Source organism: Coregonus lavaretus (genome assembly GCF_964263955.1).
Source record: "Coregonus lavaretus genome assembly, chromosome: 26".
Lineage (NCBI taxonomy): Eukaryota > Metazoa > Chordata > Actinopteri > Salmoniformes > Salmonidae > Coregonus > Coregonus lavaretus.
In genome coordinates this window covers 18245334-18389512 of record NC_140013.1, presented here as the reverse complement: position 1 = coordinate 18389512, position 144179 = coordinate 18245334, and the positions used below count along the sequence as shown (strand labels likewise).

Sequence of the window (144179 nt, the reverse complement as noted above, 5' to 3'; positions counted from 1 at the left end):
GATCTGTTGGGGCAGTATGCAAATTGGAATGGGTCTAGGCTTTCCGGGATAATGGTGTTGATGTGAGCCATGACCAGCCTTTCAAAGGGTTTTTCTTATTTGTACTATTTTTTACATTGTAGAATAATGGTGAAGACATCAAAACTATGAAATAACACATATGGAATCATGTAGTAACCCAAAAAGTGTTAAACAAATCAAAATATATTTTATATTTGAGATTCTTCAAATAGCCACCCTTTGCCTTGATGACAGTGTAATATTCATATGTGTCACCATACTGAATTGTAATTGGATGCATCATACTGCGCAATGATTGGTTAAGACCACCCAGGTGGTGAGGTCATTCTAAGATGATCATGGCCAGAGACACATGGACATGCACGTTATAGCTAGTTAATAAAGAGCTACGTTTATAAATATCCTGTCGTCCTGCATTTTATTATTTTGTACAAAGCGTACAAAACAAGACATGGTGTCAGAGTAAAAGGACAAAAAGATGGATTTTGCTGGAGTTCCTTCACCTCGAATGGATTGGGGGTCTACAAATCTACCCGATGCATGGCGTAAGTTCAAACAGCATGTGGAGCTGATGTTCACGGGTCCTCTGAAGGAAAGAGGAGAAGAGGGAAAGTGCAGCTACCTGCTCCTCTGGATCGGTGAAAAAGGGAGAGACATTTACAACACATGGACACTTACCGAGGCTGAATCAAAGGTACTGAAAACATACTACGATCGTTTTGAAGCATATGTTTTGCCAAAGACCAATACAATTTTCGCTAGGTACAAATTCCATGAGAAAGTACAAGGCGCTAGTGAATCTTTTGAACAGTTTGTCACTGAGCTGCGTCTGCTTGTGAAAGACTGTGATTATGCAAACAAGGATGAGATGGTCAGGGACCGTATTGTATTTGGAATACAATCACCGCGAGTGAGAGAGAAACTTTTGAATGTTGGATCAGAGTTAACGCTGGACAAAGCTATCGACATAGCCAGATCTCACGAGCTAGCACAGGTTCAGATGAAAACCATTTCAGGCGGCAGCATGAGCGCATCACGTGAACAAGCAGTGCACGCAGTCAGGCAGACATCAAAGCACACCTCCAGTGCCCAGAGAGCATGTTTCAGAGCGGAGACAGACAGAACTCCAAAACAGAGCGACACAGACTCCAAACGCCCCAAAACATGTGGATATTGTGGATACAAAGTGCATGGCGAACAGGGGAATTGCCCAGCTAAAGGCAAACAGTGTACTAAATGTGGAAAATGGAATCACTTTGCAAAAGTGTGCAGAGTTTACCGTGGAAAAACAGTACATACAGTGAGTGAAGATGAAATGTCAATCAAAGAGTCAAATGCTGATGAACTGTTTATTGATTCAGTGACACAGAAAAGTCAGATATCAGAGACAGAGCAAGCCTTTGCTGACATTGAGATAGGAAGACAAGGCACAGAGCTAAAATTCAAACTAGACACTGGTGCACAAGTAAACATTATTCCTCTGAGTAAGTACAGAAGCTTGACATCTGAGTGTGAGCTACAGCCCACCACGCGCAGACTGACTGGTTATGGTGGTGAACAGCTCCCAGTAAAAGGCACATGCACTCTCAAATGCAAATACAAGGAAAGGGACATGATGTTGGACTTTTACGTTGTTGACACTCGAGCACCTGCAGTGCTAGGTCTTAAAGCATGTTTAGACATGGACCTTATCAAGCTAGTTTTATCAGTGACAGCACCAGTAGAGATAGAGAATGTCATGGAGGAGTTTGCTGATGTTTTTACAGGAATAGGACTATTCCCAGGAGAATGTACCATTCACCTTGACCCAGACGCAACCCCTGTGGTCTACCCACCGAGAAAGATTCCACTTGCTCTCCGCGCCCGTCTGAAGAAAGAGTTGGAGAGCATGGAGCAATCTGACATCGTCACCAAGGTTACAGAACCGACGGATTGGGTCAACGCGTTAGTGGTGGTGGAGAAACCACGGACAGGCAAGCTCAGAGTATGTCTCGACCCAAGAGACTTGAACAAGGCTATCAAACACCCCCATTACCCCTTACCGACGCTAGATGGCATCACACACAAGCTAGCGGGCGCACGCTACTTCAGTGTCATGGACGCCAGATCAGGCTACTGGGCTATCAAGCTCACAGAAGAGTCATCTAAGCTCACAACGTTCAACACACCGTTTGGACGCTACAGGTTCCGTCGCCTGCCTTTCGGGATTATCTCAGCCCAAGACGAGTTTCAGCGAAAGATCGACGAGGTGTACGAAGGCCTCGACGGAGTCGTGGCAATTGTGGACGACATCCTTGTCTATGGTCGAACCAAAGAGGAACACGACAGAAACCTCAACGCGATGCTGCAAAGGTCCCGCGAGAGAGGAGTCCGGCTCAACCCCGAGAAGAGCACAGTCGGCGCTACAGAGGTCAGCTACTTCGGGCATCTTCTCACAGCGAATGGAATCAAGCCAGATCCGCAGAAGATCTCAGCCATAAAGGAAATGGAGCCACCAAAGAACCGCGCAGAGCTGGAAACAGTGCTTGGCATGGTCAACTACTTAGCCAAGTTCGCACCCAGCCTCTCCAATGCTAATGCACCCCTGCGTCAGCTGCTAAAGCAGTCCAGTGAGTTCCTCTGGGACAACCAACACGACATCGCTTTCCAGAAAGTGAAAGACTTGATCACGAGAGAACCAGGACCAATCCTTGCCTACTACGACCCCAACAAAGAGCTCAGACTCCAGGTGGACGCGTCAAAGTATGGACTAGGGGCAGTGCTACTGCAAGAAGGAAAACCCATCGGCTACGCTTCCAAATCTCTCACAGACTGTGAAATCAACTACGCTCAAATCGAAAAGGAGCTGTACGCCATTCTGTTCGGATGTAAGCGTTTCCATCAGTATGTCTATGGACGACAAGTCATTGTGGAATCAGACCACAAGCCCCTCGAGTCAATCATGAGGAAACCATTAGCCGCAGCCCCGCCAAGGCTACAGAGAATGATCCTTCAACTACAAAAATACGACTTCACAATCACTCACCGTCCAGGCAAAGACATCCCTGTCGCAGACACACTCTCCAGGAAGTTTCTTACCTACAAGGACAGCAGCCTCAGTGAAGGCATGGACATGCAGGTGCACACTGTGTACAGCAACTTACCAGTTAGTGACACAAAACTGAAGGAGATCCGAGCAGAAACAGAAAAAGACACACAACTCACACAGCTGAGGAAAGTCATACAGTCAGGATGGCCTGAGGAGAGGAGAAAATGCCCTCAGAGCGTCTCAGAGTTCTGGAACCATCGTGACGAACTATCACAGATCAACGGAATCATTTTCAAAGGAGAGAAAATCATCATTCCTACCAGTCTCAGAGAAGAGATTTTGACAAAGATCCATGCTGGACACATGGGCATGGAAAAGTGCAAACAGAGAGCACGGGACATTTTGTTTTGGCCCGGAATGTGCAAACAAATAGAGGACATGGTTGGTAAATGCCCCACCTGTCTTGAACGACGCCCCTCGAACACCAAAGAGCCAATGTTACCTCACCGTATCCCAGACCGACCCTGGCAGGTCGTGGCAACCGATCTGTTCACGTGGAACAACGAGGACTACATTATAACAGTGGACTACTACAGCAGATACTTCGAACTCGACAAGCTTCACAGCACCACATCTGCAGCTGTGATACACAAGCTGAAAGCAGCCTTTGCCAGGCATGGCATTGTAGAGACTTTAATATCTGACAATGGGCCCTGTTACAAATCAAATGAGTTTGAATCCTTCACAAAAGCATGGGAGTTCACACACATCACCACAAGCCCACATTACCCTCAAAGTAATGGCCTTGCTGAAAAATCTGTGCAGATCGCTAAATCACTCATGGACAAAGCAAAAGCAGACAAGAGAGACCCCTACCTCAGTCTCCTTGAATACCGCAACACTCCAGTTGACAACTTCAAATCACCAGCCCAGCTGTTGATGAGCCGCAGACTTCGCTCAATCCTTCCCAGCACCAACCAGCAGCTGCAACCTGAGGTCGTCAGCTACAAGGAAGTGCATGCAAAACGTGCACAGAGACAACAACAGCAAAAGCGATACTACGACAGGTCAGCCAGACCACTGCCACCACTGAACGACGGAGAGTCAGTTAGAATCCAGGAGCATGGCTACTGGAAGCCAGCAGTCGTCATCCAACCAGCTGACACTGAACGTTCATATCTCGTTCGCACCGCAGAAGGAGCGGTGTACCGCCGCAATCGTCGTCACCTACTGAACACAAAAGAACAACACACTGACGAGATGAACTGTTCCCCTGAAAGAGAACGGGATGGACTAAACACAGACACAACACAACATACACCATACTTACCTGCAACACCACAAGAACTGTTGACTGACACAGAAGCATGCTCAGCTTCATATCACACAAGGTCAGGAAGAGAGGTCAAGCCTAGAGCTGTCCTAGACCTGTGAAATGTCAAAGGGTGTAGGCGGATCGCTGCCCTAAAAGAGTTTCCAGACTGTAAACTTGTTATTGAAAGTTAACTTGAAATGCTTTGGTATTGTATTTGTTTGATATGTTGAGATGTCATTGCTACAGTGAAAAGCTGAGTTGCTGAGAAATATTTGTTCTAAAAATAACAATATGCTGAATCATTGTTTGTCTGTTATGTTGATGCAGTTGGTGCAGTTTAAATGGTTACTTACCTCGAGTTCAAACTACAGAGCATATATTCAAAAGAAACGCTTTATTGTTCCACATATTTTTACTTTTTTTTAAAAGAAGGGGGATGTAATATTCATATGTGTCACCATACTGAATTGTAATTGGATGCATCATACTGCGCAATGATTGGTTAAGACCACCCAGGTGGTGAGGTCATTCTAAGATGATCATGGCCAGAGACATGGACATGCACGTTATAGCTAGTTAATAAAGAGCTACGTTTATAAATATCCTGTCGTCCTGCATTTTATTATTTTGTACAAAGCGTACAAAACAAGACAGACAGTTTTGCACATTTTGATGTATTTGATACCATTCCATTTGTTCCGCACAAGCCATTACAATCAGCCCGTCCTCAAGGTGCCACCAACCTCCTGTGATGGAGATATGCTATGCTACTAGCATCATGCCATGAATATGCCATCTCCAGACAAATCCAATATAAAGTGTTTTTTTCTCAAAGTTGCCGAGATGTCACGTGTCCTACTTATATCAGTACACTTGTAACAACTTAAGCATTATGAAACTTCTATTAGATCAAATAAACCTCATGTAGCAAATAAGCTATACATTTTTGTTGTTGACCAAATTCGACACACATCGACCGCCATTCAAAAACTCCTTGCTTGGTGGGCGAAACAACGAAAAAACGCCACCTGCTGGAGGGAGACAGATTTTCCACCGAGTTGGGCCTCTCTCTTCGTCTTCCTTTTTGTAATGGCTGGGTATGTAGATTACTCGTGGGCGTAGTTTTGCCGCGAGTTTGGAGTGGATAAAAAGGATGCCTGCCAGGCAGGCAAAACTCCATCCCACCAAAACAGGATGAAATTTCAGGTAGTCTTTTAAAACAGCTCTTACACTAAAAAGGGCATTATCGTAATAATTTTCACAATTTCACATTATTATTCCAACCCTGTGGAAATGTATATAAATCAAAGGAAAAATACAGTTTTTGACTGCACTGGGCCTTTAAACAAAAATAATATCGAACTCAATCTCATTTCAATAATGAATTCTGACTTGTTTGTTTCGGTGTGAAGCTCAAACATGAGATTACAGCATCTATGGATCCTCTCAACCTTTTCAGTCATAAATGGTGGACCGGTGGTGTGACGCATAGCCTATAGTTTAATTTTGAGCAGAAGGAAATTCGCTCTGCTCTTTTTCAAGAACCCATCAGAAGATACAGGGTGGCTTTCAACGCTCCAACTCTGCCACAAATTGACAAAAACACGCAACTCAAATATGTAAATCATGAACATAATATAGAGGTAGGGCTTAAACTTCCAAAAAGTCTAAAATAGTGATATGACATTATGTGATTGAGGAGTAAAACAGCCTAATAATAATAATAATAGCCTAATCATCACTATTATGCATAAACAATTCAAAGTACATTTCGATTGAATGTGATTCAACTAATTCGAATGTGGATGAGCTCCTTTGCATTCAGGATAAATCACTTGGATAACGTGCTGCAAAACGCTTGAAAATTATCCTATTTCACTAACTTCGTTTCCAGGTAATTTGAGTGGCGTCTGCATGAAAATTCTCCTTTACGCTTGTTAAACACACATGCATTGCACGCGGTCTCGACCTAATTAATGTAGACTAATTGAATAGCAACAGTGAAATACCGAAGGTAGGCGATGTTCCGCTAAAATCAAACATACGAAATGTTGTAGAAAGCTTGCAGGTCCTACTTTACTAAAGATGTGCTTATTAAAAACGTATTTCAGATTACCATAATTTCTGAATATGATATATTATGCTTAAACCAAATACCTTTGGCCTATATTTAATCTAATGGGACAGCCGAGTCCGGCCTGGTTGCCAGTCTGTTCAGCTATTACATGCCACTCCTTGCACTCCATGTCATTTGTCACATGACACGGAGTAGGAGTGGATTATTAGAGACTGGAACCCAGACTAAATCGAGTCTATTATGCAGTAGAAATGCCCAGACAAACAGACATATGACATGCTCTATCCAAACCAATGATATACAACACATTCTTCCATAGCTTTTTATTACATATCAGATATTTGGTTTATCATCGGACCATGTGACTATTTGTTCACATAGGGCAACAGAAGCACAGAGCCATTATTCGGAAAATCACAACCACTTTGTAAGAATGCTGATGTGTATTTAATTCCTGCATGATATTGAAAGTTCACACAGAAAGACAGTCTGCCTTCACTTAAACCTGAAGGGGAAATATTACTGAAGACAATTCACATTGAATAAACATCAGCATCAGCCCAAGGTAAATGATGAATGGTAGACAGCATTACAAGTTAAATACAGTATGTTGAGAACATAAAACATGTACAGCGACACGAATCAAAACACCCCCCCCCCCCCAAAACTTTCCACATACTTACAGATTGTGCAGAAACAGTTGATGTATTTGTATCTGTAATTTTGCCATAATCATTTGTTCCAGATGTCATAGTTAAAAACAAGAAACAATAAAATAATTGTCCAAATGTTAATGACATTGTTTGAATTTCATTTTCTTTACATCAAATTAAACAAAAAAATAAAAATTATCACAGCTTTAAAAAGTATGATCAGATACTAAGATGAAATGATAGGTTATAGCTTCTCGAAGTTAATGAACTGGACCACAAGATGATACATACAGTAGCATGGACTTGCTTTCTGTAAGATGGATGTATTGGCCTATGGTTACAGTAGCATACAGCATGTAGTAACTGGTTATTAAGGCATACTGAGCAAACCATGGACCATTCTCAAACCAGTTTAAAACTCCACTGCTTCTATGTTTGGATTGATTATTTCCTCTGCATTACAAAGAAGTCATATGACAAGAGTATACATTAGAGACCCTTGTTCAATCTTATCTAGTACCCTCAACATCTATATAACTACATGTTTTCCTGTGCATGCTTGGTTTTGTCTTGTTTCAAACATGAACATTATTTCATTGATTAAATGAACCCAAACATGTATTCTTATAGCACATAGTTAGCATGCTGCTGGGTTTCTTCCCCCCACACACCTTGACTTTCAGATAAGGGTTGCACATTTCCAGTAACTACTGTAAAATTCCCAGATTTTCCAGAAATCCCAGTTGGAATATTCCAGGAATCAGGAGGGAATTAATCTTGAAACCCAGAACCGATGCTGGCCTCAGGATATGGATGGGGAAAGAGGCTGGGGGGGAACAAGCAGAAAATCCATATTCCTCCAACCAGAATTTCTGGAAAACCTGGGGATTTTGGGACAGTTGCCAGAATTGTGCAACTCTACCTCAGATACACCTTTACCTCCAGATACACTAAACTGTGGACAGTGTTACTACAGTACTACTGCAGTAATAGTACTGTTACTACAGTATTACTACAATAAGTCAACAGCAGTAGTCTTGAAACAGACAACTGTTCCATCTGAAATTTAAAACAAGAATCCTGTTTTCAGTTTATATTTATATCACCTACGTGACATATTACATTCCAGTGTCTTCTTCTCACCAACATTGCACACAAATAATGTAGCGATTATACATCAGCCTACCTACATACAATGTCCATCTTAGTTATTATAATATTTATAACATTATTATAATGTCATTATCAAATAAAATTGTATTTGTCACATGCGCTGAATACAACAGGTGTAGACCTTACTGTGAAACGCTTACTTACAAGCCCTTAACCAACAATGCAGTTCAAGAAAGAGAACCACCTTTAATGAAGATTAAAGTGCTTAACAGTTGTATCAAACCCTAGTAACATTTCTATAGGCTATTAGTCAACTAGTATGCAAATATAAAACATGTATTGTAAATAAAGCATTTATGTATAGATAGATTTCTTTATAGAATACAAATCGTGTTTTAATTAAAGCTCTAAAAGGAAAGAGAGGAGGAGGACATGGGGTGCATCCCAAATGGTACCACATTCCCTTTGTAGTGCACTATAATCGAGAATAGGGTGCCATTTGGGATGCAGTCCTAGCCTCTACTCTTTAGACACTTGGGTAGATCTGAAAGAATAGGATATGTTTAATCAATATGGTAGTACCTCTGCCTTTCCCTATGACAGACTAGGCAGGTAGAAGTTTTGCTGTTTTGCTCACACCTATCCAGTCCTCTCATATCTACACCAGTGCTCTGTGGGTAGGGGCTAGGGTAAGTGTCATGGGGCTAGGGGTTGACTGTGTCCCAAAAATAGTGACTATTTAGGGAATAGGGTGCCATTTGGGACGTAGACTTGTTCCTGGATGGGGCCTATTTGTCCCGTTTCTCCACTTGTTTCTGGTTAGTGTTAGGGTCCTGTAGCTGGTAGTCCTCCAGGATGGCCATGGCCGTCTGTTTGCCAGTCTTCTTCACCGCAGCTTTGATGCCCAGGTTGTCAATGTTGAAGGCGGTGACGCCCATGTTAATGGCTGAGTTCACAGCATGGTCTGTGGCCTGGCCGGCTGCTGCCCCATACCTTATAATCACACACAAACAACTGTTGAGAGGGGGAGGGCTGGGGGGTGAGGGCTGAGGGCAGGAGGAAGGAGGGCAGTTATAGGGAACAGCAAGGACAGAAACAACATGCAACTAGGATTAAAGCCACCACCCATGCAGAGCATGAATTCAACAGAATTATTCAAATTGTCTGACTATTCAGTAATCCGTAAATATACACTACCGCTCAAAAGTTTTAGAACACCTACTTGTTCAAGGGTTTTTCTTTATTTTTTACTATTTTCTACATTGTAGAATAATAGTGAAGACATCAAAACTATGAAATAACACATGGAATCATGTAGTAACCAAAAAAAGTGTTAAACAAATCAAAATATATTTTATATTTCAGATTCTTCAAATAGCCACCCTTTGCCTGGATGACAGCATTGCACACTCTTGGCATTCTCTCAACCAGCTTCACCTGGAATGCTTTTCCAACAGTCTTGAAGGAGTTCCCACATATGCTGAACACTTGTTGGGTGCTTTTCCTTCACTCTGCGGTCCGACTCATCCCAAACCATCTCAATTTGGTTGAGGTCAGGGGATTGTGGAGGCCGGATTGACTGACCTTCATGTCTTAAAGTAATGATGGACTGTCATTTCACTTTGCTTATTTGAGCTGTTCTTGCCATAATATGGACTTGGTCTTTTACCAAATAGGGCTATATTCTGTAAACCCCCCCCCCCCCCACAAATTAACTTTTAAGAAGGCACACCTGTTAATTGAAAAGCATTCCAGGTGACTACCTCATGAAGCTGGTTGAGAAAATGCCAAGAGTGTGCAGAGCTGTCATCAAGGCAAAGGGTGGCTATTTGAAGAATCTCAGATATAAAATATATTTAGATTTGTTTAACACTTTTTTGGTTACTACATGATTCCATGTGTTATTTCATAGTTTTGATGTCTTCACCTGTAGTGTACAACTGATTATATTGTGGGGCTGGTGATTGCACTTATTTCTACATATAATACACATCAATTCATACAATTACTATGTATTAGGAATAGTTATATTATTTTCAAGAAAGTCAGGAAAAATAGTTGGTTAGTTAGAAACCAGAGAAATCAGTGTACGCTACATGTTGAATTCCGAGTGTATAGCCGAGTAGGATAGAAGAGTAGCCTATGTTTAGAGAGTAGAGGTGAATCCAGCAGCTTTACATTCAGAGCACCCAGAAACAGAGGCTAAGCTTTGGCCATGCTGCTCGTTACTATTAAGGAGGGTTCATTAAAGGCTCGCTTTAAATACATGTCTTCTTGTCATTAGGAGGGTCTAAGATGTTTTGTAGACCCCTAAATCTGAAAAATAAGTGGAAGAGGGAAATGTACAGTAAGTGCTTGCTTATTTTTTGCTTATAAAACACAAGTGAGTGTTTGCAAGATACACTGCAAAAACCTGGTTTAGCAAAACCTGGTCTAGCAAAACCTGGTTTAGAAAGCAAAAGAACAGACATACACATCAGAGCTGGGTGGACAGGAGCAAATGTAAAGTCAAGCAAGTAGTGCTGCCAATCAGACATGGTGAATGAGCCGAGCACAGAACACATTAGGCAGCTAGCCTAGCGCTTAGAGCGTTGGGCCAGTAACCGAAAGGTCGCTGGTTTGAATACCCGAGCCGACAAGGTGAAAAATCTGTCGGTGTCCTTGAGAAGCCACTTAATCCTAATTTGCGTCAGGGGCGCCGTACTACTATGGCTGACCCTATAAAACAACACATTTCACTGCACCTATTCGGTGTATGTGACAATACAACATCTTTATTTATTTTGACATGGATGCGTCTCAAATGGCACCCTATTCCCTATATAGTGCACTACTTTTGACCAGAGCCCATAGGCTCACCGGGTGCCATTTGAGACGCATCCATGTTGAATGAGAAGAGCACAGACAACACATGTTGGTTGAAGTGTACAGAGAAAGACTTACTTATGCTTGACAGTGTTGACGGTTTCTGAGGCAACAGAGACGGTGATGTTCTTTGCTGCTACCTCCAAGCCAGTCCACATGGTAGCGAAGCCTTCATGTAGAAACACACAGGAACCACAACAATGACTAGACACTTGGTAGAATAGGGGGTACATAATCCATGTGAACCCTCCTTAAGGACAAGACCGACCAATACGAACGTCGGCCATGCGTAGTGGGTGGCCGTCCTATCGCCTCTGACCTCCGAAAATCGGCAGTCATTATCTATTAACTTCCCTACATTCTACGTTGAATCTCCACCGTTCGTTGACACCCAGCAGGTGATCTACTACGCACAGCCACCGTTAGTGTTGTCCTGTCTTGTCCTATACAATGACTATATAGTGACTATAACAACCACAACAGTGACTATGTGTACCTTGAACTCCGCTGGCAGCCACCACCATGGCTCCATCGATGTTGGATCGTCCATCTTTGTCTTTCTTCATGGACTCCGGGACCAACTTGCCTCCGTGTTTCTTCACGTGGGGAGCCAGCTCTCTACCCACACACCCTGCCACCATACACACACCGTCCACTACAAACACAACGCACCCCCCGTCATAACACAACACACACCCCGTCATAACACAACACACACCCCGTCATAACACAACACACCCCCCGTCATAACACAACACACACCCCGCCACCATACACACACCGTCCACTACAAACACAACACACACCCCGTCATAACACAACACACACACCGTCATAACACAACACCCCCCCCGTCATAACACAACACACACCCCGCCACCATACAAATCATCCACACAACACACCCATCCACAACCAATCAGACAGTCAGCTCCTTCCAACACCAGAACCAATCAGAAATCAGCTCCTTCCAACACCAGAACCAATCAGACAATCAGCGCCTTCCAACACCAGAACCGATCAGACAGTCAGCGCCTTCCAACACCAGAACCGATCCGACAGTCAGCTCCTTCCAACACCAGAACCAATCAGACAATCAGCGCCTTCCAACACCAGAACCGATCCGACAGTCAGCTCCTTCCAACACCAGAACCAATCAGACAATCAGCTCCTTCCAACACCAGAACCGATCAGACAGTCAGCTCCTTCCAACACCAGAACCGATCAGACAGTCAGCTCCTTCCAACACCAGAACCAATCAGACAATCAGCTCCTTCCAACACCAGAACCGATCAGACAGTCAGCTCCTTCCAACACCAGAACCAATCAGAGTCAGACACTCAGCTGCTTCTCACCCAGGAACTGGCTGACGCGGACAGCGCCCCCGGTGGCCTGTTTGGCTACATGCAATCCCTTGGAGATGGAGGGGCTGACGTGGGCTGGCTTGTCCTCGGGGGTGATGTGCTCCCGCAGTTTGGATGCCCCCTTCTGGATGGCTATGCCAGTGAATTCAGCCCCCTTCACCAGGCCCCAGCTCAGCCACGATGCCCCTGGATGGAAAAAACACAGTAGGTGTGAGTGAGTGATACACAGCACACAACCCTAACCTTAACCCCTACAGCCTCGGGTTAGGATGTCATTGGTTAGGGTTAGCGTTGTAGGGGTTAGGGCCCTGGGTCTGACCTGTGAGGATGCCGCTGGCCACCTTCTCGCTCCACTCTGGCAGGTTCTTCTCCTCCTCCTCTCCTGCTGCTGGGGCCTCCTCTTCCTCGGGGGGAGCGATGGGCACCATCTGGCTCAGGTTGATGCTGTCTGCTGCCTCATTTGGAACCTGGAGCAGCAGGACTTGTATTAATATGGTGTTTTGCAACAGCGGTTTTACGACACCTGGTGGTGTATATGTACAGCATTGGCAGAAGAACATTCAAGTTTGATTAACTATGCTTCGTTGTCTTGGTCCTCTCTGTTTCTGTAACTTCCAACTAATACAGGACAGGATAGCCTAGCTGGAGCCTAGCAGTCCCTGCCTCATGGTAACCTCCTAGTAACCTCCTAGTTACCTCCTGGTAACCACAAGTGCCTTCTTACCTTAACTCTCCTAGTCACCTCATAGCAACCTCCTAGTAGTAGGCTCTTGCTACCCTAGGGTGCCTCTCCTCCCTCTATCCCCATCCTGATCACAATGACTCATTCTTCTCTAAACAAAAACATGGTCACCAGACATGTTTCAGATGTCTCCTTGCTTGAGGAAAACAGACAGAGGGGCATTGTTCTAATACCATCACTGCTATTCTCAACAAGACACAACCTCCTAAATGTACATACATTCAATGTGATCATGAAAAGCCTACTTGTTTATTGCATTCCATCTCAGAAGCAGCTGTCCATGTGAGAGGTAGTTTATCAACAACAACATGCCATCAGTTAGAACCTGGCTGAATACTGTTGCTCGGAGACAGAACCACCGTCTGACTCCATTACTGTAGTGACTACTGAGGCTGTGTTGTGTTCTAGCCAGATAAGAGCATTAGCACACATTAATGCTCTTCATCTGCCCATTGTCCTAAATTCCCTAACTGCTGAGGCTAGGTGTATTCAGGGAGCAAGCAGTGCTGTAGAGCCTTCAGTGTATGTATCCCAAATGGCACCCTATTTCCTACACAGTACACTACTTGGGACCAGGTCCCATAGAGCTCTGGTTAAAAGTAGTGTACTATGTTGGGAATAGGGTGCCATTTGGGACGCCAGCCAGTTTCTTCCCTCAACCCACAGTTTCTGCCCTACACCCTCTGTATCTGCCCTAGACATTGAGAAAGCCCAAGACCCACAGGTGAAGTAGAGCGCATTACAACAGCAAGCAGACATTTGCACACCAGAATAGAGCAGCATTTACATCATTAGTAGTAATATCCGAAATATGGACCAATCAAATGAATCGTTATTGAGGCTAGAGAGAGCAGAATAGCTCATGTTACTCTACTACTGTATTATCTCTAGGCTGTCCCAAATGGCACACTATTCCATATGTTGTGCACTATTTTGACCAGGCTCTGGTCAAAGGTAGGGCACTATGAAGAAATAGGGTTCCATTTTGGGCCAAATCCCTAATTTGAACCTTACATTCCACTGGGATCATTGGCAGGGATATCCCACTGGCTATAGGGTGAACGCACCAATTGGTGAGTCGCTCTGGATAAGAGCGTCTGCTAAATGACGTAAATGTGCCCTTGAGCAAGGCACTTAACCCTAATTGCTCCTGTAAGTCGCTCTGGATAAGAGCGTCTGCTAAATGACTAAAATGTAAATGTAAATGTAAACAATGCTTGGAAATGACGTCAAACTGTCACTGTTTCTGAATCTGAACTGCTGATTAAGAATGGATGTAGGCAACCCTGTCATTCTTTTCATCCAGGGTGCATAACCTTCTGCACAAGGACACTTGTCATGCTATGGTGGTGTGGCAATGCCTCAAATACACCTGAAATCAGCAAAACCGCATCAGGCAGAGAGATGCCTTTATTATTCTATTACTTTCCCTTGGACCATTCAGCAACCAGCCGACCACCAGACACCTTCATATGGGCCAGTCAGAGAGCAGGACCTTATGGGCCCTGGTCAAATGTAGTGCACTATATAGGGAATAGAGTGGAATTTGAGACACAGCCTCAGCAGCTCACCTGCACCCTGAGGTCTGTCATCTGGGACAGCAGGTCCTGGAACAGTTGTCTGTCTCCTACAGGCAGTGCAGAGGACAGCACAACACCCACGTAGGACCCTGGGGCGGGCGCCATCATGTCCGGGAATATGAACACCCCTGTGTTACACAGCAGGACGGGGGAGTCTGTGGCCATCAGCGGGTACAGCCAATCACACACCTGGAATACATTAACAGTATAACCCATCACACCTGGAACAAATCAACAGTACAGCCAATCACACAGGACAGTATAGGGAGATTATATGGAACGACTAACCTAACCCCCTCCCCCAGACCAGGCTTACTGGGAAATTCTACAATGACAAGTCGACCCCAACTCCATGATACAGTACTGTTAACCCACTGTGAAGACAAACACATCAATTGGGCTGTTACTATCCCTGACACTCCCACATAGCCATTCCGTTGTTGATTACATACAGGCCTTGGTGAAACATTTCCATCTCCTTATCTTATCACCAGTCTCAGTACATGTTTACACACATCAGGTGCATGTGTGCTAAATACTACGGTCTGACATAAAGGTTCTATAGAGCAAGCAGTAGCCTCATTTAATTCTACAGTGCATCAGCGGGCCATTCAGTGACATTAGTCCTTTAGTCTGAGTAGGTCCAGTGCTGAGGTATGGAAAGCATGGGGACAGTATTACTGAGGCAGGGACAACCTTCTCCACTGGCCTACTCACTGCAGACAAACAGCGTGGGCTATGCGTGTGTATCTCCAGCTCTGTTCAAAGACTAGTGGTGCTGGTGTAATATTCTGTTCATGTGGCAGGCAGCAGACAGACAGCAGCGGCGTATAGCCAGAGGTTATCTTGTCATGACACCACAGGGACGGGAAAACCAAAGAGGGAAACCATCCGCCTATAATCTGTATCAACTAGGCCTACATTCCTACATTCAGGAAAACACAGAGAAGATTCAACACCCTGTCTGTCTCTTTGCTGTAACTAGTTGTGACATAGATATCTGTGAATCTGACACAGTGGCCACTGGGGTTTCCCACCATGCCATCATAGAGAACACCTGCCTGGGATTAGGGCCACTGAGTCACTGATCACATGATGCAGGACACAGATCATTAGTTGGCTGCTGTGCTACTGCTAGCCTATCCCACATATACACGAGCCTAACCCTATTCTAAACACCAACCACACACACAAACACCTCTGTATGACAGGAGGGAGTTTATGAGCAGAGGCAGAGCAAACCACTGATGATGAAATCGTGTTAGAGTGCACAATGGATACAGAGAGATCAAGGAAACAGATTCCATGAACCCTGTGATTTCATCATACACTGAAATGCTTAGATACAGTAAGTGTTGACACTATAGACAGTGACTAGAATTCATCACCCCATTCCCCCCACATCCCTCTTACCTGCAGGAAGGCTGGGGGGCGGTTGGGCACTCTCTCTGACTGCTGGCTGGTGAACTTGACCATCCGCAGGTACCCTGGGTAGGAGGGAGCACTGACCTGGCCGTCAGGTGTGACAAAGAATATCTGCACCCCGTGAGGCAGGAAGAAGAGTTCTTCTCCATCCTCCCCCAGGCTCTGATGAGAGGGGGGAGACGGGAACATGTGGCTGTAGAACTCCTCTCCCACCAGCGACATCTCTCCAGACTCTGTACCGTAGGAGATAGTCAGGTGGCCATCAGCCGCCTGGGACGAGTAGGCTGGGGGCAGCTCTCCAGGCACCGCAGGCTGTCTAGTGGGAGAAAGAGGCAGGGAGGGAGACACACTGCCTCCCACAGCTCCAGCCTGGCGGTTAGTCATCAGCAGCTTGGGTGGAGACGGCCGCTCTGGTTTTTCCTTCTCCAGTTTGGGGTAGAGGTTAGAGTTAGAGGCTGTCCCAGGGACTCCATTAGAGGCATCTAGAGGTGGTGGGAGCTCAGGGTCTGGGCTGGTCTCTAGGACTGCCAATCGAGTGGTGATGTTGTTCAGAGTCTCCTGCATCTTGTGCTGTATCTGGCGGGCTGACTCCCAGGAGCTGCCCACACACTTGTCCCCCTGTGAGGGCACGCTGATGGACCTGAGGAGGTGCTGGCGCCCCTGTCTGTACTGGGCCAGGGCCTGGGCCTTGTGGCCAGCTTCATCCTCGGTCAGGCCCCTGTTGATGCACTCAAAGGCCTTCTCATAGCCGTCTTTGATCAGCTGCAGCCTGGCTCTGTCAAAGGCATCTTGATTGGCTTCCTCCATGCCTGCCAAGAAGACAAGAAAATACATCCATCTGATGAGATATTATCTCTACAAGGATCTGTTCACACTGCAAGTAGCTAACTAGCTGGCAAAGGTTAAATGATACGAATGAATTATCAATAGCTAGCTAAATAGCTAAATTCAAGGAAGCAATAGTTGAGAATCTCAACAACAACAGCTAACTATTTAGCTAGCATAGCTCTTTACATTAATTTTGAATAAGGTGGCTGGCAGTCAAAGGCAAGCAATAACATTACTGTAACTACCTAGTTAGCTAGCTAGGTTTGTAACGACAGTATCTTATTAACGTTAGTTATCAGGCAATAACATCTAGCTCCTCTGCTTGGATAGCAGGCAAGCCAATTAGTTAGCTAGTTGTGTGTACTTTACCCTTGGGGTGTCGGTAGCTAGCTAGCTATCATGAAAACAAACAGAAACTTGAGACATTTTGTCAATCAAAAGCCATCTAATCTGATACATCATTACCCGCTAACGTTAGACGACAAGCTCCTGTCAAGTGAATGAGGTGATCAACGTCTGACGTCTGTCTTTTTAGCCGTCTGAGCTGGATTTCAAGCTTTTCTGGCAAGGGAAGGCTGTCAGTGTCATGCGCCTGCAACAACCATGTTTGGCTAATCAACAAAATAAAACGTAGCGAGAACGAGATTCCCGACCCTCAAAGAGTTTGGTGGAACAGTTTTGTAATCTTCTCTGTTTACACGTCTATTCTACGGCAAAGTATAAGAGACAAACAGTTCAAAGTCATAAAGTAAGTCACGATAAGACTGATGAGAGCCAGAGGAGGGCGCTGTTGCTCTTCCCTGACCCTTGCCTGACAGAAGGGCTACAGCGTTTTCCCCTTTGCCCCAGCCTGACAAAGTGAAGGCAAAGACAGAATCTGATGGGGGCATAGCTGCGAGAAGTAGGAGCTATTTCATCTAACATATCCAGGGAATGCATGATTTATATTTTGATGTGCAACCTGTCAAAATAAGATCCATAATTATCATAATTATTATCTTTGTGCATATTGGCCAAGGCTATAAACTATTATTCACCATGGGCCCAATTCTGACCCGAGTTAAGCGCACATAAATGGAACATAATTCCCTTTTTATGCACTTTCTCTCTATGCATATTCTGACCTTGAACTTAAGCATGAGAATAGCATGCTATTCACCTGCTATTCGTTTTGGGTGGAGATCGAATAAATGGAGGTGTGTCTACAGATATGCTGTGTTCTGACCGTGACTTACAGTTTTTTTCCAACTGCTTACACACAAAATCTTTTCATGTCACACGATTTTTGAAAACACTCACTCAAAGTGCAAAACTACACACCAAATCTCCAAAACCATAAGCTATTTCTCAGCCTTTGACTCAGTTGTCAATTGCATAAAACACTTTTTTCAAAACACTACACACAATTCTCTACCTAAAACACAAAAATCTAACAGGTAGTGACTTGCTTTCCTTTTCCAAACACAACCAATCAAAATGCTACACTTATTCACCAGGTCACACACACACTCCTCACATGTGCAAACACTAATTGCTTAACTGATCACTAACCAATCACTGCTTTACTGTAGTATAGGCCTATAAATAGGTCAAAGGTCAGATTACCTGTTTTGAACAACGGATGCCAACAATGGACAGAGAGCAAGAGGAGTAGGAGGGAGAGGCAGGGGACAACAACGAGGACAAATTCAAAGACGAAGAGGAAAAAGAAGAAGATGAGGGCAAAGAAAAGAAGGAAGGAGAGCCATCTCTGATGAGATTAGGGCAACACTTGTTGATCATGTGATCAACCACGGTTTGACCATGAGAGAGGCTGGACTGAGAGTCCAGCCCAACTTGAGTCGATTTACAGTGGCGTCCATAATTCGAACCTTCAGAAATGAGAACAGGTATGCAACTGTCTAATGACTATTTTAGCATTACAGTAATGTACTGTAAAATACGTATGACTGCATAGTATTGCATAAACATTTGTAACTCTAAGCCATCCATTTACTGCACTGCATTGAATGAATGAGGTTGGTTATCATGCTGAACACATACTGTGTTTGAATTCTGTACAGAGTGGAAAGGCAAAGACATCATGGAGGACGAGGACGCTTGTTTACAGACGTACAAGAGACTGCAATTATAAATATGGTTTTGGCCAACAATGCAATTAGGATTCGAGAGATAAGAGAGCATATCTTGAATAATGACACCATATTTAACAACCTCAATGCTGTAAGCCTGTCGACCATACAACACATTCTCCAACGGCACCAAGTGACGATGAAACAACTTTACAAGGTGCCATTTGAGAGAAACTCTGACAGTCAAGAATCTGCGACATGACTTTGTAGAGGTATGTATGCAACACTACTTCCAGTACTTCAGACATACCATATTTACTCATCTGTATATCCTTTTGTCTCTTACAGAGAGTATTGGAGATGGATGCCCATGTAATTCGCCATGAATGTATTTATGTGGATGAGGTTGGCTTCAACCTCACCAAAACCAGGCGCCGTGGAAGAAATGTAATAGGACAGAGGGCAATTACCAATGTCCCTGGATAGCGTGGGGGTAATATAACTTTGTGCTGCCATCACTCAAAATGGGGTCCTCCATCACAATGCCACACTGGGTCCGTACAACACCGGCCATATGCTCACTTTTCTGGATGCAATTTACACAATGCTTGTCCCTGATCCAGATCAGGAGCCTGCTAGATTTGTGGTTATATGGGACAATGTTAGTTTTCACCGGGCTGTTCTGGTCCAAAACTGGTTTGCCACCCATCCACAATTTGTAGTTTTGTACCTACCCCCATATTCACCTTTTCTAAATCCCATAGAGGAATTATTCTACGCTGGAAAGTGTATGATCGCCAACCCAATGACCGCATGCCGCTTCTCCAGGCAATGGAGGACGCATGTGGGGACAGAGGTTGCCTCTGTCCAAGGTTGGATACGCCATGCTAGGAGATACTTCCCTCGATGTTTGGCAAGTGAAAACTTATCTTGTGACGTGGACGAAGTATTGTGGCCAGACCCAGCCCGGAGAAGAGATGAAGCATAGCTTAGCACTGGTGACTGCCCCCCCCACCAATTCCTGGACTGACCCCCCCCCCCCCCCCCGGGACCCCACACACAATTGTGTTCTTTACTGTATTCTAAAGAATATACTTTTGGTTTACATAGGTTTATGGTTTGTTGTATGCTACTGTATACAACAGTAATGTTTGGCCTAATAAATATATTCTGTTTCTACATTGCATTGGTGTTTACAGTGTACTTGTTACCCCTCTCAGCAGATTACTTTCACTGTAGAAAATTCTATTGAAATGTAGATAAGCCTATGAAAGACCAAAGAGCTTTAGATTTAGAACAAGTGTTTACATGGTATATCCAGAAATGTACTATTATGAAAAGTGTTTGCCATTTGATGCAAATGCTTCATTCTGACATGTGTTTGTCATTTTGAATGCAGTGTTACGTTTTGAAGGAGCTGAGGCATTTTGGGAATTGTGTGTAGAGTTTTTAAAAAAGGAGACAGTTTTGAAAAAGTGTGTAAGCAGTTGGAAAAAACTAATTCCCACCACCTTTACGCTCAAGGAAACCATGAATAAGGTCTAGCGAACCGAGCGGTTCCAAGTACTTAATTTTTTTCAGTTAGAAATAACACCATTCTCCATTTACTGTAATTGATAAGAGCTAGGTAAATGAGTAATTCGTTTGTATAAGAGAATTGTAAATATAAAAAACACTTGTTTTAGATATTTTAACTTATAATTGCTGGAGACAAATGTGAAACCAGTCATATGGCAGCAAACTGAAACATATCAACATATTTCCCACAGTAAAGTTCATGAAATGCTGTGCCATAATGCAAAATGTAAATTGTACAGCCTTTTAACTTGCAGGGATGGGCATTCTCGAATGTCTTAATTCTAGGCTACCTGACTTTCTGGTTCCTATTTCTATCATGTTAAATATTAGCCACCATCAGTAGGCCTAATATCAACACATTCATTCAACTGCCAATTTACTGTTAGTTCCCTTCAGTTGGTATAACTACATTATCATTCCATTTAATTACATTGTTTCATTTACCTTCATTTGCTTCCTCTGTAAAGGCAGTCACAGCCATGTGGTTGTTGCTGAGGATTATTAGCAACAATTGATAATATAAAAAAAGACGTAGGCTAATTAAATCGTTATAGAGCAGAGCGCAGACCAAGCCATAACAGTTTGAACCCGATGTTAGTGCAGGCAATAGACGAGGGTATAGCCCAGACCCGGTGCCAGGATAAAGTGACTAAGGGGGCAGTTGAAATAGGCGAGGGGGCAATATTTTGGGGGGTTCTTGCATTGGAATGATATTGAATTATGCTTATATAATCACGCTATACCAAAATAAACAAAGTTCAAATGTAGAGACGCCGAGATCATTGAGTGCTTTTGAAATATGTAGCCTCTGTATCAGCACAATGGACAGCTAGGCTGTTCTGGTAATCAATATAGGCTACAAGATAGATAGGCTGTTTGTAATAGGTGAATTACCCTATGTGAATGCAGCCATACACAGCTCTCTTACCAAAAGAATGCAAACTAAATGCTGAAAGTAGTAGCCTAGTTATCCATGTATGCAAACAGAAATACTGAATAGCAGTTTGGCTTAGAATCCCAACACAGCTGTGAATGCTAATGAATGCAAACAGATCAAAACAGTGGTACCAACTAGTAGGCCTAGTAAACAAAATATCAGATCGATAAAGGCATGACACAATCTATATTTAGGTTAGTTACATTAACAGTAAACAAAAGGCAAATGGAGATCCAAATTACCAAAACACAGCCTACTGCAGTGAGATGCAGCCATGCACAGCTGTCTTGCCAAATAAATAGGCCATTACAGGCCCGCTTCAAACATGGAAAATCATCCCTCTCGCTCATGAGTTAAGCAACACGTTGTGATATGGCACAATACCCTTCTGTGAATCAAATTTGACGCACATAATCAATTAAGCAATGCCAGCCTACCATAAACACGTTTCCAATACGTACAGTTCAACTTACAGCAACGAAAACCAATAGGCTACCAAGAAAACCATAATAGAATGTAGTGCATTCAGTAAGTATTCTGATCTCTTGACTTATTCCACATTTTGTTACGTTACAGCCTTATTCTAAAATTGATTAAATCGTTTTTCCCCCTCATCAATCTACACACAATACCCCATTATGACAAAGCAAAAACAGGTTTTTAGAAATGTTTGCAAATGTATTAAATATGTAAAACTGAAATATCACATTCACATAAGTATTCAGACCTTTTACTTATGCACATTTGGCAGCGATTACAGCCTCGAGTCTTCTTGGCTTTGACGCTACAAGCTTGGCACACCTGTAGTTGCGGAGTTTCTCCCATTCTTCTCTGCAGATCCTCTCAAGATCTGTCAGGTTGGATAGGGAGCGTTGCTGCACAGCTATTTTCAGGTCTCTCCAGAGTTGTTAGATCGGGTTCAAGTCCGGCCTCTAGTTGGGCACTCAAGGACATTCAGAGACTTTTCCCGAAGCCACTCCTTCGTTGTCTTAGCTGTGTGCTTAGGGTCATTGTCCTGTTGGAAGGTGAACCTTCACCCAAGTCTGAGGTCCTGGGCGCTCTGGAGCAGGTTTTCATCAAGGATCTCTCTGTACTAGTCTCCCAGTCCCCGCCGCTGAAAAACAACCCCACAGCATGATGCTGCCACCACCATGCTTCACTGTAGGGATGGTGCCAGATTTCCTCCAGATATGACGCTTGAACTTCAGGCCAAAGAGTTCAATCTTGGTTCCATCAGACCAGATAATCTTGTTTCTCATGGTCTGGGAGTCCTTTAGGTGCCTTTTGGCAAACTCCAAGCGGGCTGTCATGTGTATTTTACTGAGGAGTGGCTTTTGTCTGGCCACTTTACCATAAAGGCCTGATTGGTGGCGTGCTGCAGAGATGGTTGTCCTTCTGGAAGGTCCTCCCATCTCCACAGAGGAACTCTGGAGCTCTGTCAGAGTGACCATCGGGTTCTTGGTCACCACCCTGGGCAAGGCCCTTCTCCGCCGGTTGCTCAGTTTGGCCGGGCGGCCAGCTCTAGGAAGAGTCTTGGTGGTTCCAAACTTCTTCCATTTAAGAATGATGGAGGTCACTGTGTTTTTGGGGACCTTCAATGCTGCAGAAATGTTTTGGTATCCTTCCCCAGAACTTTTCCTCGACACAATCCTGACTCAGAGCTCTACGGACAATTCCGTCGACCTCATGGCTTGATTTTTTCTCTGACATGCACCGTCAACTGTGGGACCTTATATAGACATGTGTGTGCCTTTCCAAATCATGTCCAATCAATTGAATTTACCACAGGTGGACTCCAATCAAGTTGTAGAAACATCTCAAGGATGATCAATGAAAACAGGATACACCTGAGCTCAATTTCAAGTCTCATAGCAAAGGGTCTGAATACTTACAGTACCAGTCAAAAGTTTGGACACACCTCCTCATTCTAGGGTTTTTCTATATTTTTACTATTTTCTACATTGTAGAATAATAGTGAAGACATCAAAACTATGAAATAACACATATGGAATATGTAGTAACCAAAAAAGTGTTAAACAAACCAAATAGCCACCCTTTGCCTTGATGACAGCTTTGCACACTCTTGGCATTCTCTCAACCAGCTACATGAGGTAGTCACCTGGAATGCATTTAACAGGTGTGCCTTGTTAAAAGTTAACTTGTGGAATTTGTTTCCTTCTTAATGCGTTTGAGCCAATCAGTTGTCTTGTGACAAGGTAGGGTTGGTATATAGAATATAGCCCTTATTTGGTAAAAGACCAAGTCCATATTATGGCAAGAACAGCTCAAATAAGCATAGAGAAATGACAGGCCATCATTACTTTAACACACGAAGGTCAGTCAATACGGAAAATTTCAAGAACTTTGAAAGTTTCTTCAAGTGCAGTCACAAAAAGCATCAAGCGCTCTGATGAAACTGGCTCTCATGAGGACCATCACAGGAAGGAAGACCCAGAGTTACCTCTGCTGCAGAGGATACGTTTATTAGAGTTACCAGCCTCAGAAATCGGCAATTAACTGCACCTCAGATTGCAGCCCAAATAAATGCTTCACAGAGTTCAAGTAACAGACACATCTCAACATCAACTGTTCAGAGGAGACTGCGTGAATCAAATCAAATCAAATCAAATCAAATTTTATTGGTCACATGCGCCGAATACAACAGGTGCAGACATTACAGTGAAATGCTTACTTACAGCCCTTAACCAACAGTGCATTTATTTTAAACAAAAAAGTAAGAATAAAACAACAACAAAAAAGTGTTGAGAAAAAAAGAGCAGAAGTAAAAATAAAGTGACAGTAGGGAGGCTATATATACAATAGAATAAAGTGACAGTAGGGAGGCTATATATACAGGGGGGTACCGTTGCATAGTCAATGTGCGGGGGCACCGGCTAGTTGAGGTAGTTGAGGTAATATGTACGGCTAGTTGAGGTAGTTGAGGTAATATGTACATGTGGGTAGAGTTAAAGTGACTATGCATAAATACTTAACAGAGTAGCAGCAGCGTAAAAAGTATGGGGTGGGGGGGCAGTGCAAATAGTCCGGGTAGCCATGATTAGCTGTTCAGGAGTCTTATGGCTTGGGGGTAGAAGCTGTTGAGAAGTCTTTTGGACCTAGACTTGGCACTCCGGTACCGCTTGCCGTGCGGTAGCAGAGAGAACAGTCTATGACTAGGGTGACTGGAGTCTTTGACAATTTTGAGGGCCTTCCTCTGACACCGCCTGGTATAGAGGTCCTGGATGGCAGGGAGCTTTGCCCCTGTGATGTACTGGGCCGTACGCACTACCCTCTGTAGTGCCTTGCGGTCAGAGGCCAAGCAGTTGCCATACCAGGCGGTGATGCAACCAGTCAGGATGCTCTCGATGGTGCAGCTGTAGGTGGACTCCAATCAGGCCTTCATGGTTGAATTGCTGCAAAGACAGCACTACAAAGGACACCAATAAGAAGAGACTTGCATGGGCCAAGAAACACAAGCAATGGACATTAGACCGGTGGAAATCTATCCTTTGGTCTGATGAGTCCAAATTTGAGACTTTTGGTTCCAACTGCCGTGTCTTTGTGAGACGCAGAGTAGGTGAATGGATGAATGCCGCATGTGTGGTTCCCACCGTGAAGCATGGAGGAGGAGGTGTGATGGTGTAGGGGTGCTTTGCTGGTGACACTCAGTGATTTATTTAGAATTCAAGGCACACTTAACCAGCATGGCTACCACAGCATTCTGCAGCGATACGCCATCCCATCTGGTTTGCGCTTAGTGGGACTATCATTTGTTTTTCAACAGGACATTGACCCAAAACACCTCCAGGCTGTGTAAGGGCTATTTGACCAAGAAGGAGAGTGATGTAGTGTTGCATCAGATGACCTGGCCTCCACAATCACCCAACCTCAACCCAATTGAGATGGTTTGGGATGAGTTTTTAATTTTTTATCAAATCAAATTTTATTTGTCACATGTGCCGAATACAACAGGTAAGGTATCACCTTACAGTGAAATGCTAACTTACAAATACAGATTTAAGAAAAATAAGTGTTAAGTAAACAATAGATAAGTAAAAAATAAAATAAGTAAAATAACAGTTGAAATCGAGGTAATTGATGTAATATGTACATATAGGTATAGTTAAAGTGACTATGCATAGATAATAAACAGAGAGTAGCAGTAGCGTAAAAGAGGGGGTGGGGGGTGGGGGATGGGACAATGCAAATAGTCCGGGTAGCCATTTGATTAGTTGTTCAGGAGTCATATGGCTTGGGGGTAGAAGCTGTTAAGAAGCCTTTTGGACCTAGACTTGGCACTCCGGTACCGCTTGCCGTGCGGTAGCAGAGAGAACAGTCTATGACTAGGGTGGCTGGAGTCTTTGACAATTTTTAGGGCCTTCCTCTGACACCACCTGGTATAGAGGTCCTGGATGGCAGGAAGCTTGGCCCCAGTGATGTACTGGGCTGTATGCACTACCCTCTGTAGTGCCTTGTGGTTGGAGGCCGAGCAGTTGCCATACTAGGCGGTGATGCAACCAGTCAGGATGCTCTCGATGGTACAGCTGTATAACGTTGAGGATCTGAGGACCCATGCCAAATCTTTTCAGTCTCCTGAGGGGGAATAGGCTTTGTCGTGCCCTCTTCACGACAGTCTTGGTGTGCTTGGACCTTGATGGTTTGTTGGTGATGTGGACACCAAGGAACTTGAAGCTCTCAACCTGCTCCACTACAGCCTCGTCGATGAGAATGGGGGCGTGCTCGGTCCTTCTTTACCTGTAGTCCACAATCATCTCCTTTGTCTTGATCACGTTGAGGGAGAGGTTGTTATCCTGGCACCACATGGCCGGTTTCTGACCTCCTCCCTATAGGCTGTCTCATCGTTGTCGGTGATCAGGCCTACCACTGTTGTGTCGTCAGCAAACTTAATGATGGTGTTGGAGTCGTGCCTGGCCATGCAGTCATGGGTGAACAGGGAGTACAGGAGGGGACTGAGCACACACCCCAGAGGGGCCCCCATGTTGAGGATCAGCGTGGCAGATGTGTTGTTACCTACCTTTACCACCTGGGGGCGGCCCGTCAGGAAGTCCAGGATCCAGTTGCAGAGGGAGGTGTTTAGTCCCAGGGTCCTTAGCTTAGTGATGAGCTTTGAGGTCACTATGGTTTTGAACGCTGAGCTGTAGTCAATGAATAGCATTCTCACATAGGTGTTCCTTTTGTCCAGGTAGGAAAGGGTAGTGTGGAGTGCAATAGAGATTGCATCATCTGTGGATCTGTTGGGGTGGTAAGCGAATTGGAGTGGGTCTAGGGTTTTTGGGATAATGGTGTTGATGTGAGCCATGACCAGCCTTTCAAAGCACTTCATGTCTACAGACGTGAGTGCCACGGGTCTGTAGTCATTTAGGCAGGTTACCTTAGTGTTCTTGGGCACAGGGACTATGGTGGTCTGCTTGAAACATGTTTGTATTACAGACTCAGTCAGGGACAGGTTGAAAATGTCAGTGAAGACACTTGCCAGTTGGTCAGCGCATGCTCGGAGTACACGTCCTGGTAATCCGTCTGGCTCTGCGGCCTTGTGAATGTTGACCTGTTTAAAAGATCTTACTCACATCGGCTACGGAGAGTGTGATCACCCAGTCGTCCGGAACAGCTGATGCTCTCATGCATGCTTCAGTGTTCCTTGCCTTGAAGCGAGCATAGAAGTGATTTAGCACATCTGGTAGGCTTGTGTCACTGGGCAGCTCGCGGCTGTGCTTCCCTTTGTAGTCTGTAATAGTTTGCGAGCCCTGCCACATCCGAAGAGCGTCGGAGCCGGTATAGTACGATTAAATCTTTGTCCTGTATTGACACTTTGCCTGTTTGATGGTTCGTTGGAGGGCATAGTGGGATTTCTTATAAGCGTCCGGGTTAGAGTCCCGCTCCTTAAAAGCGGCAGCTCTACCCTTTAGCTCAGTGCGGATGTTGCCTGTAATCCATGGCTTCTGGTTGGGGTATGTATGTACGGTCACTGTGGGGACGGCGTCATCGATGCACTTATTGATGAAGCCAGTGACTGGTGTGTTGTACTCAACAATGCCATCGGAAGAATCCCGGAACATATTCCAGTCTGTGCTAGCAAAACAGTCCTGTAGCTTAGCATCTGCATCATCTGACCACTTCTTTCTTGACCGAGTCACTGGTGCTTCCTGCTATAGTTTTTGCTTGTAAGCAGGAATCAGGAGGATGGAATTATGGTCAGATTTGCCAAATGGAGGGTGTGGGAGAGCTTTGTACGCGTCTCTGTGTGTGGAGTAAAAGTGGTCTAGAGTTTTTTTTCTCTCTGGTCGCACATTTAACATGCTGGTAGAAATTAGGTAAAACGGATGTAAGTTTCCCTGCATTAATGTCCCTGGCCACTAGGAGCGCCGCCTCTGGATGAGCATTTTCCTGTTTGCTTATGGCCTTATACAGCTCATTGAGTGCGGTCTTAGTGCCAGCATCGGTTTGTGGTGGTAAATAGACAGCTATGAAAAATATAGATGAAAACTCTCTTGGTAAATAGTGTGGTCTACAGCTTATCATGAGATACTCTACCTCAGGCAAGCAAAACCTTGAGACTTCCTTAATATTAGATTTCGTGCACCAGCTGTTGTTTACAAATATACACAGACCGCCACCCCTTGTCTTACCGGAGGCCGTTGTTCTATCTTGCCGATGCAGCGTAAACCCCGCCAGCTGTATGTTATCCATGTCGTCGTTCAGCCACGACTCAGTAAAACATAAGATATTACCGTTTTTTATGTCCCGTTGGTAGGATATTCATGATCGTAGCTTGTCAATTTTGTTATGCAATGATTGTACGTTGGCTAATAGGACTGATGGAAGAGGCAGATTACCCACTCGCCGTCGGATCCTTGCAAGGCACCCTGACTTACGTCCCCGATATCTCCGTCTTTTTCTCCTGCGAATGACGGGGATTTGGGCCTTGTCGGGTGTCTGAAATAAATCCTTCGCGTCCAACTTGTTAAAGAAAAAATCTTCGTCCAGTACGAGGTGAGTAATCACTGTCCTGAAATCCAGAAGCTCTTTTTGGTCAAAAGAGTCGGTGGCAGAAACATTATGTACAAATAAGTTACAAATAACGTGAAAAAACACACATAATAGCACAATTGGTTAGGAGCCCATAAAATGGCAGCCATCTCCTCCGGTGCAATCCTTTTCAGTTGGACCGCAGAGTGAGGGAAAAGCAGCCAACAAGTGCTCAGCATATGTGGGAACTCCTTCAAAAGCATTCAAGGTGACTACCTTATGAAGCTGGTTGAGAGAATGCCAAGAGTGTGCAAAGCTGTCATCAAGGCAAAGGGTGGCTACTTTGAAGAATCTGAAATATAAAATATATTTTGATTTGTTTAACACTTTTTTGGTTACTACATGATTCCATATGATGTTATTGCATAGTTTTGATGTCTTCACTATTATTCTACAATGTAGAAAATAGCAAAATGAGTAGGTATGTCCAAACTTTTGAATGGTACTGTATGTAAATAAGGTATTTCTGTTGCAAAATTTTCTAAAAACCTGTTTTCGCTTCGTCATTATGGGGTATTGTGTTTAGATTGATAAAGGGGAAAAATAATTGTATCCATTTTAGAATAAGGCTGTAACGTAACAAAATATGGAAACAGTTAAGGGGTCTGAATACTTTCCGAATGCACTGTATATGTGTGTGTGTATATGTCTGTGTGGGTGTGTGCATGAGTGAGTGCATGTGTGCTAAGGTGCGGAGAATACGAGCAGGTGGTCAGTCCAGTTCAAGTGTTCAGCAGTCTGATGGCTTGTAGATAGAAACTGTCTCTGAGCCTGTTGGTATCAGACATCATGCTCCGATACGTCTGCCCGACGGTTAGGGAGAGAACAGCTTGTGGCTGGGGTGTGTGGGGTCCTTGATGATGCTGCAGGTACCTTTTCAAGTAGATGTTCAGGATGGTGGGAGCATGGTCCCAGTGATGTACTGGGCCATCTCCACCACCCACTGGAGGGCCTTGCGGTCGTGGACGGAGCAATTCCTGTTCCAGGCCGTGATGCAACTGGTCAGGACACTCAATGGTGCAGCGGTAGTATTTTCTTCAGCCGCCTTAAGAAGTAGAAGCGCTGTTGCACCCTCTTGACAAGAGTGGTGGTGTTGTTGGTCCATGACAAGTCCTCGGTGATGTGGACGCTGAGGAACTTAAAACTTGTGACTCTCTCTACTGCAGTCCCATTGATGTGGATCAGGGCATGTTCCCTCCTCTGCTTCCTGAAGTCAACAATCAACTCCTTTGTTTTGCTGACATTTATTCAAGATAAAAATGTATTGCTATTTTGATACATGAGGCTTATTTGATCTAATAGAAGTTTTGTAATGCTTAGGTTTTTATGAGTGTGCTAATATAAGTGTGATGCATGTGCTGATATTCTAGACCTCTATGCATATTCATGAGGCTAGCATAGCATCTAACTTTCCATTGAATACAGGCGGTTGACGTCAACACCCCCATCGAATATTTAAAAAAAGTATTAAAATAGCGAGATACACCAATCCAAAGAGAGGAATAGGCGGGAGCTTGACAGCCTGGCGGTCCACTCTGTGGACAACGAATCCTACTGTTAGGGCGGAGACACAAGCGTCTTGTCACTGGCTTGAAAATGTGTCATTGGCTTTGATACTCTGGTTAGAGACGATCCAATCGCTGATTACTTTGTTTTGTACAATGCCCCACGTGCCCCCCGTCACCACAAACGACTTCAATGATGGCAACCTCAGACTAAAGTATGTAGCGAATGACAGAGCAGCAGAAGAATTTAGTGTGAGTTGTTAGGCTAAGAGCATGGTGCTTGCAACCCCAGGATAGTGGGTTCGATTCCCAGGACCACCCATATGTAAAATGTATGCACGCATGACAGTTTCTTCGAATAAAAGCGTCTGCTAAATGGCATATATAATATACACTGAGTATACCAAACATTAGGAACACCTTCCTAATATTGAGTTGCACCACCCCCTTTTGCCCTCTGAACAGTCTCAATTCATCGGGGCATGGACTCTACAAGGTGTGGAAAGGGTTCCATAGGGATGCTGTGTGTGCATGATGTGCTTCTTGTGTGCCTCTTGCTAGCTGCACTCAAATGGCGAGGGGCTGAAGCTCATTGGCTGAACTGGAATTACTAGGGGGCTGGCCCACATGGGGAAAAATGGGACATCACAGCTTCCAGAAAAACTGTAGCTTTCAAACTAGGGATTTCGTGGCTAATTGAGGTAAAACAGTAATGGTGCTCATTGATTATGCATGTATGAACTACACATTGACACATCCAGCTCAAAGCGGGAGGTTTAAAAAAATACTTAGTAGTGGCCAAAGTTCCGGAGCATGTCTTTAAGTGAAAATCACCATAAATGTACGGTCACTGTAGAATAAATCCCAGCAGCGTTGCAGTTCTTGACACAAACCGGTGCGCCTGGCACCTACTACTAGGGGTATGCCGAAATGGCCATACTCGTATTCGTATCCGGAAATTGACAGTTGATAGTAGGATCGGATTATATTTGTGATCGGAAAAAATGAAAGTGTTTTAATATGCCTAAATAGATGTTGGCAAAATACTTCCCTGCACATTCTCACTGCAAAAAAAACAAAAAACTGCAGATTAGAAGCAGAGTCCGGAGGGGTGTGTCTGTGTCCTCAATTTGTAGCGGGCAGCCAAATCAGAACGCGGCAGCCAGGTCAGAATGCGCATCGGCGTTTCATATTTTTTCCCTTCCCTTGCCCCGCTTGTTAGATATTATGCACATTGATAGCAAATCTCCTCGCCATGTGATTTATCATAGTAGCAGGCAGCAGCAATCTAAATGATCAGACCGAAAACATGCAAAAAAAGTGATCGGGTGAAATTATGAAGCAAGTGGAGGGAAAAATACAGCTTCCCTCTATCCAATCAGAGCAGCAGGATCAACGTACAGCTGCCTTCTCTTTACATACAGATGGGCAAACTAGCCAGTTGAGTTATTTAGACCATGTAGAACCTCACACATGACTGAAAGACAGTACATTATGGTTTAGAAACTCTGTGACTGACTGACATGAGAAAGATGCTTGCTGGCACCCGAAAGTAACTTTTTTTTTCAGATCACGGATAATTACAAAAAAATTCTCAGATCATAATCGTATCCAGAAAATGTTCCATGTCCATAAAGATATTGTTTTGTCTGACTACTCGGCACACCCTTACCTACCACCATACCCGTTCAAAGGCACTTCAATATTTTGTCTTGCCCATTTACTCTCTGAATGGCACACACACAATCCATGTCTCAAGGCTTAAAAATCTTCCCCTTCATCTACACTGATTGAAGTGCATTTAACATTTACTTTTGATACTTAAGCATATTTAAAACCAAGTACTTTTAGACTTTAACTCAAGTAGTATTTTGCTGGGTGACTTTTACTTGAGTCATTTTCTATTAAGGAATCATACTTTTATTCAAGTTTGACAATTGGGTACTTTTTCCAACACTGCCCATAATGACAAAGAAAAAACAGGTTTTTAGAAATGTTTACCAATTTAAAAAAATATTACAACTGAAATATCACATTTACATAAGTATTCAGACCCTTTACTCAGTAATTTATTGAAGCACCTTTGGCAGCGATTACAGCCTCGAGTCTTCTTGGATATGACGCTACAAGCTTGGCACACCTGTATTTGGACAGTTTCTCCCATACTTCTCTGCAGATCCTCTCAAGCTCTGTCAAGTTGGATTGGGAGCATTACTGCACAGCTATTTTCAGGTCTCTCCAGAGATGTTCGATCGGGTTCAAGTCCGGGCTCTACCATAAAGGCCTGATTGGTGGAGTGCTGCAGAGATGGTTGTCCTTCTGGAAGGTTCTCCCATCTCCACAGAGGAACTCTAGAGCTCTGTCAGAGTGACCATCAGGTTCTTGGTCACCTCCCTGACCAAGGACCTTCTCCCCCGATTGCTCAGTTTGGCCGGGTGGCCAGCTCTAGGAAGAGTCTTTGTGGTTCCAAACTTCTTCCACTTAAGAATGATGGAGGCTGTGTTCTTCGGGACCTTCAATGCTGCAGAAATGTTTTGGTACCCTTCCCCAGATCTGTGCCTCGACACAATCCTGTCTCAGCGCTCTACGGACAATTCATTCGACCTCATGGCTTGGTTTTTGCTCTGACATGCACTGTCAACTGTGGGACCTTTTATAGACCGGTGTGTGCCTTTCCAAATCATGTCCAATAAATTGAATTTACCAAAGGTGGACTCCAATCAAGTTGTAGAAACATCTCAAGGATGATCAATGGAAACAGGATGCACCTGAGCTCAATTTCGAATCTCATAGCAAAGGGGCTGAATACTTATGTAAATAAGGTATTTCTGTTTTTTATTTGTAATACATTTGCAAAAATGTCTAAAAACCTGTTTTCGCTTTGTCATTATGGGGTATTGTGTGTAGATTGCTGAAGATTTAAAAACAAATCCATTTTAGAATAAGGCTGTAACATAACAAAATGTTGAAAAAGTCAAGGGGTCTGAATACTTTGCGAAGGCATTGTACAAAGAAAGATGAGGGGGCCTGAGAGATGAGGTCTCCAGTAGGTGGCAGTATAGAGAGGGACCTGAGTGATGAGGTCTGCAGATGGAGGACACTCAGTGGCTGGACCCCTATCTCTCTCCCTAGGGCCTCATGGAAGAGCAACAGCTCTCATCAGACACAGTAAAAACATGTAGCTACAGTGCATGCAGAGGATGGAAAAAACCGTTTATTTCGTGCAAATCTGTGCAAGTGCAGTGTCCTGTAGACGTTTCGCTCGTGATTCAGTGGAGAAAATGACATGGTGAAAGACAGTGGGGAAAAAATGAAAGAATAAAGCAAGCAAATAAGTAAGTAAAGACCACAGAGCTTGGAAAGACTAAAAAAGGAAGGACCTGAAGGGTTCCTTGGGACGTCCCTACCTCCCATTGAAGTTGAAATGTAAAATGGTTAAGGAGAGGGTAAGGGTTAAGTTTAGGGTAGGGACGTCCCAAGAATCCCAGTTTGCACTACTCGACCTTAGAGACACCCCGGAAGGCACATCAAAGTCTAGCAGTTTCATTGGTTAACAGCAGTTGCTTTGTTGTGCACCGCCCAAAAAATTATAACACAGGTAGCTAATTTTAACAAGAGATTTTCTTTACCTAGCTAAACTCACAGCATGGCTTGATTGATTTATGTAGTTGGGTCAAGCGTACACGTGCCACACTAGTTATATTAATTTACCAGTAGCTTAGCTTGCTAGCTAGCTAGGTGTTGTCAACTTTTCAATGGTGCGTCTTTCACCCGTCTTTCAGTTTCAACTTTAGCGTTGTCATTTCGAGCTCACGAGAGCGAGGGTAAACTAGTTTAGAAACAAAACGGTGGGTCGATCTGCTAAGAAGACAACGGAGCCAGAGATGGCTATCGCCCACGTCGCTACAGAGTATGTTTTCAGTGATTTCCTCCTGAAGGAGCCGGGTCAGGCAAGGTACCGCACCGTCCGCACTGAGCTAGCCATGGACAAGATGGTGACATGCGTGGCGGTGGGACTCCCTCTCCTCCTCATCTCTCTTGCGTTCGCCCAGGAGGTCTCTGTGGGTGAGTAGGTCACAGGTAGGTGTGTGTGTGATTAATTAATCACTAAATCATGAATGATTATATAATTTAGTGATTATTCTCTCTGTGTGTGTCTGTCTTTCTGTCTGTCTCCCAGGTGTTCAGATCAGCTGTTTCCCTCCAGCTAACTTTTCCTGGCGTCAGGCCATGTACGTGGACTCCTACTGCTGGGCAGCCCTACACACTCACACACTACCCTTATGGCTACACAAGGTAACACACACAGACATACACTTGCAGACTATCCATATGGCTACACAAGGACACACACAGGGAACTAACACTTAACCTTTCTCCTCTCACTCTCTTTCTCCTTCCTCTCTCTTTATCCACCCTCCTCTCTCCCTTTCCCCCACTCTGTCAGTTCTTCCCCTATATCCTGCTGTTGGTAGCAGTAATTATGTATAGTCCAGCGGTTTTCTGGCGTTTCTCTGCCTCTCCTCTGCTTCAGTCAGACCTCAGCTTCATCATAGAAGAGCTCGACCGCTGCTACAACCGTGCTGTCACTCTGGCTAAACACATGGCCACTGCTGGGGAATACACAGACAGGTAGGCTAACTGGGTTGTATTCATTAGGCACCAAATAGACTGAAAGGCTGGAATGGAATTAATAAACGTAATCAAATCAAATTGTATTTGTCACGTGCCGAATAAAACAGGTGTAGACTTTACTGTGAAATGCTTACTTACAAGCCCTTAACCAACAATGCAGTTCAAGAGATAGAGTTAAGAAAATATTTACTAAATAAACTAAAGTAAAAAATAAAATAAAATAACAATAACAAGGCAGGTAGCTTAGTGGTTAAGAGCGTTGTGCCAGTAACCGAAAGGTCGCTGGTTCTAATCCCAGAGCCGACTAGGTGAAAAATCTGTCTGTGTCCTTGAGCAAGGCACTTAACCCTAATTGCTCCTGTAAGTCGCTCTGGATAAGAGCGTCTGCTAAATGACAAAAAAAAAGTGTATATATATATATATATATATATATACATACATACATACATACATACAGTGGGGAGAACAAGTATTTGATACACTGCTGATTTTGCAGGTTTTCCTACTTACAAAGCATGTAGAGGTCTGTACATTTTATCATAGGTACACTTCAACTGTGAGAGACGGAATCTAAAACAAAAATCCAGAAAATCACATTGTATGATTTTTAAGTAATTAATTTGCATTTTATTGCATGACATAAGTATTTGATCACCTACCAACCAGTAAGAATTCCAGCTCTCACAGACCTGTTAGTTTTTCTTTAAGAAGCCCTCCTGTTCTCCACTCATTACCTGTATTAACTGCACCTGTTTGAACTTGTTACCTGTATAAAAGACACCTGTCCACACACTCAATCAAACAGACTCCAACCTCTCCACAATGGCCAAGACCAGAGAGCTGTGTAAGGACATCAGGGATAAAATTGTAGACCTGCACAAGGCTGGGATGGGCTACAGGACAATAGGCAAGCAGCTTGGTGAGAAGGCAACAACTGTTGGCGCAATTATTAGAAAATGGAAGAAGTTCAAGATGACGGTCAATCACCCTCGGTCTGGGGCTCCATGCAAGATCTCACCTCGTGGGGCATCCATGATCATGAGGAAAGTGAGGGATCAGCCCAGAACTACACGGCAGGACCTGGTCAATGACCTGAAGAGAGCTGGGACCACAGTCTCAAAGAAAACCATTAATAACACACTACGCCGTCATGGATTAACATCCTGCAGCGCACGCAAGGTCCCCCTGCTCAAGCCAGCGCATGTCCAGGCCCGTCTGAAGTTTGCCAATGACCATCTGGATGATCCAGAGGAGGATTGGGAGAAGGTCATGTGGTCTGATGAGACAAAAATATAGCTTTTTGGTCTAAACTCCACTCGCCGTGTTTGGAAGAAAGAAGAAGGATGAGTACAACCCCAAGAACACCATCCCAACCGTGAATCATGGAGGTGGAAACATCATTCTTTGGGGATGCTTTTCTGCAAAGGGGACAGGACGACTGCACCGTGTTGAGGGGAGGATGGATGGGGCCATGTATCACGAGATCTTGGCCAACAACCTCCTTCCCTCAGTAAGAGCATTGAAGATGGGTCATGGCTGGGACTTCCAGCATGACAACGACCCGAAACACACAGCCAGGGCAACTAAGGAGTGGCTCCGTAAGAAGCATCTCAAGGTCCTGGAGTGGCCTAGCCAGTCTCCAGACCTGAACCCAATAGAAAATCTTTGGAGGGAGCTGAAAGTCCGTATTGCCCAGCGACAGCCCCGAAACCTGAAGGATCTGGAGAAGGTCTGTATGGAGGAGTGGGCCAAAATCCCTGCTGCAGTGTGTGCAAACCTGGTCAAGTCCTACAGGAAACGTATGATCTCTGTAATTGGAAACAAAGGTTTCTGTACCAAATATTAAGTTCTGCTTTTCTGATGTATCAAATATTTATGTCATGCAATAAAATGCAAATGAATTACTTAAAAATCATACAATGTGATTTTCTGGATTTTTGTTTTAGATTCCGTCTCTCACAGTTGAAGTGTACCTATGATAAAAATTACAGACCTCTACATGCTTTGTAAGTAGGAAAACCTGCAAAATCGGCAGTGTATCAAATACTTGTTCTCCCCACTGTGTATATATATACAGTGGGGAGAACAAGTATTTGATACACTGCCGATTTTGCAGGTTTTCCTACTTACAAAGCATGTAGAGGTCTGTAATGTTTATCATAGGTACACTTACACTGTGAGAGACGGAATCTAAAACAAAAATCCAGAAAATCACATTGTATGATTTTTAAGTAATTAATTTGCATTTTATTGCATGACATAAGTATTTGATACATCAGAAAAGCAGAACTTAATATTTGGTAAAGATACCTTTGTTTGCAATTACAGAGATCATACATTTCCTGTAGGTCTTGACCAGGTTTGCACACACTGCAGCAGGGATTTTGGCCCACTCCTCCATACAGACCTTCTCCAGATCCTTCAGGTTTCGGGGCTGTCGCTGGGCAATACGGACTTTCAGCTCACTCCAAAGATTTTCTATTGGATTCAGGTCTGGTGACTGGCTAGGCCACTCCAGGACCTTGAGATGCTTCTTACGGAGCCACTCCTTAGTTGCCCTGGCTGTGTGTTTTGGGTCATTGTCATGCTGGAAGACCCAGCCACGACCCATCTTCAATGCTCTTACTGAAGGAAGGAGGTTGTTGGCCAAGATCTCGCGATACATGGCCCCATCCATCCTCCCCTCAATACGGTGCAGTCGTCCTGTCCCCTTTGCAGAAAAGCATCCCCGAAGAATGATGTTTTCACCTCCATGCTTCACGGTTGGGATGGTGTTCTTGGGGTTGTACTCATCATTCTTCTTCCTCCAAACACGGTGAGTGGAGTTTAGACCAAAAAGCTCTATTTTTTGTCTCATCAGACCACATGACCTTCTCCCATTCCTCCTCTGAATCATCCAGATGGTCATTGGCAAACTTCAGACGGGCCTGGACATGCGCTAACTTGAGCAGGGGGATCTTGCGTGCGCTGCAGGATTTTAATCCATGACGGCGTAGTGTGTTACTAATGGTTTTCTTTGAGACTGTGGTCCCAGCTCTCTTCAGGTCATTGACCAGGTCCTGCCGTGAAGTTCTGGGCTCATCCCTCACCTTCCTCATGATCATTGATGCCCCATGAGGTGAGATCTTGCATGGAGCCCCAGACCGAGGGTGATTGACCGTCATCTTGAACTTCTTCCATTTTCTAATAATTGCGCCAACAGTTGTTGCCTTCTCACCAAGCTGCTTGCCTATTGTCCTGTAGCCCATCCCAGCCTTGTGCAGGTCTACAGTTTTATCCCTGATGTCCTTACACAGCTCTCTGGTCTTGGCCATTGTGGAGAGGTTGGAGTCTGTTTGATTGAGTGTGTGGACAGGTGTCTTTTTTATACAGGTAACGAGTTCAAACAGGTGCAGTTAATACAGGTAATGAGTGGAGAACAGGAGGGCTTCTTAAAGAAAAACTAACAGGTCTGTGAGAGACGGAATTCTTACTGGTTGGTAGGTGATCAAATACTTATGTCATGCAATAAAATGCAAATTAATTACTTAAAAATCATACAATGTGATTTTCTGGATTTTTGTTTTAGATTCCGTCTCTCACAGTTGAAGTGTACCTATGATAAAAATTACAGACCTCTACATGCTTTGTAAGTAGGAAAACCTGCAAAATCGGCAGTGTATCAAATACTTGTTCTCCCCACTGTGTGTGTATATATATATATATATATATATATATATATATATATATATATATATATATATATATATGCAGGGGCTACCGGTACCGAGTCACTGTGCGGAGGTACAGGTTAGTTGAGATAATTTGTACATGTAGGTAGGGGTAAAGTGACTATACATAGATAATAAACAGTGAGTAGCAGCAGTGTACTGGGCCGTACGCACTACCCTCTGTAGCGCCTTACGGTCGGATGCCGAGCAATTGCCATACCAGGCGGTGATGCAACCGGTCAGGATGCTCTCGATGGTGCAGCTGTAGAACTTCTTAGAGGATCTGGGGACCGATGCCAAATCTTTCAAGTCTCTTGAGGGGGAAAAGGTGTTGTCGTGCCCTCTTCACGACTGTCTTGGTGTGTTTGGACCATGATAGTTTGTTGGTGATGTGGACATCAAGGAACTTGAAACTCTCCACCCGCTCCACTACAGCCCTGTCGATGTGAATGGGAGCGTGTTTGACCCTCCTTTTCCTTTAGTCCACGATCAGCTCCTTTATCTTAATAATATAATAATAATAATATGCCATTTAGCAGACGCTTTTATCCAAAGCGAATTACAGTCATGCGTGCATACATTTTTGTGTATGGGTGGTCCCGGGGATCGAACCCACTACCTTGGCGTTACAAGCGCCGTGCTCTACCAGCTGGGAGAGGTTGATGTCCTGGCACCACTCTGCCAGGTCTCTGACCTCCTCCCTAAAGGCTGTCTCATCGTTTTCGGTGATCAGGCCTACCACTGTTGTGTCGTCAGCAAACTTAATGATGGTGTTGGAGTCGTGCTTGGCCACGCAGTTGTGGGTGAACAGGGAGTACAGGAGGGGACTAAGCACGCACCCCTGAGGGGCCCCCGTGTTGAGGATTAGCATGGCAGATGCGTTGTTGTCTACCCTTACCACCTGGGGGCGGCCTGTCAGGAAGTCCAGGATCCAGTTGCAGAGGGAGGTGTTTAGTCCCAGGGTCCTTAGCTTAGTGATGAGCTTTGTGGGCACTAGGGTGTTGAACGCTGAGCTGTAGTCAATGAACAGCATTGTCACATATGTGTTCCTTTTTTCCAGGTGGGAAAGGGCAGCGTGGAGTGCGATCTGTTGGGGCGGTATGTGAATTGGAGTGGGTCTAGGGTTTCCGGGATTATGGTGTTGATGTGAGCCATGACCAGCCTTTCAAAGAACTTCATGGCTACCGACGTGAGTGCTACGGGGCGGTAGTCATTTAGGCAGGTTACCTTCGCTTTCTTGGACACAGGGACTATGGTGGTCTGCTTGAAACATGTAGGAATTACAGACTCGGTCAGGGAGAGGTTGAAAATGTCTGTGAAGACACTTGCCGGTTGGTCCGTGCATGCTCTGAGTACACGTCCTGGTAATCTGTCTGGCCCCGTGGCTTTGTGAATGTTGACCTGTTTAAAGGTCTTGCTCACTTCGGCTACGGAGAGTGTGATCACACAGTCGTCCGGAAGAGCTGCTGCTCTCATGCATGCTTCAGTGTTGCTTGCCTCAAAGCGAGCATTAAAGGCATTTAGCACGTCTGGTAGGCTCGCGTCACTGGGCAGCTCGCGGCTGGGTTTCCCTTTTGTAGTCCGTAATTGTTTGCAAGCCCTGCCACATCCGACGAGCATCAGAGCCGGTGTAGTATACATGGAGACCGTTTGAAGTGTTTGATACTGTTCCATTAATTCCATTCCAGACATTACTATGAGCCTGACCTCCACCACTGCTAACACTCTCTCACTCTCTCTCTGTCTCTCCCTCCCTACAGTGGTGCGTCCGACCCTACTGAGGGGTGTTTCATGTACCCGGTGGTGGAGCAGTATCTGCTGACCAAGAAGAGGAGTGTTGTGTTGTTGTGGCGTTACCTGCTGTGTCGAGGCCTCAACCTGCTCACCTTGCTTCTGGCCTGTGTCTACCTGGGCTACTATCTCCGCCTCGCCTCCCTCACTGACCAGGTAACTAACTCTGTGGGTCTAGTCATAACTGACCCTAACTTATTGATCTTGTGTTGACAGTTATCTGGCTAACTTATTGGTCCTACATTGTGATCCTCACCACAGTTCGGCTGTTCCCTGCGCACCGGACTCCTGGCCAATGACACCTCAATCCCCGACCAATTACAGTGCAAGCTGGTCGCTGTGGGCGTGTTCACTTTGCTAAGGTTTTTACGCCACCTTTTTAGCTTTTAGCCAGTAATTTTTGTAGTTGTTGTTCCCTTTTTAAATAAAGTTTACTGGATTGTGATTTCAGCTTTGTTAACCTGCTGGTGTACGCCATGCTGGTTCCCGTGGTGATATACTGCGCTCTGCGCCCCTTCTTACAATCACACACCCATTTCCTGAAGTCCTACCAATCACTGCCCACCACCGGTGTTCTGCCCCGCCCCCAGGGCCAATGGGATGACCTGACACTCTACTTCCTCTTCCTGGAAGAAAACCTCAGCGAGCTCAAGTCATACAAGTACATGAAGGTGTGTGTGTATAGCTCTGTGTGATAGCTGTTAGATTTTCATGTTTTTATTATCACGTGCACAAGTACAGTGAAATAGCTATCTTGCTTGCTCCCAGCAATGCAGTAATGAGTATCAGTAGTACTCTAGAGAATAGTCAAGTGGAACAAAAACACATGAGAAATAGAAATAAGAAGAACATAAGTAAGTAAGCTATATACAGGGTCAGTGCCAATACCATATTTACAATGTGCAGGGATTGTGGAGTGGTAGGGGTAGATATGTACAGGGGTAATGTGACTAGGCATCAGTACATACATGTTAAACAGAGTAGCAGCAGTGCATATGATTGTATGCGAGTGCCTGTGTGTAGAGTCAGTATGAATGTGTGTGCATGATATGTATGTATGTGTGTAGTGTGCATAGAGTAAGTGCAAAAATAGAACGGTCAATGCAGATAGTCCGTGGAGCCATTCTGTTAGCTATTTAGCAGTCTTATGGCCTGGGGATAGAAGCTGTTCAGGAGCCTGTTGGTGTCAGACTTGTTGCTCCGGTACCGCTTGCTGTGTGGAAGCAGAGAGAACAGTCTATGGCTTGGGTGGCTGGAGTCTTTAACAATTTTCCTGCCCTTCCTTTCACACCGCCTAATATAGAGGTCCTGGATGGCAGGCAGCTTGGCACCAGTGCAGTTGCCATACCAATCAGTGATGCAGCTAGTCAAGATGCTCTCAGTGGTGCAGCTGTGTAACTTTTTGAGGATTTGAGGGCCCTACCAAATCTTTTCAACCACCTGAAGGGGAAGAGGCACTGTCATGCATTCTTCACGACTTTTGCATGTGTGTTGCTGAGGCAGAGGGGTGTGTGTGTAATTGTATAGCTCTGTGTTGTAGGTGTTGGAGTTGCTGAGGAGGAGGGGTGTGTGTGAGGGGGAGGACTTTGATGCCATGGGACTGCTTCAGATGCTGTGTCTAGTGAAGATGGATGTCACGGACGGAAAGAGGAGCACCGCAGCTACCTCCAATGCTAGTGACAAAACCTCCAATGCAAATGCTATCCTTAATGCTAAAGCTAATGACAACCCTATTGCTAAAGCTATTCATATTGTTAACCCTGCCGCTGGGGAGGCCAGTAGCAAGGCCCCAGTCCCCAGCCCAGCTTCCCCAGACCCAGGCCAAAGCCAGACCAGGGCCACTGAGATGACAGGTGAGTTTGAAGGGAAAGAGAGGACGGGGAGGAAGGAAGGGGAGAGGAAGCGAATTGGAATGATGGGAAATATAATGAAATTCCAAACCATTCTACAAATAAAACAAATATCCGATAAATGAAATTCGTAATGTTCTGTTTGCCCCTCAGAATTCTCTGCTCTCTTGCCAGGCAACAGTGCGATGACAGGCGGAAGGCAGAGTGACGACGGGGCGGTCCGACAGCGAATTATCTGATCGTTGCCATGAAGAAACAGCCCCAGTGGTTTGTGGGACACTAGGAACCAGAGAGGTTCTAAGAACCAGAGACCCAACAAGCCATTATCTAAACAACTCAGACTAAGGTTTAGCAGAGATGTCTTGATGTCAATGGGACAGAGTTGTATTAACTAACGCCAGTGGTACTAGCCAACAATGCTTTGATGTGATCAGGGATTTGAATCGGACAAGCAGTTTCTGGGTATCTTCCTATATTGAAATCCATACTGCCCAAGGTGTGTGTGTGGTGGCGGCATACTGTCTGCAGAAGGGTCTTTCTATAAACTAGGGTACCACTGAGGATTTCCTACACTGGACAACTTGTTACAGCTGTTGATAAGTCATTGATAATATTCAGCCTTTTTTATCATGTCATTACATGAAGAAATAAGGGGGGATCATAGCTATATTCAGTACAATTCACCAGTTGATTTAAAACCTATGTTTAACCCTTTATCATAGTTGGTGTTTTCGCAGATTTGCCCAAAATCGTGTGACATAAAATGACTTTTCTATCCTTACAGTTATGGCAGTGTAAGTTGTCTTTATATAATATATTAAGCATTAATCAGTTAAATTAGATATTGAACTTGAACTTGTAAGAATCCTGGATCTAGCCGTTGGACAGTTTTTTTGTATTTTTTTGTATAGAGATCTCAGAAATGCAGTGTAACTAGTAACATTTTGTGTGGATCTCCTTATGTTATGGTGTGAAAACAGTTTATGGGCACACAAATCCAAAATCATGTATGCAATTGCAAAATCGAAAGCTTTTAACAGAGTCCCCTTACCTTGATACTTAAAAGCTAAATCGATACTGTTGTCATTAACGTGGTTCTTCAATAATTATGCATAATACTTTTGGTGTCCAGCTGATTAGTTACGGCGTGATATTTTCACACGTCATCTTCTGATCCAGGAAGGAATTTTACGAATGACCGTCAAGTGATGAACAGCAGTTGTGATAGCGCATGCGATGCAACAACTGCCCAAGTGCTGGAAAAAAGGTGTTCGGGAGGAATGTCAAGAATATATTTTGAACAATATGCTGGTGATATCCCTAGCGAATTGATGGTAATCTGTTGTCTGCTTGATTTACTCCTTAGATTTAACAGAGGAAGCATTAAGGTAATACATTGTTTTTGTGCCTCGGATTGGACACAGTCTACTGTGTGAAATTGTGTAGGATAGATTATTGCGCAACACCCAACGCTATTTCTATTCATTCTGGATATAATGACAAATTGCTATGTAATATGACCTGGTAATGAAATAACATGACAAATACATTTTGTTTTCCATATTACACCTGTAATTTTAACCTATACAAGGGGCTTGAAGTAGCCTACTTTACTGTTTTCAGACTAGTATTTCTGTCTAATAAAGCCCTTGTGGGGAAAAACTCATTCTGATTGGCACCCATGGCTGCACCCCTTTCCAGTCATGTGAATTCCATAGATTAGGGCCTAATGAATTTATTTCAATTGACTGATTTCCTTATATGAACTGTAACTCAGTAAAATCTTTGAAATTGTTGCGTTTATATTTTTGTTTAGTATATATTAAGCCCTATATGTACAATTGTATAAATTATACAATTGTATAACATGGAGGTCCTTGAAAATTACATTGAAGTGCTTGAAAAAGACCCTGAAAGTCCTTGAATTTGACTTGGCAATGTCTTTATGAACCCCGCTTAAAGGATGTTTAGTCCTAGGCCGATGTTGTTGTATAGGTGGAGTTATGGGCCAATTTGTATATATTCACTTTTATCACTCTAAATAACTGCATGAAAATCATTTTTATTTTAGTTTTAAACCGTTTTGAAATTTGGAATCCAATGCCACACATTGGCCCCATTATTTATAGAAAGACCCATAACTGTTATTTTTATATGTGGGGTATGCTGAATGGAGAAGTACTTTTTAGTCCAGAAATAAGCTTTCTGGGCCCGGAAGCCGGCTTGTGATACATATGTTTATGTGGATAAACAGAATCAATTATTTGTTATTATCAAATACATTTGCAGCATCATTGTTCCCCTTTGGACAGTTTACACATTGGCTGACAGTGACATAACAGGAGGAATGGGAACCTAACGCTTCGAACACACCGACCGTATCATTGCATTTTGAAACGCCAGAAGTACATTCGTTTCCAATGGAACGCTGCGTTTGCCTTGCAGCATTGCGTTGCAGAGGCAGTTGCAGTGCGTTGGATTTATCGAACATATGCGTCAAACTGTCTGCGTAAACAGGTTGACAGAAATGGTAGCAGAAGGTGAATGTTGAACTTTTGTTGCAAACATATCTAGATGATGCTGCATACTATTTTGCGCAATGACGCAGTCGGCGTATTCAAAGTTAATAGACTTTTGGGAAATGGGAGGGAGTCACACACACACACGCAACTTAAAAGTCCATGTAGAAAAAAAGTTGATAAAGTAAATGGTTATTGGATGAACTCAGTGGGACAAACAGCTCTTGCTTCAACTGTTCAGTTAATACAATTAACCATTAGCCAGTCCACATTTTATCATGGCCACTTTCAGCAGGAGACAACGTTCGCCAACGTTCAGATATAAATGAATGATGTAGAACAAACATACTTCGCTGGTATGTAGAATAAGCATCACATCAGCTCTAGTCATGACATTTCTATCTGCAACGTTCCACAACGCAGAAATTTGACAACGATCCAGAACACACCCAACCCTCACGGAAGTAGCTCCTGAGTGGCGCAGTGGTCTAAGGCACTGCATCGCAGTGCTAACTGTGCCACTAGATCCTGGTTCGAATCCAGGCTCTGTCGCAGCCGGCCGTGACCAGGAGACTCATGGGCGGCGCACAATTGGCCCAGCGTCGTCCAGGGTAGGGGAGGGAATGGCCGGAAGGGATGTAGCTCAGTTGATAGAGCATGGTGTTTGCAACGCCAGGGTTGTGGGTTTGATTCCCACGGGGGGCCAGTATACAAAAAAAAAAAATATATATATATACAGGGACGGCCTGTTCAATAGGGCGATATGGGCGACGCACTGCCAAACGGGAAAAGGAAGGGATTTTTTTTCTAATCAATTATATCACGGCAACAGTAGTTATCAGTGTTGTAATCTGATCTGACTGCCACTAAATGTCAAATCAGGCTAAAGTCGTGCTTCAAATGGCCCCGCCCGTTTTTGGGCGATTTCAGTCAGGTTGAAAATCGCCCAGAAGTCTCTCATAGCCTGTCATGTAAAATCTATTTTTTTTCAAATTTCAAAGCTTTCAATACATTCTCTATGGGTGTCTGTGGGCTTGCACTTACGCGCTTTCGTCATACGTGACGTAACCATGAACGTAACTAAGCAAATAGCGGCTAGCAGCGTCTCTTTGCGACCTGCAGTGTGGCGTTATTTTATGTTTTTAATTTGTACACTTAGTGGCGTTATTTTATGTTTTTAATTTGTACACTTAGTTTACAAACATTCTGCCAACCATGGATTTCGAGTGGTGGGTTTTGGACTGATCTTGTTGATCGTGTACATACCCGCTACGAACGGACTAAATAATGAAAACGTTGCTGGCAGCGGAATCCAATACAGCTGGGAGACTTGGCTGGATGACAGAGTCCCGGACAGAGAAGTGGAGCCGGCCGGCTTCACCCTGGTCGGAGCGGACCTCGATCTGACAGTCACAGGGAAAATCGATCCTGGTAAGAGAGCGACTCTGTACCCCCGAGCCCCGACATTGAACTGCTTTCTGTGTCACTGTGACCTTACTATCTGCCCCGTGAGTTCCCCCAATTGTTTGTTACCGTTGTGTACTGTTGATAATCACAAGTTTACTGGAGAACTGAGACCAAGTAGAGACTTTGGACAGGGTGGATATGGTATAATAAAGGCAGTTTATTCAGAGGTAAAGATATCTGGAATCGCGTGCACGGACTCGTTCGTCAAACTCTTAGGGAGCTATCTGAAGAGAGCCCCGAAAACATTGTGTGCTGACATTTTATACAATAAATGATGTAGGTTGAATCTAGTAGTTCTGATCTTCTGATTGGTCCTGATGAGTTGGGCGAGGTCCCCTCCACTGTTGCATTGGCTCTGAGTCGGGTTCTCTGTCTTCAAATGTTCAGCCTAAAGAGAGGGGATTTGTGTGTGTGTGTGTGTGTGTGTGTGTTTAACATTGATGATGTGTGTGTGTGTGTGTGTTTAACAGTGATGATGTGTGTGTGTGTGTGTGTTATCAGTGATGATGTGTGTGTGTGTGTGTGTGTGTGTCCTCAGAGCAAGAACTCGTGAGTTGGAAGAACTGAGAGACCTATGGCGTGGGTGTTGTCCTTGGCCACCTGCTGACAAGGCTGACAAGATAGGACTCTTTTGTCCATTGTTATAGGATAGGAACAGCATTGATTGAAAACAAACGCCCAACACAAAATGGGTCATGCACAAGATTTTAGTCAGACCAAGCTATAACATTATATATTTACTACGACAGTACATTCAACCAAAAGCTAATATAACAAATGCATCAGAGATTATTTATAATCTGTCACAGAAACTGGAATCCATCTCCCCAGATCAGTCAATAAATGCTTCTGGTATTGACTTATATGCTGCCCCTGTCTCCATGTTGTTGCTGGACATATCTTTTTTAAAATGTGTGTAGGTCACCTAAATCATCAGAAAAATTGCCCCTCCTGAGAATTTTTTCAGGAGCCGCCACTGTATATATATATATTACATGTATTCACTAACTGTAAGTCGCTCTGGATAAGAGCGTCTGCTAAATGACTAAAATGTAAATGTATGTTTAAATGTGAAGCATATTTGGCGGGGAGTGAGAGAAGATGGAATGAGATGGATTTTGGCCGACATTCTGCACATTTTCTCATCGATGAAACGTTTGATCTCAATACAGTTCTGTTGTCAAAACTAGAATATGTTATGAATAGAGTCGACTAAGGTTTGTAAACTTTACCCGTTGCAAAAGTTTTTTAAAAATCGCGTTGTTTAGGGCAAAGGCGAATGGAGTTATTGCACACGCGCACTTCACAGAGTAGGCGTTCCCTAACGGAAAGATGCAGATTATGCTAGAACGGGCCAATAGGATCTCGCTAGCTCGTGCTTGGCTCTGCCCCACTCCTTGCTTGTTCTGCCCACTATCGCTCATTTGTTCCCATTGGAAACGACAGGCTGTGATTTCTTGGTTTAGGTATAAAACGCTTTGGTCAGGCTGTCTACGATGGAACGAACTGGTAAGGAAAAGTAGCAATCACGACTGACGGACATGAAATTAATATAGTTTTAAAACCAACACAAATCTGTAGTAAATGACATTTCAGCGACACTTTCGTCTATTCGTTCGGTTTCAAAACTTGTTTGCGTGCACTTGTTACAGTTCACCCGTGTTTGTTTACATGGTCACGTGGACAGAAATACGATCTAATAATAGTTAATAGGGATTCAACTTTAGAAATGTTTCTCACTAGATATGCTTATGTTTTAGAAGAATACTTTATATATCCATATTCCTTGCAGCATTGATCTCAAGTTGACAACCCCGCTGAAAGACACACCAACACACCGATTGGAGAGGTTTGAGCAGGGCAGCCCCTGATGAGCCATTTAAGGGGTTGCTCAAGGGCACAACGGCAGGATAGTACCCTCCGGTTCCTGTCTTATTCCCAGTGGTGTAAAGTACTTAAGTAAAAATACTTTAAAGTACTTAAGTCGTTTTTGGGGGGTATCTGTACTTTACTATTAATATTTTTGACAACTTTTACTTCCCTACATTCCTAAAGACAATTATGTACTTTTTACTCTATACATTTTCCCTGACACCCAAAAGTACTCATTACATTTTGAATGCTTAGCAGGACAGAAAATTGTCCAATGCACACACTTATCAAGAGGACATCCCTGGTCATCCCTACTGCCTCTGATCTGGCGGACTCACTAAACACAAATGCTTCATTTGTAAATGATGTCTGAGTATTGGAGTGTGCCCCTGGCTATCCGTAAATAAATAAATAAATTGTGCCTACTGGTTTGCTTAACATAAGTAATTAGAAATGATTCATACTTTTACTTTTGATACTTAAGTACATTTTAGTAATTACATTTACTTTTGATACTTAACTATATTTATAACCAAATACTTTTAGACTTTTACTCAAGTAGTATTTTACAGGGTGACTTTCACTTGAGTCATTTTTTATTAAGTTATCTTTACTTTTACTCAAGTATGACAATTGGGTACTTTTTCCACCACTGCTTATTCCCCAGTAGATTTTTCTGTTGGGATTCAAAACCAGCAAACCTCTGGTTGCTAGCCCACCTTTAACGCTTCAAACACACCGACTGTGTTATTGCATTTTGGTACACCAGAAGTACATTCATTTCCAATGGAACGCTGCGTTTGCCTTGCACCATTGCGTTGCAGAGGCAGTTGCAGTGCGTTCTGTGTGGTGCATACGTTGGATTTATCGAACGTATGCGTCAAAATGTATGCGTAGACGGGTTGACAGAAATGGTAGCAGAAGGTGAATGTTGAACTTTTGTTGCACACATATCTAGATGATGCTGCATACTATTTTGCCAATGAGACAGTCGGTGTGTTCAAAGCGTTAGATTGAAAACGCTGCGTTTGTTTCCAAATGTGCCTGCAGCAGCCGAGACAACACCTGCCCTATGTCGTCGCCAGAGATCGTCCTGGGGACAGGACAGATGAAGGTGAAGGGCTGCTCCTCTTCCTATAAGGACTGTAAGGTATGGCCCGGGGAAAGCCGTGCCTGGGACTGGAGTGAGACTGGGACAGACGTAAGTTATTGAAACGACCCTGGGTTTATAAACGTGGATATCGACTCTGCCACGCGAGCATGCTTTTGGGGCATAGTCGATGGCTTTGGGCTAGAAGGTTGAGGGTTCGAGACCTGCTCCACGCCTGTTTCATTACGTTGGTGTCAGAATTGATCGGACCTTGCATCCACGAACGTGCGTGTGCTTGCCCGTTGAGCGCGTTCCTGTAAGATGTTGAGTTGTAAGCTAGCGCGAGGACGGGGGTTGTGTAACGACCCTGGGTTTATAAGTGCGGATATCGACTCTGCCACACGAGCATGCTTTTGGGGCACAGTCGATGGCACGCTGGAATTTGGGCTAGAAGGTTGATGGTTCGAGACCTGCTCCCTGCCTGTTTCATTACATTATTATGATAATAGGACATAGAGCCGGACATGGGCTACGTCTCAAATGGCACCTTTGTTACGTGAATTTCTATCCCAATGTTTAAAAAATGAACTTATTACTCAGTCTGTATCCCAGAGGTTGTAAATCTCTAATAATCAGACCAAGCAGCCCAGCATACAATCATCAGGCTTTATTCATGAAAACGTTCTGCCATCACAATTTCAGAGTCCATCTTTTATACTCATACATCATACAAACATCCCTCTTCTCTGTAGGCAGGCTGTAGTTTTCCACTTTAAAACTGCTCTCCTGACCATCAGTACACACACACACACACATACATACATACATACATACATACACATGCCTACACACATACATACATACACATGCATTCCTTAGTTATCGCCGTCCTCACAATATCCTGCATACTCCTTAAAAAACCTAACAGTTTCTCTCCTCCCTAAATTGGGAGGCCCCTTTATCTTGGTTTAGACAGTTCTCCTTTGTTGTCTGGTCTAACTCTTACTCACATTGCTAAATAGTAGCTCAATGCCATAGTCTTTACTGGTCCTACACTCACACATTTCACACAGTTTCAGGGTGTAATAATTAGTCATTAATAATTAATCTATCAACCTTATATGATGATAATGATGTCACTCACAATGTGTGTAGCATCAATCTGGAGTGCATCCTGCAGATCTGGAGGAGGTGCTTCAGAAGGGGGTGGAGACGCTGGTCATCGGGCGGGGCATGAGTGAGGCGCTGCAGGTATGCCCCTAGACCCATACGCACAGACTTCCCCTACTCCCTACACATTTACACTACACTTTCCCTAGACCTACACATTTACCCCAAATATTGTTTATTATATTGACAAGATATTCGAGTGACCACTCTAACAATGAAAATAAATGTCCTCAAAGATAGAAGGCAGGCGGGAGGAGGTGAGATCAGGTGGGACTATTCTAGCCAGTGAGAGGGCAGATACGCGTTAACAATAGGCCATAGAGATATATAGAGGACTCATTTTTGTATCTGTGCCATTATAGCGTCTGTGACAGCCTCAAATGCACTGCCTATTGCTATCTCCATTTTAAAGGAGTACATTTTATTTTTCTTATTTGGCAGATTTTTTCCAACTCATAGGAATCCCCACCCAGTTGACTACTTTAAAATGTTGTAAGCCTTCAATGGCAATGTCCATGCTAAAATTGATTATATCCATGATGAGTCCTCTATATACAGTGGGGAGAACAAGTATTTGATACACTGCCGATTTTGCAGGTTTTCCTACTTACAAAGCATGTAGAGGTCTGTAATTTTTATCATAGGTACACTTCAACTGTGAGAGACGGAATCACATTGTATGATTTTTAAGTAATTAATTTGCATTTTATTGCATGACATAAGTATTTGATCACCTACCAACCAGTAAGAATTCCGACTCTCACAGACCTGTTAGTTTTTCTTTAAGAAGCCCTCCTGTTCTCCACTCATTACCTGTATTAACTGCACCTGTTTGAACTCGTTACCTGTATAAAAGACACCTGTCCACACACTCAATCAAACAGACTCCAACCTCTCCACAATGGCCAAGACCAGAGAGCTGTGTAAGGACATCAGGGATAAAATTGTAGACCTGCACAAGGGTGGGATGGGCTACAGGACAATAGGCAAGCAGCTTGGTGAGAAGGCAACAACTGTTGGCGCAATTATTAGAAAATGGAAGACGTTCAAGATGACGGTCAATCACCCTCGGTCTGGGGCTCCATGCAAGATCTCACCTCGTGGGGCATCAATGATCATGAGGAAGATGAGGGATCAGCCCAGAACTACACGGCAGGACCTGGTCAATGACCTGAAGAGAGCTGGGACTAGTCTCAAAGAAAACCATTAGTAACACACTACGCTGTCATGGATTAAAATCCTGCAGCGCACGCAAGGTCCCCCTGCTCAAGCCAGCGCATGTCCAGGCCCGTCTGAAGTTTGCCAATGACCATCTGGATGATCCAGAGGAGGAATGGGAGAAGGTCATGTGGTCTGATGAGACAAAAATATAGCTTTTTGGTCTAAACTCCACTCGCCGTGTTTGGAGGAAGAAGAAGGATGAGTACAACCCCAAGAACACCATCCCAACCGTGAAGCATGGAGGTGGAAACATCATTCTTTGGGGATGCTTTTCTGCAAAGGGGACAGGACGACTGCACCGTATTGAGGGGAGGATGGATGGGGCCATGTATCGCGAGATCTTGGCCAACAACCTCCTTCCCTCAGTAAGAGCATTGAAGATGGGTCGTGGCTGGGTCTTCCAGCATGACAGCGACCCGAAACACACAGCCAGGGCAACTAAGGAGTGGCTCCATAAGAAGCATCTCAAGGTCCTGGCGTGGCCTAGCCAGTCTCCAGACCTGAACCCAATAGAAAATCTTTGGAGGGAACTGAAAGTCTGTATTGCCCAGCGACAGCCCCGAAACCTGAAGGATCTGGAGAAGATCTGTATGGAGGAGTGGGCCAAAATCCCTGCTGCAGTGTGTGCAAACCTGGTCAAGACCAACAGGAAACGTATGATCTCTGTAATTGCAAACAAAGGTTTCTGTACCAAATATTAAGTTCTGCTTTTCTGATGTATCAAATACTTATGTCATGCAATAAAATGCAAATGAATTACTTAAAAATCATACAATGTGATTTTCTGGATTTTTGTTTTAGATTCCGTCTCTCACAGTTGAAGTGTACCTATGATAAAAATGACAGACCTCTACATGCTTTGTAAGTAGGAAAACCTGCAAAATCAGCAGTGTATTGTTCTCCCCACTGTATCTCTATGACAACAGGCACAACTCCAATGTAAAGTCATATTTGGGTAAGTTGCCGAAATGCCACAGGCGTAAACTTATATCACTGCATTCGTAACAACCTAAACATTACTAAATTTCCTTTCAATCAAATAAGCCTCACGTAGCAAATTAGCAATTACATTTTTTGTTGACCAAATTTGACACTCATTGACCTTCATACAAAAAATCCTCACTTCTTGAGCTTATTTTCATGGACAGATTTTGGGCAGAGTAAAACCTCTCGCTTCCCCTCCGTTTCCCCTACCGTTCACTTTCCCTAGCCCCTACAAACATACTTTCACCAGCTCCTACACATTTACCCTTCCTCTGCCCTACACTTTCCCTAGCCCCTACACACTTCCCCAGAGTTCTCTCTCTGGCTGTGTTCGAGAGCGTCAAAACTGTGATGTACCATGGGTAAATTGTGAATGACAGATCTACAAATAATATTTAGTAGTTATTTATGATGCAAGGTGATTTGTAGATCAATCAGTCTCAACTGCCTTTAAAGGAAAGCTCCACCCAAAAACTAACTTTTGGTATTTGTTTCATTAGTCCATTGGTTGACATAGTCCCAAAATGTTTTGCTTGTCAGCAATCAAGTTTAAGATATGTAACTCAAAATACAGAAATCATCCCTGTATGATGCAATTTGCATCATATGATGCAAAACACAGCATCATATGATACAAATTGCATCATACGGGGATGATTTATGTATGTGGAAAGTTACGTATCTTGAAAACTTGATTGCTGACAAGCAAAACATTTTGGAACTGTCAACAATGGACTAATGAAACAAAAACAAAATGATAGTTTTCAGGTGGAATTTGTCTTTTAAAGTCAGCTGCAATGTTGAACACGCTGTCTCTCTAAAGGTCCCGTCCTCAACTGTGGATTTTGTGAGACAGAGAGGAGTGGAACTGAGGGTGCTGCAGACAGAGAAGGCAGTCACAGAATACAACAACCTGGTTGGCCAGGGAGCCAAGGTGGGCGGCGTCTTCCACTCTACCTGCTGATGACATCACACCACAGAGGTGGCCAGTAGGAGAAGTCTGAAAACTTGGCACGATTCAACAGCGTCATATTCATTACAGCACACCGTAGCAAAACGTTTTGCAATGGAAAACAACAATGGACATTTTGCATTGTAGTCCCTCCCTATTTTCTTCTGTTTGGTGCCTGATGAACACAACCCTGGGGTGCATTTAGCAAGGTGAAACATTCAAAACACCGTAATGAACAGCGCTGAAATGACTTAAATGTGAATAAAGGCTTGTTTTTGTCATTTGGTTTCATTTATTGGTCATTAAAAAATACGTTTTTGTCCTTAACTGTAGCAACTAGGAATAGCAACACACAGATCAGAAAGGTGACCTCAGTGATACTCTGGCTTAGTCTCAGGCTGAATCCCAAATGGCACCCTATTCCCCTTTACAGTGATCAAAAGTAATGCACTATATAGGGAATAGGGAGCTATTTGGGACGCATCCTCATTCTAGTCGACCATAAAGGACAGTCAGCCAGTCACACACTAACAATATAAACATATTGTTTAGTAAAAATTAATGCAGTAAGGAAGGGCCAGCTTTGAGGTCTGCTCCAATGCTGAGGAGTAGCAGGTCAGGGGTGGGAGAAGACAACAGACAAGATAGAAAAGAGGAAGAGGAGAGAGAAAGAGAGATGGATGTTTAAAGAGGTGTGTTTGGTGTCAGCGACGGGCAGGTTTGGGCATGATGAAGACCTTGACAGGTTTGCCGAAGGGAATGGTTCCCTCAGTGGCACCCTCTGCTGGCTGGAGGCCTTCAGTGCTGCTGTCGCTCCACGCCGTTTTACAGAGACGAGATGAGCTGTATGCCAGCAGCAGCCTCACCTCGATCTGACACGCCTCTGAGAGAGAGACAGAGAGAATGGGGCCGGGGGTGAGTTTGTGTCCTTACCGTTCCATGTGGAGTGAGACAGGTAGAATGTGTGTGGGTGTGCCCCCACTAGTCCATGTGCTGTGAGACAGGTAGTGTGTGTGTCCTCACCAGTCCATGCGCAGTGAGACAAGTAGACCTGTGTGATGAGGCGGTGGCGGTGTGGTCCAGGACTCCTGAAGTCTCCAGGTTTAGGCTGAATCACATGAGACTGGCCGTCTGGATACAGCACCTGGAGAGAGACAAAATATGTGTGTGTGTGTGTGTGTGTAAAAGACTAAACGAACTATTACAACTGGGACCAACACTTCATCCATCAGCAGGAGAGAGGAGAGGGTACAGCTTATATACCGCTAGGGTCCTGGACTAAGGCTGCATTCTGATTCTCTACCCTTCACCCAGAAATGTGCACGTGTATCTACCTTATGCATTTACATTGGATTGGTGCAAACATGGCTGGAGGGAGTTTCCACTATATTCCAGTTAATTCCTTTTAAATCCATGAGGGTGAGTATGAGTGCACACTTTGGGAGAAGGTTGGAGAATCGGAACGCAGCCAAGGGGTGTGTGTACCAGAGACCTTCTATAACAGGGTATGTTCCTGTACTTTGACAGTGTTGTGGGGTCTTGTACGTGCTCCAGCGTAGCGTCAATGTCTAGCGCCACCACCAGGCCAGAGGTGAAACGCAGCGGGTTGTCAGACTCTCCTGTTGGCTCGATGATGGTCGCCGACGCATGCTGGACCTGCCAGCCAATACAAACCACACCTGGGTCAAATACGTGTGTGTGTGTGTGTGTGTGTTCTGTGTACCTGTTTAGGTAGTTGAAGGTTTAAGAAGCCACTGTCTCAATGTGGTCTGAAGGATCTTGACCAGTTCTCCAACAGCTTCCCCACAAAACTTTCCTGGAGGTGGGCCAGCTCCACCACAAACAGCCTGGAGGCATAGAGGTGAGGATTAATCAGAATACCAAAATAAAAGGGTGTACTTTCTGCAAGGTCAATGTTGCCACCTTGTGGCTATAAATTAAATCAACAATTCAGTTCCCCAATTCATAACAAATGCATCAGTTTCTGTTCTTCTCCTATAGGAGAAATAGTCTGTATTTTTCCTTCCTCCTGAAGGAATTTCTCACAGACACTGATGAGAGGTTCAACTCTGCAGAGAGATGAGAGGGGTTGAGCTGCTTGACAGTTATAGACATGGACGGTGGGGGTGTTTGTGTGTGTACTAACCCTCGCCTGGTGGGCGGGCAGTCAGGACTAGCTGTAAGGTCTTAGCCTGTAGTCTGACATGGTGTATGGTGGCCACCTGTCTGTTCTCCAGACCACTATATAGGAACTCCAGTTTATACGTCTCCTCCAGCATCTACAAACACACACACACACAAAACATAACATTATATACACACAGCTCTGCACATCACATTACTGTCTAGGGGTAACGCCACCGGCTGAAGACACATATACACTGAGTGCACAAAACATTAGGAACACTTGCTCTTTTCATGACAGACTGACCAGGTGGCCCTTATTGATGTCACTTGTTAAATCCACTTCAAATCGGTGTAGATGAAGGGGAGGAGACAGGTTAAAGAAATATTTTTAAGCCTTGAGACAATTGGATTGTGCATGTGTGCCATTCAGAGGGTGAATGGGCAAGACAAAAGATTTAAGTGCCTTTGAATGGGGCATGGTAGTAGGTGCCAGTCGAACCGGTTTGAGTGTGTCAAGAACTGCAACGCTGCTGGGTTTTTCACGCCCAACAGTTTCCTGTGTGTATCAAGAATGGTTCATCACCCAATGGACATCCAGCGAACTTGACAACTGTGGGAAGCATTGGAGTCAACCTGGGCCAGCATCCCTGTGGAACGCTTTTGACACCTTGTAGAGTCCATGCCCCGACGAATTGAGGCTGTTCTGAGAGCAAAAGGGGGTGCAACTCAATATTAAGAAGGTGTTCCTAATGTTTTGTACACTCAGTGTATATGCTCCTCTTCCCACCGGAGACCGGGGTTCAATCTATCCTTCAAACTGTATCTCCCATCTGCCTGTATCCCTCCCATTTAAAATCTGTCTAAATAAAGTGAAAAATACAACAACAAAAAAAGCACTTTAGTTTGTGCGTGTACCTGTTTGGCAGCAGCAGTTGCCATGGCGTTGTATTTAAGGCAGAGGGGGACGGCCATGGTCCACAACTTCTCCTGCAAGGCCTGTGGGAAGGACACAAGGAGAGGAGACAAGGAGATGAGGAGAGGCAATATGATTTGGGCATTCTGGTCAAATGTAATGCAGAAAGACACCTGTCTATCCAGATCCAGACACACCTTGGTGAGCAGTAGTTGGCAGCGGAGGTAGGTGGCAGAGAAGTCAGCAGCCCCTGCCAGCTCTGTCTGTAGCTTCCCCAGTCTCTGTAGGTCTCTGAGGAGGACATACACACACAAAATAGTCGCTTCAAAAATAGTTTGAAATGTTTTGATAGTATGTGTGTGTGGATGTGCGTGTAAGTACCTGATAGTAAAGATGAGCAGTTCCTGAGCCCCGGGGTCCTGTAGGTTGTGTATGGTGCTAACTCTGCTCACTCTGTTGGAGGAACAGCTGAGCAGACTCCACACTGCTGGATCCTTCTATACCACTCACACCTGGGGCCTGCTTCCTCCCTGGTAACTACACACACAATCATAACACAGATTATAACACAGGGGTCTCGACATAGATTGGTGGGTCTAGTGTCTGAAAGGGGTGTGTGTGTGTGTGTCTTACCCTGAGAGGAGGTACTAGGAGAGAGAGGCTGTCTCGTAGGTAGGTGTAGTGTCTAAAGGTGTGGTCTGAGAACAGAGCTGTCATGGTGGGACAAGACTGAGCTGCATTGAATACCAGCACCAACAACAATCTGTTACGCTAGGTCAGGAACACACAACACAAAGGTAGGTATAGCTGTGTGTGTGTGCGTGTGTGTAGGATACAGGCAGGGTCATCCATGTCTGGTTCAGGGGTGTGGAAGTAGGGGTGAGTACTGAGCAGCTGGGTAGGATGACGACAACCTAGAAACTTTAGACACCTAGAGAGAGAATGAGAGGGAGAGAGATGAAGAAAAAGACAGCGATGAAGAGAAATAGACAGAAAGAGAGTGTTGACTTTTAAAAGCTTTTTATTGAATCACTTGCAAGGTGACACACACAGGCTTACTTCCAGACAGAGTTGCGGTCGGTGGGGTACTTAGTGAGGTTTTTCAGCAGCTCCAGCAGAGCCAGTTGGATACACTCTTTTGTCGACACATTGGTGAAACACAGCAACTCATGTAGCGCCTCTCTGATGTCACGAGACGAGTCCTACACAGGTTACACATTTCAGTTGTTTATTTTTATTCATTCAAAAAAGCATATATATTCTAACATTTAGAAATGTTCTACTTTCACCTTGTAAGTGTGGAAACCACATGTTTGATACCATTCCATTGCCTCCATTCCAGCCATTATGAGCCGTCCTCCCCTCAGCAGCCTCCACTGGCGTCTGCGTATGTGTGTGTGTGTATATGTCTCTGTGTGTTGGTGTGTGTTACCTCTAGTACAGCCAGTACAGTATCCAGCTGGTCTTCTCTCAGGGTGATGTTAGTAGAGATCTGTCTCAGAACATGGATGGACTGCAGCCTGACTTCCTCAATCTCATCATTAAACATGTCAACCAGGAAGTCCAGGCACTTCTCAGCAAAGCTGGCAGATGATTGGGCGAGAGCAGAGTGCATCCACAGCAGCAATACACACCTCTACAGATAAAACACACACAGGCACATTATAATTTATACACACACGCACACAAACGCACTCTCTCTCCCTCTCTGAGCCTCCACAGTCTTTACAGAAACAAAAAAACAACACACACAGAGACACCCGCCAAACACAAACACTGACACACACACCCTTACCGACAAACACGCACTTACCATACATCTCGTCCTCCAGTCCCCCGAGGTGATCAGGTTGACAGCTGACGTGTCCACCTTCTCCTTGGGAGCATCATCAGCCCATTTCCTCCCCGAGGAGAACTCACCAGACGAATAGAGCTCTTTGGCCCACTCATGAGCAGTACGTATCCTCTGAAATATAGATAACATTATTATTAATATATGTTTTTATTTAACCTTTATTTATGGATTTGTTGGTCAAGATACCTTAAAAAAATAAAAGTAGGGGCGTGGATCAGAAAACCTGTCAGTATCTGGTGTGACCACCATTGGCCTCATGCAGTGCGATACATCTCCTTCGCATAAAGTTGATCAGGCTGTTGATTGTGGTCTGTGGAATGTTGTACCACTCCTCTTCAATGGCTGTGCAAAGTTGCTGGATATGGCAGGAACTGGAATACGCATCGATCCAGAGCATCCCAAACATGCTCGATGTGTGACATATCTGGTAGTATGCAGGCCATGGAAGAACTGGGACATTTTCAGCTTCCAGGAATTGTGTACAGATCCTTGCGACATTGGACCGTGCAATATCATGCTGAAGCATGAGGTGATGGCGGTGGATGAATGGCATGACAATGGGCCTCGGGATCTCGTCACGATATCTCTAAGCATTCAAATTGTGTTCATTGTCCGTAGCTTATGCCTGCCCATACCATAACCCCACCGCCACCATGTCTGCCATCTGCCCGTTACAGTCAAAACCGAGATTAATCCGTGAAGAGCACCCTTCTCCAGCATGCCAGTGGCCATCGAAGGCAAGCATTTGCCCACTGAAGTTGGTTACGACGCCGAACTGCAGTCAGGTCAAGACCCTGGTGAGGACGACGAGCATGCAGATGAGCTTCCATGAGACGGTTTCTGACAGTTTGTGGAGAAATTCTTTGGTTGTGCAAACCCACAATTTCATCAGCTGTCCGGGTGGCTGGTCTCAGACGATTCCGCAGGTGAAGAAGCCGGATGTGGAGGACCTGGGCTGGCATGGTTACACGTGGTCTGCGGTTGTGTGGCCGGTTGGATGTACTGCCAAATTCTCTAAAACAACGTTGAAGGCGGCTTATGATAGAAAAATGAACATTCAATTCTCTGGTAACAGCTCTGATGGACATTCAATTGCGCGCTCCCTCAAAACTTGAGACATCTGTGGCATTATGTTGTTTGACAAAACTGCCCATTTTGGAGTGGGCTTTATTGTCCTCAGCACAAGGTGCACCTGTGTAATGATCATGCTGTTTAATCAGCTTCTTGATATGCCACACCTGTCAGGTGGATGGATTATCTTGGCAAAGGAGAAATGCTCACATTGTTTTTGAGAAATAAGCTTTTTGTTCATAAGTTCTGGGATCTTTTATTTAAACTCACGAAACATGGGACCAATAACTTGATACTTGTTGCGTTTATATTTTTGTTCAGTGTAGATAACAATATGTACAGATTACACTACATACAGATTACATTACAAACAGTGCATTCGGAAAGTATTCAGACCGCTTGACTTTTTCCACATTGTTACGTTACAGCCTTATTCTAAAATGGATTAAATAAAAACAATTCCTCATCTACACACAATACCCCATAATGACAAAGCGAAAACAGTTTTCATTTTTGCAAATGTATTAAAAATTAAGAACAGAAATACCTTATTTACATAAGTATTCAGACCCTTTGCTATGAGACTCGAAATTGAGCTCAGGTGCATCCTGTTTCCATTGATCATCCTTGAGATGTTTCTACAACTTGATTGGAGTCCACCTTTGGTAAATTCAATTTATTGGACATGATTTGGAAAGTCACACACCTGTCTATATATAAGGTCCCACAGTTGACAGTGCATGTCAGAGCAAAAACCAAGCCATGAGGTCGAAGGAATTGTCCGTAGAGCTCCGAGACAGGGTTGTGTCGAGGCACAGATCTGGGGAAGGGTACCAAAAACTTTCTGCAGCATTGAAGGTCCCCAAGAACACAGTGGCCTCCATCATTCTTAAATGGAATAGGTTTGGAACCACCAAGACTCTTCCTAGAGCTGGCCGCCCGGCCAAACTGAGAAATCGGTGGAGAAGGGCCTTGGTCAGGGAGGTGACCAAGACCCCAACGGTCACTCTGACAGAGCTCAAGAGTTCCTCTGTGGAGATGGGAGAACTTTCCAGAAGGACAACCATCTCTGCAGCACTCCACCAATCAGGACTTTATGGTAGAGTGTCCAGACGGAAGCCACTCCTCAGTAAAAGGCACATGACAGCCCGCTTGGAGTTTGCCAAAAGGCACCTAAAGGACTCTCAGACCATGAGAAACAAGATTATCTGGTCTGATGAAACCAAGATTGAACTCTTTGGCCTGAATGCCAAGCGTCACGTCTGGAGGAAACCTTGCACCATCCCTACGTTGAAGCATGGTGGTGGCAACATCATGCTGTTGGGATGTTTTTCAGTGGCAGGGACTGGAAGATTAGTCAGGATCGAGGGAAAGATGAACGGAGCAAATTATAGAGAGATCCTTGATGAAAACCTGCTCCAGAGTGCTCGGGCTTCGGGACAAGACTCTGAATGTACTTGAGTGGCCCAGCCAGAGCCCGGATTTGAACTCGATTGAACATCTCTGGAGAGACCTGAAAATAGATGTGCAGCGATGCTACCCATCCAACCTGACAGAGCTTGAGAGGATCTGCAGAGAAGAATGGGAGAAACTCCCCAAATACAGGTGTGCCAAGCTTGTAGCGCCACACTCAAGAAGACTCGAGGCTGTAATCGCTGCCAAAGGTGCTTCAACAAAGTACTGAGTAAAGGGTCTGAATATGTAAATGTGATATGTAAATGTGTTATTTAAGGGTTTTATTGTCATTATGGGGTATTGTGTATAGATTGAGGGAAAAAAACTATTTAATCAATTTTAGAATAAGTCTGTAAAGTAACAAAATGTGGAAAATGTCAAGGGGTCTGAATACTTTCCGCTTCAGATCAAATCAAATTGTATTGGTCACATACACATATTTAGCAGATGTTATTGCGGGTGTAGCGAAATGCTTGTGTCCTAGCTCCAACAGTGCAGTAGTATCTAACAATACACAAATCTAAAAGTAAAATAATGGAATAAATAAATATATAAATATTAGGAAGAGCAATGTCGGAATGGCATTAACTAAAATACAGTAGAATAAAATACAGTATATACATATGAGATGAGTAAAGCAGTATGTAAACATTATTAAAGTGTCTAGTGTTCCATTATTAAAGTGGCCAGGGATTCTATGTCTATGTATATAGGGCAGCAGCCTCTAAGGTGCAGGGTTGAGTAGCCGGGTGGTAGCCGGCTAGTGATGGCTATTTAACAGTCTGATGGCCTTGAGATATAATGCTGTATGCTTCCTCTGAAGATACATTTTACACACACACACACACACACACACACAACGTACCCCGAGGTCTGCTCTAGGAAGTGAGGACTGACCTGCAACATGTTACCCTGAGGAAGAGAGGAGAGAGGGATGAGTGGAAGAGAGGCGGGGGAGGAAAGGAGAGCCATGACTATCTGAAAAGTAAGACGTGAACGAGTGGTTTGTGTGTGTGTGTACTCACCAGTGTTTTGGTGGCCTGCACCCTGACTACCCAGGATCCATCAGAGATCATGTGACTGATCTTCCCAAATGAGTTGTCGACCAGACGGACTTGCTCATTGGACGACGGGATAGGCACGATGCTGATTGGACAGATGACACCTTTAGTCACCAATCACACAGTAGTTTTCATCCCCCCAGTCAGTGAGTTTGTGTGTTCAGTGTGTAGTGTTGGTCTTGTTTGACATTGCAGCCGACATTGCAGGCGACTGCTGACTGACTGATCAACAAATTGACTTGCGTCATAAATAACCATTCATTATTATTTGTAGATCAGTCTGTCAGTCACAATTTACACACAATGCATCATGGATTTGGTGCTCTTGAACATAGTCAGTGTATGTGTGTGTGTCTTACCTCTCTGGATAGAGCTGACTCAGGACCCACACCATCTGAACGGCAGCCGAACGCACCTGCTCATAGTCATCACACAGCAGCCGACAGGCCTAGACACACACAATTAGAGAGAAACGCACACACACAGCAACCTAGAGGCTTGGAAAGAAACACATGCATGCACGTGTGCGCCCGCACACACTCTACCTGGTTATATATGGTATGTTGAATCTTCATTCCCCTTTCATGCAGTTGCAGCTGAAAGGAAGAGCAGAACATTGAATAATCAATCAGTCAATCTATAAATCTATCCAGCCGCTGAACACATGCCAACAGTATTGAGAGGCTTCCTACATGTTTGGTGTAGGCATCATCCACCTAACTTTCACCTGTCCTGTGTTTTCAGTGCAGTGCAGACTATTGAGAGGGCTCTCAATATCCACTCAATAGACTGAAGCATTGTTTTGGGCATGCATTCTAAGTGAGCATGCTAGTATGTATATTGGGACATAACAGGAGGAAGTGAGGTCATACCATGGCTTTGATGGCCGCCGTGTGCACCCTGGGGTCCTGGTCGGCAAAGTAGTCACTGATGACGCTTTGCACGTCTCTCACACACACTCCGCCAGACACCCTGGAAGGAGGAGGAAGGGAGAGTGGAAAGTAGTCACTGATAACACACTTCTGCTGCACATCCCACACACATACACATCTCTAACAGACATGGTGATGTGATGAGTGGAATAGTCTGGTTAAACTAAATAAACATGTCATGTAGTAAATGTTTTTATCGTTGTTGACTCAACTACCCTGGTTAACGCAAATAAATATACACACCCGGAGCACCGCCCCCAATCACAGCTGGAACCAATCCCTGTCTGTCTTTACTTAGGGGCATGTCCACATTGCCCAGGCAACCCAGGTGTTGCAAGCATTTATTCCTCACGCCGAAATATGTGTCTGACAGGTGCTGAGAGAGAGGGATGAGAGAGAGAGAGAGATAAGATGAGAGACATCGATGAGGGGGGGATGAGCGAGAGAGAGATGAGAGAGATTGATGAGCCAGGAGGATGAGAGAGATTGATGAAAAAGAGGTATGAGAGAGATTCAACTTGCAGACCACATCTGTGTGTGTGTGTTACCTTGCAGGCCACCTCTATGAGTATTAATTTAAATTGAATTTAGAGTATGTGTCTAACAGTAGGGCTTTCTGGGAGCTGGGTGCCGATGACCAGCAGCTGAGCCAGGACCTGGTGGGACTCTGGACACACACAAACATTTACACACACGGAGAAGAAAACTCAGAGAGAGACATGGACTAGGTCAGAGAAGATAAGGGAGTGTGTACGATGTACTAAGTGTGTGTATCAGAGTGTAACTTACTCTCTGTGTTGAGGGTGTCATCTAGGATACTCTCAGGGTTGAAGTTCTGTGTCTTACTAAGCAGGCCGACCAGAGAGGCAATCTTCAGCCGCACCGAGTTATCCTGCTCCTACAGAGACATACACACCCACACAGTTACAAGTTATCACTCTCCTACAGGAAGACACAGGAGCAAGGTGAGGGAAAGAAGGGATGGAAGAAGGAGAGACAGAAAGGATAGAAGTAGGAGGGAAGAAAGGAGGGACCATGGAAGGAGGGAAGAGGATAGCTGCTCTTAGCAACGCGGGTCTATTTATATAACTAGCATTGCTTTCAATTGTATTGGGTTGCACAAAAACAGTCCGCGGGAAGCCAGAAGTTAAATACAATTACATTTTAAGTCACTGTGCCGGTGGGCAGGAAGTTTGGTCATTATGACGGGGGGAATTTGAGACAATATCTAAAAGTTTGTATTATTAAACAGACTTTCCAAACGTGGGTCTGTTGTAGACCCAGTTCTTCTCTGCTTACCTCATGCCAAAATAAAAGTCCCCCACAAGTTATTCGTTTTTTGTCCACATATGGCACATGTGCAGGACTTTTATTTGAACATGAGGTAAGCAGAGAGTACGTTGGCACAATACGTTAAAATTTAATTTGATTGAACTTCTGGGTTTCCGCTGACAATTTTTGTGCAACCCAATACAATTGAAAGCAATGCTAGTGTATGTAAATACACCCACATTGCTAAGAGCAGCTAGGAAGAGGAGGGCTGCTTTACCTTGTAATAGTGTTCCAGGAGGAGAGAAGGGAGAGAGATGAAGGATAGAAAGAGAAGAGAAAGGACAGAAGGAGAAGATAGAGGGATGTAAGGAGAGATGGGAGGATCAAAGCCAGGGCCACCATACTTTGTAGTAGTGTTCCAGCAGTATGCGCACCACCCCCTCTGCCTCCACGGAGCTGCGGGCGAAGTGCAGCAGGTACTGCAGGGCATCAGTGGGGTTGGAGGCCTTACACAGGTCAATGTGCAGCGCTGCAGACTTACTTGGCTTGGTCAGACGGAGCTTCTTGGCTGGAGCCTCCTCTTGGGGAAGCTGTTGATCAACAGAGACAATGGATTACCTTTTCTTTTTCATTTTGTTATATGAGATCATACGGATCTGGATAACTAAACGGCATATCTAAAGCTGTAGGGATCGAACTATAGCTAGGATCTAGACAAAGCTAGCCAGGTCCCAGATCTGTTTGTGCTCTTTCCCACTCTATTGCTGTCCTTGTCATAATTTGCATGATCATAACAGAAACAGACTGGCACTCAGGCTAGAACAAGATTGCAATTGTACACCAACCAGCATAACTAGCTACCAATGGCTATTTGTTCAGATCCCTGTGACCCAAGGTAGTTAGTTAGCAACTTTTCTATGAGGCCTATATAATATCTCTATCTAACTAAAGTTAATGAAAGAGGATGCATGATGTTATCAAAAACGATGTGATGTTATTGCAGAATGCAATACGTTAGCTAGCTACGAAACACTCAGACGCAGTATAACGTTAGCTAGCTATTATTGAAAGAACAACGATGGTTACAAAGTGAATGTTTTTTCCGTAATCATGCGTCTACCAACCTGGACAACTTTGGAGAATTCCTCGTAAACTCGCTTTTTGAGATGTGCTGCCATTTCCAACGAAGTTGGTTAGCTAGCTAGCGGCAGCTACCAGTATTTTTGTTGTTGTTGAAAGCGCCCAAAACATCGTCATCAAGCGTCGACGGAACGCGCAATTCCGGGTATAAGTATGCTTCCGGTTCCTTAACAAGTTCTTTCCTGTCAGCGGCCTCCGACAAGATGGCTGTGCAAATCTCCAAGAAGAGGAAGGTTTGTTCACATTTCATCCCAAAATGGTCTTTATAACGGATGCAGTTGTAGCAAATTGGGATGCCATGTGTTAGCAGCATGAATACGGAGTTGGTTGTAGCCTTGATTGGCGTCCTCGTCCCCTAGTCTAAAGAGGATTACCACAGATGCTAACTACCGGTACAAGCAATCCTCACTCCGCTAGTGAACGTGCCAAGGGGTGCATTTTATACCGTACTAGCGAGTAAGAATAACCATAATAACACCATTCAAAGCATTTAGTTGCAACTCTGATTGTCGTGAGTCTGTAGATTGGTGGTCAGTATCTAGTTGGCTAATGTTAAAGTCGCACAGGTGGCAGGCTACTTTATTTAAACATTTGCGCTACCCAGTTCACCAGCTCTGTAACTTGCTGACCAATGATGCTATCTACAGTAGCACGTTCACTAGCGGCTATGTGACTACAATCATGTTCCCTACAACCTAGCTAACAATGTACTGCATTTTTGTGTTATGCTTGGTTAGTTCGTCGCGGACGGAATCTTCAAAGCCGAGCTGAACGAGTTCCTGACGCGCGAACTTGCCGAAGATGGGTACTCCGGTGTGGAGGTGCGTGTGACCCCAACCAGGACCGAGATCATAATCCTGGCCACAAGGTAACGTTACCGGTATGTTTGTAGGTAGTGGTGATATGCTGGCTTTAAGGTTTATTGTTGGTAGTGTAAGGGGTTGGGTGGTATCCATATTTTCATGCCGTCCCGGGATATACCGTATTATCGATAGTGCACACAAGGGGCACTTCTTTCCAAATGTAAAAAAGACCCCCAAAAAACGTCACCAGAATGATAACAAGTACTAAGGTACCGTATTTTCCGCACTATAAGGCGCACTTAAAAGCCTTTAATTTTCTCAAAAAACGACAGTGCGCCTTATAATCCGGAGCGCCTTATATATGGATCAATTGGTTAATTGGTTGATCCATACTGGTTGTACACGGCGCTCAAGGTGCTCTGTCAAAATGTTTCAGTATGAAAAACCAATAAAAACAATGTAATAATAATGAAATGTTTCAGTACGACTGGTAAACTACAAAGCCGCATTACGGTAGCCAGTACACACCGGTATTGTGCTTACTCACAGTCCCACACCACTTGTGTGTGTATAAAGACCCCAAAATGGCACCTTTCAAGAGACACGCTTACGACGCAGAGTTCAAGCTCAAGGCTGTCGGTCATGCAGTAGAATATGGGAATAGAGCAGCAGCGAGAGAATTCAACATTAATGAATCAATGGTACGGAAGTGGAGGAAGCAAGAAGATGACCTGCGCCAAGTAAAGAAGACTAAACAGAGTTTCCGCGGGAACAAAGCGAGATGGCCACAGTTAGAGGACAAACTCGAACAGTGGGTTGTTGAACAGAGAGCAGCAAGTAGAAGCGTCTCTACAGTCACTATTCGAATGACGGCAACAGCGCTAGCACGGGACATGACAATCGATGAATTTCGAGGCGGTCCTTCTTGGTGCTTTCGTTTTATGAAAAGATGTAATCTCTCCATCCGCACACGAACTACCGTCTCGCAGCAACTGCCAAAAGATTACCAAGAAAAGCTGGTCACTTTCCGCGCATACTGCAAAAAGAAGATCACTGAAAAGAAGATCCGGCCAGAGCACATCACCAACATGGACGAGGTTCCACTCACCTTTGATATTCCCGTGAACCGCACTGTGGAGAAAACGGGGACCAGTACGGTGTCTGTATGTACCACAGGGAATGAGAAGTCATCCTTCACTGTAGTTCTCGCCTGCCAGGCTAATGGCCAGAAACTTCCACCCATGATTATTTTCAAGAGGAAGACCTTGCCAAAAGAGAACTTTCCAGCCGGCGTCGTCATCAAAGCTAGCCCGAAGGGATGGATGAGGAAAATATGAGTGAGTGGCTGAGAGAAATTTACGTCAAGAGACCGGGTGGCTTTTTCCACACAGCTCCGTCCCTATTGATCTACGACTCAATGCGCGCCCATATCACCGATGCTGTCAAAAAACAAGTGAAGCAAACTAATTCGGAGCTTGCCGTCATTCCGGGTGGATTAACTAAAGAACTCCAGCCGCTAGATATTGGTGTCAACAGGGCATTCAAAGCTAGGTTTATTAATTGGATTGACCAATGATGTATATAAACCCTGGATTGCTGACGCTATGTATTGGCCATTGAAAGGCACGCCCCATTGGGAGCGGTCTTCCATAGGAATGAATGCAGTGCAAAATTGCATGTATTTTTTGTAGTAAGGACAGGAACATAGGTAATCTATAACAATTGTACTAAGGAAGAAATATGTATTTTTTATGTTTAGCTCACATAATATAGTTTAGAAGTATGCATTAAGGTGTCTAATAATATAATTAATGTGGCAACAAATGCATTTCTATAGCTTCCAAAATGTTTTTACGATGGTGAGTGCCAAGATATAGGCACAGTGGCTTAAACACAGTGCCCCCTATCAGTCGTCTAGTGTATATTTAAATCATTGGGATTGACTCTGTAGTTATACTGCTGATGCCGTGACCACGACAGTGCACAGCCATTTATCCCAATCAATGTAGTTTCCATTGTCTACAGTTAGGTGGCCTACACAGAGAGCCCATCAAAGCCATTGGATGACAGGTCTGGCAAAAATTAACTTTATTTCAACTTTCACCAGTGTTGTTCCAGCACATAAACCTATATACATATGTTTGACTCCCAGCCAATGCACGGTGTGAGCCTCCTCTTCCCTTAAGTGATGTTGCGATGATGAGTCGGAATGGGACACGGCCTGTCTATGGGGACACTGGGTCAGGGTCACGTTCAGTTCCCCAGAGCAGCGTGTCTCTTCAGTTGAAGATGCATTTGTCTGAGAAGGGCTCAATACAGTACAGGGAGTTGGCGTCAGATGGTTTCTAGTTAGGGAGTTGGCTGTGTAGGTACCTGGGGTGTGTTCATTACGTTTTGCAATGGAAACTGTTTACCGTTTTAAGAACGGAACAAAACGGGCAGGGACCTACCTCAATTTGTCCAATAGCAACTTGTTTTCGTTGCAAAATGTTTTCTGTTTGGAGTAAACTGTTCCTGTTGCAACATAATCTGTGTAATGAATACACCCCTGTAGGGCTGTCCCTGACCCAAGACCTCAGGGGGGAAAAAAGGTGGACCTCCACAAGTCTGGTTCATCCTTGGGAGCAATTTCCAAACGCCTGAAGGTCCCACGTTCATCTGTACAAACAATAGTACGCAAGTATAAACACCATGGGACCATGCAGCCGTCATACCGCTCAGGAAGGAGACATGTTCTGTCTCCTAGAGATTAACGTACTTTGGCGCGAAAAGTGCAAATCAATCCCAGAACAACAGCAAAGGACCTTGTGAGGATGCTGGAGGAAACGGGTACAAAAGTATCTATATCCACAGTAAAATGACTCCTATATCGACATAACCTGAAAGGCCGCTCGGCAAGGAAGAAGCCATTGCTCCAAAACCGCCATAAAAAAGCCAGACTACGGTTTGCAACTGCACAATCGTACTTTTTTGAGAAATGTCCTCTGGTCTGATGAAACAAAAATAGAACTGTTTGGCCATAATGACTATCGTTATGTTTGGAGGAAAAAGGGGGTACCTTGCAAGCCGACGAACACCATCCCAACCGTGAAGAACGGGGGTGGCAGCATCATGCTGTGGGGGTGCTTTGCTGCAGGAGGGACTGGTGCGCTTCACAAAATAGATGGCATCATGAGGAAGGAAAATTGTGGATATGTTGAAGCAACATCTCAAGACATCAGTCAGGAAGTTAAAGCTTGGTCGCAAATTGGTCTTCCAAATGGACAATGACCCCAAGCATACTTCCAAAGTTGTGGCAAAATGGCTTAAGGATAACAAAGTCAAGGTATTGGAGTGGCCATCACAAATCCCTGACCTCAATCCTATAGAAAATGTGTGAGCAGAACTGAAAAAGCGTGTGCGAGCAAGGAGGCCTACAAACCTGACTCGGTTACACCAGCTCTGTCAGGGGGAATGGGCCAAAATTTAAAGGCAATGCTACCAAATACTAATTGAGTGTATGTAAACTTCTGACCCACTTGGAATGTGATGAATGAAATAAAAGCTGAAGTAAATAATTGTCTTATTATTCTGACATTTCACATTCTTAAAATAAAGTTCAGACTTCTACTGTATGTCTCGTGTGCAACTGCTCAACAAAAAAAATCTTGTTTAGGTGGCTAGTTAGGCATGTGGTGGGTTAGGGTTGGTGAAAGTGGTCTGCTGTAGAAAGGGCCATATTGCCAAAGCGTGTTCATCATAATGAGAACACTGGTGCCTTCCAGCTACTGTCCTGCGTCATTCAAACTAATCTGCATTTACTAACTCAAAAGTATCTATTGATTTGAATGAAATGGATAATCAGATTTTTAAATAGGGGAAAAAACATGTTAAATATGGCTGGAACATTCAGGAAAACAAGATGACTGATAACTGATTGCAGACATGGAGCACATTTAGTGTTATTGTTTCAGGACCCAGAATGTTCTGGGCGAGAAGGGCCGTCGCATCCGGGAGCTGACCGCTGTTGTTCAGAAGAGGTTTGGCTTCCCTGAGGGCAACGTGGAGGTAAATGCACACTACTGACATGCATCCACTAGACACTACACATTAGACATACTCCCTAACCCCAACATCAGGGAGCTGACAACTGTGGCTCAAGAGAGGTTTGGCTTCTGACTGCAGTGTGGAGGGTAGAGGAATATGATTGTGTGAAGTTTTTAAATGAAAACAAGTGTGAATTCCACATTTTTACAAGGGGATGATTTAAAATGTGTTAATCAACTTACAACAACCAACCTCAAGTGTGTCTGAAGGTAGAATATATGACTGGAGAAGCTCTAGCTTTGCCTTTGCACCAGACTGTTAACCAGAAACCACTTTCCTTCGGTGATGATACGATGACGAGTCGGAACGGGACACAGTCAGTCTCTGCGGTCACTGGGTCAGGGTCACGTTCTGTGTCTCTGGGTTCAGTTCCCCAGAGCAGCGTTTCTCTTCAATTGACGACATTGAGGCATTTGTCTGAGAAGGGTTCAATCCAGTACAGAAAATGTGTGAATTCAGATGGTTTCTTGTTAGGGTGTTGGGTGGCTAGTTGGGTAAGATGAAGGTAGTCAGTGATGCATGAAGTAGTCGGCGTTCTAGAGACTATTTCCACCACAATTTAAGAATGTGAATCGCGATGCTACACTTCTCTGCTGTGGTGGTCCTGGGGCTATCACATTGCAGTACCCGCACCAAGCTGTATGCTGTGTAGTCTCTCTCGCTGTTTGTGTAGAAGGTTAACCTCCCCACTCTCTCCCTCTCTAGCTGTATGCTGAGAAGGTTGCAACCCGTGGTCTGTGTGCCATTGCTCAGGCTGAGTCTCTGCGCTACAAGTTGCTGGGAGGACTGGCTGTACGTAGGTAAGCCTAACCCTGACCTCTAACCTGTTGCATCTAGACACTGCTCGAAGGTCAGTTATGCATTAACCTGTAATGGTGCAGGTTTCACTCTGTAATGGTACAGGTTAGGATTTGGGAAGGTAAGCGGGTTCTAGATCTGTTCAGGAGAATATTGGCGGACTTATCTTTGGTTTTTCCACTAATCTGTGCTGTCGTCAATCACCCCAGACCGTTTGGAAGTATAATCTGCATTATTTAGTTATCTTGAGCAGCCCCTAGTTAGCTTAGCATGCTAACATGAGTATCTCTAGGAATCCATTGAGCACATGTCCCTGCTGTTACAGTCCACTTTCTTAAATTACCTTTCTCATGATATACAGTAGAATGTCTCCCTTCAATGATGATACGATGACGAGTCGGAATGGGACAGTCCGTCTCTGGGGACACCTGGTCAGGGTCACGTTCTGTGTGTCTGGTTTCAGTTCCCCAGAGCAGCGGGTCTCTTCAGTTGAAGACATCGAGGCATTTGTCTGAGAAGGGCCAGGAAAATGGCTCATAATGTCAGATGGGAGCTCATAGTTGACATGTGTATTAAACCCATTTTCTTTCTCATTTACATTTTCTCCTATCCCCCTCCCCTCTTTGCACTCAAATTTTCCTCCTCGCCCTCTCTCCTTTCTTCCTCTCTCACCATCTCTCTTCTCTTTCCTCATCCCTTTCCTCTCCCAGAGCTTGCTATGGTGTGCTGAGGTTCATCATGGAGAGTGGTTCTAAGGGTTGTGAAGTGGTGGTATCTGGGAAGCTGAGGGGTCAGAGGGCCAAGTCAATGAAGTTTGTTGACGGCCTGATGATCCACAGTGGAGACCCAGTCAACTACTACGTAGACACCGCTGTACGCCACGTCCTGCTCCGACAGGGTGAGTACCAAATAACCCCTATACCCTACCCCTAGATTATTCTGCTCTGTCAAGGTGAGTCATCAACAGTAGGATTTTTGGTCTTTTTAAAGGTGAAATGTTTTCCTTCAGTGATGATACGATGACGAGTCGGAACGGGACACGATTTGTCTCTGGGGTCGCTGCGTCAGGGTCACGTTCTGTGTCTCTGGGTTCAGTTCCCCAGAGCAGCGGGTCTCTTCAGTTGAAGACATCGAGGCATTTGTCTGAGAAGGGCCAGAAATGACTTAAGTCTAGTCATATTATGATCAACCTCTTTCTTGCTACACCACACATGGGCTAACCCTCATACTCTATACGCTTCACTGTTCTACATATACTGTTCTACGTACGCAGAATGATAACCGTTGTGTAGAGGGCACTGATGTGTTTTTGTTTGTCAGGTGTGCTGGGCATCAAGGTGAAGATCATGTTACCATGGGACCCCAGTGGTAAGATCGGCCCCAAGAAGCCTCTGCCAGACCATGTGAGCATTGTGGAGCCCAAAGACGAGACTATCCCCTCCACCCCCCAGTCGGAGCAGAAGGGGGCCAAGCCAGAAGCCCCAGCAGCCATGCCACAGACTCCTGTACCCACCGCATAGACAGGTACTATACCCTAACACTAACCCAGCCACTGCATAGTAGAAATGTACTGTAAATCAGTTGTTCTCAACTGGTTTTGCCTCTGGGCCCAAATTTAACCAGGTTGCCTCAGTTGTGACTCAAAATGTGTATTGTGGGGGAAAACCACAAATGCAATCTGGGAGATTCTTTTTAATGCTAGATTGAAAATGTAGTAATTGTGGAGGAGGCTTGTGGTAGTGAAAGGACTCCCCATGATTGTCTCATTTAAAATGCTGCACCAAAGAGTATCTCAGGGTGTGATGGAGTAAGTTTGTTTACTTTCAGGGCGACGTTTAGTTTACTCTTCCCTTCAGTGATGATACGATGACGAGTCGGAACGGGACACAGCCTGTCTGGGTTCACTGGGTCAGGGTCACGTTCTGTGTCTCTGGGTTCAGTTCCCCAGAGCAGTGTGTCTCTTCAGTTGAAGACATCGAGGCATTTGTCTGAGAAGGGCTTCCTGGCTTTATGAAATGTGTCCCCCAAATGGCACCATATTCCCTTTTATACTTTTGAACAGGACCTTTAGTGCTCTGTTCAAATGCAGTACCCTGTATTGGGAATGGGGTGCCATTTGAGTCTGACAATATACTGATGGCGGAATTGACCTTGAGCATGTAGCTAAGCTAATGTATGTTGTGTATAATTCACAAGCTGTGATTGAGGTAGGGTTAGGGATGTTGTCCTAATTCTGTCTTTTCTTCTCCAGGTGTCAACCATTTGTTCAGATGGATGCAGGACCCTGAATTTTTCTGTACAAAAATAAAACTTGGAAAATACACCTTGTGTTGTCTCAACTTGTGAAATATTCCTGTTCCCAACCATGCTAAGTAATTTAATTATATAATAATTGGTAGGGTGTATGGCACTTTCAGAATTGGAGAATGGCAAGGAGTCTGGGTAGCCAGTTAAGGAAATGCCACCTCAATAACTACTTAATAAAAAAAATTAAAAAAGCCCTTGGTTTTTGGAGAATAATATACCTTGTAAAAACAGAACTATTCATAACTTTGTCAGTACCAACAAAGGACCTAGAACTCAATTGTTTTATAAACCTGGCTTGTTTTAGCCCATGGTCATGTTCTAAAACTTGTTGCTGTCATGGAAAGTCATTCCTTGATGTGTTCTAGGACAACAGAACCCTCTTCTGGTAATTAACCCTGATATCAAATAATGTACTGTCCTTTACATACCTGTGTTGGGGTTATTTACTTGTTGCTAGAAGCTTATTTTATACTGAACAAAAATAAATGCAAATTGCAACGATTTAAGATTTTCCTGAGTTCCAATTCATGAGGAAATCAGTCAATTGAAATAAATTAATTAGGCCCTTATGGATTTCACATGACTGGGAATATGTATTCTGTTGGTCACAGACGCCTTAAAAAAATGGGCCTCGGGATCTCGTCACGGTATTTCTGTGCATTCATGCCATCGATGATATGCAGCTGTGTTCGTTGTCGGTAGCTTATGCCTGCCCATATAATAACCCCACCGCCACCATGGGGCACGCTGTTCCCAACGTTGACATCAGCAAATCTCTTGCCATACACATGGTCTGCAGTTGTGAGGCCAGTTGGCCATACTGCCAAATTCTCTAAAACAACTGAGGCGGTTTATGTTAGAAATTAACATTAAATTACCTGCCAACAGCTCTGGTGGACATTACTGCAGTCGGCATTTCCAATTGCACACTCCCTCAACTTCGGGACATCTGTGGCATTGTTGTGACACAACTGCACATTTTAGTGGCATTGTGTCCTCAGCACAAGGTGCACCTGTGTAATGATGCGGTTTAATCAGCTTCTTGATTTGCCACACCTGTCAGGTGGATGGATTATTTTAGCAAAGGAGAAATGCTCACTAACAGGGATGTAAACACATTTGTTTGTATGATTGTGGCTAGATGAAGTACAGCTTCATCTCGTTGTCAAATCGGGGTTAACAGTTAACTGTAGCACTTTAGCTAACACATCCTTTTCATAACTTTATTCTCCTAACCTGCTACGTTAATTATCCTAACATGCTACGTTAATTCTAACATGCTACTGTTTATTCTCACTCACCTGCTGTGTTAACTCCTAACCTACTGCGTTAGTTCCTTCTAACCTGCTATGTAACGTCACTTCTGTCGTTAGCTGAGTTAAGTTTAGCTAAAATGCTACAGATGTTAACAAACCATCAGTCCCGACAGACCAGTATCACTACACCGGGGCAACCGGCTCACAAAACGAATGCAATCACTTTTCACCCGATGTAAACTCCTTTTACTCTGCGAACCGGACCATCTAAATTGAATCCCCTCACTCTGTGTTCCCTGAACTTCCCGATAGTGAGACGTGTTGACATCACCCAAAACATTTCCCACAACAGTCAGGAAGAAAAATGAGTCTTCAGACAGCAGATCGCGGGGCAAACAGTCTTCTCCGGAGCTACTGGTAAGGGAAGAAGTGTTCATAGTCATTCATTTCAAGCCTCTGGTATGTTTGGAGGAAGTTGCTTATTTGTTAACTGCTTCAGCTTCTCGATAACCTTCAGCTTGAGACGGTGTAAAGTAGCCAAAAATGTTATCTCCCTCTCTAGGTCCTGGATATAGTCTGCTTTGTCACCGATTTACGCAAATCTGGGCCAGTATTCACGAAGCGTTTTAAAATAGGTGTGCAGATCCAGGAACAGTTTTGCCCTTTATATCATCATGAAATGGTTATACAGGGGACCTGTTACTAGAGTAGCACTCCTACTTTAAGATACTTAATGAATATCTTGTAAAAACGCCTTTACTTTTTAAAAGTTATTGGCTCTCATACTGACAAGTGTTGAGGGCGTTGCTGCTCTGCTGACCAGGCAGGTAGGCACATCCTTAAGACTACAGTATTTATCTACCATGTAGCAGGTGGACTATTCCTTATCTTACAAGGAGGCAGTCCACCTCAGGAGACCAATAGCTTAGAAATGCACTTGCTGACTGAGTGCCACATTGTTATGTAGGCGGTGTCCCTGCCCTTTCATTACATTATTAAATGCATTTTTTTTGTATTGCTTATTTGAAAGAATTAATTTAATGTTTTTGTGCTTCATTGATGTGTAGTGAAAGTACACAGAATAGGTGAAGTGGGCCTTGACCTTACTCTTCCTAACAGTTCCTAGTCCTTTCCCAAACTGTTTCAAACCCTAACTGTTCCTAACCTATCAAATGTTATTTTCCACATGCGCCGAATACAACAGGTGTAGACATTACAGTGAAATGCTTACTTACCAACAATGCAGTTAAGAAAATAAAAAAAGATTAAAGAGCAGCAGTAAAATAAAATAACAGTAGGGAGGCTATATACAGGGGGTACTGGTACAGAGTCAATGTGCGGGGGCACCGGTTAGTTGAGGTAATATGTACATGTGGGTAGAGTTAGTGACTGCATAAATAATAAACAGAGTAGCAGCAGCGTAAAAGATGGGGTGGGGGGGCAATGCAAATAGTCTGGGTAGCCATGACTAGCTGTTCAGGAGTCTTATGGCTTGGGGGTAGAAGCTGTTAAGAAGCCTTTTGGACCTAGACTTGGCGCTCCGGTACCGCTTGCCGTGCGGTAGCAGAGAGAACTGTCTATGACTAGGGTGGCTGGAGTCTTTGATAATTTTTAGGGCCTTCCTCTGACACCGCCTGGTATAGAGGTCCTGGATGGCAGGAAGCTTGGCCCCAGTGATGTACTGGGCCGTACGCACTACCCTCTGTAGTGCCTTGCGGTCGGAGGCCGAGCAGTTGCCATACCAGGCGGTGATGCAACCAGTCAGGATGCTCTCGATGGTGCAGCTGTATAACTTTTTGAGGATCTGGGGACCCATGCCAAATCCTTTCCATCTCCTGAGGGGGAATAGGCTTTGTCGTGCCCTCTTCACTACTGTCTTGGTGTGTTTGGACCATGATAGTTCGTTGGTGATGTGGACACCAAGGAACTTGAAGCTCTCAACCTGTTCCACTACAGCCCCGTCGATGAGAATGGGGGCATGCTCAGTCCTCTTTTTTTTCCTGTAGTCCACAATCATCTCCTTTGTCTTGATCACGTTAAGGGAGAGGTTGTTATCCTGTCACCACACGGCCAGGTCGCTGACCTCCTCCCTATAGGCTGTCTCATCGTTGTCAGTGATCAGGCCTACCACTGTTGTGTCGTCGGCAAACTTAATGATGGTGTTGGAGTCGTGCCTGGCCATGCAGTCATTGGTGAACATGGAGTACAGGAGGGGACTGAGCATGCACCCCTGAGTGGCCCCCGTGTTGAGGATCAGCGTGGCAGATGTGTTGTTACCTACCCTTACCACCTGGGAGAGGCCCATCAGGAAGTCCTAACCCTAATAGTCCCTATCCCTAACCTATATCCCTCCTTGTCCCAAACCTATCCTAACCTTAGCAGTCTCCCTGTCCCCAGAGTTGTTCTGTAGTGCAGCTGAACGTGGGTGGTCATGTGTTCACCGCGTCTGCGCTGCGTCAACACCCCGACTCCCAGCTGACCTCCATGTTCAGTAGTGGTCAGCAACCCAAACTGCCCACCAACGCCAAGGGACGCTACTTCATCGACTGCCACGGGACGCACTTCGGAGCCATTCTTCAGTTCCTACGCACCCAGCGCTTGCCCACAGAGAGTGTTCTAGAGGTTTGTGACACGTACACAAGCCCATATGTCGGAACTCTGAACCAATGAGCGAGCCCATCGTGCATTGATGTCACCTTCCCTGAGACCTGTTACCCCCAGTAGTTACAACAATTCATAACATGAGAGTCCTACGTGTGTGTGTGTGTGTGTGTGTGTGTAACAGGTTTACCAGGAGGCTCTCCACAATGACATCTGAGCCCTGGTGAAGCAGCTGCAGGACTTTGGAGAAACAGTGGGGAGGCAGCAGTTCATCTCCAGGGTCCCCAAATACCTGGAGAACCTGGAGGTACAATGGCCCTGACATAATAACAATACCTAACCCCTGTGGCCTGGGGTGATCCAGCAGTCTAAGCCGCTGTTTCTGGATTACATGTACTGAACTACCGCGGCGAGCATGGGTTTGAAAACTTCTCTAGCACTATCTCCTCCATCCACTCCTCTATATATCCTGTCCAATAAACACAAATGTGAATGGCGTGGGACTGACCCACTCCTTTAAAAATAAAACTACCTCTACAATGTCACTGATAAATATGATATATTATTTATGGTCACTGTTGTATGGCTACCAGGTGTTGGTGAGAGTGGCCCGAGCGGAAGCCATCGCCGCCCGTCACTCTGCTGTCATCGTGTGTGTTCTGAAAACCTGCGTCGCTATGACAACGCCATCAACAACCTGGAGGAACAGGAGGTGGTGCAGTTCGGACCGTGGAAGGTGTGTACATGTACTGGGGGTTGTGTGTGTGTATATACCTGTACTTAATAATTGATGTACAGTGCATTCTGAAAGTTTTCAGACCCCTTGACTTTTTCCACATTTTGTTATGTTAGTCTTCTTCTAAAATGTATTTTTTTTTATCCCCCTCATCTACACACAATAGCCCATAATGACAAAGATAAAACATGTTTTTAGAAATGTACTCAGTACTTTGTTGAAGCACCTTTGGCAGCGATTACAGCCTTGAGTCTTCTTGGGTATGACGCTACAAGCTTGGCACACCTGTATTTGAGGAGTTTCTCCCATTCTTCTCTGCAGATCCTCTCAAGCTCTGTCAGGTTGGATGGGGAGCGTCGCTGCACAGCTATTTTCAGGTCTCTCCAGAGATGTTTGATTGGATTCAAGTCCGGACTCTGTCTGGACCACTCAAGGACATTGAGACTTGTCCCAAAGCCACCCCTGTGTTGTCTTGGCTGTGTGCTTAGGGTCGTTGTCCTGTTGGAAGGTGAATCTTCACCCCAGTCTGAGGTCCTGAGTGCTCTGGAGCAGGTTCAAGGATCTCTCTATACTTTGCTCCGTTCATCTTTCCCAGTCCCTGCCACTGAAAACATCCCCACAGCATGATCTTGCCACCACCATGCTTCACTGTAGGGATGGAGCCAGGTTTCCTCCAGATGTGACGCTTGACATTGAGGCCAAAGAGTTAAATATTGTTTTAATCAGACCAGAGAATCTTGTTTCTCATGGTCTGAGAGTCTTTAGGTGCTGTTTGGCAAACTCCAAGTGGGATTTCATGTGCCTTTTACTGAGGAGTGGCTTCCGTCTGGCCACTCTGCCATAGGCCTGATTGGTGGAGTACTGCAGAGATTGTTGTCCTTCTGGAAGTTTCTCCCGTCTCCACAGAGGAACTCTAGAGCTCTGTCAGTGACCATCGTATTCCTGATCACCTCCCTGACCAAGGCCCTTCTCCCACGATGGCGCAGTTTGGCCGGGCGGCCAGTTTTAGAAAGTCTTGGTGGTTCCAAACTACTTCCATTTAACAATGATGGAGGCAACTGTGTTCTTGGGGACCTTCAATGCTGTAGACATCCTTCGACCTCATGGCTTTGTTTGTGCTCTGACATGCACTGTCAACTGTGGGACCTTATATAGACAGGTGTGTGCCTTTCCAAATCATGTCCAATCAATTGAATTTACCACAGGTGGACTCCAATCAATTTGTAGAAACATCAAGGATGATCAATGGAAACCGGATGCATCTGAGCTCAATTTCGAGTCTCATAGCAAAGGGTCTGAATACTTATGTAAATACGGTATTTCTGTTTATTTGTAAAACATTAGCGAAAATGTTATCAATTTTAGAATAAGGCTGTAACGTAACAAAATGTGGATAAAGTTAAGGGGTCTGAATACTTTCCGAAGGCACTGTATATGACTACTACCAATGCCTCAAAGGCACTTTCAACTGGAAACATTGTTTTTTCACAACAGTTCCTCTTTAACAGGGGGTTCTCTTTCAAGTACTTGTTTCGATGTTTCGCTATGGGATTTGCTGGATAGGCGGATCACTAATGAAGAACCAATCACACCACGTGTCACATGGCTAACTTTCGAGACCTGGTTAGTCCACGCTGCAAAGCATAAGCTAACTTGGCTAGCTTGCTGGAAAGCAAGCTAACCACACTAGCATTCCTACGTGCACAACGGTAGTATTGCTAGCTCCCTTATCGTTTAGTTTAACCTAGGTTCACTCGTTTGTATTAATTAGACCGACCGACCGCTTTAGCCTCATGGCTCCACTTTTGTGGGAGAATATCAGCCTGAAGTCGAATATTGCTTCCACACGGTTTCCTTCGGCTAGCACTGCTTGGAAGGAACATGCTCAGTCAGCACTCACAACCCCGAGTCCTGTGATCACTGCAAAATGCTGACTAGGGTGGGTTTGAGGAGGAGGCTCAGACGTACCTCTGTCTCTGCCCCTTCTCTCACTTCAAAGCCAATGGCCAAGGCTGAGATTCCGCTCCCCACAGCTGGGGTGAGGTTATGGATAGCCTCGATTCACTCTCTGACAACTTGGTGTCATGGGAAGGCAAGTTAGGGCAAGCCACCACAAACCGATGCTGGTACTAAGACCTCACTCAACGAGCTGTATAAGGCCATAAGCGGCGCTCCTAGTGGCCGGGGACTTTAATACAGGCAAACTTAAATCCGTTTTACCTAATTTCTACCTGCATGTCACATGTGCAACCAGAGTAAAACGAACTCTAGACCACCTTTACTCCACACACAGAGACGCATACAAAGCTCTCCCTCGCCCTCCATTTTGCAAATCTGACCATAATTATATCCTCCTGTTTACAAGCAAAAACTAAAGCAGGAAGTACCAGTGACACTCTCAATACGGAAGTGGTCAGATGATGCTACGCTACAGGACTGTTTTTCTAGCACAGACTGGAATATGTTCGTCCAATGGCATTGAGGGGTATACCACCTCATTCACTGGCTTCATCAATAAGTGCATCGACGATGTCGTCCCAATAGTGACCATACGTACATTTCCTAACCAGAAGCCATGGATTACAGGCAACATCCGCACTGAGCTAAAGGCTAGAGCTGCCGCTTTCAAAGAGCGGGACACTAATCAAGACGCTTATAAGAAATCCTGCTATGCCCTCAGCTGAACGACCAAACAGGCAAAGCGTCAATACAGGACTAAGATTGAATACTACTACACCGGCTCTGACGCTCATCGGATGTGGCAGGGCTTGAAGACTATTACGCACTACAAAAGGAAACCTAGCCGCAAGCTGCACAGTGATGCAAGCCTACCAGACGAGCTAAATGCCCTTTTTTATGCTCGCTTTTAGGCAAGCAAGACTGAAGCGTGCAAGAGAGCACCAGCTGTTCCAGACGACTGTACGATCACGCTCTCCGTAGCCGATGTGAGCAAGACCTTTAAACAGATCAACATTCACAAAGCCGCGGGGCCAGACGAATTACCAGGATGTGTACTCGAAGCATGCGCGGACCAACTGGCAAGTTTCTTCACTGACATTTTCAACCTCTCCCTGACAGTCTGTAATACCTACGTTTCAAACAGACCACCATAGTCCCTGTGCCCAAGAAAGCGAAGGTAACCTGCCTAAATGATTACCGCCCGTACCACTCACGTCGGTAGCCATGAAGTGTATTGAAAGGCTGGTCATGGCGGAAACCCTAGACCCACTCCAATTCGCATACCGCCCCAACAGATCACACTCCACACTGCCCTTTCCCACCTGGACAAAAGGAACACCTATGTGAGAATGCTGTTCATTGACTACAGCTTAGCGTTCTAAACCATAGTGCCCACAAAGCTCATCACTAAGCTAAGGACCCTGGCACTAAACACCTCCCTCTGCAACTGGATCCTGGACTTCCTGACGGGCCGCCCCCAGGTGGTAAGGGTAGGCAACAACACATCTGCCACACTGATCCTCAACACTGAGGCCCCTCAGGGGTGCATGCTTAGTCCCCTCCTGTATTCCCTGTTCACCTACGACTGCGTGGCCAAGCACGACTCCAACAAATTAAGTTTGCTGACGACACAACAGTGGTAGGCCTGATCACCGACAATGATGAGACAGCCTATAGGGAGGAGGTCAGAGACCTGGCAGTGTGGTGCCAGGACAACAACCTCTCCCTCAATGTGAGCAAGACAAAGGAGATGATCGTGGACTATAGGAAAAGGAGGGCCGAACAGGCCCCCATTAACATCGACAGGGCTGAAGTGGAGCGGGTCGAGAGTTTCAAGTTCCTTGGTGTCTACATCACCAACATGGTCAAAACACACGAAGACCGTTGTGAAGAGGGCACGACAACACCTTTTCCCTCTCAGGAGACTGAAAAGATTTGGCATGGGTCCCCAGATCCTCAAAAGTTCTGCAGCTGCACCATCGAGAGCATCCTGACCGGTTGCATCACCGCCTGGTATGGCATCTGCTCGGCATCCGACCGTAAGGCGCTACAGAGGGTAGTGCGTACGGCCCAGTACATCACTAGGGCCAAGCTTCCTGACATCCAGGACCAATATACTAGGCAGTATCAGAGGAAGGGCCAAAAAATTGTCAAAGACTCCAGTCACCCAGGTTATAGACTGTTCTCTCTGCTACCGCACGGCAAGCGGTACCGGAGCGCCAAGTCTAGGACCGAAAGACTCCTTAACAGCTTCTACCCCCAAGCCATAAGACTGCTGATCAATTAATCAAATGGTCTCCCGGACTATTTACATTGACCCCCCCCCCCCCCCCCCGGACTATTTACCCCGGACTATTTACATTGATGCTGCTACTCGTTGTTTATTATCTATGCATAGCATGGGCGGTGTGTTCAATAGGGCGATATGGGCGACGCACTGCCAAACGGGAAAAGGAAGGGAATTTTTTTCTAATCAATTATATCACGGCAACAGTAGTTATCAGTGTTCACGTCTGATCTGCCAGCCACTAAATATCAAATCAGGCTAAAGTCGTGCTTCAAATGGCCCCGCCCGTTTTTGGGGCGATTTCAGTCAAGTTGAAAATCGCCCAGAAGTCTCTCATAGCCTGTCATGTAAAATCTATTTTTTTCAAATTTCAAAGCTTTCAATACATTCTCTATGGGTGTCTGTGGGCATGCACTTACGCGCTTTCGTCATACGTGACGTAACCATGAACGTAACTAAGACAATGGCGGCTAGCAGCGTCTCTGTTGTGACCTGCAGTGTGGCGTTATTTTATGTTTTTAATTTGTAGACTTAGTTTACAAACATTCTGCAAACATTCTGCTTTGAACTGATCTTTCGGTTTTGGACTGATCTTGTTGATCGTGTACATACCCGCTACGAACGGACTAAATAATGAAAACGCTGCAGGCAGCTGTAATCCCAATACAGCTGGGAGACTTGGCTGGATGACAGAGTCCCGGACGGAGAAGTGGAGCCGGCCACCTTCACCCTGGTCAGAGCGGACCGCGATCCTGGTAAGAGAGCGACTCTGTACCCCGACATTGAACTGCTTTCTGTGTCATTGCGACCTTACTATCAATTCAATTCAATTTAAGGGCTTTATTGGCATGGGAAACGTGTGTTAACATTGCCAAAGCAAGGGAAGTAGATAGTAAACAAAAGTGAAATAAACAATAAATATTAACAGTAAACATTACACTCAGAAGTTTCAAAAGAATAAAGACATTTCAAATGTCATATTATGTATATATACAGTGTTGTTACAATGTGCAAATAGTTAAAGTACAAATGGGAAAATAAATAAACATAAATATGGGTTGTATTTACAATGGTGTTTGTTCTTCACTGGTTGCCCTTTTCTTGTGGCAACAGGTCACAAATCTTGCAGCTGTGATGGCACACTGTGGTTTTTCACCCAGTAGATAAGGGAGTTTATCAAAATTGGGTTTGTTTTCGAATTCTTTGTGGATCGCTGTAATCTGAGGGAAATATGTGTCTCTAATATGGTCATACATTTGGCAGGAGGTTAGGAAGTGCAGCTCAGTTTCCACCTCATTTTGTGGGCAGTGTGCACATAGCCTGTCTTCTCTTGAGAGCCAGGTCTGCCTACGGCGGCCTTTCTCAATAGCAAGGCTATGGTCACTGAGTCTGTACATAGTCAAAGCTTTCCTTAAGTTTGGGTCAGTCACAGTGGTCAGGTATTCTGCCACTGTGTACTCTCTGTTTAGGGCCAAATAGCATTCTAGTTTGCTCTGTTTTTTTGTTTGTTCTTTCCAATGTGTCAAGTAATTCTCTTTTTGTTTTCTCATGATTTGGTTGGGTCTAATTGTGTTGTTGTTGTTGTTGTTGTTGTTGTTGTTGTTGTCCTGGGGCTGTGTGGGGTCTGTTTGTGTTTGTGAACAGAGGCCCAGGACAAGCTTACTTAGGGGACTCTTCTCCAAGTTCATCTCTCTGTAGGTGATGGCTTTGTTATGGAAGGTTTGGGAATCGCTTCCTTTTAAGTGGTTACTATCTGCCCCGTGAGTTCCCCCAATTGTTTGTTACCGTTGTGTACTGTTGATAATCACAAGTTTACTGGAGAACTGAGACCAAGTAGAGACTTTGGACAGGGTGGATATGGTATAATAAAGGCAGTTTATTCAGAGGTAAAGATATCTGGAATCGCGTGCACGGACTCGTTCGTGCACGCGAGTAAAGTAAAAGTGTCCTGTCTTAGGTCAGCTAGGATCACCACTCCTTGGCCACCTGCTGACAAGGCTGACAAGATAGGACTCTTTTGTCCATTGTTATAGGATAGGAACAGAAACAAACGCCCAACACAAATGGGTCATGCACAAGATTTTAGTCAGACCAAGCTATAACATTATATATTTACTACGACAGTACATTCAACCAAAAGCTAATATAACAAAGGCATCAGAGATTATTTATAATCTGTCACAGAAACTGGAATCCATCTCCCCAGATCAGTCAATAAATGCTTCTGGTATTGACTTATATGCTGCCCCTGTCTTCATGTTGTTGCTGGACATATCTTTTTTAAAATGTGTGTAGGTCACCTAAATCATCAGAAAAATTGCCCCTCCTGAGAATTTTTTCAGGAGCCGCCACTGATGCATAGTCACTTTACAAATTGCCTAAACTAACCTGTACCCCCACACATTGACTCGGTACCGATGCCCCCTGTATATAGGCTCGTTATTATTCCGTAATTTTCTTGTTACTTTTTGATTATTTTTTTTACTTTAGTTTATTTAGTTAATATTTTCTTAACTCTATTTCTTGAACTGCATTGTTGGTTAAGTGCTTGTAAGTAAGCATTTCACGTTAAGGTCTACACCTGTTGTATTCGGCGATTGTGACAAAATGTGATTTTGATTTTTGAGGGATTTTCGATGGGATTAATCTCGAGGGTTTCCTCAACTTCTCAATTGAAATGGAGGATGAAGACCCCATTCTTCCCCCCTCTCAAGTCCCGGTGTCACCCTGGTCCCAGGACGGGGATCTGCTCTCCCCTGCTTGGAGTTTGGGCTCTTCGACGTTTGCAAGGTTGGGAAAAGACTACCGTCCAGAGGGCGAATTATATCGTGACATTTTGTGGGTCTTATGTTAAGCCCATATTTTTTATGGGCTAATAGTAAAGATGTCGTTTAAGTCATTTTTAAATTATCTTTTTAATTTGTCATGAACACAACCAGTCATGATGTTCATCTTATTGTCAAACAAATCACTTTAAAAAGTAGGCTACCTGCGCATATTCGTCCACTCCAAAATAATTCCAGCTTCCAAAAATTGCTCTGTGTACTCGTGCTATTTGATTAATGGAAAGGGACATCTGTAAAAAAAAAAAAATTATTGACATTTGCCGTTTGTCATTGGGCCTACACTCTTGTAGCCTGAATTAATTAATTAATCTTGCTGACAATATTACCTTTTTTGTAGAAAGAAATGTTGGGACACCTGAAAAGGGGCTGAGCCACGGGATCAGAGACTGAAGAGGAAACGAGACACCCCACTAATGAAAGTCAATGAACTCAGTAAACCAAAACCAGATGCTATTGCATTGGTGTCTAGGGGGGAGACACCCAGTTAAGTAGACCGGACCTGACAATTTATTTCAATGGTAAAAGGCCATTTATCCACCGTCTTTGACAGGACTGTCTCGGGATGACAAGTGTAACCACATGGGGAATAAAAAAAAAACCATGACAGAGGTTTTTGTTTAATTTGGAAATGGTTTTTGTTTAATTTGGAATAGCTTTTATTTTAATATTTTCCACTGTAGCAGTACAAATGTCATTTTAAACAAAAAGCAGAATGGTTAAATTAGCATTATTTAGAAGTGTGAAATTTGTAAGAAAGAAGGCGACATCTTCTGGCTGCCCCGCAGACCCTGGCCCCGTGGCAGCCTCTTGGTTCCTGCAACTATCCGTCCCAGCCTCACAGCTGGGAGGGGGCAACAAGCTAGCTTTGAGGGACCAAATTCCCAGGCGACACAGCAAACTGCCAATAACCAGGGCAAACCTGGAGGTAAACAGTCCTTTGCTGCAGCCGCAACAAGGTTCCGCCCTCTTAACCCCCCTAAGGGGAGGCAAGAGGGGTCGGCCAACCTAAGGCGCAAAGCTTACAGCTCCCTGCCCTACCCTCTCTCTCGGGTTTAACGTAAGTAATTCCTCCACCTCACGTGGCAGTGGGGAGGCACTTCTGCGTAAAAAATAAAATGTATATATTCCCTGTGCAGCAGCTCACTTTCGTGGCCTTGCTCAAACGGGAAAATAGAGGAGCTGCACTTTACCCCCAAGTGCCGCCCTCCCCTATACTTTCCCCTCTGCGCCTTCTCAGGTTCCAGCCTGGGGCGAAAGTCGGCATGTCCGCTCTCCCTCTGGTCTCATCCGACAAATGGAGCAGGATGACAGATTGCCAGTTGCTATCTATCATGTTCCTCTTCCCATGCCCTGCATAATTTTGCCCCAAACTGTCTATTGTGTGCTAGCGAACACAGTAAACAGATTCTCGAGTGCTCCTCCTCTAGGTAAGCGAGGCAGGGAATAAAACCTAACAACACTTTCCCATCCTCTCTGTATTCCTGTCGCTCTCACGCAGTTCATCCCTGAGGTTTCATGTGTTTGGTTTCCATTGGGGAACAGGCTTTCTTGGCTTACTACAAAACTCCCTTAGCCCACTTGATTTTTGGGATTTGTCAGCAAGCCAACAGCATCTCGGCTCAATTGATGGAGAACCCTCTATGGAGCTAGAGGACAGTCAGTACAGGATTTCATTACTTATACTTTCTGGTTAAAAGAAAAGAGAGGGGGTGGAATGGCGCCCTTATCAGGCGACAGAGCCCCAAACAGCTATCTGGTACTCCCAAGTCCACAACGCTCAGGCTTTCTTTTTGTCCCTTTTCTACCCTGCGCTTGGTTCACGCAGTCGGGTTCACACAGTCGGGCCACTGCCCGCTCTACCTCCTACGGGAGTGAGCGGCTGAGGATACTTTTGCTGTTGTTAACCCTCCTCGGAGTAGGGCCAAGACAGACCAGACACATAGCTGCTCTACTGCACTGATTAGGACGTCTGGGTAACCAGTATGTTTCCTTCTTCCTTTTCAGCTACACCGTCTGATGGCTTACATCATTCCACCGGCTGCTCTCTCTTTGCAGATAGCCCCGCTCGGTGACACGGTATAGCCATACCTGTCGCCGCTTACTAGGGGCACGGTCCAAGAGGATCAATCATTTTCTTCTGAAAAAAATGCTCTGCTCATATGCCTCTGACACTTTACAAGGTGTCCTAGTTACTGAGACACTCTCTGCCCCTCTGCAGCATTGTTGCACCCTGGGGTGCGCAAGACCGGCATGCACTGACGTATTTCAACATCTAGAGAGCCCGCTTTGCGCGTCTGTCCAGACTAACTCCCAGACTGTTAGAAGCCCCAACCCTGTATTTATTTGTTTGGAGACTCCATCCCCAAGTGGTTAAAACGCACCGCTAGGGGTTGAAATTCTAGCACACCCCTGGCAAGAGTGATGTCTTATGATTTTTCCCCCTCCTGGTAAACAGAGTGAGGGAACAAAGCTTATCACTCATATTAGAGCCCCTTGACAGCTAGGGAAGCTCTGGTAGGCAGAGATCACTCTCCTGCTTTACAACCAGCCCTGGCAGCTACTGTTACATAGGGATCTTTTGACCCAAGTGAACGTGGAGATTTTCCACCTTACCCCAGGACCATTGCCCTCTGGTCTGGCCCATGAGAGGATGAATCTGAATGCGACAGGCTTGCCACTCAGAGTCCTTGGGACTATCCAGAGTGCGAGAGCCTTTTCTACAGTGTATGGAACAAGTGGTGTGTTTTTGAGAAGTGGGTATCCCATTGGATAGTGGAGGCTGTTATACTAGCCACCCCACATACATTTAAGGTTTTACCGACTGGATGTCACTGCACCTTCTTTGACCATAGGGTGGGGCGAGTGGCGCCTTATGAAGAGGGAGGGGCTCACCTCATACGTCATTCGACCTATCTTGTCTCTGACAGACGTTGTGTGATTGGTTTTTCCGTAGTGATCCGCCTATCCAGCGAATCCCATAGTGAGACATCATTCTCACTCATATTCTCAGAGAACCGGGGTTACGCATAGAACCAGGGTTACGCAAGTAACCTTTACTTATGATTGATTAGTGTGTATGTGCATTTCTCCCTAATCGTTTGCATGTGTGCGTGTGCTACAGGCCCCTCCGACTGCCATTGACCTGATGGAATGCATCAACATGGATGTGGAGGCCAGGGGATACAGAGTGAGATACGAGCCTTACAGCTCAGACCGAGGCTTTTTAGTTTAGACCAATGATGGCTTCCTCTATAAAGTCATCTTCACCTGGTAGTAACAGAATGACAGAAGAAGTGTGTGGTGCAGAACATCTATAGCTGCCTTCCGATTCTCTACCCTTCTCCAGAAGTGTGCACTCCCCCTCATGCATATTATAAAACAATTTGGATTGGTGCAGACATGTCTGCAGGGTGTTTCCACCATATTCATTACACCAGTCCGTTCCTTTTAAATCCACGAGGTGGACTGTATGAGTGCACACTTCACCCTTAAAGTTGCCCAGACAGAGACATGCACAGATATCCTATTAAATTACTATTATATTAGTATCTAAACCGAAATGAATTAGATCCTCTTAAAGTTCTAATATGTAATTATATGGAGACGTGTATGTACACTACCGGTCAAAAGTTTTAGGACACCTACTCATTCAAGGGTTTTTCTTAATTTTTTACTATTTTCTACGTTGTAGAATAATAGTGAAGACATCAAAACTATGAAATAACAAATATGTAATCATGTAGTAACCCAAAAAGTGTTAAACAAATCTAAATATATTTGAGATTCTTCAAATAGCCACCCTTTGCCTTGAAGACAGCTTTGCGCACTCTTGTCATTCTCTCAACCAGCTTCATGAGGTAGTTACCTGGAATGCATTTCAATTAACAGGTGTGCCTTCTTAAAAGTAAACATTTATTTCATTCTTAATGCGTTTGAGCCAATCAGTTGTGTTGTGACAAGGTAGGGGGGTATACAGAAGATAGCCCTATTTGGTAAAAGACCAAGTCCATATTATGGCAAGAACAGCTCAAATAAGCAAAGAGAAACAACAGTCCATCATTACTTTAAGACATGAAGGTCAATCAATACAGAACGTTTTCAAGAACATTGAACGTTTCTTCAAGTGCAGTCGCAAAAACCATCAAGCGCTATGATGAAACTGGCTCTCATGAGGACCGCCACAGGAATGGAACACCCAGAGTTACCTCTGCTGCAGAGGATAAGTTCATTAGAGTTACCAGCCGCAGAAGTCCAGCCTATTTCCTGGCCATTTAATTTGCTGAAAGTCCCGTCACTTCTTGGCAGAAAGATACGCACTGTCAAACGAAGCACAACGCTGGAAATCTATCCACATCCACATGAACTAGTCCTGGCATCGTTCTATGACAAACACAGGTTTTAATATTAAATTCAATTGAAGAAACCTGTATTATACAGCCAAAACATTAAGGAACTGTCACATCTCCCTCTCTCTCTGTAAAGGGCCCTGCCTTCATGAAATCATTTATAACCCCTTCATGAATGTTGCAGGATCATTCATAATAAACTTCATACCACATTAAAACCTGACGAAGATCCTTGCAGGATCTAAAAGTTGTTTGTGTATAAAGGCACCTGGTGGAGTCTGAGTGTGCAGGCTCTATTTTATTTAATACCACATTAAAACAACATCAATCATATGTAATCTTCAAAACAAAAGTCCTGTTTTTGTTACAGTATTACTATTATTATTATTATTGTAAAGTTATTCTATAGTAGAAATATCTGGTGGGATTGAGCTGGATGGTTGCTAGTGTTACTGACTGGGTTAGTTCTGCGCCATCCAGATCTGGGTTCAAATAGTATTTGAAATCGTTCAAATACTTTGAGCGTTTGCTTGAGCCTGCCTGGAGTGCCAGATTGATGGTTTTTGCACTTTTGGGACTATTCCATGTTCTGTATTTCCACCCCAGAGACTGAGGAAGCAAGCAGAGCACAGATTATTACACATAACACAGCACATTCATGGCCCAGTGGATGTGGCTCACGGCCTCCCCTCCTTCTGTCTCCATGGAGTCCATGCAGAACTATTGAGTCTTCATCAGGTGGCAGGTTCTAGTCATTCTTCATTCTTTTGGTGGGTGGTTCTCCATCTTCTGGCAGTGTGACAGGTGGTGCCATCCCTGTCTCTCGGTCACTCTGACAGCTGTCGGGGTAGCCTGGATCACTTGGTATGGTCCCATCCATCTTGGCTGGTTCCATTTTCGCTTGTGAACCTTCAGTTTTCACCCAGTCACCGATTTGGACAGGGATGTCGTCTTTATCCTCTCCGTCTGGCACTTCCTGGGCTTTCCTAGAGTGAGAATACAGATCTAACAGTAGAAGTTAGTTCCTTCATATATCCTAACAGGTCATCTTCCAGTCTAGTCAGGTCAGTCTGTTTGTCAGTCATGGGCCTATGAGATCGGACATTCATGGGACGGCCTGTTAACATCTCATGAGGGCTATACCCAGTACCTCTGGGGCTGCTTCGCATTTTCATCAGCACCAGAGGTACGCACTCTACCCAGGTTTTACCTGTCGAGTGGCAAGCCTTCGCCAGTCCTCCTTTAAGAGTCTGGTTGGCTCTGTAACCCCATTGCTTTGTGGGTGATGGATACAGACACATTTCTGATCTATCCCCAGCATAAGGGCAATTTGGGCTATGACATCTCAAGTGAAATGGGTGTCATTGTCTGCAGACAAGCTTTCTGGGATTCCGAATCTAGGGAATATTTCCCTTACCAGAATTTTAGCTAATGTTTTAGCATCAGTGGGTAGTAGGAAATGCCTCTACCCATCTTGTGAATCGGTCAATTATTACTAAACAATAGCGCTTTCTCTCCACTCTTTCAGTCATATCAATAAAATCCATTGCAATGTGTGTAAATGGGCCACTAGGTGAGGGGAAATGACCAGATTTAAGTGGTGTCCCCTTGGCAATGTTGTAGTGTATGCACGTGACGCATTTAAAAATGTGTTGTTTCACATGTTCTGTTAAATTTGGGCAAAACCAATCTTGTGAAATCTTGGTTACCATATCCCCTCTTGGCGAATGACACATCCCATGTGCCGTTCGGCAAACTGACGGGATAAGTTGTGTTGGCAACACAGGTTTACCTGAAAGGTGTTGTCTCCAGAGGCCATTAGGGCCCCGGGAGCAACCTCTGCCCTCCCAAAAGGCGAACTGATAACTCAACGGTATTACAACCGTTCGCCAGCCAGGCTAGGGTAAAGGGTTCAACAAACACAGGAACTAGGGAGGTAATAGGTTTGGTCTGAATTATTATTCTAATTTCAGCAGGCAAATTCTCATTTGGAAATGGCCCTAAAACAGTTTCAAAAGAGGTTCCACTCAATACAGACAAGGACAACCTATATCTAAAGTTGTTAGTTTCTATAACGGTTTTAGCATATAAATCAAGGTTTAATGCGGCACACCTAGCCTGGTGTCCGTTGTTACTAAAAGTCCATTCAACCAAGGCAAATGCCCTTCGTTCAAACACGTATTGAGATACACCAGAATTGTAACTCCACAATCTAGCCGTTTAATTATTCATCATCAAACAAATACAAGCCTAACCATCACCGATAGTCAGTCACTACAATTTATACAACATACAACAATGAGTCACTCATAATCATATATATATATACAACAGACAACACAACTAGAACATACCTCTCGTTTACCGTCCTAGCACTCCGGAGTGAACAGTTACAGGCCTTCAATCATATTCACACCTAGGAATTTCTAACTATCACCTAGGTGGTCTGTGTCAGTTTCCAACAGGTTTATCTATTAAGAGTTTAGTAATAAATCAATATATACCACAATGTAGGTTTCGTCTCTTAAATGAACAGCATACTGTGAGTGAGGCGCCACTTACGTGTCAGAATGAGTCATCAACCACACAGTGCTTTGTTCAAATTACAGACTTTAGATATAACAGCCGTCTGCTTACCTTTAGTAATTAGTTGCGCAGCACAGTGGGTCGACGCTCACTCCAACGGCGGGTGGTCACTCACTCCTGGCAAGCTCGCCAAAATGTAGAGGATTCTTTGTTATTCTTAAGCAAACTTTAAACATTAGAAAATGACACAGACAACGGCTTCTAAGTATAAGTAAAATATATTTAGTTATGCAATTGCAGACAAAAGTTAATACAGAGTCAACAGGATTTGTATAGCTCTTCATAAGTTCTGCAAAGTGTCTAAAACAATCTCTGTTTTTCATACAAGCACGCCCCTCCCTGGCAGATCAGGAGCCACCTTGTTTTCTTCTTGTGGCTATGTGTAAGCAACGAGAAATTGAAACAATACAGGTCTATCTGTTCCTCAAGTTTATCTCTATCCCATGTCCTTGACTTCACGCCCAGACCAGCTGCAGGGAGCTAGAGGGAACCATCCTTACGAAAAGCACAGCATTGGTAGTTAAGAAATGTCTCTACTATTGTTAAGCATATTAATAGTTAACTATAAATATTAAACAAATCAGGTAAATATGTGTATTCCCCATTTAATGTCCATCAAAATAAGGGAAATAATGAATACAAATATTGATTTTGTTAAGTTATTACATGATTGGTTGAAGTTAATACGTTATTCATAAAACAATGTTGCTACTCACCTGATAATGTAATAACCACCGGATGACATAAGCGGAAAAGTTATTACGGTAACCGTTACATTTATTAGGTTATCGGAGTAAATCCCAGCCTAAGTAAAGGTGTGTTCTATTCTGACTATTATTTAGATAATGTATGTCATGAATGGTTTCATAAAGGTTTTATGAATGCCAATCTATAATCAAGTAAAGTGTTACGTGTGTGTGTACATTTTCAATGTGTGCTTGTGAGTGTCTCTACTGTGTGTATGAGTATTAAATTACATTGGTGTGTGTCTCTGTGCATGTGTGTACATTTCAATGTGTGCTTGTGCAGGGTTGGATTTGAAAAAATAGATTACTTCTTGGATTATTTTGAATTCAGAAAGGATGTTTGCGAAAAACACATGACAGCTTTCTGTTTTCTCAATGACATTCTATTCAGCATTGAAAAAAGGCGCAAATTGAAGTTTGTTCCACCTGAGCGATTCTGACCACAAGTCAGAGGCTACTATGATGACACACCAAATGCGTATGATGGATACTTTTTGTCTTCTTTTAATGCCTCTTAAAGATATTCTCCAGTACTTTTGTATACGTTTTAGCCAGTAGTTCTGAAAGTAGCGCCCACGAGCTAAAAGTGGTCTCCAAAAATGGTGTACTTGTCACATACTGTATGTGTAGATACTTTTGTATACAGTGAGTGGAAAAAAGTATTTGATCCCCTGCTGATTTTGTACGTTTGCCCAATGACAAAGACATGATCAGTCTATAATTTTAATGGTAGGTTTATTTGAAAAGTGAGAGACAGAATAACAACAAAAAAATCCAGAAAAACGCATGTCAAAAATGTTATTAATTGAGGGAAATAAGTATTTGACCCCTCTGCAAAACATGACTTAGTACTTGGTGGCAAAACCCTTGAAAGGCAATCACAGAGGTCAGACGTTTCTTGTAGTTGGCCACCAGGTTTGCACACATCTCAGGAGGGATTTTGTTCCACTCCTCTTTGCAGATCTTCTCCAAGTCATTAAGGTTTCGAGGCTGACGTTTGGCATCTCGACCCTTCAGCTCCCTCCACAGATTTTCTATGGGATTAAGGTCTGGAGACTGGCTAGGCCACTCCAGGACCTTAATGTGCTTCTTCTTGAGCCACTCCTTTGTTGCCTTGGCCGTGTGTTTTTGGGTCATTGTCATGCTGGAATGCCCATCCACGACCCATTTTCAATGCCCTGGCTGAGGGAAGGAGGTTCTCACCCAAGATTTGACGTTACATGGCCCCGTCCATCGTCCCTTTGATGCGGTGAAGTTGTCCTGTCCCCTTAGCAGAAAAACACCCCCAAAGCATAATGTTTCCACCTCCATGTTTGACGGTGGGGATGGTGTTCTTGGGGTCATAGGCAGCATTCCTCCTCCTCCAAACACGGCGAGTTGAGTTCATGCCAAAGAGCTCGATTTTGATCTCATCTAACCACAACGCCCAGTTCTCCTCTGAATCATTCAGATGTTCATTGGCAAACTTCAGACGGCCCTGTATATGTGCTTTCTTGAGCAGGGGGACCTTGCGGGCGCTGCAGGATTTCAGTCCTTCACGGCGTAGTGTGTTACCAATTGTTTTCTTGGTGACTATGGTCCCAGCTGCCTTGAGATCATTGACAAGATCCTCCAGCATAGTTCTGGGCTGATTCCTCACCGTTCTCATGATCATTGCAACTCCACGAGGTGAGATCTTGCATGGAGCCCCAGGCCGAGGGAGATTGACAGTTCTTTTGTGTTTCTTCCATTTGCGAATAATCGCACCAACTGTTGTCACCTTCTCACCAAGCTGCTTGGCGATGGTCTTGTAGCCCATTCCAGCCTTGTGTAGGTCTACAATCTTGTCCCTGACATCCTTGGAGAGCTCTTTGGTCTTGGCCATGGTGGAGAGTTTGGAATCTGATTGATTGATTGCTTCTGTGGACAGGTGTCTTTTATACAGGTAACAAGCTGAGATTAGGAGCACTCCCTTTAAGAGTGTGCTCCTAATGTCAGCTCGTTACCTGTATAAAAGACACCTGGGAGCCAGAAATCTTTCTGATTGAGAGGGGGTCAAATACTTATTTCCCTCATTAAAATGCAAATCAATTTATAACATTTTTGACATGTGTTTTTCTGGATTTTTTTGGTTGCTATTCTCTCTCACTGTTCAAATAAACCTACCATAAAAATTATAGACTGATCATTTATTTGTCAGTGGGCAAACGTACAAAATCAGCAGGGGATCAAATATTTTTTTCCCTCACTGTATATAGTGTATGTGGACACCCCTTCAAAATTAGTGGATTCGGCTGTTTCAGCCACACCCGTTGCTGACAGGTGCATAAAATCTGGCACACAGCAATGCAATCTCCATAGACAAACATTGGCAGTAAAATGGCCTTACTGAAGAGCTCAGTGACTTTCAACGTGGCACCGTCATAGGATGCCACCTTTCCAACAAGTCAGTTCGTCAAATTACCGCCCCTGTCAACTAAGTGCTGTTATTGTGAAGTGGAAACGTCTAGGAGCAACAACGGCTCAGCCGCAAAGTGGTAGGCCACACAAGCTCACAGAACAGGACCGCCGAAGGCTGAAGCGCATAGCTCGTAAAAATCATCTGTCCTCGGTTGCAACACTCTTAACGCTACAGCATACAATGACATTCTAGACAATTCTGTGATTCCAACTTTGTGGCAACAGTTTGGGGAATTTCCTGTTTCAGCATGACAACGCCCCGTGCACAAATCGAGGTCCATACAGAAATGGTTTGTCGAGATAGGTGTGGAATATATATATATATATATATATATATATATATATATATATATATATATATATATATATATATATATATATATATATATATATATTTTTAGTCATTTAGCAGACGCTCTTATCCAGAGCGACTTACAGGAGCAATTAGGGTTAAGTGCCCTGCTTAAGGGCACATCGACAGATTTTTCACCTAGTCAGCTCGGGGATTAGAACCAGCGACCTTTCGGTTACTGGCATAACGCTCTTACCCACTAAGCTACCTGCCGCCCAATTTGACTGGCCTTCACAGAGCCCTGACCTCAACCCCATCGAACACCTTTGGGATGAATTGGATCGCAGACTGCGAGCCAGGCCTAATTGCCCAAAATCAGTTCCCCACCTTACTAATGCTCTTGTGGCTGAATGGAAGCAAATCCCTGCAGCAATGTTCCAACATCTAATGGAAAGCCTTCCCAGAAGAGTGGAGGCTGTTCTAGCAGCAAAGGGGGGACCAACTCCAGAATAATGCCCATGATTTTGGAATTAGATGTTCGATGAACAGGTGTCCACATACTTTTGGTCATGTAGTGTATTTGTAGAGTATTTTAACATTGGAAAGGGTATGTTGCCATGCTTGTATCTAAGCCTTTATACTTAGGCATGAACAAATTCACATACTTTCAGTAATGTATCATATCTGTAGTCATTACCTGATCATTTATGCATCTGTATTTCTAAAAAAAATCATAATTTCAATAGATATCCTTACATGATATGTAATATTCATCCTCATACAGTATGTCGGATCGAAAATGGGCAAAATCCGACGCATGATCAATGTCCAGCGGACAAAATATTTGACCTGTTCAGGCGCCGAAAATCATCGTGCTTCTTCACATGGTGACAAAACTGAGCATACATTTGCACTATAGTCAGTAGTAGGCTACAAGCCACGGAAAAGCAAAGATCATCATATTTAATCCAAAGCACCTCTGCTATTTCTGTTTTTTTAAATGCAGCATAGAAAATCCAGAGCTCCATTCACAACACGTTTTCTGTAAAGATGCAAATGTAGGCCAGTCTTTGCTTAAAATGTATTTTATTTATTTAAGAAAAGATGTAAAGTTGCACACTCTCAATACCCCTACCTGCCCTGTTTGTTATGGATGATGGTTGCGATGGGTGCAGATTAAGTTGCCAGCAGTGGTCCCTCGCAGTCCAGACCCAACGTGCTGGTAGTGTTGGTCTGTGATCCACTCCAAACTGTCAATGCATAAATCATGAATCCAAAATTATGTCTATTGCAAGAAAATATTATAATTTCACAAAACCCTACCACAAGGTAGCTAGCTACTGTTAAGTTGTGTCAATTCAAATCTGGTATTAGGAACAAAAGAGGTCAATACATGTCTTCTAAAATAGACTAGTATTTTAATTAATGCAAATCACTTCAATGGTAAATATGATGTTCGTATATACGGGTCCACTGAAATACTACGCAGGGCACTCAGAGAACTGATCCATTGTTCTAAGTTCTTCTCCAAATACTCTGACAGAGATAGTTCCCGCTCCCTGCTGGCCAATCAGAGTAGAGACTGAGCGTGGTTTAGACTTACTCAGCCTATCGTTGGCGCACAGGCTGGTCCCAGTCCCTTGGTGCTTCACTGTTGCACACTGTTGCCAGGCATAAGTTGTTATCATCACAACTTGTAGAGTCAGCACCTTTTTGCAGTACACGTCCTTGAGCGCGGTTTAACAAAGAGGCAGTGTGTATGTGTCTGTGAGAAATACAAGTCTGTCTCACCCTACTCCCTAACATACCTCACATGAATCACAGCTTGTTATGTTAAACAATTTATATCAGTACAGCACAAACCTATTATGTTTAATCATTAATGCATTCTTTCTAAGCTAGGCATCACATCCAGTTATAAGAAAATAGATCCCAAAACCCCCCTTTTCACACCCACTGGGTGTGAACCCAAAATAAGAAATTTCAGGGAAATGCAGGATTCCCCCTATTGACACCCTCTAGGGTGTCACTCATTAAAATACAATACAAACAAAAATAATCACACTTTTATTAATAGGCAATAATGATAATATATAAAAAATATAAAAACCCTCAGTCCTTCCATCTACACCCAACTTGTACTAGGTTGGCTACCAGCCACCCAGGAACTTCAAACCTTCACATAAGGAAAGACAAACATTCACAATGGTTAAACACAACACAAGATTATTAAAACACAAACAGGGAAGTACATTTTGGCCCCCTTTAGACACCCTCTAGGGTGTCACTCCACCAAGCCTGGTAGGTCATATCCTTCATTCCTTAGGTCGGAGTCCGGGATTGGGCCGTATCTCACCATCTGTTGGGCAACCGCCTCCTCCATCGCCTTGCTCACCAACCCTCGGACACAGGGAATAAGACAACATCCACAAAGAACAAGTATACCCATAGAAGCTATAACTTCACCCAGAATAGTTACAACAATAGTTTTCCATTGACCAAATATGTTATCAAACCAACCGTTTAGGGAGCTATCAATACCAGAGTTCTCAGCCAGTTCGTTCGCCAGCATGGTGAGTCCCTGAAGCGCTTTGGTCACGGACCCGTCAGGTGCTGTATTGTTGGGGATGAAAGTACAGCACATAGATCCAAACAGAACACAAACTCCGCCCCGCTCAGCCAAAAGCATATCTAAAGCTATTCTATTCTGCCATGCCATTAAGCTAGTTGCCGCTGTCTGCTCAGCCAATCCCTTTATTGCATCACGAGTGTGGTTTATAAATCTTTGCTGGTTATAGTAAATATAATTTATCCAAACTACGTTTTTATTAATTGTTGACCACCAGAAAAGACTTGATTTAAACCCAGCTGCGATCTGATTCCTAGCTTTGAATTCTTCTGGAACCCCTCAAGGTACTCCTATCCCATCAATATATATCCTTTCATCAAAGGATCCCGGGAGGAGGTCCCACTTTCTACGTGACAACTCACCAATCTCTGACACGTTTGATTGTTTGCGTATGTAGGTGAGTTCACAATCTGTTATCACCACACAACCATCAGATGTAAGCACAGGCCTGGTTTTGGTTCCTAAAATCCTCTGGCTGCAACAAAGAGGAGAGATTAGTGATGGTCTCTTTAGTTGTGACATTCTCTGTGTGGGAGCAGGAGCTAAGATGCCCTACCCTGTATCCTATCTTATTAGTCCTAGAAAAACAATAATAAGAATCCCCTGAGACTTCAAACGGAGGCAACCTAGGTCGGGGTGACTTTGTTATCGGGGGATACAGATAGTGCAAGTTACTACAACACTCCTTCACCACATTCCCAGGTGGCTTGAACAATTTCATCATGGAGGATAAACCTGACGGAGAGTTAAAGCCTGTCAAGGGGAACAGAGTAGTTGTTAACCTTGGTTTGGCTGTCCCACAGGCATAACAGTCCTCTTTAGACATAGTTCTTGCCGTATACTGAATCCATTCCAACCACAGGTTAGGATCTCTATACCCCGTCTCCACCTGTACTACTTCCTTCAGGTCTATAGTTTGCACTATCTTCACCACAGCCCCGGTCTCACTACCTCCCTCAGAGAGGTTTACTCTATAGGGTGCCCCAGTTGAAGAGGATATCTCACTTGTCAGGTCTGTAACCTGTTTTAGCGTAATTCAGACTTTCAGAATTCTACCCTTATATGGGTCGCACTGCCATTTCTGGTAATTCCCTACTTTCACAATACTACACCTGTCCTTAAACTGTGTATGGAGATTGATATATCCCCCCCCCCCGCTCGGTATGAGCAACTACATAGTCCCAGGATGTACATGGTGACATACATATATATCTCCCATCCTTTACGATACTACCAGCCAGTAGTCCCCAACTGGTCCGCAAAGACCTCAAAAGGTGATGTCCTTCCCTACAGTCCCTAGTACTTCCCCTTTCCCTACGTCTAGCTGTCTCCTATGCCTTCGTAGACTGTGCTCAGGTATTATTTTATCAACTTGTGTTTGGTTAACTACTACTTCTGGCGGATCAGGAGGGTTTGAGTGTGTTAGGAATATGGCCCCCACAATCAGACAGCTACCTACCATCAGGAGACCTGTGAATCCCCACCCTCGCCCTGAGAACATGTCAGACGCCGGAGGCCAACCCATTGCTTTACTTTCTATCGAACTCACACAGGGATGATCAGACATGGTAAGGGAATCTTCGTTAAGGAGCCAACCCCCGAGCCCTAGTGGTGATCGGTTCTTTCTCCTAACTCTGTGTTTGTTCGTCAGGTGTAGCTGGGTTTACCTTTTTGCAGTGTGTGACATGCACCCAGGTGGATCTCTCAGCTATTCTAATGGCAAAGGCAGTGACCAATAGGACTTGGTAGGGCCCTTCCCAACAGACCTGCTTCCAGTTTTTCTTCTTTAGGGACTGGATGCTCACCAGTCACCTGGTTAGATAGAGTGGGTCACCTTCTCCTTTAGTTCACCTGTGCGGCACAAAACCTCTGACATACGGGTGTGGTTAATAAATTATCTTCACATGTTCAGCTCTCAATTTTTTAAAAGTATTTTGTCCTCTCCTTTGTATATATTTATTATTTAATCCTACCATCCCCCTTTTGACACATGATTTGCTAATGTGTCAATATTACCACCTACCTAAACAATAACTTAGGTAATATTGGTGATTTATCATCCAATTGCCATCCCTTATTTTTAATTATTTTCTTAGACTGTCCCTTGCTTCTTTATTGCTCCTCCCTTCCTGATCTCATTACTAAATAAATGATCTAGGTTATAGCTGTTTCGCATTAGATTGTGCCTTCCTCTGATTACTGCAGCTCATTGCATTAATTTAGTTTCAAATACCAACTTGTTGTTTATTAAAGCATACTAAAAATGAAATTTAAATGACAACATTTGATAATACCTCAATTTACTTCTATCCCGTAAAAGTAATCCAAGATTAGTACAATTTACTAACAACATGTATCCCTCATTCAGGGAAAGCTCTCACTCTCTTCTGTAATTTTATGGTTCAAATCATATATATTATTACTAAATTATAATCTTCTTCACACTTTTCACAGTATTATAAATTACCCTCAACTTAGTAAAATAAACTATCTTAAAGTCCTCCGCTCATGCCTTTAGAATTTACTAGTGTGGATGATTAATTAACACCAGAAAGTTAAAACAGAGTTCAGAGGCAATTGAAATTATTCAACGAACTGTTCCATCCCATAGTATACCAAACATTACCATTATTCTAAATATTTCATAAATGTTACTTATCCCAAGTGTTCATTAAGTTATCTGACATTCATTCTCATAAGAAATCATATATACCCCAAACTCAGCCAAAACCGAAAAACTCCATAAAATTCACTGTGCGTGCTCCTCTAAGACCTATCACCCTTGACCTGCTGAAATCCCCCCAAAATTGAAACAACAAGGCTTTATAAATATCATACTAGGTGTGTTGTTTTTTGTTTGAAAAACCCAATTTGAAAAACAACAACCACAAATAGCCAGGCCCCACTTAAATACTGCCTAACTTCACTACTGCTCCCCCTAGCCCTGGGCAACATTCCAATGAGATAAGCTAATTCTCTTTCTCCTGGTTATAATCTAAAGATGGTAGTACATACAAAACATGATACAGATACAGTGGGGGAAAAAAGTATTTAGTCAGCCACCAATTTTGCAAGTTCTCCCACTTAAAAAGATGAGAGAGGCCTGTAATTTTCATCATAGGTACACGTCAACTATGACAGATAAAATGAGGAAAGAAAATCCAGAAAATCACATTGTAGGATTTTTAATGAATTTATTTGCAAATTATGGTGGAAAATAAGTATTTGGTCAATAACAAAAGTTTCTCAATACTTTGTTATATACCCTTTGTTGGCAATGACACAGGTCAAACGTTTTCTGTAAGTCTTCACAAGGTTTTCACACACTGTTGCTGTCCCCAGATCGAGTGGTCTTGTATGTCTTCCATTTCCTAATAATTGCTCCCACAGTTGATTTCTTCAAACCAAGCTGCTTACCTATTGCAGATTCAGTCTTCCCAGCCTGGTGCAGGTCTACAATTTTGTTTATGGTGTCCTTTGACAGCTCTTTGGTCTTGGTCATAGTGGAGTTTGGAGTGTGACTGTTTGAGGTTGTGGACAGGTGTCATTTATACTGATAACAAGTTCAAACAGGTGCCATTAATACAGGTAACGAGTGGAGGACAGAGGAGCCTCTTAAAGAAGAAGTTACAGGTCTGTGAGAGCCAGAAATCTTGCTTGTTTGTAGGTGACCAAATACTTATTTTCCACCATAATTTGCAAATAAATTCATTAAAAATCCTACAATGTGATTTTCTGGATATTTTCTCCTCAATTTGTCTGTCATAGTGGAAGTGTACCTATTATGCAAATTACAGGCCTCTCATCTTTTTAAGTGGGAGAACTTGCACAATTGGTGGCTAACTAATACTTTTTTCCCCCACTGTATCCCCAGTCCTAACCCATCAATAATTGTTTGTATCAATCTAATTCCTCATAACTAATATATAAAACCACTCAAAATTCCTCGTGTATACAATGATTATTTAATTGATTACCCTAACTCTGCTACATGTGATCTCATCTCAAATGATCCATTATCAATTATTTTATCAACCCCCTAGGCAAATCTGTCTCCTCTTCTATTGTTCCTTTCCCCCCTGTAAATGGCATATTTCATTTTTTAGCCAATACAATCACGGTTACATCAAATGTTCCCTCAGTTAATGGTATTTTCTCCCTAATATATCTTCATACTCTTCTGCTTTCCCTAAATGAGATTTAATCCCTTGCCTTTCCTCTACTATTCTTCTATCATTACTGGATCAATGATAATAACTGTAATAACTATTCATAATAATTATAATAACTATTTCACATTAAATTGTGCCTTTTTCTGATAATGTTATAATTGTAGCCTATTGCATTACTTTAGTTTAAAATATAAGTTTGTTTATCTAACAAATCCAGAACCCACCCACAGGCTTGCGCTATTCCCCCAGCACAACAGCCAAAGCCACTTGCATCCCCTGGTCCCCGTAATGAAAATAAATTATCGTTCTAGAATTCACCAACTATTTGCATACACAACTGGCGTCAAACAACCCATCGAATAAAGTAATAACAATTAGAATGTATCAAAGCACTGCCTTCCAGTCAGGCATTCAGACCTCTACCTGAAATCCCACAGCCCAATCCAACTGTCTTGACTGTCTCCATTTTTTATTCTTTAACCAGAGCCATAAATTACTCTCCTTTGTCCTCAACTCAATTTTCACAGCTCTATCGCCATTTCAGTTCGCTATTCAATTTCTTTAACTGTTCTCTCTGATTAGGCCCTAATTAATAAAACTACTTGCTATCGTTGATAAGTATACATTCAATGATATTCATATCATTTGAACTATCTCTCACCCCTCCCCTTGCTCCTTTCTATCCAACGGGGAAGGCGCGAGGACCTAGTAACATATTTTCATAGACCTTTCTAGAATACTTCTACTTAAGCTATCTAATTCAACCTTTCACATTTCTCAATCCATGTAGTAATCTGGGTCTATAGCCCCAATGCGAAAGCTTTACCCACTGTCCCTACCTGTGTTCGAACCAGGGACCCTCTCCATACATTGCCAGTCACTCCACACATTCCGCGATGCTTTCAAAGTAAATACTTCCAGTTCATAGAGCAAGTGACGTCACCAAATGAAAACTGCACTAGCTTTCACCTCATTCAGCAACACAAAGTAATGCTATCTCACCCTTCACCCATTCTCTATTGAATAAGTGAGTCTTTCTATTTAACCCCAAAACACGCTACAAATCGTTCATTCAACATCACCAAACCAAACACTCCGTAGCATCCGGTCACCACCCACACCAGCCGTTGAATTCACTCATACACACAGACTTCACCTCATGCCACCGAAATGCCCAACACAACATAATAGTTCAATGGAGCCCCCTATTGGCTCTCCACTGTTTATACATTACTTCCATACCCACATTAGTTATGGTCCGATTACCCATTAAACCTTATCACATGATCAAACAACGGCACAACCTTAAACTCATATGGGGCGGCAGGCAGCTTAGTGACCAATAGCGCCGCGCCAACAACCGAGAGGTTGCCGGTTCCAATCCCCGAGCCGACCAGGCGCAAAATCTGCCGATGTGCCCCTGAGCAAGGCACTCAACCCCAATCGCTCCCATAAGTCGCTCTGGACCAGAGCGTCTGCCAAATCACCGCAAATGTAAATATTCTGTACTTTATATTTCAATGATAAACCAAATAATTTCAGTCTAATTATTTAACCAGTATTTTGCAGGGTCAAACATCAACCGTTAAATTAAATAATAAACCAAATAGCTTCAACTTAATTATTTAAAACCAGTATTATGCTATGTCAAACAATCAGTTCAAACGTTTCAGTTTAGTCATACTAGTTATTCATTATTTCACCTTTTATGTTCCCAATTGTTATTAACGGGTTATACGGTTTAAGCAACCACAAACCCAACAGTTATTCACAAATTATACAGTTTGGACAGCCACAGACGTCTTTAATTCCTAATTAGTTTTCTATCAAGGTATACAGGTTTATTAATTTTAGTAACCCGCATTCCCTCTTTTATTTCGTCTGCAAACACTCTTTTATTACACTGGGATCATTCGCACTCTCATGCATACAACAACACCCTATACTTTAAAGTGCACCTCCGATCTCGGCGGTACCCCCAAGTACAGCTCCCTGCCGAAGCGCAACACTATAATGTACTTTAAAGTGCTCCTACGATCATAGCCGTACTAGTTACGGACCTTGCCGATAGCGCAACACTATCTAAAATTTCCAGAACCTAGCCATACCCTCGAAGTTACAGACCTTGCCGGTGTAATTCTTCGAACCTAGCCGCACCCACGTAGTTACGAACCTTGCCGATAGCAATTACTTAAGTCAATTTTTCCCTGTATCTTCGAACCTAGCCGTACCCTCGCAGTTACGGACCTTGCCGGTAGAACAAATACTGTATGGTACCATGGTTTAACATCACATTCACCACAGGTTTGCATGTCACAATATGGTGCTCATCTACTCATAATAGTTTCATAATTTAGTTCACTTACATCAGACAGGTGTTTCACAAATTTAAATTGGATAATGCCAATGTACAGAACTTTAGTTATATAACAATAGGTGTCTGCTTACCTGTTTTTAGTAGTCCGGACTCTTTGTGAAACACACCGTCCAATGACAGCGATGTCCAATGGGCCGGACAATACCCAGCGAAGTCCCTTCTACCAGATCACAGTCGGTGGTCACCAATTGTTAAGTTGCGTCAATTCAAATCTGGTATTAGGAACAAAAGAGGTCAATACACGTCTTCTAAAATAGACTAGTATTTCAATTAATGCAAACCACTTCAATGGTAAATATGATGTTCGTATATACGGGTCCACTGAAATAACACGCAGGGCACTCAGAGAACTGATCCATTGTTCTAAGTTCTTCTCCAAATACTCTGACGGAGATAGTTCCCACTCCCTGCTGGCCAATCAGAGTAGAGACTGAGCGTGGTTTAGACTTACTCAGCCTATCTTTGGCGCACAGGCTGGTCCCATCCCCTTGGCGCTTCACTGTTGCACACTGTTGCCAGGCATAAGTTGTTATCATCACAACTTGTAGAGTCAGCACCTTTTTGCAGTACACGTCCTTGAGCGCGGTTTAACAAAGAGGCAGTGTGGTTTGATAACATATTTGGTAAATTGAAAACTATTGTTGTAACTATTCTGGGTGAAGTTATAGCTTCTATGGATATACTTGTTCTTTGTGGATGTTGTCTTATTCCCTGTTTCCGAGGGTTGGTGAGGAAGGCGATGGAGATGGCGGGTTCCCAACAGATGGTGAGATACAGCCCAATCCCGGACTCCGACCTAAGGAATGAAGGATATGACCTACCAGGCTTGGTGGAGTGACACCTTAGAGGGTGTCTAAAGGGGGCCAAAATTTACTTCCCTGTTTGTGTTTTATGTTTTAATAATCTTGTGTTTTGTGTTCTATTAATCCTGTGTTTTATGCTTTATTAATCAAGTTAACCATTGTGAATGTTTGTCTTTCCTTATGTGAAGGTTTGAAATTCCTGGGTGGCTGGTAGCCAACCTAGTACAAGTTGGGTGTAGATGGAAGGACTGAATGCCTTTTTATTATCATTATTGCCTATTAATAAAAGTGTGATTCTTTTTGTTTGTATTGTATTTTAATGAGTGACACCCTAGAGGGTGTCAATACGGGGAATCCTAAAATTTCCTGAAATTTCTTATTTTGGGTTTTCTTATTTTGGGTTCACACCCAGTGGGTGTGAAAAGGGGGATTGTGGGGATCTATTTTCTTATAACTGGATGTGATGCCTAGCTTAGAAAGAATGCATTAATGATTAAACATAATAGGTTTGTACTGTACTGATATAAATTGTTTAACATAACAAGCTGTGATTCATGTGAGGAATGTTAGGGAGTAGGGTGAGACAGACTTTTATTTCTCACAGACACATACACACTGCCTCTTTGTTAAACCGCGCTCAAGGACGTGTACTGCAAAAAGGTGCTGACTCTACAAGTTGTGATGATAACAACTTATGCCTGGCAACAGTGAAGCGCCAAGGGACTGGGACCAGCCTGTGCGCCAACGATTGGCTGAGTAAGTCTAAACCACGCTCAGTCTCTACTCTGATTGGCCAGCAGGGAGCGGGAACTATCTCTGTCAGAGTATTTGGAGAAGAACTTAGAACAATGGATCAGTTCTCTGAGTGCCCTGCGTGGTATTTCAGTGGACCCGTATATACGAACATCATATTTACCATTGAAGTGGTTTGCATTAATTAAAATACTAGTCTATTTTAGAAGACGTGTATTGACCTCTTTTGTTCCTAATACCAGATTTGAATTGACGCAACTTAACATGTTTAATCATTAATGCATTCTTTCTAAGCTAGGCATCACATCCAGTTATAAGAAAATAGATCCCAACACTACCCTACCTGCTTCATTCATGATGCGAAAGCTAACTGGAACAAGCTAGCTAGCCAAGTTAGTTAGCTATCGTTAGCTATCTTATATTAACCAGTAATACAAAATATGCCCAAACCCTTTTAAAACGTTAGCTGTCACCTTGAGCCTTGATAGTGGGTTAAAAAAAAAATCCCTGAAGGGAAGGAAATGTCGTTATTTGTTAGCTAGCTAGGCTACCACTTTTTTATCCCTATCAAGCCTAGCTAGCTAGCCCTACTGGCTGCTGGCCAAATTAGCTCATGTTATTTATTCTAGTTACTAAGATAAATAAAACATCTCAAATTAGCTACTCACTTTAGCTTTCACTTCTTTGAAGTCTTTCTGAACAGCTTCTCATTTCTTTGTTTCTCCAATTGTCAGTTCAACCACACACCTTTACAAACTAATTTCTGGCTCCCAAATTGGAACTCCACAGCAGAAAATAATTGATTCTTGTTGCTAGGCTACCAGTTACAGCGCTTTTAGCGTAAGTTTGGCGTGTGCCTTTATGCAGATGTAATACAAATAGTTTAGCTAGTGTCTCAAATAATTATATGGATTTAATATTTGTCAAATTATTGAATATGTCCTCAACTCAAATAAGCATCAGACATTTTCCTTATTTAGCATTACAAAAAGCATATGAAGATCCTGATATGGACCTCAGTCAAGAGCATATGCATTGTATGTGCTGAGAAAATATACTATGTAGGCCTACAAATTTTGGAGCATGTGCTGAAAACTCAGAAATGCATCAGAAATCTACCTTATTTTCAGCATATCAAAAAGCATATCAAGATCCGGATATGAACCTCAGCCAAGAGAAACATATCTTGAATGTGCTGAGGACACCGATATGCAAGGTATACGGTCCAGTATTTGTCAACATGAAGAGAGATAATAGGATGTCACATATCTCAGGATATTGAATGAGTCCATATCCGGTCATAGGAATATGAAGTAATCCCAATATCATATATGTCTAAAAGACACATCTGGATTCAGAATTTGTCAGGATGTGGTGCAAATCCAGAGAACTCTAAATATGCATTGGAAATGGTCTGTGTTCTCTAGAATATAAAACATGTGTAATGTAGAGATATCCCCTGATATGGACCCTTTTCGCCCAGTGCAGAGGGTTCAATCCCTGTGTCCACTTTCTCAATGTTTCTCCCACTTACCTGTCTCCCCGTCTGATTTTCTTACTGTCTGAATAAAGAGTCAAAACACCAATAAAAATACATATTTTAAAACAGGATTAGGGTTTATTAGGGGAACCCAGTTACTGAGAATGACTGAGATTTACCACCCAAAATCAGTGCCTTTTCCCGGGATAAATAACTGTGAGAAACCGGTAAATTATAATAAATTATTTATATGAACAGCATGGCATGAAATGGAACTGTTAATTTATATGCAATGTCTAAATCTGGCTTCACTATGGCCTCTGCATGAAGAATCATCAACGCTCAGGGTGGGGAAACACAGCCCATCTCAGTATGGAGCAGCAGTTCAAAATGCATATATATAGACCTGTCATCTCATCATGGTAACTTTTTTTCTTGTGACAGGTGTGATGAATGGGTTAATTTATATTGCACATGCGCTAGAGCATGAGGGCAGTTTAGCATACAGTCGTTTGTTACTTGTATTTATGTTATTAAATGTGGTAACACATTGAAAATAACCTACGGATAAAAGTCTGTCATATTTAGCTATAATAATAATAATAATATGTCATTTAGCAGACGCTTTTATCCAAAGCGACTTACAGTCAACCAAGGAATTATAACAGGTAGGCCTATATTTGCTGCAGCATAGCCTATGCTACAGTAATATAAAGACTGAAAGCGTGTCTAATTTACCCATCTCCATCTGGCTTTTGGGGGTCACCTTTATTTTTAATTGTAAAGATCTATTTTTTAAATTGCAGCTGCAGAGTTTTAAAACAGCCTATTACTTGAAATATCATTGCTTTAAATCAGTGCATGCTCGCTCTCGCAGTCCTTCCCTCCAACTCCATTCAAATTGCATCCGAAATAGATAATCCTTTTCTAGTTTGATATATAGCCCTATTTATAGATGTCCTAGATTACCTCTTTCAGGTAATACATTAATTGCAGTATTAGCCTTATATTTAGCTAATTAATTATGGTTTCTGCATAATAAGCTTCTAATTTATAGCCTCGCACCTTTGCTTCGCTGGCCTCCCCTTAAATAATGCTCCTTAGCTCTTAGAGTCCCATGCAGGAAAAGCTAGACTAGAATAGCTTGCTGGACATTTTAGTTTTTAGCATTTCTTATACCAACAGACTATTCGAAGAGGGATTCAATTTTTTTTTCTTCTGAATGTTAAATAGAGTAGCCAATTGAACTCACAGGTATTTTGAAAGAAGAGCGAACGCAGTAGGCTATAGCAGTTACTGTATTTATTCAGAACCATAACCATTCAAACTTCGTGAAGAGAAGTGAAAGCCTTCTGCATGTAATTTTAGTCCTATGTTATTAAAGGATGTCATTAGAATGATGAAGATAAGGACAATGAAACGTATTTCATTTAACTGTTGAAAGCGAGGAAGGAATGAAGCAACAATAGAGAAAGAGGAGGTAGGCTAATGGCTAACATTAGGGGAAATATTATGAAAAGTATATATGCGTCAGCCTACTAATTATACAAATTCACTAGCCTATACTTGTAACTTTGTAGGCCGCATGCAGTGGTGGAAAAAGTACCCAATTTTCATACTTGAGTAAAAGTAAAGATGCCTTAATAGAAAATGACTCAAGTAAAAGTGAAAGTCACACATTAAAATGCTACTGGAGTAAAAGTCTAAAGGTATCTGGTTTTAAATGTACAGTGCATTCGGAAAGTATTGAGACCCCTTCCCTTTTTCTACATTTTGTTACGTTATAGTCTTATTCTAAAATGGATTAAATAAATACAAATTCCTCATCAATCTACACACAATACCCCAAAATGACAAAGCGAAAAAAACAGATACCTTTATTTACATAAATATTCAGACCCTTTGCTATGAGACTCGAAATTGAGCTCAGGTACATCCTGTTTCCATTGATCATCCTTGAGATGTATCTACAACTTGATTGGAGTCCACCTGTGGTAAATTCAATTGATTGGACATGATTTGGAAAGGCACACACCTGTCTATATAAGGTCCCACAGTTGTCAGAGCAAAAACCAAGCCATGTGGTCGAGGAATTGTCCGTAGAGCTCAGAAAAAGGATTGTGTCGAGGCACAGAACTGGGTAAGGGTACCAAAAAATGTCTGCAGCATTGAAGGTCCGCAAGAAAACAGTGGCCTCCATCATTCTTAAATGGAAGAAGTTTGGAACCACCAAGACTCTTCTTAGAGCTGGCCGTCCGATCAAACTGAGCAATTGGGGGAGAAGGGCCTTGGTCAGGGAGGTGACCAAGAACCCGATGCTCACTCTGACAGAGCTCCAGAGTTCCTCTGTGGAGATGGGAGAACCTTCCAGAAGGACAACCATCTCTGCAGCACTCCACCAGTCAGGCATTTATGGTAGAGTCAGACAGAACCCACTCCTCAGTTAATGGCACGACAGCCTACTTGGAGTTTGCCAAAAGGCACCTAAAAGACTCTCAGACCATGAGAAACAAGATTCTCTGGTCTGATGAAACCAAGATTGAACTCTTTGGCCTGAATACCAATCGTCACGTCTAGGGTAAACCTGGCACCATCCCTACGGTGAAGCATAGTGGTGGCCGCATCATGCTGTTGGAATGTTTTTCAGCAACAGGGACTGGGAGACTAGTCAGGATCGAGGGAAAGATGAATGGAGCAAAGTACAGAGAGATCTTTTGATGAATACCTGCTCCAGAGTGCTCAGGACCTCAGACTGTGGCAAAGGTTCACTTTCCAACAGGACAACGACCCTAACCACAAGCCAAGACAACGCAGGAGTGGCTTTGGGACAAGTCTCTGAATGTCCTTGAGTGGCCCAGCCAGACCCTGGACTTGAACCCGATTTGAACATCTGTGGAGAGACCTGTAAATAGCTGTACAGCGACGCTCCCCATCAAACCTGACAGAGCTTGAGAGGATCTGCAGAGAAGAATGAGAGAAACATCCCAAATACAGGTGTGCCAAGCTTGTAGCGTCATACCCAAGAAGAATCGAGGCTGTAATCGCTGCCCAAGGTGCTTCAACAAAGTACTGAGTAAAGGGTCTGAATAGTTATGTAAATAGAATATTTTTATTTTTTTTACCTGTTTTTACTTTGTCATTAAATCAAATCAAATCACATTTTATTTGTCACATACACGTGTTTAGCAGATGTTATAGCGGGTGTAGCGAAATGCTTGTGCTTCTAGCTCCGACAGTGCAGTAATATCTAACAAGTAATATCTAACCATTTAACAACATATACCTAATACACACAAAACTAGTAAGGAATGGAATTTAAGAAAATATACATATATGGACAAGCAATGACAGAGCTGCATGGACTAAGATACAGTAGAATATTATAGAATAGAATGCAGTATATACATATGAGATGAGTAGTGCAAGATAAGTAAACATTATTAAAGTGACTGTAAACATTATTAAAGTGACTAGTGTTCCATTTCTTAAAGTGGCCAGTGATTTCAATAGGCAACAGCAGCCTCTAATGTGCTAGTAATGGCTATTTAACAGTCTGATGGCCTTGAGATAGAAGCTGTTTTTCATTCTCTCGGTCCCAGCTTAGATGCACCTGTACTGACCTCGCCTTCTGGTTGATAGTGGGGTGAACAGGCAGTGGCTCGGGTGGTAGATGTCCTTGATGATCTTTTTGGCCTTCCTGTGACATTGGGTGCTGTATGTGTCTTGTAGGGCGGGTAGTTTGCCCCCGATAATGCGTTCGGTAGACCACACCACCCTCTGGAGAGCCCTGCGGTTGCGGGCGGTGCAGTTGCCATACCAGGTGGTGATACAGCCCGACAGGATGCTCTCAATTGTGCATCTGTAAAAGTTTGTGAGGGTTTGAGGTGCCAAGCCGAATTTCTTCAGCCTCCTGAGGTTGAAGAGGCTCTGTTGCGCCTTCTTCACCACACTGTCTGCGTGGGTGGACCATTTCAGTTTGTCGGTGATGTGTACGCCAAGGAACTTGAAGCTTTCCACCTTCTCCACTGCGGTCCCGTCGATGTGGATAGGGGGGTGCACCCTCTGCTGTTTCCTGAAGTCCACGATCATCTCCTTTGTTTTGTTGATGTTGAGTGAGAGGTTATTTTCCTGGCACCACACTCCCAGAGCCCTCACCTCCTCCCTGTAGGCTGTCTCGTCATTGTTGGTAATCAAGCCTACTACTGTTGTGTCGTCTGCAAACTTGATGATTGAGTTGGAGGCGTGCTTGGCCACGCAGTCATGGGTGAACAGGGAGTACAGGAGGGGGCTGATTACGCACCCTTGTGAGGCCCCAGTGTTGAGGATCAGCAAAGTGGAGATGTTGTTTCCTACCTTCACCACCTGGGGGGCGGCCCGTCAGGAAGTCCAGGACCCAGTTGCACAGGGCAGGGTTCAGACCCAAGGCCTCAAGCTTGATGATGAGCTTGGAGGGTACTATAGTGTTGAATGCTGAGCTATAGTCAATGAACAGCATTCTTACATAGGTATTCCTCTTGTCCAGATGGGATAGGGCAGTGTGCAGTGTGATGACGATTGCATCGTCTGTGGATCTATTGGGGCGGTAAGCAAATTGAAGTGGGTCTAGGGTGACAGGTAAGGTAGAGGTGATATGATCCTTGACTAGTCTCTCAAAGCACTTCATGATGATAGAGGTGAGTGCTACATGGCGATAGTCATTTAGTTCAGTTACCTTTGCTTTCTTGGGTACAGGAACAATGGTGGCCATCTTGAAGCATGTGGGAAAAGCAGACTGGGAAAGAGAAAGATTGAATATGTCCATAAACACACCAGCCAGCTGGTCTGCGCATGCTCTGAGGACGCGGCTAGGGATGCCTTGCAGCGATTAACATCCTTTAATGTCTTAAACACGTCGGCCACGGAGAAGAAGAGGCCACAGTCCTTGGTAGTGGGCCTCGTCAGTGGCACTGTGTTATCCTCAAAGCGGGCGAAGAAGGTGTTTAGCTTGTCTGGAAGCGAGACGTCCAGTGACGTGGCTGGTTTTCCTTTTGTAGTCTATGATTGTCTGTAGACCCTGCCACATACGTCTCGTGTCTGAGCCGTTGAATTGCGACTCCACCTTGTCTCTATACTGATGTTTTGCCAGTTGAATTGCCTTGTGGAATGAGTAGCTACACTGTTTGTATTCTGCCATATTCCCAGTCACCTTGCCATGGTTGAATGCGGTGGTTCGCGCTTTCAGATTGGCGCGAATGCTGCCATCTATCCACGGTTTCTGGTTAGGGTAGGTTTTAATAGTCACAGTGGGCACAACATCACCTATACACTTCCTGATAAACTCAGTCACCGTTTCAGTGTATTCGTCTAAATTATTTTCAGAAGCTACCCGGAACATATCCCAGTCCGTGTGATCAAAACAACTCTTGAAGCGTGGATTCCGAGTGGTCAGACCAGCGTTGAATAGTCCTTAGCACGGATAATTCTTGTTTGCTCCTCCCATCCTATAGGCAGAAACTCAAAATGGAGTCGTGGTCAGATTTGCTGAAAGGAGGGCGGGGGAGGGCCTTATAACCATCCCGGATGTTCGAATAGCAATGGTCGAGGATTTTGGCAGCGCGAGTACAACAGTCCATATGTTGATAGAACTTCGGCAGCCTTGTCCTCAAATTTGCATTATGGGGTATTGTGTGTAGATTGAGGGGGAAAAACAATTTCACCATTTTAGAATAAGGCTGTGTGGTGTCGAGTTAACGTTGCTAATTATGCTGTGTGACAAGGAGAACCCGCTGACGCTGTATTTTCATCATTCATAACAAAGGGTTACAGCGTCGATTTACAGATACCTGCAGATACCCGGAGAATAATCGCCCCATCTCTAATATGATTATTCTGACCTCTTCTGTCCTAACTGTGGTATATATGCTATGTAATCTGATATGGGTGTTCCCTACAGACCAATCCCAGGAGGACACCTAACAGACTTCCTGTTCTATGGTGTGTCACTCTAAAACTACTCCCTCTAACACTGAATAAACCTCCTCTCAGGTTCCACTTGAAAACATTAGCAAAGTCATAATTTTTCATACACTACAGCTGTAATGTTACAAAATGTGGAAAAAGTCAAGGGGTCTGAATACTTTCTAAATGCACTGTACTTAAGTATGAAAAAAAAAAATGTAATTGCTAAAATATACCTCTGTATCAAAAGTAAAAGTACAACTATGAATCATTTCACATTCCTTATATTAAGCAAACCAGACGGCACGATTTTCTTGTTATTTTAATTTACGGATAGACAGGGCACACTACAACACTCAGACATAATTTACAAAATAAGCATTTGTGTTTAGCGAGTCCGCCAGATCAGAGGCAGTAGGGATGACCAGGGATGTTCTCTTGGTAAGTGCGTGAATTTGACAATTTTCCTGTACTGTTAAGCATTCGAAATGTAACGAATACTTTTGGGTGTCAGGGAAAATGTATGGAGTAAAAAGTACATTATTTTCTTTAAGAATGTAGTGGAGTAAATATAAATAGTAAAGTACAGATACCCCCAAAAAACTACGTAAGTAGTACTTTAAAGTATTTTTACTTAAGTACTTTACACCACTGGCTGCATGTTTGAATGATGTGCGTAATTCCAGTCCATATAATACAGTGTAATACAATACAGTACAGTAATACAGTTCACGCTCAAAAAGATTAGCCTACTGAAACTAGTTTCATTTATTTACCCAAGAGAGCATATACAGTGGGGAAAAAAAGTATTTAGTCAGCCACCAATTGTGCAAGTTCTCCCACTTAAAAGATGAGAGAGGCCTGTAATTTTCATCATAGGTACACGTCAACTATGACAGACAAATTGAGATTTTTTTTCCAGAAAATCACATTGTAGGATTTGTTATGAATTTATTTGCAAATTATGGTGGAAAACAAGTATTTGGTCACCTACAAACAAGCAAGATTTCTGGCTCTCACAGACCTGTAACTTCTTCTTTAAGAGGCTCCTCTGTCCTCCACTCGTTACCTGTATTAATGGCACCTGTTTGAACTTGTTATCAGTATAAAAGACACCTGTCCACAACCTCAAACAGTCACACTCCAAACTCCACTATGGCCAAGACCAAAGAGCTGTCAAAGGACACCAGAAACAATATTATAGACCTGCACCAGGCTGGGAAGACTGAATCTGCAATAGGTAAGCAGCTTGGTTTGAAGAAATCAACTGTGGGAGCAATTATTAGGAAATGGAAGACATACAAGACCACTGATAATCTCCCTCGATCTGGGGCTCCACGCAAGATCTCACCCCGTGGGGTCAAAATGATCACAAGAACGGTGAGCAAAAATCCCAGAACCACACGGGGGGACCTAGTGAATGACCTGCAGAGAGCTGGGACCAAAGTAACAAAGCCTACCATCAGTAACACACTACGCCGCCAGGGACTCAAATCCTGCAGTGCCAGACGTGTCCCCCTGCTTAAGCCAGTACATGTCCAGGCCCGTCTAAAGTTTGCTAGAGTGCATTTGGATGATCCAGAAGAGGATTGGGAGAATGTCATATGGTCAGATGAAACCAAAATATAACTTTTTGGTAAAAACTCAACTCGTCGTGTTTGGAGGACAAAGAATGCTGAGTTGCATCAAAAGAACACCATACCTACTATGAAGCATGGGGGTTGAAACATCATGCTTTGGGGCTGTTTTTCTGCAAAGGGACCAGGACGACTGATCCGTGTAAAGGAAAGAATGAATGGGGCCATGTATCATGAGATTTTGAGTGAAAACCTCCTTCCATCAGCAAGGGCATTGAAGATGAAACGTGGCTGGGTCTTTCAGCATGACAATGATCCCAAACACACCGCCCGGGCAACGAAGGAGTGGCTTCGTAAGAAGCATTTCAAGGTCCTGGAGTGGCCTAGCCAGTCTCCAGATCTCAACCCCATAGAAAATCTTTGGAGGGAGTTGAAAGTCCGTGTTGCCCAGCGACAGCCCCAAAACATCACTGCTCTAGAGGAGATCTGCATGGAGGAATGGGCCAAAATACCAGCAACAGTGTGTGAAAACCTTGTGAAGACTTACAGAAAACGTTTGACCTGTGTCATTGCCAACAAAGGGTATATAACAAAGTATTGAGAAACTTTTGTTATTGACCAAATACTTATTTTCCACCATAATTTGCAAATAAATTCATAAAAAATCCTACAATGTGATTTTCTGGATTTTTTTTCTCAATTTGTCTGTCATAGTTGACGTGTACCTATGATGAAAATTACAGGCCTCTCTCATCTTTTTAAGTGGGAGAACTTGCACAATTGGTGGCTGACTAAATACTTTTTTCCCCACTGTAGCTAGCTACATCTATGGGCTTTTATGTTTTGCTGTCGTGCGTAATATGCAGCAGCCTATATCATATATGTATTGGATAATGGCACAATCATTTGGCCTTTTTTGGGCTTGGGCTCATTAAATGTCTTTAATGTAAGGCTCATAAAATGTATTTAATGTATGGCTCATCAGGCTCATGTAGCATCAGGCTTGAATTTTGGTTGAATGAAGAGAAAACAAAAGCCTACCTTAAAACATCAAAACATTTATAATTCTTGTACAATTTATATATATCTATAGGCTACATTGAGGTTTTTCGTTCATTATTTTAGGCTATATCGCATTAGTGTATAAACCTAAGCTTTACGACCAAACGGTAGGCGTACCAAATAGCCTATATGCCAGTCACCAAATTATTTTGAGAACGGGCAGAGAAAGTTAATGTTGCTCCATTGAGGCAAAAAGGACAATGTCAGAGTTTAATTCAATAAAAGAAAAGCTGTAAAATGGAGAGTTGAAAATAAAGAGAAGGGAGGGCCAGAAAAGTAATGTTTGGGAAAAATTGGGTGAAGTGGTAAAAGAGGATGAAAGCAGTGTCAGCTATGTTATGTGTGTTGATTGAGGCACTACACAGATTAGACAGTCACAAGATTGGGACTTCAAATAGGCGTATAGCACGTCAAGAGAACTGTAGCCTATTGTTCAGATGGGTTAAATGGAAACTGAAATCTGGACACAGACTGTAGGTCTATAACCTCTCACATAGCCTTAATATTAACTCCTGCAGAATTAAGCATTTCTTGCAGTAAAATGATACACCAAATGTAGGCCAAATTTGGGCTCGGGAACAGGAGTGGAGAAATATAATTGATTTCTTTCAGCATCTTGAGAGAATGCGAATGCGCAGTTAGATACCATCTGTATAGAGGTGCTATCTTTATCAGCATCATAAAACCTGATAGTATTTTAACCAGTATTTTTATCAGAAACATGTTGGGTCATTTTCAAAGCTTTCTATTTCCTTAAACTGTTCAAAATGATGTCATTTGAAAATTTCGCACAGAAAGTATTTCCAGTTTTTTTGAGTTATTGCATTTTCTCCCCGGTCCCTAAACGTCTTGGCTCCGCGAAGGAACCAGAGATGACAGAGAAAACTTTACTGATGTCAACTAAATTGAAGTATTCATTCTATCGATTTATGATATTTTGGTTAGCAAGTGTTTATTTAGTCTTCTATGGAAAGATATGGCAGTAGAGAAGCTGCATGTATCTAACTATAGAAAAGTTAACTAACAAATAGTCTACCAAAATGTTAGAAATTATAAGCAGAAACATATCTAAATAATAAAAAAGTAGAGTTCCATGTAGTCATGAATATGTAGTATGTAGTACTGTGTGTTTCCCGGAGTCTGTTCTGGACTTTGGGACTGTGAAGAGACCCCTGGTGGCATGTCTTGTGGGGTATGCATGGGTGTCTGAGCGCTAGACAGCATGGTGCTTTCAACATGTCAATACCTCTCAAAAAGACAAGTAGTGATGCAGTCAATCTCTCCTCTACTTTGAGCCAGGATAGATTGACATGCATGTTATTGATGTTAGCTCTCCGTGTACATTTTAAGGGCCAGCCATGCTGCTCTGTTCTGGGCCAACTGGAATTTGTCCCTCTTTGTGGTACTTGCGGAATGAGTAGCTACACTGTTTGTATTCTGCCATATTCCCAGTCACCTTGCCATGGTTGAATGCGGTGGTTCGCGCTTTCAGATTGGTGCGAATGCTGCCATCTATCCACGGTTTCTGGTTAGGGTAGGTTTTAATAGTCACAGTGGGAACAACATCAGCTATACACTTCCTGATAAACTCAGTCACCGTTTCAGTGTATTCATCTAAATTATTTTCGGAAGCTACCCGGAACATATCCCAGTCCGTGTGATCAAAACAATCTTGAAGCGTGGATTCCGATTGGTCAGAACAGTGTTTAATAGTCCTTAGCACGGATATTTCCTGTTTGCTCCTCCCTTCCTATAGGCAGAAACTCAAAATGGAGTCGTGGTCAGATTTGCCGAAAGGAGGGCGGGGGAGGGCCTTATAACCATCCCGGAAGTTTGAATAGCAATGGTCGAGGATTTTGGCAGGGCGAGTACAACAGTCCATATGTTGATAGCACTTCGGTAGCCTTGTCCTCAAATTTGCATTATGGGGTATTGTGTGTAGATTGAGGGGGAAAAACAATTTCATCCATTTTAGAATAAGGCTGTAATGTTACAAAATGTGGAAAAAGTCAAGGGGTCTGAATACTTTCCGAATGCACTGTACTTAAGTATGAAAATAAAATGTAATTGCTAAAATATACCTCTGTATCAAAAGTAAAAGTACAACTATGAATCATTTCACATTCCTTATATTAAGCAAACCAGACGGCATGCTTTTCTTGTTATTTTAATTTACCTCTCAAAAAGACAAGTAGTGATGCAGTCAATCTCTCCTCTACTTTGAGCCAGGAGAGATTGACATGCATGTTATTAGCTCTCCGTGTACATTTAAGGGCCAGCATTGCTGCACTGTTCTGGGCCAACTGGAATTTGTCCCTCTTTGTGGTACTTGACCATATGACTGGGTAGTAGTCCAGGTGCGACAAAACTAGGGCCTGTAAGAAAGCAGAGTAGTGCTTTATTACAGAAAGACCTCTCCCAATCTTAGCTACTGTTGCATCAATATGTTTTGACCGTGACAAAACATGTGATGAGCATATGAGAATTGTTCAAGAAGGCAAGTATCTGGGAACAGAACAGTTAACAATGGTCTTTCTTCATTGCATTCCGCTGCCTGGAAAAATGTATCAGCTTTGATTTACTTTGAGCCACAATAACCTGTTTGTATTTTGTTCCATACTGGTCATGGGTTGAATTGATGATTTCCCCAGACAGATACCGACCAAAGACAGAGCCACTCTACCAAAGCACTTCTATCTCTTCCCAGGCCTCTGAGTAGTTGTGATGGTTGATGAATTGTACTGTATTCACAATGTAGGAATAAGGGTGGAACATTGTTTTAAACTCCTGTTAAGACCATCACCTGTATGTTTTAATTTTATTCTCATAATTAACCTTGGAACATATGATTTATCATCAGCAAATTAAAATATCCTCCTGTAGAGCTACTGGGTAGCCTAGGTAATACTTTGTTCCAGCCCTGCTCTAACGCACCTGATTCAGCTAATCAACGTCAAGATGAGCAGCTAATTAGTAGAATCAGGTGTGTTTGAGCAGTCTGGAACAAACGTGTATAGGGTAGGATACCCAATGGCTCACCAGGAGGAGGACTGGCCACTCCTGTTTAACCTCTACGGGATCGGTGTCCCATATACGGGACGGTTGAGCTAACATGCACTAATGTGATTAGCAAGACTGTTGTATGTAACAGCAAACTTTCCAGGACATAGACATGTCTTATATGGGCAGAAAGCTTACATTCTTGTTAATCTAACTGCACTGTCCAATTTACAGTAGCTATTACTGTGAAAAAAATACCATGTTATTGTTTGAGGAGTGTGCACAACAACAAAAAACGTATCACTGCAACTGGTTTGATACATTCACCTCTGAAGGTAAATAATGTTCTTACATTCAGTAATCTTGCTCTGATTTATCATCCTAAGGGACCCAAAGATAAAATTTAGCATAGTTTTGTTTGATAAAATCAATTTTTATATTCAAATATAGGAACTGGCTTCTACACTTCGAACGCCTGCTGTCTCTGGCTCCACACACACCCCGCCCGGCCATCTAGATATGTGAAAGTTAGTGTATAAACTAATGATCCATCATGTATGACATTCCTGGGAGTGTGTAAACTTAGATTTTGTATTACCATATCATTTTTCTATATTCTCTATAGTTATGTACTTGAAAATGTATCAATTGACCAATTCGGCACATTTGGGCAGACTTGATACAAAATAGTCCAGTATTGCAACACTTCACTGGATCAATCTGAAACTTTGCACACACACTGCTCCCATCTAGTGGCCGACATCTAAATTGTGCGTAAACTGCAATATTATATTGTGGCCTTTCTCTTGCATTTCAAAGATCTAATGTGTTGTAAGAGGTTAAAAATTTGGAAGGTAAGCAGATAAGTCTGGGTGACACCACCCTCTGCGGTTGGAAAAAAAAGTGGATGCATCCAGTTTTTTAAGGGGAAAGAGAGCCTGTGTTCCAGCCATCTTAACTCCTCCTCCACATTTACTGGATTGGTTGAACAGTGCAGAAGAGAACCTCCAGACAGTTTTTTTTCTTTCATCAGAACCAGAAAGAAAGAAACGGCGCTCAGATTTTTTTAACGCTTGCTACGTTAGGTTAGGGTGACACAAATGAGAGAACACCTCACTCTGACCATTTTAGACGCCCTAGCCGAGGTGGTTAGACTAGTTTTCAAGTTATCTGACTATAACCATGTTTCTGTTTTGCAGGTACGAACGCTTCCCACTTTCAAAGACACACACAAGAAACACCCACACCAAAGCATGCCTCCAATACAAACATCTCTTTGGCTGTTAATGAACTAACATGCTATTTGACATTCATGATTGTATCGTCGTATCGTCGGGTGAGGTTGTGTCTCTCTCTGGCGGGAGGTAAGCTTGGCTTATATGGCTTATATACATAGTTTGGGCTTTGTCGAGTAAAGCTTAAACTATGTATTTAGATTGTAGTTAGGTATTGTAGGTAGTTATCGTGGGTTGTTGTATGTAATTATTGTAGGTTAGTATTGTATTCGGCTGAGCCCGGCGAAGCACGAAGCTAGCTAACCCACTACCTGGACTAGCTGGCGGGTAGCTACTGGTAACTATTAGCAACTGTGGATTGTTGTTTCACGCCTAAGAATACCTGTAATTACGCCAGCTATCTGCCTACAATAATTACATACAATAATGCCTACCATTCAGCTGTTTTTCTAACCTCATTGTCTGAAGCGTTAACGTTAGGTAGTAAGTGGCTACTGTGCTTGAAATTTAGCTAGCTTGTTGCTACCTGGATAGCTACTAGTAAACAATAGCTGGAACGACCTAGTGAACAAACGCGAACTGGCTGAGTCAATTCAGTGGCTAGCTTTGCACTTGGCTAGCTAACAGTAGCTGCTAGGGGTAAGTTATAACCTACATTTGTGTTTTGTTTTTACATACTGGTAGCCAGAGTCGTTCAAGGGAATTCGGGACATGGGTGACTAGTTAACGTTAGCTTGGCTCTCTCTGTGTGTTCGTGCCGTGGGAGGACGGGTTTCTTCTTTGTCTGAAAGCAATGGCTAGCTAGTATGCTAACTATTCTAGCTAACTAACTGGCTGAATAAGTTGACGACGGACTCGCTCAAGCTGTCGGGACTAACCCACAACGTTAGACATGGACACAAATGATCTGCTTGGCGTGTTGACACACTGGTGGTTTGTTGTGGCCGAGTATTGGTGCTAAACCGTGTTGTTGGAGTCCGGCATGCTAGTTGGCTGTGTGTCATATGACTAGGTGCCCTGGACGACTTTCACGGAAGAATACTGCACCAAGTTAGCTAGCTGAATAAACTAAGTTAGTCTATTCCTAGAAAACATTGAACCGCTGTAGTTTACAACAATTATAGTTTCTGAGGTGGAAGTTGGGAGAGTTATATTTGGGTGTTTCTGTGAAACGTAAGTGAGGGAGGCCCCACTCTCTCCTTTCCCAGATGTTTAGTTCATTTCATTCCGATCTCCTTTGCATTATTGTAGCCATTTTCTGTAGCCTGTCAACTATGCCTCTGTCTATCCCTGTTCTCTCCTCTCCGCACAGGCTATACAAACGCCTTACACCGCGTGGCTGCTGCCTCTCTAACCTGGTGGTCCCTGCACGCACCACCCACGTGGAGTTCCAGGTCTCAGGCAGCCTCTGGAACTGCCGTTCTGCTGCCAACAAGGCAGAGTTCATCTCAGCCTATGCTACCCTCCAGTCCCTCGACTTCTTGGCGCTGACGGAAACATGGATTACCACTGAAAACACTGCTACTCCTACTGCTCTTTCCTCGTCTGACCATGTGTTCTCGCATACCCCAAGAGCATCTGGTCAGCGGGGTGGTGGCACAGGAATCCTCATCTCTCCCAAGTGGACATTCTCTCTTTTTCCCCTGACCCATCTGTCTATCTCCTCATTTGAATTCCATGCTGTCACAGTCACTAGCCCAATCAAGCTTAACATCCTTGTCATTTATCGCCCTCCAGGTTCCCTTTGAGAGTTCATCAATGAGCTTGACGCCTTGATAAGTTCCTTTCCTGAGGATGGCTCACCCCTCACAGTTCTGGGTGACTTCAACCTCCCTACGTCTACCTTTGACTCATTTCTCTCTGCCTCCTTCTTTCCACTTCTCTCCTCTTTTGACCTCACCCTCTCACCGTCCCCCCCTACTCACAAGGCAGGCAATACGCTTGACCTCATCTTTTCTAGATGCTGTTCTTCTACTAATCTCACTGCAACTCCCCTCCATGTCTCCGACCACTACTTTGTATCCTTTTCTCTCTCGCTCTCCTCCAACACTACTCACTCCGCCCCTACTCAGATGGTAATGCGCCGTCGCAACCTTCGCTCTCTCTCTCCCGCTACTCTCTCCTCTTCCATCCTATCATCTCTTCCCCCTGCTCAAACCTTCTCCCTCCAATCTCCTGATTCTGCCTCCTCAACCCTCCTCTCCTCCCTTTCTGCATCCTTTGACTCTCTATGTCCCCTATCCTCCTGGCCGGCTCGGTCCTCCCCTCCTGCTCCGTGGCTTGATGACTCATTGCGAGCTCACAGAACAGGGCTCCGGGCAGCCGAGCGGAAATGGAGGAAAACTAGACTCCCTGCGGACCTGGCATCTTTTCACTCCCTCCTCTCTACATTTTCTTCATCTGTTTCTGCTGCTAAAGCCACTTTCTACCACTCTAAATTCCAAGCATCCGCCTCTAACCCTAGGAAGCTCTTTGCCACCTTCTCCTCCCTGCTGAATCCCCCCCCCCCCCCCCCTCTCTGTGGATGACTTCGTCAACCATTTTGAAAAGAAGGTTGACGACATCCGATCCTCGTTTGTTAAGTCAAATGACACTGCTGGTCCTGATCACACTGCCCTACCCTATGCTTTGACTTCTTTCTCCCCTCTCTCTCCAGATGAAATCTTGCGACTTGTGACGGCCGGCCGCCTAACAACCTGCCCGCTTGACCCTATCCCCTCCTCTCTTCTCCAGACCATCTCCGGTGACCTTCTCCCTTACCTCACCTCGCTCATCAACTCATCCTTGACCGCTGGCTATGTCCCTTATCACATCTCTGCATGTCTGGCAGACATATCAGTGTGGATGACGGATCACCACCTCAAGCTGAACCTCGGCAAGACGGAGCTGCTCTTCCTCCCGGGGAAGGACTGCACGTTCCATGATCTCGCCATCACGGTTGACAACTCCGTTGTGTCCTCCTCCCAGAGTGCGAAGAGCCTTGGCGTGACCCTGGACAACACCCTGTCGTTCTCCGTTAACATCAAGGCGGTGACCCGATCCTGTAGGTTCATGCTCTACAACATTCGGAGAGTACGACCCTGCCTTACACAGGAAGCGGCACAGGTCCTAATCCAGGCACTTGTCATCTCCTGTCTGGATTACTGCAACTCGCTGTTGGCTGGGCTCCCTGCCTGTGCCATTAAACCCCTACAACTCATCCAGAATGCCGCAGCCCGTCTGGTGTTCAACCTTCCCAAGTTCTCTCACGTCACCCCGCTCCTCCGCACACTCCACTGGCTTCCAGTTGAAGCTCGCATCTGCTACAAGACCATGGTGCTTGCCTACGGAGCTGTGAGGGGAACGGCACCTCCGTACCTTCAGGCTCTGATCAGTCCCTACACCCAAACGAGGGCATTGCGTTCATCCACCTCTGGCCTGCTGGCCCCACTACCTCTGCGGAAGCACAGTTCCCGCTCAGCCCAGTCAAAACTGTTCGCTGCTCTGGCACCCCAATGGTGTGTCACGGTTTCGGCCGAGGCGGCCCCTCCTCCTTGTTCGGGCAGGTTTCGGCGGTCGTCGTCTCCGGAGTACTAGCTGCCACCGCTCTATGTTTCTTGTTTGATTGGTTTTGTCTGTTTGTCACACCTGTTTTGTGTTATGTCTCATTAAGCACCCTATTTAGTTCCTTGTTGTTAGTTTAGGTGTTGTGTGTAATTGTTCTGCTGTCGTGTGGTTGTTTTGCTCTGTGTTTTGCTCTCTCTCTCATTTTTGGATTATTTTGTAGAGAGACCTGCACTTTGTGCATACTGACGTTTTTGTTCTAGTGTGCGTTTGTTTGCGCCCGTGACCTGTTGTCGGTTTTGGGCTTACTCAAGGACTTTCACTAAAGTGCTTTGGATTTATTCTCTGTGTCCTGCGTGTGATTCCACATCCCACTACACTCCACTCGTGACAGAATTACACAACATCTGATGGAATCAGCAGGAGCACCCGCACCTACCGAGATCATGGAGGAGCGTCTTCGTGGTCAAGAGGAGCGGATCAACCAAATCGGGCACGCCTTGGACCGCGTCATGAACACCCTCCATCGATGGGAGACCAGCGGGGTACCCACACCCCCACCTATCGCACCATCACCATCGGTCAGCCCGCCCGTCCAACTACCGAAACCCAGTGGGATTCGGCTCTCGCTCCCGAGGGCGTACGACGGCACCGCTGCCGGGTGTCAGGGGTTCCTATTACAAGTGGAGCTCTACCTTGCCACCATATACCCGGCGCCCTCGGGATACGAGAGCGTTTCCGCCCTCATCTCCTGTCTCACCGGCAAGGCGTTGGAGTGGGCCAACGCCGAATGGAGGGGAATAGACGCCGCCACAGTCACCTATGCGGAGTTCTCCCGCCGCTTCCGTGCTGTCTTCGACCATCCACCAGAAGGGAAGGCGGCGGGGGAGCGTCTATTCTACCTCCGACAGGGGATGAGGAGCGCTCAAGAGTTTGCGCTGGAGTTCCGGACTCTAGCGGCAGATGCAGGGTGGAATGAGAGGGCCCTCATAGACCACTTTAGATGTAGCCTTCGGGAGGACGTCCGCAGAGAGTTAGCGTGCAGGGATACTACACTAACATTTGACCAGTTGGTGGACATGGCCATTCGGCTGGACACCCTGCTCGCGACCCGCGGACGTCCCAGGTGGGGGCCTCCCATTCCACCCTCCAGCGCCTCCGAGCCGAGCCCGATGGAGCTCGGAGGTGCTGGCGCTAGAGGGAGGAGAGGAAGGAGCCCGAGGGGGGCAGTCTCCTGCACCAACTGTGGCCGCGGAGGGCACACCGCGGCTAGGTGCTGGGGAGGGTCCCCTGGTGAGGGAGATGGCAGGTCACACATTGGGGAGTCCTCCCAGGTGAGTAGGCGCCCTACTTACCCAGAGCTTTCTGTCGTACACATTACATTACCTGTTTGTTTCCCACAGGTTGCACCTCGTTCCCAGCATAAGGCGCTAGTCGATTCAGGCGCAGCTGGGAATTTTGTAGATCGTAAATTCTGTGTTGAGTTAGGGATTCCCCTCCTTCCAGTCGATAAGCCTTTCCCTGTACATGCCTTAGATAGTCGTCCGTTAGGATCTGGGTTGATTAGGGAGGTCACTGCGCCACTTAGGATGATGACGCAGGGGGGTCATGAGGAGACGATTCAACTCTATCTGATCGACTCTCCTGCGTATCCGGTGGTACTGGGGCTTCCCTGGTTGGTTACCCATGATCCTACGATTTCGTGGCGAGAGAAGGCTCTTAAAGGGTGGTCTGCTCAGGGTGAGGGGCTATGTCTGGGTGTTTCCGTAGGGGCGACCTCGGTGGAGAGCCCGAACCAGATGCCAGCACTGCACATTCCGCCTGAGTATGAGGATTTGGCACTCGTGTTTAGTAAGACCAGAGCGGCACGGTTGCCGCCTCATAGACAGGGGGATTGTGCGATAGACCTCCAGACAGGAGCTGCGCTCCCGCGGAGCCATGTGTATCCTTTGTCACAGGAGGAGAAAAGGGCAATGGAGACTTACATTGCCGAGTCTCTGAGACAGGGATACATACGGCCCTCCACTTCTCCCGCGTCCTCGAGCTTCTTTTTTGTGAAGAAAAAGGATGGAGGTTTGCGTCCGTGTATTGATTACCGCGGTCTCAATCAGGTGACTGTGAAATATAGTTATCCACTCCCGCTGATTGCGACCATGACGGAGTCATTACACGGGGCACGGTTCTTCACAAAATTGGACCTCAGGAGCGCATATAAAGTGGGGAAAAAAAGTATTTAGTCAGCCACCAATTGTGCAAGTTCTCCCACTTAAAAAGATGAGAGAGACCTGTAATTTTCATCATAGGTACACGTCAACTATGACAGACAAATTGAGAAAAGAAAATCCAGAAAATCACATTGTAGGATCTTTAATGAATTTATTTGCAAATTATGGTGGAAAATAAGTATTTGGTCACCTACAAACAAGCAAGATTTCTGGCTCTCACAGACCTGTAACAACTTCTTTAAGAGGCTCCTCTGTCCTCCACTCGTTACCTGTATTAATGGCACCTGTTTGAACTTGTTATCAGTATAAAAGACACCTGTCCACAACCTCAAACAGTCACACTCCAAACTCCACTATAGCCAAGACCAAAGAGCTGTCAAAGGACACCAGAAACAAAATTGTAGACCTGCACCAGGCTGGGAAGACTGAATCTGCAATAGGTAAGCAGCTTGGTTTGAAGAAATCAACTGTGGGAGCAATTATTAGGAAATGGAAGACATACAAGACCACTGATAATCTCCCTCGATCTGGGGCTCCACGCAAGATCTCACCCCGTGGGGTCAAAATGATCACAAGAACGGTGAGCAAAAATCCCAGAACCACACGGGGGGACCTAGTGAATGACCTGCAGAGAGCTGGGACCAAAGTAACAAAGCCTACCATCAGTAACACACTACGCCGCCAGGGACTCAAATCCTGCAGTGCTAGACGTGTCCCCCTGCTTAAGCCAGTACATGTCCAGGCCCGTCTGAAGTTTGCTAGAGTGCATCCAGAAGAGGATTGGGAGAATGTCATATGGTCAGATGAAACCAAAATAGAACTTTTTGGTAAAAACTCAACTCGTCGTGTTTGGAGGACAAAGAATGCTGAGTTGCATCCAAAGAACACCATACCTACTGTGAAGCATGGGAGTGAAAACATCATACTTTGGGGCTGTTTTTCTGCAAAGGGACCAGGACGACTGATCCGTGTAAAGGAAAGAATGAATGGGGCCATGTATCGTGAGATTTTGAGTGAAAACCTCCTTCCATCAGCAAGGGCATTGAAGATGAAATGTGGCTGGGTCTTTCAGCATGACAATGATCCCAAACACACCGCCCGGGCAACGAAGGAGTGGCTTCGTAAGAAGCATTTCAAGGTCCTGGAGTCTCCAGATCTCAACCCCATAGAAAATCTTTGGAGGGAGTTGAAAGTCTGTGTTGCCCAGCGACAGCCCCAAAACATCACTGCTCTAGAGGAGATCTGCATGGAGGAATGGGCCAAAATACCAGCAACAGTGTGTGAAAACCTTGTGAAGACTTACAGAAAACGTTTGACCTGTGTCATTGCCAACAAAGGGTATATAACAAAGTATTGAGAAACTTTTGTTATTGACCAAATACTTATTTTCCACCATAATTTGCAAATAAATTCATTAAAATTCCTACAATGTGATTTTCTGGATTTTTTTTCCTAATTTTGTCTGTCATAGTTGACGTGTACCTATGATGAAAATTACAGGCCTCTCTCATCTTTTTAAGTGGGAGAACTTGCACAATTGGTGGCTGACTAAATACTTTTTTTCCACACTGTAACTTGGTGCGCATTAGGGAGGGCGATGAGTGGAAGACAGCATTTAGTACTACCTCCGGCCATTACGAGTATCTCGTCATGCCATATGGTTTAATGAATGCTCCATCAGTCTTCCAATCGTTTGTAGATGAGATTTTCCGGGACATGCAGGCGCAGGGAGTAGTGGTGTACATAGATGATATTCTTGTGTACAGTTCTACTCGGGCCGAGCATGTAGCCCTGGTGCGCAGGGTATTGAGGAGACTGTTGGAGCATGACCTGTATGTCAAAGCCGAGAAATGTCTGTTCTTCCAGGAGTCAGTCTCCTTTTTGGGTTACCAGTTGTCTGCGTCAGGGGTGAGAATGGAGGTTGACCGGGTGTCTGCCGTGCGTAATTGGCAAACCCCAACTACGGTTAAAGAGGTGCAGCGGTTCTTGGGTTTTGCGAATTACTACCGGAGGTTTATCCGGGGTTTTGGACAGGTGGCAGCTCCCATAACGTCTCTTCTGAAGGGGGGTCCGGTGCGCTTGCGGTGGTCGGCTGAGGCGGACAGGGCCTTTGGGAGACTGAAGGACCTGTTTACCTCGGCTCCAGTGCTGGCGCACCCGGATCCCGCTTTACCCTTCCAAGTAGAGGTGGACGCGTCTGAGGCCGGTATCGGGGCAGTTCTTTCACAACGGTCCGGCACACCACCTAAGCTCCGCCCCTGTGCTTTTTATTCTAAGAAGCTCAGTCCGGCGGAGCGAAATTATGACGTAGGGGACAGGGAGCTGTTAGCCGTAGTACAGGCCCTAAAGGTGTGGAGGCATTGGCTTGAGGGGGCTCAACACCCTTTCCTCATTCTGACCGACCACCGTAACCTGGAATACATTCGGGCAGCTAGGAGACTGAATCCTCGCCAGGCTCGATGGACTATGTTTCTCGCCAGGTTTGTGTTTAAGATCACTTACATCCCTGGGTCCCAGAACGGGAAGGCAGATGCCCTGTCCCGGCGGTATGACACGGAGGAGAGGTGCGTGGAGCCCATTCCCATACTACCGGAGTCTTGTCTGGTGGCACCGGTGGTGTGGGAGGTCGATGCGGAGATCGAGCGGGCATTACGCACCGACCCTAGCCCTCCACAGTGTCCGGTGGGTCGGACGTACGTCCCGCTCGAGGTCCGGGATCGGCTGATTTATTGGGCTCACACGTCACCCTCCTCTGGACATCCAGGTATTGGCCGGACAGTGCACTGCCTTAGTACTAAGTACTGGTGGCCAACGTTAGCCAGGGATGTGAGGGTTTATGTCTCCTCCTGCTCAGTGTGTGCCCAGTGTAAGGCGCCCAGACACTTGCCCAGGGGTAAATTACAACCCCTGCCCGTTCCACAACGACCCTGGTCTCACCTCTCGGTGGATTTTGTTACCGACCTTCCCTCCTCACAAGGGAATACCACCATCCTGGTCGTTGTGGATCGGTTCTCGAAGGCCTGTCGTCTCCTTCCCATGCCGGGTCTTCCTACTGCCCTACAGACCGCTGAGGCTCTATTTACTCACGTCTTCCGGCATTACGGGGTACCCGAGGATATAGTGTCCGATCGAGGCCCCCAGTTTACCTCCAGAGTCTGGAGAGCCTTTATGGAACGGTTGGGGGTCTCGGTGAGCCTTACCTCGGGTTACCACCCGGAGAGTAATGGGCAGGTCGAATGAGTCAACCAGGATGTGGGTAGGTTTCTGAGGTCATATTGTCAGGGCCGGCCGGAGGAGTGGGCGAGATATGTGCCCTGGGCCGAGATGGCACAGAACTCTCTCCGCCACTCCTCCACTAGACTAACCCCTTTCCAGTGTGTGTTAGGGTACCAGCCGGTTCTGGCACCTTGGCATGAGAGCCAGATTGAGGCCCCTGCTGTGGATGAGTGGGTGCGGCGCTCGGAGGAGACGTGGAACGCTGCACACGTCCATCTGCAGCGAGCCATCCGTCGACAGAAGACGAGCGCCGACCTACACCGCAGTGAGGGGCCAGTGTACGCACCTGGAGATCGAGTCTGGCTCTCAACCAGAAACCTGCCCCTCCGCCTGCCCTGCCGGAAGCTGGGTCGGCGGTTTGTGGGGCCTTTTAAAGTCCTGAGGAGATTGAACGAGGTGTGTTACAGGTTACAACTGCCCATTGATTACAAGAATATTAACCCCTCGTTCCATGTGTCTCTCCTCAGGCCGGTGGTAGCTGGTCCACTCCAGGACTTTGAGATTGAGGAGACTCCTCCGCCCCCGTTGGACATCGAGGGGGCTCCGGCGTACACTGTTCGGACCATCCTGGATTCGAGACGCCGGATGGGGGGTCTCCAATATCTCGTGGAGTGGGAGGGGTACGGTCCGGAGGAGCGGTGCTGGGTGCCGAGGAGGGACATTCTGGATCCGTCCCTGCTGACCGAATTCCATCGTGGTCATCCTACGCGCCCTGCTCCGCGTCCTCCGGGTCGTCCCCGAGGCCGGGGGCGGCGCACGGCTGGAGCCGCGCGTCAAGGGGGGGGTACTGTCACGGTTTCGGCCGAGGCGGCCCCTCCTCCTTGTTCGGGCAGGTTTCGGCGGTCGTCGTCTCCGGAGTACTAGCTGCCACCGTTCTATGTTTCTTGTTTGATTGGTTTTGTCTGTTTGTCACACCTGTTTTGTGTTATGTCTCATTAAGCACCCTATTTAGTTCCTTGTTGTTAGTTTAGGTGTTGTGTGTAATTGTTCTGCTGTCGTGTGGTTGTTTTGCTCTGTGTTTTGCTCTCTCTCTCATTTTTGGATTATTTTGTAGAGAGACCTGCACTTTGTGCATACTGACGTTTTTGTTCTAGTGTGCGTTTGTTTGCGCCCGTGACCTGTTGTCAGTTTTGGGCTTACTCAAGGACTTTCACTAAAGTGCTTTGGATTTATTCTCTGTGTCCTGCGTGTGATTCCACATCCCACTACACTCCACTCGTGACATGGTGGAACAAGCTCCCTCACAATGCCAGGAGTCACTCACCACCTTCCGGAGACACTTGAAACCCCACCTCTTTAAGGAATACCTGGGATAGGATAAAGTAATCCTTCTACCCCACCTTACCCCACCCCACCCCAAAAAAACAAAAAACATATTGTAAAGTGGTTATCCCCACTGGCTATAAGGTGAATGCACCAATTTGTAAGTCGCTCTGGATAACAGCGTCTGCTAAATGACGTAAATGTAAAATGTAATTCACAATAAACATATTTTCTCAAAGCCACACTGCCTCCACAAGACAAACTTACACGTTCAAACATGGTGAACTTGGTAGTCATGCATGGCAGGTGAGTATTTTACATAAAGAATGAAGTCTTTGTTGGAGGATCTATCCATTCAAGGCTAAATCCCCCAGGGGTGGCTGAATACAGGTGAATAACTACAAAATATGTAACTTTATCAAGAAACTCAATGCAGACAACTGGCAAACTTTTTCTTTCACTTTTAAATGATACTCTTGTTGCAAAACAAATATTGTTGCAAAACAAACTTAGCTACCCTGGCACTGAAATAAAATAGTTAAAACTAGTTTGAGGTGTCTGTTAACGAACATTGCACTTCCGTTGACCGATACTGCAAAATGTAGCTCTGTATGGAAGCTATTTTTCATCTTCTTAGCCTGATAGAAAAAAAATATAACTACAACTATTTCATCACAGAGGGAAGGGCCAGTAAAGCTACAATCAATGGTTGGCTAGTCAATATGTTCATCCAACTCAAGATGCAAGGTTTGTCCAATCACAAGTGTAAATAATTTGACTCCGCCTATTTGGAGGTTAGTCCCTCATATTTGGGAGTTGCTCTGTTTTTGTTACTGTTCCTGCCTGATGCTATACATAGCCTATAAGACAGTAAAAATACATAATTTCTAATTGTCCAAATATTATTATAGACAATAATTTTGTCAGAATATGAATATAGAATATATGTTCAAATTGGGGAAACATTTGTGTAGTAATTAAATTAAATTTAAATTCAGAATGTAATATTTCTGTTCAGTATTCTTTTATCTTGTTTATTCATTTTATATTACTCTAAATGTGTAGACTACATTCAACCATACTTTCTAGTTACATGCATATTATGATTATTGCATCAATGAAACAATGAATTGCCTTCAAAAGCGGAGAGGCCTGGTTAAGAACATAGTGCGTTATCACAACTATAAATAAAAATTATTTTACAGCATTGTCCCCACAAGAATTATTGACATCATTTATTTTCTGAGAGTATTAAGAATAAAGCACACTCGACAGAGTAGCTTTGCATATTGTTGCATATTGTTGTTCAAGAAGCCTATATCGTAGGTTACCCAGTGGCTCACCAGGAGGAGGATTGGCCATTCCTGTTATAACATTTGGAAGATGAATGAGATAAGTCACAGTGACACAAATGAGAGAACTCACACTAACCATTGCAGTCACCCTAGCAGAGCTGGTTAGACTTGTTTTCAAGTTATCTAGAGAGGTGAGTGACTATAACGCAGGATAGCGTTTTTCATCATGAATCTTGATCTGGAGGCAGCCACAAAGCCACTAGCTGGCACAGCCACAAAGTCAAAATCTGATTTGAAACCTAACCTTAACCACACTGCTAACCCTAATGCCCAGTGGCAACCCATCATTCAGGGCAGGGGGGGCTGAACACCACATTTTTAGCTTGCCTGTTTTGCATGTTATTTTGGCATTAATATTTGTCACATATCAGTTTGCAAACAATGTAAAAAAAAAAAAAAAAAATCATTAAGTTAGTAAAGCCGCATACAAACATGGTCTCTTTTCTGATTTTTTGAGTAAGGCACCTCCAAAAAGTGTTTCAGCCTAGCTCATTGCTTTCTGTGGTGGTGGGGCAGCCAGTGGAAAATACGGAGCGTAGGTATTGGTAATGTTCTCTAGTTGCGCCATGATTGGCTCAGTGTTCTGTCACTCATGGGGACACTATGTCATCGCCAAGTCTAAGGGTAGAGCTAGAAAATTAAAGCCCCTTGGGTGCTGTTATACAGTTACATTAGAAGTGCCAATCCAAGAAGGCTCAAGGTCATTGGCCACAGATAAAATGATGTCAAATCACATTATATCTACAGTAGCTTTGATTGGACTGATCATGTCAACGTCATACTTTCTAAATCTTAGCTAGCAGTCATCATCATGAATCAAGTCGACAATCTACTGGCAAATCATTTTTAATCCTTGTCATCTGAAGATAAATAATGAAGAGAAATTATAGATAAAATGTATCAGTGCTCGGCCATTGGACATAAACATTACACAAGTTGGAAATCGCAAATTCAACAATGAGTGGTTTGGAAGGAATCAGTGGCTAACTGCTAGCATTGCAAAGTAATCACTAGCCTGCTATTCAGTGGAGTGGCTGTGTGGTCCCAAGTCTGGGATTAAGGGGCTCTTAAACCCTAACCTTAAATTAAGACCAAAAAGCAAATGTTAGTTTTTTGTGAATTATCACAATAAAGCCAATTTTGACTTTGCAGCTGGCCTTTCTAAGGGGAAATCGCTCAGTTCTGCCTCCAGGACAAGACTCAGACAATAAATGTCAACCTGCGACTATAACTGTGATACTGTTTTGCATGTAAAAACGCTTCCCACTTGCAAAGACACACAAGAAACACCCACATCAAAGCACGCCTCCAAGACACAAATATCATTAGCAGTTAACAAATATGCTATTTGACATTCACAATTAACTTTGTGGTTGAACTTGGTGAACTTGTATGGCAGGTGAGCATTCTACATATAGAATGAAGTCTTTGTTGGAGGATATATCCATTTAAGGCTAGATCCCCCAGGGGTGGCTGAATACAGTTGAATTACTACAAAATATATAAATTTAATAAGAAACTCAATGCAGAGAACTGGCAAACCTTTTTATTTTACTTGCACTTGTATGTGCTACTCTATTGTTGCAAAACAAACATAGCTACCCTGACACTGAAATAAAATAGTTTGAGGTGTCTGTTATTGAAATGTGCACATCAGTTGAACCCGATACTGCAACAATGTAGTTCTGTATAGTAGGCTATTTTCCACCCTGTTATGCTAATAGAAAAAATCATAACACTACCACTACATCAGAGAGGGAAGGGCCAACAAAGCTACAATCAATGGTTGGCTAGTCAATATGTCAATCCAACTCAAGATGCAAGGTTTGTCCAATGACAAGTGTAAATCATTTGATTTACTGCCTGAAGCTATACATAGCCTAATTTTGATTGTCCGAATATGAATATAGACAATCCTTTTGTCAGAATATGAATAAATAATATATGTTAAACTTGGATATTTCTATGTCATTAGAGAATTTCTTGTATCTTGTTTATGCACGTTATATCAGTCTAAATGTGTAGCCTACATTCAACCATACTTTCTAGTTACATGCATATTATTTTTATTGCATTAATGAAACAATGAATTTTCTTCCAAAGTGGTCGTGAATATCCATTTACTTTGAGATACGCTGAGGAGGCCTGGTTATAACCACATACAGTGGCTTGCGAAAGTATTCACCCCCCTTGGCATTTTTCCTATTTTGTTGCCTTACAACCTGGAATTAAAATGTATTTTGGGGGGGGTTGTATCATTTGATTTACACAACATGCCTACCACTTTGAAGATGCAAAATATTTGTTATTGTGAAACAAACGAGAAATAAGACAAAAAAACAGAAAACTTGGGCGTGCATAACTATTCATCCCCCCAAAGTCAATACTTTGTAGAGCCACTTTTTGCAGCAATTACAGCTGTAAGTATCTTGGGGTATGCCTCTATAAGCTTGGCACATCTAGCCACTGGGGATTTTGCCCATTCTTCAAGGCAAAACTGCTCCAGCTCCTTCAAGTTGGATGGGTTCCGCTGGTGTACAGCAATCTTTAAGTCATACCACAGATTCTCAATTGGATTGAGGTCTGGGCTTTGACTAGGCCATTCCAAGACATTTAAATGTTTTCCCTTAAACCAATCAAGTGTTCCTTTAGCAGTATGCTTATGGTCATTGTCCTGCTGGAAGGTGAACCTCCGTCCCAGTCTCAAATCTCTGGAAGAGTGAAACAGGTTTCCCTCAAGAATTTCCCTGTATTTAGCGCCATCCATCATTCCTTCAATTCTGAACAGTTTCACGGTCCCTGACGATGAAAAACATCTCCACAGCATGATGCTGCCACCACCATGCTTCACTGTGGGGATGGTGTTCTCGGGGTGATGAGAGGTGTTGGGTTGGCGCCAGACATAGCGTTTTCCTTGATGGCCAAAAAGCTCAACTTTAGTCTAATCTGACCAGAGTACCTTCTTCCATATGTTTGGGGAGTCTCCCACATGCCTTTTGGCGAACACCAAACGTGTTTGCTTATTTTTTTTCTTTAAGTAATGGCTTTTTTCTGGCCACTCTTCCGTAAAGCCCAGCTCTGTGGAGTGTATGGCTTAAAGTGGTCCTATGGACAGATACTCCAATCTCCGCTGTGGAGCTTTGTAGCTCCTTCAGGGTTATCTTTGGTCTCTTTGTTGCCTCTCTCATTAATGCCCTCCTTGCCTGGTCCGTGATTTTTGGTGGGCGGCCCTCTCTTGGCAGGTTTGTTGTGGTGCCATATTCTTTCAATTTTTTAATAATGGATTTAATGGTGCTCCGTGGGATGTTCAAAGTTTCAGATATTTTTTTATAACGCAACCCTGATCTGTACTTCTCTACAACTTTGTCCCTGACCTGTTTGGAGAGCTCCTTGATCTTCATGGTGCCACTTGCTTGGTGGTGCCCCTTGCTTAGTGGTGTTGCAGACTCTGGGGCAACACCACTAAGCAGACTCTGAGATCATGTGACAGATCATGTGACACTTAGATTGCACACAGGTGGACTTTATTTAACTAATTTTGTGACTTCTGAAGGTAATTGGTTGCACCAGATCTTATTTAGGGGCTTCATAGCAAAGGGGGTGAATACATATTCACGCAACACTTTTCCCTTATTTATTTTGTATAATTCTTTGAAACAAGTTATTTTTTTCATTTCACTTCACCAATTTGGACTATTTTGTGTATGTCCATTACATGAAATCCAAATAAAAATCTATTTAAATTACAGGTTGTAATGCAACAAAATAGGAAAAATGCCAAGGGGGGTGAATACTTTGGTAAGGCACTGTAGATGCGTTATCACAACTTAATAACCTAAAAAATATATATCTTTTTGGATTAGTGTATGAAATGGAACCAGCGGCCAAACGATTGAAGTCCGATATTCTGACGTTTTTTGACAGCGCAATGTGAGTTTTTATTAGAGTCAGTATAGCAATGTAACGTTATTGATCTGTCAGTTTCCCTATATAATTCCCTACAGATGGTGACGGGTGTCCCAGCAGGGTCAGACAGCCAGGGAAGACCAGTCTACAGAGCTCAGGTGAATTTTGCAGTATATTATAACTATCAGTGAATGGATACAAAGTTCCATCTTGAGTTGATGGGTAGGCTACAGTCTGGGAATAGTGGTAATTTCAATTATAGAACTATTGATTCTATTCTTGGATATTATAATGTTTAAATGGACACCAAGGCAATTTTATGTCATGCCTCATCTGAGCAGGATCAGATGGTGACGGGGGTCTCAGCAGGGTCAAGCAGCCAGGGAAGACCAGTCTGTGACCGCTGAGGTGCTTTTTCAGATGCAACACTTTATTTTCTCGGTGCAGCAAACACTGGACAAGCCAGAAGCTTCAAAGATTGAAACTATTTTAAGGCAGTCTGATAAACCTCTAAAGTTGATTTCCAAACTGTTTCAAGGGTTGATAGAGGCTTTTCCTGATGACACAAAACATGTCATACAAAAATGTGAGGAAGACCTGGGAGACATTATTGATGATGATGAATGGAGACAGATATGTTTGAATTCCCATTCATGTTCATATAATCTCAGACATAAATTACTGCAGTTTAAGACCTTCCATAGAACATACTATATGCCAGTGAAACTGAATATCATGCACTCAGAAATGTAATTCCTCTGCTGGAGTTGTAAAACACAAAAGGGGACATATTGTCACGATCGTTATAAACAGCAGACCAAGGCGCAGCGTGATATGCGTACATCTTTTATTTCGTACACAACACGAACAAAACAACAAACCAAACGATACGTGAAGTCCTAGGTTAACACACCAAAACAAACCTTACGGAACAAGATCCCACAATGAACAGTGCCAAACAGGCTGCCTAAGTATGGTCCCCAATCAGAGACAACAAGCAACAGCTGCCTCTGATTGGGAACCACCCTGGCCAACATAGAAATACATGAACTAGAACAAAACATAGAATATGACACATAGAAAATCCACACCCTGGCTCAACATATAAGAGTCCCCAGAGCCAGGGCGTGACAGTACCCCCCCCAAAGGCGCGGACTGCGACCGCGGCAACCCAACACAAGAGGGTAGGGACCGGGTGGGCATTCTGCCTCGGAGGCGGATCCGGCTCCGGGCGTGACCACCACTCTCTCCCTATCCCCCCGCAGCGCCCCCGGTCTGGTCCCGCTGGCCAGAGCTGGACTGGACATCAGTGGAGCGGATTGCTTTGGCTCCGGTGTGGAGCAGCTGACCGGTGCTGGACCAGGCACCGGTAGAACAGGCACGGACCGTGCCGGACTGACGACGCGCACCACTGGCTTGGTGCGGGGAGCAGGAACGGGCCGGACCGGGCTGACGACGCGCACCACTGGCTTGGTGCGGGGAGCAGGAACGGGTCGGACCGGGCTGGCGACGCGCACCACTGGCTTGGTGCGGGGAGCAGGAACAGGCCGGACCGGGCTGGCGACGCGCACCACTGGCTTGGTGCGGGGAGCAGGAACAGGCCGAACCGGGCTGGCGACGCGCACCACTGGCTTGGTGCGGGGAGCAGGAACAGGCCGAACCGGGCTGGCGATGCGCACCACTGGCTTGGTGCGGGGAGCAGGAACAGGCCGGACCGGGCTGGCGACGCGCACCACAGGCTTAGTGCGGGGAACAGGAACGGGCTTGACCGTACTGGGAACACACACCACTGGCCTTGTGCGGGAATCAGGAACGGGCCTGACCGGACTGGTGACACACACCACTTGCTTGGACTGGGTTTCCTCCAAAACCTCCGCTCCCTCTGCTGCCTACTCAGTTCCTCTCGCCGTGCCTCCACACTCTCCTTCTCCCTCGTGACCAGTGACCCCCGTAACCTAGCGGCCTCCTCTGCTAACCGGCTGAACCGCTCTATCGCGGCCTCCTGCTGCCTCGTCGTCCACGGCGTGAGCCCCCCCCTAAAAAATGTTGGGGCTTGTCTCTCCCCCGTGCTCATGGCCTCCATCCCTCTTGCCAGACTCTCACTCATCTCCTCCCAGGTCCATCCTCTCTCCTCGTCACGCTGCTTGAACCAGTCGAGGTGGGATCTTCTGTCACGATCGTTATAAACAGCGGACCAAGGCACAGCGTGATATGCGTACATCTTTTATTTCGTACACAACACGAACAAAACAACAAACCAAACGATACGTGAAGTCCTAGGTTAACACACCAAAACAAACCTTACGGAACAAGATCCCACAATGAACAGTGCCAAACAGGCTGCCTAAGTATGGTTCCCAATCAGAGACAACAAGCAACAGCTGCCTCTGATTGGGAACCACCCTGGCCAACATAGAAATACATGAACTAGAACAAAACATAGAATATGACACATAGAAAATCCACACCCTGGCTCAACATATAAGAGTTCCCAGAGCCAGGGCGTGACACATATTTACATATGTTATGATCTCGTGAAGGCTGGCTACATTCTGGCAAAGACTATGTTATTTTGTCTCAGCATGTCTACAGATTCTCACTTTCCTGTTTTTGTTTGCTTGGAAATGTTGATACTGAAGGCTGTTATAAGAAGAAACTGTGTAACAATAGCATTTATAACAGCTAAGAAATGCATTGCCATTAATTGGAAGGTTAGTTATCCTCCCACAATGTCACAACGGATGGCAGAAATGTCCAATTATGTATCACTACATTTGATTTATTACTAGATTAAGGGTATAGTGTGCAACTTTGATAAAGTATGGGTGCCTTATGGAATACTGTATGACAAAAGGGGTCTATAATGTTTTTATTTATTTTTATTTTTTGTCAAGCAGTCACAAATATATATATACAGTGGGGAGAACAAGTATTTGATACACTGCCGATTTTGCAGGTTTTCCTACTTACAAAGCATGTAGAGGTCTGTAATTTTTATCATAGGTACACTTCAACTGTGAGAGACGGAATCTAAAACAAAAATCCAGAAAATCACATTGTATGATTTTTAAGTAATTAATTTGCATTTTATTGCATGACATAAGTATTTGATCACCTACCAACCAGTAAGAATTCCGACTCTCACAGACCTGTTAGTTTTTCTTTAAGAAGCCCTCCTGTTCTCCACTCATTACCTGTATTAACTGCACCTGTTTGAACTCGTTACCTGTATAAAAGACACCTGTCCACACACTCAATCAAACAGACTCCAACCTCTCCACAATGGCCAAGACCAGAGAGCTGTGTAAGGACATCAGGGATAAAATTGTAGACCTGCACAAGGCTGGGATGGGCTACAGGACAATAGGCAAGCAGCTTGGTGAGAAGGCAACAACTGTTGGCGCAATTATTAGAAAATGGAAGACGTTCAAGATGACGGTCAATCACCCTCGGTCTGGGGCTCCATGCAAGATCTCACCTCGTGGGGCATCAATGATCATGAGGAAGGTGAGGGATCAGCCCAGAACTACACGGCAGGACCTGGTCAATGACCTGAAGAGAACTGGGACCACAGTCTCAAAGAAAACCATTAGTAACACACTACGCCGTCATGGATTAAAATCCTGCAGCGCACGCAAGGTCCCCCTGCTCAAGCCAGCGCATGTCCAGGCCCGTCTGAAGTTTGCCAATGACCATCTGGATGATCCAGAGGAGGAATGGGAGAAGGTAATGTGGTCTGATGAGACAAAAATAGAGCTTTTTGGTCTAAACTCCACTCGCCGTGTTTGGAGGAAGAAGAAGGATGAGTACAACCCCAAGAACACCATCCCAACCGTGAAGCATGGAGGTGGAAACATCATTCTTTGGGGATGCTTTTCTGCAAAGGGGACAGGACGACTGCACCGTATTGAGGGGAGGATGGATGGGGCCATGTATCGCGAGATCTTGGCCAACAACCTCCTTCCCTCAGTAAGAGCATTGAAGATGGGTCGTGGCTGGGTCTTCCAGCATGACAACAACCCAAAACACAAAGCCAGGGCAACTAAGGAGTGGCTCCGAAAGAAGCATCTCAAGGTCCTGGAGTGGCCTAGCAAGTCTCCAGACCTGAAACCAATAGAAAATCTTTGGAGGGAGCTGAAAGTCCGTATTGCCCAGCGACAGCCCCGAAACCTGAAGGATCTGGAGAAGGTCTGTATGGAGGAGTGGGCCAAAATCCCTGCTGCAGTGTGTGCAAACCTGGTCAAGACCTACAGGAAACGTATGATCTCTGTAATTGCAAACAAAGGTTTCTGTACCAAATATTAAGTTCTGCTTTTCTGATGTATCAAATACTTACGTCATGCAATAAAATGCAAATTAATTACTTAAAAATCATACAATGTGATTTTCTGGATTTTTGTTTTAGATTCCGTCTCTCACAGTTGAAGTGTACCTATGATAAAAATTACAGACCTCTACATGCTTTGTAAGTAGGAAAACCTGCAAAATCGGCAGTGTATCAAATACTTGTTCTCCCCACTGTATATATATATATTTTTTTTATGGCACACGAGACACCTGTCTGATTAGCGCCTGTCTCTGTGGACTAATCTATTGAGGAGGCAGCGGGGATGCCACGGTCCAAGAATATGAGGATTTTGGCTCAGACGCACAAGGCACGTCTCTTTCCAGAATGCGCTCTCTTCCGCCATTTTGTGGGTATTCATTTTTTCATAACTTCATTGTGTGCATTGTTTGCTATGTCTATCAATACCCCATTACAAATATCACCAGCAGTAGCCTACATTTACCATTAATTCCCATAATTTCTAATCTTTAATGTTTATTTGGTTATGGTAATTTCTGTTAATGCATTGAATATAATATTAATACAGTAATTTACCGTTCTCAATGTCAGAGTAGACATGTGTTTTGCAGAACTCACAACCTATGCTACACTTGTGAGAAACCTGTTTTAATTAATTTTATTCCATTTACGAGTTTTATCAATTCATTCATCGTTTTTTGTTTGAAACTCTCCTGTCAATGTTGAGTAAGGACGTGGACCTGATTACCCACATAGACATCCATTTGCGGATGTCTGATAGTATATCTGATTCTTTTAACTCACCACCACTAATGAGCTGTGGTGCTTCTCAAAGTAATTTTTCTTCACTTCAAACAGCAAGTAAACAAAGTCTGTTTTAAGAATCAATTGAGAATGACAATAGTTCCTCAATGTATTTGAACAATATTTCCATCTCTCTCCCTTCGATAACCACTCGGCATGAAGGGGAAAAATGTAATGCATTGATCCAGTGGAAACGTCATAAAATACCTGACCCAGTTGATACTTGATACAGGGTTTCGAGTTTGTTGCAGACAGGCCATGCATAGCCAATGTGATTTATAGGATATTTATTTTTATCAGGATATTTTCTGCCTGCAGGCTGCAATATTTTTATGTGTTGGCTTTATGTAGGCTATTTTTACCTAGTTGGCAGTGGCAATAAAAGTTACTTTTAGATTTGTGTCATTTTCATTTAGATTAAGATTGTAGAATGTAGATTAACCACACACAATACTTTTGAGATACAAAGACTATTATAAATTAAATGAAACTGTTTCACGAAAATGTGCATTTGAAAATTATAACTGACATGCAGGTTGGTAGAAATTGTAAGATAAATAGGCACATAGGGTGGCTATATATGGAAAAATACATGTTTTACAATTTTGACAAATCGATTTTATGTGCATTACACTTTCTAAAAACTGCCCTTCGAATCTGCTGGAGGTTAAGTCCATATATGACAGGGTTTAAGACAGGTGGTACAACAAGAAATTGTACAGCCATTGCATTACGCACATTTAGCGTAGTACTTACATTATTCCACCCTTGTAAATTGTCAAACAGGGTCACTGTGATGAAAATAACTATTGTTATTAAATGTGGCACACATGTCTGTGTGAACTTAATCCTTCCCTTAGCTGACTTTACACAAGTCCTTACAATCTGACAGTAAGAAAATACAATCAAAAGTATCTGTAAAACATGAACCACTATTACAAATTTGTTCAAATTCTGATTGATGGTAATGGGTAAACATGCATGTTTCAGTATAGACGGAATGTCACAGAAGATTTTATCAATGCGAGATCCACACAAAGGAAGTCTGACGGTTAAACTAACTGCAATGATTGCTATAAATAAAGGATAACACCAAGAAAATAAGATTAACTTTCTAACAGTTAAAGATGTCACAATGGTATGGTATAGTAGTGGTCTGCATATTGCCACATACCTGTCATAGGACATCACTGTTAGAGTAGAAAGGTCACACATGACAGATGTGTATATTACATAGGCTTGAGTAAAACATCCACCATAAGATATCACCTGAACATCTGACTGAAGGTCCAGTAAGAACTTGGGGTAGAAACCAGCAGTTCCATACAATCCATTGACACATAGACTACACAGAAAGATATACATGGGCTCATGAAGACCTTTCTCCTGAATGATTGTTATGATCAGAGTCAGATTCACAGTGATGATGAGAAGGTATGTGATAAGAGACAAGATAAAATAGACCGATTTGTTGTTAAATGTCTCTTGTAAGCCAAAGAGATAAAATAACTTGACTTGGGTTGAGTTCTCCATAGCTTTTGTTAGTTTTCTTCCTCTGGTCAATGCAGAAATTCTTAGTCCTTACAAGGGTTGAGTGTGTATGGATGTGATGAATTCAAGTGTGAATCATTTGATTCTGTGTAGGCTCAGAAACTTGTGTCCATGAAATGTCTTCTTGCTTGACAGAGGGATACTGCTCCAATAACTTGTCCTGCTAGCCTCTAAATATATCATAGTGTATGCTCACATGGGATTGTAGTTTCAGTGTCAACATGTAACCACTCCATAGAGATGGATCTATATTGAGTTTATGGCAAGCAACTCATTTGATTCTATTTACTCTATTTATGTATTAACCCAGCAAACAGGGGACGTCCTAAGGACATTCGGCAACGTTCCCATTAGGTCCCTTTAAGGCAGCGTTTGCCAAACTCTGTCCTGCATTTTTTGCCCTAGAACTACATAGCTAATTCAAATAATCAAAGCTTGATGATTAGTTGATTATTTGAATCAGCTGTGCTTGGGCAAAAACCAAAACTTGCACCCCTTGGGGTCCCCAGGTCACAGTTTGGGAAATGCTGCTTTAAAGGTTTCAGCGAGACGTTATCCCACTGATGTTCTGAGAACATATTAGGAACATTAAAACATGACATTAACCTCAGGACCATAAGAGGGCGTTCAGCACAGATACCGGTTTGGTCGCAGTATAACGTTATGATAAGGTATACTGAACAAAAGTGTAAACACAACATGCAACAATTTGAAAGATTTTACTGAGTTACAGTTCATATAAGGAAATCAGTCAATTGAAATGAATTCATTAAGCCATAATCTATGGATTTCACATGAATTGGAATACAGATATGCATCTGTTGGTCACAGATACAGTACCTTAAAAAAAAGGTAGGGGTGTGGATCAGAAAACCAGTCAGTATCTGGTGTGACCACCATTTGCCTTATCCAGCGTGACACGTCCTTTGCATAGAGTTGATCAGGATGTTGATTGTGGAATGTGGAATGTTGTCCCACTCCTCTTCAATGGCTGTGCGAAGTTGCTGGATATTGGCGGGAACTGGAACACGCTGTCGTACACGTCGATCCTGATTATCCCAAACATGCTTAATGGGTGACATATCTGGTGAGTATGCAGACCATGGATGAACTGGGACATTTTCAGCTTCCAGAAATTGTGTACACATCCTTGCAACATGGGGCTGTGCATTATCATGCTAAAACAAGAGGTGATGGCGGCGGATGAATGGCACGACAATGGGCCTCAGGATCTCGTCACAGCATCTATGTGCATTCAAATTGCCATCAATAAAATGCAATTGTGTTCGTTGTTCATAGCTTATGCCTGGCCATACTATAACCCCACCACCACCATGTTCACAACGTTGACATCAGCAAACCGCTGGCCCACACGACGCCATACACGTGGTATGCAGATGTGAGGTCGGTTGGACCTACATCCACATTTTCTAAAACAATGTTGGAGGCTGCTTATGGTAGAGAAATTAACATTCAATTATCTGGCAACAGCTCTTGTGGACATTCCTGCAGTCAGCATGCCAATTGCTCCCTCCCACAAAACTTGAGCCATCTGTGGCATTTTGTTGTGTGACAAAACTCCACATTTTAGAGTTGCCTT

The 144179-nt window shown here is 44.1% G+C and overlaps 4 protein-coding genes and 2 pseudogenes across 11 annotated transcripts; 4 read left to right on the top strand and 2 right to left on the bottom strand.

The window, feature by feature from the left end:
* Nucleotides 1-6749: 6749 nt before the first annotated feature.
* On the bottom strand, nucleotides 6750-17699 carry LOC311102089 (spartin-like). 3 transcript variants are annotated; one of them, XM_084143311.1, is made up of 8 exons: nucleotides 17477-17699; nucleotides 16172-16992; nucleotides 14750-14947; nucleotides 12756-12903; nucleotides 12428-12622; nucleotides 11569-11727; nucleotides 11151-11241; nucleotides 6750-9200 (listed from the first exon to the last, which is right to left on the bottom strand). In XM_084143311.1, the coding sequence occupies exons 2-8, from the start codon at nucleotides 16988-16990 to the stop codon at nucleotides 8996-8998; spliced, it is 1815 nt and encodes a 604-aa protein (XP_083999437.1). In that variant the 5' UTR covers nucleotides 16991-16992; nucleotides 17477-17699; the 3' UTR covers nucleotides 6750-8995. The 3 variants fall into 3 exon arrangements, with proteins under 3 accessions (XP_083999437.1, XP_083999438.1, XP_083999439.1); XM_084143312.1 differs by lacking the exon at nucleotides 17477-17699 and adding an exon at nucleotides 17381-17470; XM_084143313.1 differs by lacking the exon at nucleotides 6750-9200 and adding an exon at nucleotides 10117-10523.
* A 16018-nt stretch (nucleotides 17700-33717) lies between these two features.
* On the top strand, nucleotides 33718-43930 carry LOC311102274 (pannexin-1-like). Of its 3 annotated transcripts, none has more exons than XM_084143560.1 (8): nucleotides 33718-34215; nucleotides 34331-34446; nucleotides 34598-34782; nucleotides 40256-40442; nucleotides 40548-40648; nucleotides 40738-40957; nucleotides 41827-42139; nucleotides 42311-43930. In XM_084143560.1, the coding sequence occupies exons 1-8, from the start codon at nucleotides 34035-34037 to the stop codon at nucleotides 42373-42375; spliced, it is 1368 nt and encodes a 455-aa protein (XP_083999686.1). In that variant the 5' UTR covers nucleotides 33718-34034; the 3' UTR covers nucleotides 42376-43930. The 3 variants fall into 3 exon arrangements, with proteins under 3 accessions (XP_083999686.1, XP_083999685.1, XP_083999687.1); XM_084143559.1 differs by having other exon boundaries at nucleotides 42290-43930; XM_084143561.1 differs by having other exon boundaries at nucleotides 33965-34230; nucleotides 42290-43930.
* A 1191-nt stretch (nucleotides 43931-45121) lies between these two features.
* Nucleotides 45122-53686, top strand: LOC311102256 (mth938 domain-containing protein-like). 2 transcript variants are annotated; one of them, XM_084143532.1, is made up of 4 exons: nucleotides 45122-46086; nucleotides 49045-49195; nucleotides 50240-50335; nucleotides 53283-53686. In XM_084143532.1, exons 2-4 carry the CDS (start codon nucleotides 49067-49069, stop codon nucleotides 53421-53423), a joined length of 366 nt encoding a protein of 121 aa, XP_083999658.1. In that variant the 5' UTR covers nucleotides 45122-46086; nucleotides 49045-49066; the 3' UTR covers nucleotides 53424-53686. The 2 variants fall into 2 exon arrangements, with proteins under 2 accessions (XP_083999658.1, XP_083999657.1); XM_084143531.1 differs by lacking the exon at nucleotides 45122-46086 and adding an exon at nucleotides 47547-47631 and having other exon boundaries at nucleotides 53283-53672.
* LOC311101570 (integrator complex subunit 4-like) lies at nucleotides 53681-65355 on the bottom strand (annotated as a pseudogene). The gene is made up of 23 exons (XR_014615757.1): nucleotides 65222-65355; nucleotides 64502-64687; nucleotides 63615-63723; nucleotides 63374-63492; nucleotides 63065-63201; nucleotides 62766-62865; nucleotides 62439-62489; nucleotides 62253-62341; nucleotides 61858-61978; nucleotides 61673-61744; nucleotides 58265-58417; nucleotides 57884-58087; nucleotides 57511-57653; nucleotides 57085-57382; nucleotides 56833-56988; nucleotides 56649-56742; nucleotides 56454-56534; nucleotides 55554-55690; nucleotides 55421-55480; nucleotides 55135-55258; nucleotides 54931-55067; nucleotides 54435-54600; nucleotides 53681-54294 (listed from the first exon to the last, which is right to left on the bottom strand). The product of XR_014615757.1 is annotated as an integrator complex subunit 4-like (transcript).
* A 47-nt stretch (nucleotides 65356-65402) lies between these two features.
* LOC311102113 (small ribosomal subunit protein uS3-like) lies at nucleotides 65403-73247 on the top strand. The gene is made up of 7 exons (XM_084143344.1): nucleotides 65403-65470; nucleotides 65975-66105; nucleotides 69994-70087; nucleotides 70832-70926; nucleotides 71635-71822; nucleotides 72245-72448; nucleotides 73176-73247. The coding sequence occupies exons 1-6, from the start codon at nucleotides 65441-65443 to the stop codon at nucleotides 72442-72444; spliced, it is 738 nt and encodes a 245-aa protein (XP_083999470.1). The 5' UTR covers nucleotides 65403-65440; the 3' UTR covers nucleotides 72445-72448; nucleotides 73176-73247.
* LOC311101569 (BTB/POZ domain-containing protein KCTD14-like) lies at nucleotides 72791-88190 on the top strand (annotated as a pseudogene). Its single transcript has 6 exons — nucleotides 72791-72797; nucleotides 74840-74904; nucleotides 76885-77109; nucleotides 77273-77395; nucleotides 77682-77824; nucleotides 88038-88190. The product of its transcript is annotated as a BTB/POZ domain-containing protein KCTD14-like (transcript).
* The last annotated feature ends 55989 nt before the right edge of the window (nucleotides 88191-144179 follow it).

What these genes read in the sequence shown, in the direction of transcription:
- LOC311102113 (XM_084143344.1), top strand. Translation starts at nt 65,441, where the DNA reads ATGGCTGTGCAAATCTCCAAGAAGAGGAAG. An exon ending in AAATCTCCAAGAAGAGGAAG is followed by an intron (nt 65,471 to 65,974) that starts GTTTGTTCACAT and finishes ATGCTTGGTTAG; the next exon opens with TTCGTCGCGGACGGAATCTT. An exon ending in TCCCTGAGGGCAACGTGGAG is followed by an intron (nt 70,088 to 70,831) that starts GTAAATGCACAC and finishes CTCCCTCTCTAG; the next exon opens with CTGTATGCTGAGAAGGTTGC.
- LOC311102256 (XM_084143532.1), top strand. Translation starts at nt 49,067, where the DNA reads ATGTCGTCGCCAGAGATCGTCCTGGGGACAGGACAGATGAAGGTGAAG. An exon ending in GGAGTGAGACTGGGACAGAC is followed by an intron (nt 49,196 to 50,239) that starts GTAAGTTATTGA and finishes CAATGTGTGTAG; the next exon opens with CATCAATCTGGAGTGCATCC. An exon ending in GCATGAGTGAGGCGCTGCAG is followed by an intron (nt 50,336 to 53,282) that starts GTATGCCCCTAG and finishes GTCTCTCTAAAG; the next exon opens with GTCCCGTCCTCAACTGTGGA.
- LOC311102274 (XM_084143559.1), top strand. Translation starts at nt 34,035, where the DNA reads ATGGCTATCGCCCACGTCGCTACAGAGTATGTTTTCAGTGATTTCCTC. An exon ending in GCTGGGGAATACACAGACAG is followed by an intron (nt 34,783 to 40,255) that starts GTAGGCTAACTG and finishes CCCTCCCTACAG; the next exon opens with TGGTGCGTCCGACCCTACTG. An exon ending in TCGCCTCCCTCACTGACCAG is followed by an intron (nt 40,443 to 40,547) that starts GTAACTAACTCT and finishes TCCTCACCACAG; the next exon opens with TTCGGCTGTTCCCTGCGCAC.
- LOC311102089 (XM_084143311.1), bottom strand. Translation starts at nt 16,990, where the DNA reads ATGGAGGAAGCCAATCAAGATGCCTTTGACAGAGCCAGGCTGCAGCTG. An exon ending in GCCCCCCAGCCTTCCTGCAG is followed by an intron (nt 14,948 to 16,171) that starts GTAAGAGGGATG and finishes AATGTATTCCAG; the next exon opens with GTGTGTGATTGGCTGTACCC. An exon ending in GGCCAGCGGCATCCTCACAG is followed by an intron (nt 12,623 to 12,755) that starts GTCAGACCCAGG and finishes TTTTCCATCCAG; the next exon opens with GGGCATCGTGGCTGAGCTGG.